Source organism: Hemicordylus capensis, chromosome 5 (genome assembly GCF_027244095.1).
Source record: "Hemicordylus capensis ecotype Gifberg chromosome 5, rHemCap1.1.pri, whole genome shotgun sequence".
In the NCBI taxonomy this organism is placed as follows: Eukaryota; Metazoa; Chordata; class Lepidosauria; order Squamata; family Cordylidae; genus Hemicordylus; species Hemicordylus capensis.
Genome location: NC_069661.1, coordinates 199,861,641 through 200,005,819, shown reverse-complemented (window position 1 = coordinate 200,005,819; position 144,179 = coordinate 199,861,641). Strand labels below are relative to the sequence as shown.

At 43.4% G+C, this 144,179-nt stretch overlaps 2 long non-coding RNA genes across 2 annotated transcripts; one reads left to right on the top strand and one right to left on the bottom strand.

Moving 5' to 3' along the window:
- Window positions 1–59,719: 59,719 nt before the first annotated feature.
- Window positions 59,720–61,548, top strand: LOC128328136 (uncharacterized). Its single transcript, XR_008309042.1, has 2 exons — window positions 59,720–60,013; window positions 60,121–61,548. It is a non-coding gene; the product is annotated as an uncharacterized LOC128328136 (long non-coding RNA).
- Window positions 61,549–68,830: 7,282 nt separating this feature from the next.
- On the bottom strand, window positions 68,831–130,924 carry LOC128327888 (uncharacterized). The gene is made up of 3 exons (XR_008308857.1): window positions 130,835–130,924; window positions 75,116–75,183; window positions 68,831–69,013 (listed from the first exon to the last, which is right to left on the bottom strand). It is a non-coding gene; the product is annotated as an uncharacterized LOC128327888 (long non-coding RNA).
- Window positions 130,925–144,179: the final 13,255 nt, after the last annotated feature.

The following is a 144,179-nucleotide window of genomic DNA, read 5'->3' as shown; positions in this document are numbered from 1 at the left end:
CATAAACCACTATGATTCTGGTGTGGTGTAGGGTACCCAGGACATGAACTAAGGTATGTACCTTGAGCAATATGGAATGGCATAAGACCATTTCCCCCCAGTACACTTAACTTTTTAATGATCAGTCACAGTAGAGATTCCTATACAAACGACTGAGGTGAACAGGATCCACAGGGTGAACCTTGCTTTTCAGTTTAGGTAAAAAATTATCAGGCTTGCTAGGCCTCGGAAGCAAGCATGCAATTAATATAGCCACATGAAGTGACTAACAGAAATATCACCTTATGATGAGAAAATAGCTATTTGAACAAGACCAGTGGTTAGAAACTATCCAGCTTTAGTCACTTGGTCTAATAGTGCCAGGCTAGATCTTCAGTTTTAGTGGTCCTCTTGAGGGTCAAAGCTGAAACAACACTAAATTCATCACTGCTGCCTGCATTTCTTTCTTTCTTTTTTAAAAGTAACAGCTATGGCAGGTGTGCAGGGAGGGGGCATTCAACCCTTTCCCCTCATGCCACCATCCTGATGAAAATAATCCCAAAGCTACAATAAACTGTGGGAGTGAAGCTTCCATTCGTTCCTCCAAATGCCTCCTCTTCATGCCCCCTCCTCCACATGAAGTATGGTCTGATTCTAATCTGCTTAATTTTGCATATGGCATGACCCTCAAGTTGGGTGTTAAAAGTGAAATTTTTGTTTTACATGATTGGTTGCATGTTTGAGAGCTAACAACAGCTTGCCACAGTTTTCCTGTTGTAGTATAGTTTCTGACCTGCATAATTGTTGATGTTATAATAGCTCATATGAAGTATATATCTGTGCACAATAATTCACATTACTGTATGTTTGATTGCTTTCATTGTACTTCGCTTCTGTTCAGCACTTGAGGAAAAAGTCATCCTGAAACTCCGCAAGATTTCCTAATGGAAATGTGCTTTCACAACACATAACCATGGTGCAAAATATGATAATTTGAAACTGAGGCTGCTTGGGGGGAATTGTGGGGCTCTTGACAAGTTCATTATGCACCCAAAGTGCCCAACTTATTGACAAATTCAAAAACCTATACTATATTGTCATCAAAACCACAGAAACCAAGCATCACAAAAACTCTAATGTAAATCATTAGCAAGAACGATGTCCACTTTTGCAAACCAGAAAGATATAATCAATCATTGTACATGGAAACCCAAAAAGTAACCCTGAGACAGTAAACATTCATAGCAACTGGCTGTCACAATACCACACACAATCAGGTCTTTCATGTTTTGCAGTTCCAGAATGAGCAATTCACGCTTTGCTCTCTGTAATGTTAAATGGTGCATGGAGAAGCTCTCCATAAAAAGCTTGCCTTCAAAGGCATCTGTAAGGAAGGAACAGACTCTGGTATAACCAGGGGCAGAGCCACCATTGAGCAGACAGGTTCAAAGAACCCAACTGCAAGCCACGGAAGGGCCGCACGAGCCCTCCAGAGTTCATTCGCCATTAGCATTTGCTGGCTGGGTGCATTTATTTCCCTTTCTTTCCCTCGCTGGAGGACAAGGAAGGGAAATAAATGCACCCCGCTAGCAAATGCTGGCTGTGAATAACCTCTGGAAGCATGCTGCTTTCGCACATGATGTCAGCCACAAAAGCATCATGGCCTGGACTCTGAAGGGCCCATGCGACCCCTCCGGAGTTCATTCGCCATTAGTGTTTGCTGGCTGGGTGCATTTATTTCACTTTCTTGCCCTCCAGCGAGGGTTCCAGTGGCTGGGAATGCACTCTGAAGGGCTTGTGCAGGCCCTCTGGTGATCGGGCCAAGTCCATGTGCATGTGCCGACACATGCAAGGGTGCCGACACACTGGTGCATACAGTGTGCACATGGCAGGGCATGGACAGGGCAGAACCCAGGCCCCTTGCTCCACCACTGAGTATAACGAAAGGAAACACACTTCCCTTGCATGATGCTTCAATTTAAGCACTCTTCAGATCATCCCCTTATTTGCCGAAGCTTCCTAACACCCTGCCATCAATGATAGACTGCAACTATTTCTTCACACACACTCTTCATTTGCACAGCTAATGCATGCACAGTCATGGGATACATCAAAACTTGTGAATCTTTTCGAAGAGTTTTCCTGTTCTTTTAAAAAAAAAAAAAAGCAGCACTCTTACTGATTTTGCTTGTTTGCAGATCTGTTATCTGTCATCTCTGTGCTCTCTGATTCTGGTTGTGGACGTTTTGCTAAATTCTGTTAGGCCAAGTTGAAGACAGATCATCCCAGAGAGCATCTATGTAATTGCTAGAAGTTGATACCAACTTGACGGCACTTAATCAATCAATCAATCAATCAATCAATCAACACTTATATAAGTGGACACATATAAGTGGACACTTGAATAAATGAAAAGCTGGGACATGCATTTTCCTATAAATAATAAATACAAAGTAACAAGTATTCATATGCTGCCTTGAAGAGGAGTGTCTTACAGAAGCCAATAACAACAGAATAATTGCAAGGGGATTTCCTCTCTGTTCTCTCCAGCAGCTTCTTCATTCTTTCCAGAAATATGCGTCATGCCAGATCCAAGAAGCAGAGCTAAAGAAGCGTGCCATTTTCTCCTGCCTAAGGATTCTATAAACTGTAATTATTTATCCCTATGAACTATAATTATTTATCCTTCGAGCAAATTATGTTTCTATTGCAGAGATTGGCTACTATCTGATATTAGAAAAAAGCCTTGAACAAATGTATTCCCTGTCGTTCCATGCCCCATCCCCCACACGTGCACATGTACAAATGTAGAATTGTGGAGAGCAAAGGAATGCCTTCCGAAAGAAACAAGCAGCTGGGGTTAACAATGAAATCTTTATAGAAAATGCCTTGTTCATCAAAGTTTGAAAATAAAACTGGAAACACTAGAGGTAAGCCCGCCATTAACAGCACAGCATGGAATCATTTTAAAAACCAGAATCAATTGTTTATTTGATTTGATTAACAACGAGGCTCTCCACATTAGCAGTGTGAAGAGCTGAAAGGGGTTTTGCGAGGAGAGTGGGCTTGACCCGTTCTCCCTGCAGACGATCAGGCGGCTAGTCCTGGGTGGCTGGAACGGCTGCCCACACGATTACTGGCTCTCTCACAGAGCTGGTTGAGGCGGTGGGGATGGAGGGGCCTCCTGGCCCCTGGAAGTCCCAGAATGCCCCACGTGGCCCCATTGCAGCACACAACCTGCAGAAATCAGGCTGGGCTCCCTTAGCCCAACCCGGTTTCTGCGGGTTGTGAGAATAGCCTCAAGGTCTGGCAAGCACTGATTCTTCAAAAATATCCTTCCACACTCAATCTTTTTATTATGCTAAGAAAACTTAGGAGAATATTCCTTACAAGGTGGAATGACCCTCAGTCTATCCAATGTGATACTCATTCTCACAAGCAGCTCTACCTGAGCTAGAGCAGTCCTACTCAGGAAGAATGGCTTGTGAGAACTGCTGGGATTGAGATTGATCTCGGCAGTCCTTGGCCGGGTAGCCTGTTTTTTTAAAAAAATCCAGGCTAAAAATGAGGTTAGAGGCCACATATGTGCCCTCTTCCCTCACTGCTCAGTCATGTTGGCAGCTGGGCTGCGGCAGCCATGTAAATGCCGCGGGAAGAAGCAACCCAGCCTCTAGCATTTCCACAATGCATTGCAGTGCTCGCACAGTGCATGATGAGATTCTTTGAGGCCAGGTTTCATTCCCCCAGCCTCTAGATCACCATGCCGCCCACTGCGGCAGCAATCATGGGGCACTCTAGCGGCATGGCAAGGAGGGAAAGGGGGTCATGTGAGGGACGGTAAGTGCACAGCTGCCTCCCTCCACCTTCCCCAGCCCCACTCACAATGGCCATGTGAATGACCTTATTATGTTCAACACTCATACAATCTGTGTACTCATACAATCTGGTGTACATGGGTACAGATATGTACACAGGTACAGTTAATCAAATGTTATGTTGAAGGCAGGAACAGCAGTACCCTTCCTAACCATACACTGCAATTGAGAGAGTCTGTAGCCAAGTTCACTTTTAAAATTTACTTTTACTTAAAATTCACTTTTAAAATATCTGAATACCCAGAACGTTGGGGGCAATATGCTAAATCATTGTAAACCGCTTAGAGAGCTCCGGCTATAGAGCAGTATATAAATGTAAGTGCTATTGCTATTGCTATTGCTAAAATGAATGCAGGTGCATTCATTCACACAAAAACATGAATGTGTGAACAGACATCTGAATGTAGGTACAACATAATATCTGAATATATTATGATATATTCACTTTAATTTTTAAGGACAAGTAACAAAAGTAAATTAATTTATAAATTAATTGAGTAAATTAAATTATAAATCTACAGTGTTGAAAAGCCTGTTTTAAAATGTCTAAAAAGCAAATTCTTAAGCAGGCTAAGTTCAATACATTTCAAGGCAGGCTTTTTTTCCATTTGAGGGGGGGGTGGAGGGAAGGGGTTATACATGCATTTAAATTATCCAAAATTACCTAGGTGCACCTCTGTGTGAATAACCTCACAGTGTTCTGAGTTACATTTTATTGCTTCATTTCTCAATAGCCAGCTTCTGGGATATGATTTTCCAGAGTTGTTGGGCAGAAGTAATTTAATTTTCATTGTGCTGAAGGCAGAAGATAGAGATGTTTGTTTGTTTATTTGTTTAAAAATACTAAGTTTCTAAATATTTTAAAACTCAGAACTTAGGCCTCTTCAGGTGCATCTACCTCTACCATCCAAAGTAATACAGTGGTAATCAAAGATAGGGCTTGCGTGTTAAAATTTCTCCTCAGGAAGGCTTCCTTATCACATATTCTAACCTAGAAGACAGAGTAGAAAATTATGCAGTGCTGTGAATGTTACCTACTGTTTTTAGAGACTGATTATTGTTTTGTATAATTTCCAGGCTAAGGATTTGATGATCAATGTGAGATGAAACAGAGGCTCAGAGCCGGAACCCTTTGGGCTGAAATCCAGAGCATCAATTCTGGATGGGAATTTTGCCTCTAGAAAAATGAGGTAAGACGTTATCCAAGGTGAATCCATTATGATCACTGACTAAACAAGGAATTCCTTACTGAAAATGACTGCCTCAGCATTAGCTACTGGGCTTTTAAAGGTTCAGACAAGATTATTAAAGCAAAACGAATCTAATTTGCTATAAGCCTTTGTTGCATTAAAGATCTCCTAAGAAGCTTTGTTTTCTAATCTCTAATTTTGCCCCAGGATTTTGTAAATTGTAATGATGAGTGCTACTGTTGATAAAAGCAGAGATATAATGGGAAAAACTAACTGCAAGCTGAGCAAAACACAAGCTTGGATGACTGGAAAAAATATAGCCATAAATGCAAGCTAAGGGCTGCTTCACATTATAGCAAATATTGCTATATTTCCCCTCTACTTAAAATTTCTTATTTTTAAAATTTGAAGTGCATTTGTATGCTTGAAAATAAGCATAAAACGTATGCCCAGAAGCCTCAGTACTGACTAACTAACTGACTGAGACTTCTGGGCATGTGTTTTATCCATATTGGCAGGGTTATGTTTATCATGTGCTTTCAGATACGTCGATCAAATTTGGTTTGGAAACCAAACGGAGACCAGTGCTGCACTCTCAGAATTGGTGCCGTATGCCTGGGAGCAGCTCTGGGCAGGATATATGCCATCTCATTTTCGACCAATGGAAGTCTCCATATAGTCTTCCAAATCCATATAGTCTTCCATATAGACTTATTATAGACTCAAACTAATAAGCCACTTGGACTTGCCATACAGTCTGGAGACTCGTAATAGACACTGGCAAGGTCTCTACTGTTCAAAAATGGGCACAGTTTGTTTATCAACCAAAGTTGGTAAAAAGCTTCCTGGCCACAACAATCACACAAGAACCCACAAATAAGGCCCAGTCCAGAGCACTTACAATCTGCAAACTTTATGCTTCAGGGAAATCTGACCCTGAGGCTGTTCTCACGAGCAGTCAAGACTGGGCTAGGGCAGCTAATCCCAGTCTTGGCTGCCAATGGAACCATGGGAGCTGAGCGGCTCTTGGCAGAAAGCCCACCAAAGGAGCCCCCCCTTTATATGAAGTGAAGGGAGCAAATGCTCCTTTAACCATGTTTCCCTGATCGTTTGTCAGTGCTGGCTGATTTCAACCGGTGCTGCAGTACTGCGGGGAGCCCCACAGCTCACCACACACTTTTGCAGTGCATTTTGGGATTATTGGAGGCCAGGACAATGAGTCTCGGCCTCAGAGCATTCGGCGCTGCTCAGAGACGTATCTAGGGAAAAGAGTGCCTAGGGCAAACACTGAAATTGCACCCCCTGTCCAAACATCTGGCACCCATCTTTCAGATAACTTTACCATAATATCAGCTGAAAAATACAAGTCAAGCTCGTTATTCTTTTAATATTTCAAAAATAATTTAGCAGTGGATGTAGCCAGACCAAAAAATGGCTGGAAAACTACAAATGTCAGTATGCGGGGGCTCATGAAATACCCAAATACTATGTGGAGGTGTACTTGGAGAACTAAACGGAAGTGCCTGTCTAATTCTCTACTATGGATTGTAGCATCACTATTACATAAGTTTTAAAAATGAATGGAGAATTTGACTTTTCCCAGATACTCTGAAAATAATTAAAGGATATGCAGAGTAAACTGTGTCACTGCTTGGAATATATTCTAGTATTTCAGAAAGACAGTTAAAATGAGAAAAAGAGAGCAAGAAACTCCCAGTGGGCCTTAATACTAAGGATTTCACACTGATTCAAAGACAAACTCACCATTAATAGCCATATTATTAAGACATCACATTTAACTCACTTATCACAAGAAGCAAAGTAAGAGCAAATGAATACAATCCTAGCTCATAAGCTTCAGCTCATTATTCACAAGCCCTGATTCTCTGTACATAGTGCCAAACTGAATATATGTACAGTGACTTATATTATATTAAAATTTAAAAAATACCTGTAGCCCCTTCAGGGGCTTCCTAAAGGCTGTGGGGTGGGTCTGCAAAGGTTCCCTCTCCCCTTGCTGGCCTCTAGGGCTTTGCAGGGACCATTTGAGTATGTGTGGTGGCCATTTTATATATATATAGCCACTGAAAACAAAATGGCTGTCATGCATGCTAAAATGACCTCTGTGAGGCCTGGCATTGCCTAGGGCCTCACAGAGGCCATTTGAGCATGCATAGTGGCCATTTTGTTTTCGGTGGCCATTTAAATTTTTTTTTAAATGGCGCCTCCCTTCAAGTGGCGCCCAGGGCACGTGCCCTGCCTGCCTTACCCTAGATACGCCCCTGGCCCTGCTCCGCACGGCATGGAGCAGAGCTGATTGTGTGGGAGCACAGAGCGTGCTTCCACCAGGCTTCTGAGGATTGTCTTGGGGTGGGAGAGGCAAGGTTTGGGAAGCCTTCCTCTCATCTGCCCTCTGTCCCACTCAGTCATGAGAACAACCTCCCTGTCTAGCCTAGGACAGATAAATATCCATCTAGGTTACTGGCCTCCTACCATATGCATTTCTATGTAGTACGGCTTGAGCCTCACTTTATTATCTCTCCTCCTGTTCATGACTGACTCCAGGTAGAGATCTCACAGCTACAGTACACTTGGATCTGATGAAAAGAAGAAATAGAGTGCAGTATCATCAACATACTGGTGACTGTGAGAGTCCATATCTCGATGGACTCTCTCAGAGGTTAACTTTCCATCAAGTTCTGTTTTGCCTAGTATTCTTGTACTCTTTTAAATATATTCTTAAAGCATGGCCTCCGAGAGAGTGCCTTCTTCATGAGGCATCCCCATTTAATTTACCCTCTCAAATGTTATTTTTCTTCAGCCATACTTCATTTCAGCAGGTGCTGATACAAAATAAGCAGAAGCAGTTCACTCCATACTGAGTTGGTAGTGTGAATAACAAAAGAGAAATACTTCATTGTGAGTAAATTACAACTGTTTGACAGGGTAGGTACAAGTTTACACACTCCACATTCTTTAACAAAAAAACTTTTCCATACACTGTATTCAGTTAAACAATTGATGCACGCCCCGTTTTGTTTCTGTTTGGTGTTGCAATAGCCAGACCAGGAATTTCCCCTTGCTCTACTTTGCAACAAATAACTGCATCATGTGTTGTGCTATGTAAGTCATGCATGGATAGGACACATTGAACACAACAGAAGATGGAAGATTTCCATTTCATTTTTCTGTTTATCAGACTTGCATAATGTAGTACAGTTAGTTGCTGCTGACTCATTAATACTGGCAGCTCATGTGATGATGTTGGATGCCATGATATTGACTGCCATAATGTTGGATGCCATGATATTGACTGCCAGGATTCTTTCATTCTGATGCTATCTAGTGGTGGTTTGTCTTAGGAACTATTTTGGATTAAGTGACTGCCTAGGGCATTCAGCAAACAAGATGAGGTTAATTTAGTGCGAGTCTATTGAAAAATAGTAAACTGAAGCCTCAAACACATGAGATTCATCTTTTTATTTTTAAAGCATGATTACTGGTTATAAAACCAGGAGCTTATGCCCTTTGCTACTTTTGCTGGCAATAATTTGGAAGTTGCAATTTGGCAGATGTGTTCAAATAATATGAGCCACTTGGGCCACCCAAGAAGAGAGGCCACCAAGGGTTCCTCACCAGTTCCCCCCTCACCTGCCTCATGTAGATGAGAGAGGAAGGAATGCATGCATGAGTTGGCTGGAAAATGGCAGTGGTGGCACATATACCCTGCGGCTGACCACACATGGCATCAAGGCACATGAATGACCACAGTCTTTCCCAGCTGGCTTGTATGGAGGTAAGGGGGTCAATGGGCTCTTTCCTCTCTTGCTCGCAAAAAGGGGGAAAAAAATAAATGGGGGCCCTTCTGACATCTGGAACATGGGCAACTTCAAGGTTTCTTATCTCACTGGGGTAAAGTAATTCATTCCCCCCATCTATATGCGTTAAGTGAGGGAGAAGGCATAAGATTGGGGAGCAGGCAGCCTCTGAGTGAGTCAAAGAGAAACAGTCTGAGTTGGGGGAAAACTAGAATAGAGATGCAGCGATGAGTTTCTCTCTAAGGAAGTGGTTCTTGAGAAGATAAGGCCCAGACCAGAGGAACTTTGCTACCTGGAACTTTGTGAACAGGAGCTTGCTAACACTTATCAAAGGGGTTTTGCATGGAGTTTAGTGAAGAAGTGTGCAGGGAGATGCACAGGCAGTCCCCATTTATCACAAAGGAGACACTCAGCATGAGTGGGCACCAGCCCACATTCATAATTTTCTTGGAGGACAGAGCTAAATACCTTTAATTAGCAGACAACTGCAGCTAAGACCTAACTTGCAAGTAAACAAGCTCTATACTCTATACTGGCCCTATCCACCCCCAGCACAGTACTTCCAGTGACTGTTGCTGGTGTCTATCTTCTGTTTCATTTTAGAATGTGAGCCCTTTGGGGACAGGGATCCATCTTATTTATTTATTTATTTATTTATTTCTCTGTGTAAACCGCCTGCCCTGAGCCATTTTTGGAAGGGCAGTATAGAAATCGAATTAATAATAATACTAATAATATATAAATTATAAGGGTGTGCAATTAGGATTTTCTGTGTTTCAATTTGTAACCAAATCGAAACAGCCCTGATTAGATTTGGATCCAAATCTGACCCATCCGAATCACCCAAATTTCGATTTGGATCTGAATCGCGGCTGATCCGAATCAAATTGATTCAGGTTTTGGATCTGTCCTATTAATTTCCCCAGATTCCCAGCTTTTATTTTTTTAAAAAGCTAAGCTCTAGCCCTTATAGAAGTGGAGTTATGGAGCAAAATGTGTGGTCACTATTTTTCAAGTGTTCGGATTCTTTGGTGTATAATAACTTTGACTCAATGAATCCTTATGAGGATTCATTACACACCGTCATTTCTTCTATTCATTTTGACTATCTTTTAGACAGTGCCAATTGTCAACTGCCATGTGCCAACTACACCCCCCTCCCACCCACAAGGCAGTGAGGTACTACTCAGTTTAAGTTAAGTGCCTAATGGGTGGAGGCTACCACCCAAATTGCAGAGGGATTGGACAAAGGGCTGATTTTTGGTGAATTGTTGAAGCTTTAGTGTCTTTGAGGCAGATTTGAGGCATAAAGTGGGATCTGGGGTGGAAGAGTGTGGTGAGGTGGTAGTGCCTAATGGGTGGAGGCTACCACCCAAATTATTATTATTATTATTATTATTATTATTATTATTATTATTATTTCTTGTTTACACAGTCAGACAGGTGTTATTGACTGGTTTGTTTTATCCAGACATCGAGTCCTTCCCAAGGACCTGGGATGGCTGAATTTTATTGTCAATTGTTATAGCTATGGTAGCAGAATATAGGCTGTTCCCAGTAAAGCTGCTTTTTGTAATTGGCTGATGGTGATTTCTGTGGCCCCTATGGTGTTGAGGTGCTATTCAAGGTCATTTGGAACTGCACCCAGGGCACCAATGACCACTGGGATTTTTTGGGTCTTTTTCTGCCACAGCCTTTCCATTTCAATTTGTAGATCTTTGTATCTGGTGATTTTTTCTATTTCTTTTTCTTCTGTTCTGCTATCCCCTGCTATTGCTATGTCGATTATTTTGACTTGTTTTTCTTTCTTCTCGACTACAGTTATATCTGGTGTATTGTGTGGCAGATGTTTGTCTGTTTGTAGTCGGAAGTCCCATAATATTTTTACATCTTCATTTTCTACAACTTTTTCAATTTTATGGTCCCACCAATTTTTGGCTACAGGCAGCTTGTATTTTTTGCAGATGTTCCAGTGCATCATCCCTGCTACTTTGTCATGCCTTTGTTTGTATTCAGTCTGTACAATCTTTTTACAACAGCTGATTAGGTGGTCCACTGTTTCATCTGCTTCTTTACAAAGGCAGCACTTGCTGTTTGTTGTGGATTTTTCGACTTTTGTTCTTATTGCATTTGTTCTTAGTGCCTGTTCTTAAACCCTCTGTTTCTTTCTTCAAGTTGCCATTCTTAAGTCATTGCCAGGTCTTGGTGATGTATGATTTTCCACTTATATTGTGCAAATATTGACCATGCAGGGGCTTATTTTTCCATTTTTCTGCTCGGTTCTTGACTTGTTCTTTCTTGTAGGCCTGCTTTCTTTCATTGGTGTTGAATAGTTTTGTGTTATTGGCCATTTGAAGTGCATCTTCTTCACTGTCCTTGATGTATTCTCCAAGGCCTCTTTTCTCCTCCTCTACTGTTTGATGGACTTGCAGCATTCGTCTTCCACCTGAGCTGCAGGGAGGTATAGCCTATCGACATCACTGCAGGCGTGCAGAGCATGATTGATGGTCATGATTTTCCTGGTCTTTCGATCTAGCGTCTCTAGCTCTGCCTGGGTCCAGTCTATTATTCCTGCAGTGTATCTGATAACAGGTATAGCCCAGGTGTTTATGGCTTGTATGGTGTTCCCGCCATTGAGTTTGGACTTGAGCCGAGGCGTAACTAGGGAAAATAGCACCTAGGGCAAGCACTGAAATTGCACCCTCCCATCCAAACATCTGACACCCATCTTTCAGATAACTTTACTATAATATCAGCTCAAATATATTTATTTTATTTTACATTTTTTATATCCCACTCTTCCTCCTCCTCCAAGGAGCCCAGAGCAGTGTACTACATACTTAGGTTTCTCCTCACAACAACCCTGTCAAGAAGGTTAGGCTGAGAGAGAAGTGACTGGCCCCGAGTTACCCACCAAGTCTCATGGCTGAATGGGGACTTGAACTCGGGTCTCCCCAGTCCTAGTCCAGCACTGCGTCACATTACATGGGATATATACAATCATTTCTGGCATGTTTGCCAGGAAATCTAGATTGGACCCTGCTCCCCCACCGTGCTTACTGCTGTGTAAAGCCAGAAGTTGCCCTCTGCCATAGTTTCATTATCTGTTTGATGATACCCATCTACCTTTTTAAAAAGCTATTATAGTAGAGGTACTGTTAAGTAAATTGCTTAATTTCTTTTTTTCCCCAAATTCAATTTTTATTGATTTTAACAATAGTAATATTATCATTAACAAATAAACAAAAGTGGACTTCCCGCACACATCTCTTCGTGAATCATCAGCTATAAAATTTACCCTTGCTATAATAATAATTCAAAACATAAATTTAAACCCTTACAAACACAGTTAATCTACCCAACCTCAATTTTTACTAAATTTCAAACCCTACTGTAAAGTCCATAGTAGGAAAATAGTTCTTTAGATACAACAAAAATCTTTAAATCCAATCTTCTTTAAAACATTGTAAATTTTGGTCTCTTATCAATGTTGTAAGTTTTGCCATCTCCGCATATTCCAAAATTTTTATCAGCCAATCTTCTTTTGAAGGCAGTTCATTACTCTTCCATTTCTGTGCATATATTATTCTGGCCGCCATAGAAGCATACATAAAAAAATGTTAAATTAGTTGTAGAAATTACACCTTGTGTTATCCCCAGCAGGAAGGATTCTGGCTTCTTAGGAAATGTCATTTTAAATATTTTCTTTAACTCATTATATATCATATCCCAATAGGCCTTAGCCTTCCCGCAGGTCCACCACATATGAAAAAAAGTACTTTCAGAATGTCCACACTTCCAACATTTGTTTGAAACATTTTTATACATTAATGCCAATTTTTTTGGTGTCAAATACCATCTATACACCATTTTATAATAATTTTATTTTAAAGCATAACATGCAGTAAATTTTAAATCATTTAAAATTCAAACTCCTTCTCACATAGTGGTTCAAAAAAATCTTTATGTATTTTGCTTTTTTCATACCACAGATATGAATGCCATCCAAACCTTCTATCAAATCCTTCCAATTCAAGTATTCTAGGGTTTCTTAATGTTATCCATTCTTTTAGCCACGTCAAACAAACAGCATCAAAATACAACCTTAAATCCGGTAAAGTAAGACCACCTCTTTCCTTTGCGTCTGTTAAATTCTTAAAATTAATTCTTGGTCTTTTCCCTTGCCAAACAAACTTAGTTATATCCTTCTGCCATTGCTTAAAACAAGTTAAAGTATTGATTATAGGAATAGTCTGAAAGAGAAATAAAATTTTAGGCAAGGCATTCATTTTCACCACTGAGATTCTTCCCATTAAAGACAAATTCATTTTAGACCATCGTTGTAAATCAATTTTCACTGTATTTCATATTTTAACATAATTATTTGTAAACAACAAAGAATTATTGTTTGTTAGCCAGACCCCCAAGTATTTGATTTTCTTCTCCACTTTCAGCTCACTTATTTCAGAGAATCTGTCCTTAGATTTCTGATCCATATTTTTAGTCAGAACGTTAGTTTTGGCCTTGTTTATATAGAATCCAGCCAACTGACCAAATTGTTGTATTTTTTCCAAGAGTCTTCCAATCTTGTCCATTGGATTTTCTAAAAAAAAACAACATCATCCGCAAAGGCTCTCAACTTGTAATCTTGTTTCCCAATTTTGGGGCCATATATTTTATCATCTTCTCTAATACTTCTACAAAGCATTTCTAGGACCAATATGAAAAGCAATGGGGAAAGTGGACATCCTTGTCTGGTCCCTTTTTGTATTTCACAATTGTCTGATAATTCCCCATTTACAATAAACTTAGCATATTGCTCCGAGTAAATTGTCTTAATTGCCCTAATAAAGATGTTGCCAACACCCATTACATCTAATAATCTCTAAATTGCTTAATTTCACATGGTTAAGTAACTACTTCAGAAGAAACAAGGAAGTCTTGCAGCACCCTGAAGACTAACATGGCAATTGTAGCCTAACCTTTTTGTGGACTTGAGCTCACTTCATGTAGTCCATGAAAGGCTGTGCTACAACAAATGAGTTAATCGTTAAAGTGCCACAATACTTCTTGTGTTCTTACTGCATCAGACAGCATGGCCCCTCTGGAAATTGTTACTACAGAAGAGCAGCAGCCCAACTTTTTAAAGAGTGATCATCTTGATTGCAAACACAACATCCATTAAAATTGTTAAGTCAAGATAAGAGACTTCTGAATCTTGACTGAAATTAAGATGATCACACTTTTAAAAGTTGGGCTACTGCTCTTCTGTAGTAACAATTTCCAGAGGGGAGCAGACTGCATCATGCTGTCTGTGCTGTTGTTGAATAAGCATATTAAAATAATATTATAATAAGCATTTTCAGAGCCAGAGTGGTGTACTGGTTAGAGTGCTGGACTAGGACTGGGGAGACCCGAGTTCAAATCCCCATTCAGCCAAGTATTTGCTGGGTAACTCTGGGCCAGTCACTTCTCTCTCAGCCTAACCTACTCCACAGGGCTGTTGTGAGGAGACACTCAAGTATGTAGTGTACACCACTCTGGGCTCCTTGGAGGAAGAGTGGGATATAAAATGTAAAAATAATAAAAATAATGATAAATGTTTGTCTGTGTCTTAGTAGAACTAGTATGTTCATGCTAGCTGTTAGATCTATGTATTTTGTTATTTTTTCTGTTTCTTTTTCTTCTACTCTGCAATCCCCTGGTATTGCTATGTCGATTATTTTGACTTGTTTTTCTTTCTTCTCGACTACAGTTATATCTGGTGTATTGTGTGGCAGATGTTTGTCTGTTTGTAGTCGGAAGTCCCATAATATATTTGCATCTTCATTTTCTACAACTTTTTCAATTTTATGGTCCCACCAATTTTTGGCTACAGGTAGCTTGTATTTTTTGCAGATGTTCCAGTGTATCATCCCTGCTACCTTGTCATGCCTTTGTTTGTAGTCAGTCTGTGCGATCTTTTTACAACAGCTGATTAGGTGGTCCACTGTTTCATCTGTTTCTTTACAAAGGCGGTACTTGCTGTTTGTTGTGGATTTTTCGACTTTTGCTCTTATTGCATTTGTTCTTAGTGCCCGTTCTTGTGCAGCCAGTATTAAACCCTCTGTTTCTTTCTTCAAGCAACCATTCTAAAGCCATTGCCAGGTCTTGGTGATGTCTGATTTTCCACTTATATTGTGCAAATATTGACCATGCAGGGGCTTATTTTTCCATTTTTCTGCTCAGTTCTTGACTTGTTCTTTCTTGTAGGTCTGCTTTCTTTCATTGGTGTTGAATAGTGTTGCGCTATTGACCATTTTAAGTGCATCTTCTTCACTGTCCTTGATATATTCTTCAAGGCCTCTTTTCTCCTCCTCTACTGTTTGATGGACTTGCAGCATTCCTCTTCCACCTGAGCTGCGAGGGAGGTATAGCCTATCGACATCACTGTGGGGGTGCAGAGCATGATTGATGGTCATGATTTTCCTGGTCTTACGATCTAGCGTCTCTAGCTCTGCCTGGGTCCAGTCTATTATTTCTGCACTGTATCTGATAACAGGTATAGCCTGTATATTGTTTATGGCTTGTATGGTGTTCCCGCCATTGAGTTTGGACTTGAGGATTTTTCTAACTCTCCTGATGTACTCACTTCCAGTGTTTCTTTTAACTTCCGTGTGTGCGATGTAATCAGCCTGGAGAATGCCCAAGTATTTGTAATTTTCTTTCTTTTCCAGGTTCTTGATCTTGCTTCCATTGGGCAGTTCTATTCCTTCTGTTTTTCTTATTTTCCCTCTGTTCATTATTAATGCAGCACACTTGTCTAGTCCAAACTCCATTGCTATATCGCTACTGAATATATGGACAGTGTTTAGCGGTGATTCGATTTCTGACTGGGACTTTCCATACAACTTCAGATCGTCCATGTACAGCAGATGGTTGATTTTACTTGATGTTTTAGATGTTTGGTATCCGAGGCCTGTTTTGTTTAGTATTTGTGAAAGTGGGGTCATGGCGATTACAAACAACAGAGGGGATAGTGAGTCCCCTTGGAAAATGCCTCTTCTAATGCTAACCTGTCCAAGTGTCTCGCCATTGATTGTTAACTGTGTACTCCACATGTTCATTGCTTTTTAAAATAAATATCTGAATGTTTTTGCTGACACCAGTTGTTTCTAAACATTTTCGTATCCATGTGTGAGGCAATGAATCGAAGGCTTTCTTGTAGTCAATCCATGCAACACTTAGATTTGTTTTATTCTCTTGCAATTTTCTAAAATCATTTTGTCAATCAGCAGCTGTTGTCTTTTGTGCCTCTGGTGTTCGGGCAATTTCCTTTCTGTTCAACTGGAAGCTGTTTGTTAGTTAATAAGTGTTGCATCACTTCATCTACTATTATTCCAGTTAATAATTTGAACATGGTTGGAGGCAGGTGATCGGTCTATAATTACTTGGAACTGCAGCTTTTTCTGGGTCTTTCATTATGAGATGAGTTTTCCCAGTTGTTAGCCATTGTTCAACATCACCTCCTTGCAAAATGTGATTGAACTGTTTTGATAGTTCTTTATGAAGGCTTGTTAGGTGTTTAAGCCAAAAGCCATGCAGTTCATCATCGCCTGGCGCAGTCCAATTTTTAATTTTCTTTGCTCTTTCCCTTATTAATTCTGGTGTTATTATTAGATCTTGCATTTGTTGGTTACATTTTTTGACCTCTTTCATCCAGCCTGCTTTTTTATTATAATCTATTGGATTGTCCCATAATTTCCCCCAGAATTGCACTCTTTCTTCTTTATTTGGTGTTTCTACGTTTCTTGCAGTTTCTCCTTCTATACTTTGGTAGAAACATCTCTGATTCAACTGGAATTGGAGATTCTGCCTGTGTTGTGTAATTCTGGCTTCATACCTGCTAATCTTCTTTGACACTGCTGTTATTTGCTGCTTTATTATTTCCAGGACTTCTCTAATTTTCCTTGAATCTAGGTGGTATTTTTGGATCAGATACTGTTTGGTGTTTTCATTCTTCAGCTTCTTGTCTTTCATATCTTTCAATTTACTAGCATCTGATCTAAGCCTGGAGATTTTATTTTCTAATCTAATCTTCCATTTAGGTGATGTACTGCTTTCTTTTTTTACAGGTCCACTGATCTTATATCTGATCTCTTGTGTGGTTATTGTTGCTGCACTGTACATTAGTTGGTTTGTTTCTTGCAAATTATTGTTTGTTATTTCTGCAAGTGCAGCATTGACATCTTTTAATGCCTGAGCGAGTTGTTTTTTGGCAACTGTTTTTAGAGCTGGAAGTCGAACTCTGGTGGTTGTTTGGTTCATGTGCTCAGTTATTTTTTGCTTTAGTTCTTGCTGCTTTTCTGTTAAATGGCATTTGGGTTTTTGAGGTGAAGGCAAAGGGGCGGTTGCCTGGTTTTGATTTTGAAACAGTTCAGCAACGGTGGTATCCTCTATTTCCAACACCTCCTCCACCTGCGCCTGTGCAACTTCTTCAGTTGGTGGTAATTCTTCTTCCATATCTTGAGCCTGTGTTGCTCTTTGCAGTTCTTCCAGCTCAACTCCTGTGAATACTTTATTTCTTATTATGAATCTTCTCTGGTCTGCTAGCCTTTGTTCTGTTATTTCTGTATCTGGATGCTTCTCTTTCCAAATTTGGTACATTCTTTTTAAATAACCTCTTCTAGTTGGACTAGACTTGTAATATCAGATCATTATTTCCTTGTTGGCATTTTTCGTATATTTTTTTCGGTTAAGCGACGTTTCTTCCAGTAACTTTGCTGTCTTCAGCCCTGGTTGCTCAACTGAAGATCCTGAATCCTGTTGCCCACTTGCCACCAGATGTCCAGGGATTATAGGACCTGGCGCGGTCCTTGTTGACCCGGGCGATGACCGATCCGGTATAGATTTATTAAAGTTACGTCTCACCATATTGTTGTTGTTGTTGATGATGATGATGATGATTATATAATCTGAGTGTAATCTGAGATTCTCTGGTAGCAAATGAGAGTGGATTCATGGTTTGTATTGAAAATCTCATTTGCTACCAGAGAATCTACACTCAGAACACCTCAGAAACAACAGAACCCTGAACTCCATGGGCTAGTAACCCATGGGGGTGGCTGGCACCCTCTGTTCACTACACCACCACTCACCTTGGGCCACCCCAGCACCCCCCAAGTGCAGTTATGGTGCTGCTGAAACCTACACAATTTCCTATGGAAAACTTCAACAATTCACCAAAAACCAGCCCTTTGCCCAATCCCTCTGCAATTTAGGTGGTAGCCTCTACCCATTAGGCCCTTAACTTAAACTGAGTAGTACCTCACTGCCTTGCGGGTGGGAGTGGGGTGTAGTTGGCACATGGCAGTTGACAATTGGCACTGTCTAAAAGACAGTCAAAATGAATAGAAGAAATGAAGGTGTGTAATGAATCCTCATAAGGATTCATTGAGTCAAAGTTATTATACCCCAAAGAGTCCGAACACCTGAAAAATAGTGACCACATATTTTGCTCCATAACTCCACTTCTATAAGGGCTAGCGGTTAGCTTTTTTTTTTTTTTTTTTTAATGAAAGCTGGGAATCTGGGGAAATTAATAGGATGGGTCCGAAACCAGAATAGATTCAAATCGAATCAGCCACGATTCGATTTGTACCCGAATCTAGCCAATGGACCACAGGGGTGATTCATTTTGTCTCCGAATCACCCGAATCAGCTAGATTCGGGTACAAATTGATTTGTATCCGAATCGATTCGCACATCCCTAATAAATTATTATTATTATTATTATTATTATTATTATTATTATTATTATTATTAGCCAATAGGACCAGTTATGATGGTAGAATTCCAGCAGGGGTGGTTGTGGGTGGGGAGTTGCTTCTCAGTGTATTGCACAGAGTTTTGCATGTATGACTATCTTCTGAGGGGCAAAAGTTGTGGGTGTGCACTCAGTGCAAAGAGCTCCTGGCTCTCATCGAACAAGTTTGTTCCCCTGAAGTCAAGATGGCTGACCTGTAGAAGCTCAGGGAGGCATAGAGGTATGTGTATTAGACCCTCCGGGATGTGATAGAAGCATCTTTCATGGTTAATAATCTTATCATATAGACAGTAATGATTCTGGAGGCTGTTGGAAATGTAAGAACCATGCAGGGACATTCTATCATATGTGGTGGACTTGTGGCAATATACAACAATTTTGGAAGAAAATTCACTCTAAAATGCAACAAATTTTAAATACAAACTTTTCCTATTCACTTGAGCTTTTTTGTTGTTGTTAAATATGTCTTTTCCTATTCATTTGAGCTTTTTTTTTTTTTGTTAAATATGACTAAACCTTATATACCTACTAAACACACTGAGTTGTCCTTGTACATGATTACTGCTGCCAGGATTCTCTATGCTGCCAAATGGAGATCACAGGCAACCCCGACGCTGGATGAATGGCTACTAAAGCTATGGGAATATGCCTCAATGGCTAAGATCACTGCTTATTTAGGGAATACTTCAGATGAAACATTTGTGTTAACCTGGGAACCTTTTATAAATTACAGTTTAGCACAGGGTCAACATCCACACCCAAGATTTGGGATTTTTTAGTACTGAGGATTGATTGATACATTACTTACATCTTTCTGTAATATCTGTTGTGAGGGTGTGTGTTGACAAAGGAAGGAAGCAGAATTCCGGATTGTTATATGTAACTTTTGAAAGTTCAAAAGATGATAATGTAATCATGTTATTTTCTTTTTTTTAATTACATTAAATATATATATATATATATATATATATATAAAATAATTATAATCTTATCATAAGAGTCATACGTGGTTATTGAACCTAGAGTTATTCTACAAAGTATTGTAAATGCATATTCACTATAAATATATCATTAAATGCTTACTGTACATGTGAAAATGAGCTACCCCTACTAAGCCATATATTTTGAGATGGGAGTCTCATGGAAGAGGTTGCTTATACAAAAAGCAGGAAACATTTTAGAGTAAGGGATGGAGCCAAGGCAAAGAAAGAGATCCCCTTAAAAATCCCCATCTGCATCCATATGTCATCTGCAAATATACACCTACAGTATTCAATCATTGGACAATACGTCCTATAATTAGTGGTAAGCATTCAGTTTATTGTGTCATATAGTTTTAAGATGGCAAACTCACTTTAGACAAGTTGGACAGAGAAGGTTTGTACTGCACAGAAACAGCTGGTGAGAAGCTGCAAGAACTTTTATTGCAGTGATACTTGATACAGGAGGGTGCTTCCCAAGCTTTCTCTAAAGTGCTGGTTTATGAGCACAGAGACTGTTTTAGTATACTATTGGTATCTAACTAGGGCAGGCATCCATTGTACATGCATGAGGAAAATACAGAAATTGAGAAGCATTGCGATCATGTTCTTTATACAGTTTGTGCTGGATCCAAGGAGCCGTGAAAAGAAGGAAAATCACTGCTAGCACTCATATGTAAACCTTTGCCCAAGAGCCTGTGCAATAGTTTATGCAGCGAGATAACAGAAAAACCCTATAGCAATTCCCAGGCTTCTTCATTGGAAGAACATATTTGGATTTCATGCCACTTGTCTCATGCTGTGCTTTAGCATATGGTGCATACTTACATAGGAACACAGAAAACTGCCTGTGTGCCTAGCAGCCAGACCATTGGTCCATCTAGCTCAGTATTATCTACACAGACTGACAGCGGCTTCTCCAAGTATGCAGGGAAGAGTCTCTCTCAGCCTTATCTTGGAGATGCCAGGGAAGGCACTTGGAATAGTCTATGTGCAAGCATGCAGATGCTCTTCCCAGAGCAGCCCCATCCCCTAAGAGGAATATCTTGCAGTGCTCGCACATGTAGTTGCCCATTCAAATGCAAACCAGGACAGATCCTGCTTAGCAAAGGGGACAAGTCATGCTTGCTACCATAAGACCAGCTCTCCTCCTGCCCTTGTGTGAGTGGAAGAAACCTCCTGCATATGAAAACGCATCTTTGGAGCCAACCTTTTGAATTCTCAGAGAACTAGATCCTTTGAGCTACATGGTAACCACAAAGGACAGCCAAGGATGTAACTGATCTGCTGTTAAATTACATGGAAATGGAACTTTGATTTAAAGTTAGAAGTTAAATGGAATAGCCTAGGGTCCTGCATTTATGACTGGAAATCAAACTCGAGTTTGTGAGCCCTCCAGTGTGACATTATTCTACTTGTAAAAGAGCCTTTTCCTTTTCTTCCCAGAGATTTCAGAGCCAGATTGTTAGCTGAACAAAAGAGCCCATTCTTTAATGAAGTAATCAGATGTCATCTCTGCATTACAGTCAATTACAATTGTCGGAGCTTTATCATAAGCACATTTAGCATGGGATTTTAAATTTATAGCGCACCATCCCCACCCATATATCATGTTTTTCCTACTGGAGTTTTAGCCGACAAAGCAGGCCTAGTTACCTGATCACTAATAAGCAATAAAATGAATAAAAATTGGCTACAACTAAAAGAAATTCCTTTTGTTTATTCACTAGAAGGTGTTTATGATAAGATCTTAACGACAGAGATTTTCAAAGTATTCAAATGCTTCAGTTAATATACCTATAAGCAACTTTCTTTTTTCTTTCATACAAAATGTATTTCACGTTTTTGTTTTCTAAAAATGTATACATTGGTGTTTTGTAATAAAAAATGATTATATGGTCCCATCACAAGGGAACTTTTACTCTGCCAGACATACAGTATAAGGAAGGTTTTTCAAGCAGGGGTAATTATTGAGCAGCTCAGCTTTGCCAAGCACTTAATTCTTAATTTTGAGTCATGTGTTTGAGTCCCACTAGTATCAAGTATGTGTTATTTTTTTATACAGTGTGGGTAGATTTAAAATGTGGTTAAAGATGAAAATATGATAACTTTAATAGAAGAAAGATTGTACCTTAAATGTTTCATTTAATAAGGATATATAGACTCAGTGTTGTGGGGGAATCCCCCTCCCCTTCGCCCCGTGTTGAGGGGAGGGAGCTTGTCCCAGCCTAGTTCAGCACGAGGCCAAGAAGCAGCCTGATTGGCTGGCTGGGTTTTGGGGGCGTGGCTTCGGCCGCAATCGGCCGTTCCACACCCCAGCAGCTTCAGTTCGGCTTTGCCGGTCACGGAGGAAGGAGCTCTCAGTGCGGGCTCCTTCCTTGGATCGGGGGGGGGGGGGTTGCTCGACAGCTAGCGTGGTGGCTTATTGGCGGTTTTAACCGCCGTGGGGGCCATAGGTGGTATCCGATCGGGTTCACTCGCTGTCGGGGGGGCGATTTTCGCCGTCCTCAGTCCCGTTGGCAACTTCGGCGATGGGGCCTGTTCCGGCCCGAGAAGCCTTCTTGTTGCGGCGTGGCTATTTCACGGAGGGGCAGTAGCCCCGTGGTTTGTCAGGCTCCTTGGCGGTTGGGGGGTGTTTGGGACACGCCAGGGGGGCTCTTCTAAGCAGGGTTTGGTGTCATCTGTGTTTGGGTTTCTCTTTACTCTTTTGTAATATTTCTATTTTGCTTTACTGGCTATTGGAAGCGTTGTTTGTTGGGTTTGCTGGGGGGGCTTTCTTTCTATTTAGTTCTGAGGCTTTGCAGCACGTTGGGTTCAGTTTGGGGAGTGTTCCTCTTTACAATTGTTTGGGGCTTGGTTTTTAGATTTGGGTGGCAATGCCTAGGAAGGCTAAAGAAAAGAGAGGGGGTGGCCTATTCGGCAGCCTAGGAGGCCCACCCCTCCACCGTCTTCCTCTGAGGAGGATGATGAAGAAATGGGTGTGATTCGCAGCTTGATTAATAGAATGGAGGCATTGGAAAAGGCCAAAGCTGCCCCTTCAGACAAAGGTGCAGGTCCCTCTGGCGGAGGGGGTGTGCCTCCGCCCAAGGTTCCCCAGCGTACTAGGGGTTCTGTGCGGAGTCAGTTATTAACTTCCCTTTCCATCAGGTTGGAAGCTTTGGAGAAAGGGATGGATCCGGCTGGCCCGCCCCCTCCCGGCCGGCTTGTGGCACCTTCAGCGCCTGGTGGACCATCTCCTGGACAGCCTGCTCCTGCGTTGCCGCATCCATCTCCCTCGGAGCCGGTTCCTGAGCGGCCTTTGCCGTCACAGCCGCAACCTGCTACACCGGTTGATTAACCGCCCGCGGACTCGACTATGCCAGTGCTTCCTGGTGAGCCAGCAGCACCTACACCTCCCGGTGGCACCGGCCAGTGGCATTCTGTTCCCTGGCCGATGCCTGCCATGGGGAGCTGGGGACCAGCTTCGTACTGGTCCTCCTACACACAGTCTTGGGGCATGGGCTTCCCTTTAGCTTTTCCGGGGGTCACTGCGGGTATGCAGGGCGCTGCAGAACAGGTTTGGATGGGCAATAGGCCTTTGGGCAGTGCTTTGCCTCTTCCCGGTGGCGTTCCCACTGCTGCTCTGGATCCTGCTAGCAGGCCGGGTTACTACCCTATGGGGATATTACCTACAACACAGCACGCCCCTTATGGGGGTATGGGGCTCCCTCTTGGGGATCACTTACTGCCTTCCACCAAGGAAAATATATTAAAGGGCGAGTATGTAGACAGCTTTAGCCTACTTTTCAGGGAGCCCGAAGTTAAACACAAGGAGGGAGAATCTTGTAAAGAACACGAAGCCACAAAGCGCAAACCGGTCGAGAAGACCTGGAATAATTGGTTATCTGGCTTCACCATTTATATGGGCGTGATAGTGCAGGCACAGCCTGTGCGTGGGCCGTCGCTCTTGAAATACATGGATATTATCCACCGTGCAGTTTCTGATTTTGCGGGATCCTCCTGGATATGCTATGATGAAAGTTTCCGCATGAAGGCGGCTTTGGATCCCAACCTTCCTTGGGACACACCCCTCCAAGAATGGTGGCTAGTCATCATGTCCCCGGCTCGTCCTGTGGAAGGGGACCGATCAGATAGTGGGCACTTGTCCAAGCCTTCAGGTGCCTTGCCTCCGTCAGGGGTGGGCCAGCAGTGGGTTCAACCCCACCTGGTCTGCTGGGAGTATAACTCCAATGGAAAATGCTCCCATTCCCCCTGTCGGTTTAAGCACGCTTGTAGCATCTGCGGGGCCAAGCACCCAAGTGCCTCTTGCCCCCGGGTGAGGTTTGGGGGCCCCGGGTCCAAGTTCCGGTCTGGTAGCGGTAGGAAGGGCGGTCCCCCTCCACCCCCTGCGGGTAAAGGGGCCCAGCCCCATCAGGCTTGAAGCTTTGGAGCAGCTTTTGCTTGACTACCTGGATCAGGCCGCAGCTAAGTACATATTGGAGGGTTTTAGGGATGGGTTTCGGGTCCCTTCTTCTTCTCACCGCGGGTTGAGTAGTCCCCGCAACCTTAGGTCAGTGATAGGCAAGGAGGATATCGTTTTGAGAAAAATTAATAAGGAGGTGGCTGCCGGTAGGGTGATGGGCCCTTTCGACAGCCCCCCTTTCCCCAAGTTGCGGGTTTCGCCTTTAGGTGTCGTCCCTAAAAAGGTCCCGGGCGAATTTTGGTTAATTCACCACCTTTCTCACCCCAGGGGTACATCAGTCAATGATCGCATCCCAGATAGTCTTTGTTCGGTCCGCTATACTTCCTTTGATGAGGCGGTCAAAGTGGTTAGGGGGAAGGGCCCGGGCGCCCTTTTGGCTAAATGTGATATCGAGTCCGCTTTTCGCCTGCTGCCAGTCCACCCTGACGATTTTGAGTTACTGGGCTTCGCCTTTGCGGGCCAGTTTTACTTCGACCGGGCCCTACCTATCGGTTGCTCGATTTCTTGTGCAGCCTTTGAGGTGTTTAGCTCTTTTCTAGAGTGGGCAGTCAGGCGGCGGGCAGGCCTTATATCCACGGCTCATTCTTAGACGATTTTCTTTTCGTTGGCAAAGGCAGATCAAGGGAATGCCACCATTTGCTGCGCTCCTTTATGGAGCTGGCAGCTGAGCTGGGGGTACCGCTAGCGGGTGACAAGACAGAGGGCCCGGTCACCCAGCTTTCATTCTTGGAAATAGAACTTGATATGGTTACAGGTTGCTCTAGGCTTCCCCAGGTGAAGCTATCGGTGCTTTTGGAACTAGTTGGGTCATTAGGGTGTGCCCGTAAGGCCACCCTCAGGGAACTACAGGTAGTGGCGGGACATCTTAATTTTGCCTGCAGGGTAGTGGCTCCTGGCCGGGCCTTTCTGCGTAGATTGTGTGACCTCATGGTGGGACTTCGTGCCCCCCATCACAGGGCCCGGATTACGCATGGTGTCAGGGCTGATTTGGCTCTTTGGGAATTGTTCCTGCTAGGCTTCAACTGGGTAACCTTCTGGAGGACCGAGATGCTTATTGAAGCAGATCTACAGGTTCATTCAGACGCGGCTGGAGGTGTGGGGTTCAGAGTTTATTTTAGGGGCCGATGGTGTGCTGCACGCTGGCCCTTGGACTGGGTAAACCAAGGAATAGTTCATGACTTGACCTTTTTAGAGCTTTTCCCGATTATGGTAGTGGTCCACATTTGGGCTGATGAATTCGCCAATTCATCAGTTCGGTTCTGGTGTGACAACCAGGCCGTGGTCCAGGTTGTCAATGCACAAACCTCCCGCTTCCCTAGGGTTATGGGGCTAGTGTGAGCTTTAGTTTTGCAGTGTTTATGGGCTAATATCCTCTTTAGGTCCCGTCACGTCCCAGGGATTCGAAATGACATAGCTGACGCTCTGTCTCGTTTCCAGGTGGACAGATTCAGGGAGTTAGCTCCCGAGGCTGCGCCACACCCGGATCCTGTGCCGGCCTTTCTGTGGCAACTTGGCAGGTCGAGGCACAGCAGGCCATAACGGCGTCTCTGGCGCCCAGCACCAGGGCGAGTTACGCAGCCAAGCTTGAGGCCTTTCCCCTTTTTCGGAGGGATGAAGGCTTACCTGAGGTTTGGCCAGTTCCGGTAGGACAGTTGCAGCAGTTTTTGGTCACCTTACATAGGGCAGGGCGCGCCGTGTCCACTCTAAGTGACTATTTGGCCGCTTTGGCCTTCGAGGCACAGGTAAAGGGGGTTAGTGATTTTTCTTCTGACCCTCGCGTGAGGCGCATGCTAGAGGGCTGGGCTAGGGGGGACCCCGGTCTGGGCGACTCTAGGCCCCCCTTTACACAGGATATGGTGGCCGCCACAGTGGGTAAGCTGTCAGGATGCTGTACAGACGCTTGGGAAGCGTCACTGTTTCACGCAGCGGTACTGGTGGCCTTCTTTGGTGCCTTTCGGCCCAGGGAGTTATTGCCACACAGTAAGGGTTCCCCTAGGGATCGCTGTTTACAATTCTTAGACCTCTCTTTCTCTGGCGATGAGGCTCGGTTGTTCCTTCGCCGCTCTAAGATGGATCAGTGGGGCAAGGGTCAGGTAGTCAGCTTGGCGGCGGCTGGGGACCCCCAACTGTGTCCTGTTGCTGCCTTATGGCACTACACGGATCTGGGCCCTGCCTCAGAGGGGTGTTTGTTTGTTCATAGGGACCTAACTCCTTTAACTCAGTACCAATTCCTGGCTGTGATCAAGAAGGCCCTGGTGGCAGCGGGGGTTGCCCTGGTGGGCTTCACTTTGCACTCTTTCCGTATTGGGGCAGCTACTACTGCCATGCGGATAGGCCTTCAGGAGGCTAAGGTGCAGAAGATTGGTAGGTGGAGGTCCGTGGCGGTCAGAAGCTATGTGCGCTGACAGCGGACTCTAATGGCTTCTGTTGCTTTCTGTTCTCTCGACAGGTGCTGGTGGAGCAGCGGCTCCGGTACAGGTCCTGATTTGTGGCCACTCGTTGGTCTTTTGGGCCTTCAAACGAGCCAGCACTTCCCACTGGGGATCACAGTTGGGTTTCAGGAGAAATGCTTCTTTGTATTGGTTAGGCATGCGGGGCATGCTATGGAACCAATTGCTACCTGTGATCAGGCAACATTTAGTTAGCTTTCCCATTCCCGATATATTAGTTTTACATTTGGGGGAGAACGACTTAGGCCGGCGGACTGGCCTGTCCAGCAAGCTTCCGCTGATTTAGTTTTATTGCAAATTTGGATGCCTGGGGTGCGCGTGTTATGGGTCAATTGGATTCAACGTAGGGTCTGGCGGAATGCCCGTTGTGGGCTGAGCTTGGAAAAAGTCCGGAGGAAGACTTCAGCCGCAATCAGTAAATTAATATTGGCGGCCGGGGGGGGCTGTAGTGTGGCAGCCTGACATAGCTGCCCGCTGTCCAGAGTTATATCGGGCGGACGGCGTTCATCTCTCAATTCAAGGCTGTGATCTATATCTACGTAACATTCGGCGGGGGCTTGCTGAGCTTCTGGATGGGCGTGGGGCAGGGGGGTCAAGCAATGGCTAACCCCCCTGGGTGGCAATAACAGTGCGGGCTGAAGGGTAAGGGAGGTTATATTATCGGTGAGCACCCTTGGATATTTAAAGGTGGATTGGTCAATCGCTCCTTTGTGGCCTGTGCGGCACGGGGAGAAATTTGATTGCCATGAAACCTGTTTCAGGAATTCACCCACCTTTGGGCTGTGCGGTCCGGGGGGGTGAAGACCTGGAGATGTCCAGATCTCCTCTGACAAAGGGGTGGTTGGCGTTGAAGGAATGGGGTGGGACGTACCTGCCTCTTTCCTGAGCCAGGGTGTGTCGCCCAGTGAGGCAATGGGTAGGATGGGGAAATCCTACCCCATGCCTAGGGGCCTGCACTGTTTTTTCTGTTTGCTGACGGTGATTAATCACCTCATGTTCAGTCCGCCATGCCTGTTGTTCTTTAATAAAGCGTGGCCCTTTTCACCCAATAAATGTCTCCGTGTCTTCTTGGGCTGGGGTCTGGGGACAATTGGAGGGAAGGCAGGATCCTAACTACCTCCTCCTAGATGGCCAGAGCTAGGGCTGTGCCCAAATCATGGTTTGAAGTGCAGTTCGAGCACATTTCAGGAGTGGCATGGGGGAGCTTTAAGAAAGAGGAGAGTATGTCCTTACATACTTTCTGCCACCCTATGCAGCTTGCTGCTGGGGCAGTGCTCGGCCCAAGTACCCCCATGTGTGGATGCCATTTGCGTGGTCAGCATGGTGTTGTTGACCATGCAAACTATGCCTGCAGATGTGCAGACACCATGTGTGTGCTGGCGTCATGTGGGGGTACTTGGACTGAGTGCTGCCCCAACAGGAAACTGCATGGGGCGGTGGAGAGCAGTAAGGATCTGCTCTCCTCTTTTTAAAAGCTCTCCTGTGCCACTCCCGTAATGTGCTCGAACCATGATTCGAACTGTGATTCGAGCACATCCCTAGCTAGAGCTCTTCCACTCATGCACCCACACAAATGGTGCTGCAGTGATCTCCAGTACTGAAATCAGGAGCTGGTTCCTCCAACTATACCACAATGCATTGCAGAAGCAGCAGAGAGGCAGCCGTCAGTATTGCAGCAGCTCTGCTCTGCTTGGCCCCTCTCTCTACCTGACTCTCTGATAAAGATTGCCACCGGCAGCCCTGGACCAGTTTAAACCACACCTATGTTGCAGATGACCAAAATAAAAGCAGGGGCTCACTTTATAGCCTATCTCACTTTTAGCCTGGTTAGTGAGTCTAAGCTACCCAGGGACAGAGCTGCTGGGTCAGGAGACTTCGCGCTGCTGTGGATGACTAGACATCCCTGGGTTAACCCTGTCCTGTCCAGGAATCTCTTGTCATGAGAATAGCTCCATAGTATAGCCCATGATAGAAAACAAAGCAGTCACTAGTGCCCTACAATTCCACAGAGTTGGCTATTTATATTTATTCTCCGGTATCTGGACATGAGGCTAGTCTTTTGGAACAGTGTCTACATATTAATAAAGAAATAGAACATTAGAAATTCATTTATTTCTTCGGTTTCTTTATTTTAGTCTATGACCAGCTTAATACCAACTTAAATAGTACTTCTTTTCTGTATATGTATTACCAGTCGTTGATATTTCAGCTTACTCCGGATAGTGCCCAGTAATAGGTAAGCATTAAATTTGTTGTTTGAGTTTGATGGTGCTATTACAATCCTAAAAAACTTTGAGCAGGAAAAATCCCAAATACTGTATGTTGTTCTGAATCTTTAGCCCAGATCATTGTGAATGTTAAATATGAATAAGTATGCAGTATAGCTTGTAAAAAAAAAAAAAAAAGGTCAGGAATACCCTAATAGAATAAGTTACTCTCTTGTTCCCAAGTGAAGAGTTGCCAACACCTATTTCTGAAGGTGGACCAACAGCAAGGTGGATGAACTCGATTACAACAGCAATGAATGCACCACTGAGAGACCTTAAAGGCCAAGTTGAAGACAAATCATCCTGGAGGGAATCTATCTATGTGGTCACTAAGATTTGACACCAACTTGATGGCACTTAATCAATCAATCAATCAATTTCTGAAGAAAATGAATTATGCAATCTATAATATTGTCACATGGGTTCTCAGCCAAGGTTTCTGGATTCATCACAGCAGCAGAGATCTTTTTGGTCACTATGCTACATGGAAAACAAGAGCACTTTCAGTAGCATTCTTCTTTTGAAGGACAGACAAGAATGTATCTTATCTGCTGTTAAATTACACAAAGATGGAACTTTGATTTAAAGTTAAAAGTTAAATGGAATATAGCCTAGGGTCCTGCTTTTATCACTGGAGATCTAACTTCAGTTCATGAGCCCTCTTAATGAACTATCGATCAGTTTATTTCCTTCCGGGGAGCCTTCCTACGAGCTTGGAAATCATTGATAAAGACTGTCACGAATGCCACAGTTCTAAGGCCTTTAAAAAAAACCACCTTGGCATACTGTGCCTCACTGTAAACATTACTGGAGGAGAGCTGATCTTGTGGTAGCAAGCATGAATTGTCCTCTTTGCTAAGCAGAGTCCACCCTGGTTTGTACTTGAATGGGAGACTACATGTGAACACTGTAAGATATTCCCTTCAGGGGGTAGGGTCACTCTTGGAAGAGCATCTGCATGCTTGCATGCAGAAGGTTCCAAGTTCCCTCCTTGGCATCTCCACGACAGAGCTGAGAGAGAAACTTTGTAGAAGCCGCTGCCAGTCTGTGTAAACAATACTGTTAGATGGACCAATAGAGCTAGAGGACCAATAGAACTAGATGGACCAATGGTATAAGGCAGCCTCCTATGTTCCTACATCCCTGCTTTACCACAACATTATTTCCTTCCTTTCTGTCACCCATTCCCAGTATTGATGGTCCACTGAAACAAGCTACACTAAACTGATTGATGTACAACAATTAAAAATAAAAAGGAGGGTTCTTTGATTTGAACTCAGGTAGGCCAATATTTGATTAGTTATGACATTCTTCCCTTGAAAACAGTTTATGTCTTCAGTTCCTTTTTGACAAGCAAAATAATTGGATATAGAATGTCATATGGCAGATATTGAGTAATTATTACTCAAGACATTTCATTTTGAGAATTACAATATTTTCAAAGCTTTTATACAGGTAAATCACATGTAAATCAATTCAAAGAGATGGTATTATGGTGTAATTTTGTCAGAGATGCCATGTGAATACTTCTGAGTTCGTTTGCATACTTTATTGGCATAATATTAAAATCTTCCATTGGATATAAACTTCCTGCAATCATAGCCTTCATCCCTGGCCCTATAGCTTCATGTCATTCAAATTTCCAAATACTAAACTTGTCCCAGGTATTCAAGTTTCAGCTTGAAAATTTCTGCATATAAATTTTTATAATGGGATTTTTATAATTTTTATAATTCTCATTTTTATAATGAGAATTTTTATAATGGGAAGCACAGGAACACACCTTAGCTATAGCCTGGACATGCTCAGCATAACTACCACTTTGTAAGATTATGTCATACTAATATATTTCCTCTGTATGTTCCTCTCTATTTTTGGCAACAAACCATCTATATATATATAATTATCTTAGATGTAGTCATCGCTAATCCCATGTGTGGCAGCTCTCGCGAGAGTTTGAGAGTGAAGGGAGGGGGAGAAAAAAGCAGTGGCAGTGGGGAAGATAATGCCAATGGACAGGCCAGCGAATGGGCAGGCGGGCAGGGAGAGAAAGCAGCAGTGGCGGGGAAGAGAAAGTGAAAGCAGTGGCAGTGGCCGCAGGGGAGAAAGTGAAAGAAGCAATGGGCGGTGGGGGAGAGAAAGCAGTGGCGTCAGGGAGAGAAGAGAAAGTGGCAGGGGGGAAGAAAGCAGTGGGCGACTGAAAAATACACAATGTATAAACCCATTTCCCTTTTAATCTCTGGGGTAATATATTGATATTTTTGTTGATCACAGGCGGTGATGCTGAAATTTGGAATTGGGGAGTAAGGAGTATGAACTTCCCCAGTTTGAAACATTATGAGCTGTGTCCAAATCTTTCTGAAGCTTGGGCTCAACTAGTAATTATATCTGTCTTGGCCTTGGCATCAACCCTTCTTGCCATTACATCTTTCCCCTATCTTTCCACCAAAACTTATTTGGTGCCACTTCTGCTTCTTTTTTTAGACACTACAGCAGTGCTGCAACAGGTGGATGCCAAGAACCTTGGGAAACAGAGGCTATTCTGACGATCACCAGAAAGTGGGCTCAGAGAGCCTAGCCTGCTTTCTGGTGCTCATTGGACTATCGGGCTCACGGGCGAGTCTGGTGGTTCCAAGGCAGGTAGCCTGCCTAAATCCCCCTCCCCTTAAACAAGGATAATGGAGCAAGTGTTCTGTTAACCTCATTTATTTGCTTGTGTGTCGCCGCTGCACATGGTGACACATGAGTAGACCCTTGGCCAGGAGGCTATAAGAAGCATCCTAGTTCTGGGGGTCCCCCCACTTGCGTGGGGCATCCTGGGACTTCTGGGGGCTGAGTGGCCCCCAATTCCCACAAACCCCACCGGCTCAATGACAGAGCTGGTAGTCATGTGGGTGGCTGATCTGGCCACCCACGGCTACACATTTGATCGTCTGTGGAAATCCCCGCAAACCACCACAAGTTTCCTATGGCCTCAGCAACCTTACTAATGCCAGAATGTTGCTAAAGTATTTTCAAGATTGTTGCAAAATCTCTATTTATCTGTGCTGCCACCAGGTAACCTTTGGAGAAAGAAAGTAGAGCAGCAATGGGATGTTATCGGGTTGGTTGGGTTGAGGGCATTATGGGTGGGAGGTCTCCATGTCTTCTTATGTTCTCGATCACATCACTGAGGGCATGTTGAGAGAGTTTGGAATGCTTCTGAGTGTAAAATGAATTAGTTTGGAACCATCTGGGCCCATATGAGCTCATTTTAGGCAAGCCTGAACTGAAGCCAGGAAATTACATCACAGAGATGTAAGCAAAAAATCATTCTGAAAATTGTAAACAAGATAATGTCCCTGATTTCACCAATCTATTATATTCTGCTTGGAAAGTTGCTTTTATTTAAAATTATGTTTATTTTGGATCAGTCTATTGCAAGCTATTGGCATATGGAGAAATGTTACATTTACAAAATAAACTCCTAATGGATAACATGGCAATATTTAAGCGACCTTGATTAGTTTTTGTGTGAAACAACTCAAGCTGCTTCCACTAATTAGTGGAGCATCAATGTGATGAGGCTGTCCAACAAAAACTATACACTTTTGTCATTGTGTGTCATTACCTTGTCATTCTCTTGCTAAATATATTTTCATTTCTTATATTACTACTTGGCGCTGCTTGAAAGCTGACAAGAGTTAGAACTTAACTGATTTATTCTGTCAAAACCGAAACAAAGTAAAGATTGGTTTGTGCAGTCCAAGAAAAGTCTGGAGGCAAAGTTTGTTTTCTTCTCCTAGTCTTCAGCTTTTCCTTGCAGATCCCTTGTAGCAAGTTGACTTGAAACTACTCCTGGTACAGCTGTCAGGCCATCCATAAAGCCTGCTATTCAACAAGGTGTGTGCGTGTGTGTGTGCTTGTGTGTGTGTGACAAACAAAGGTCAATTGCTTATTAACCTATTCACTCCTATCTTAAAAGATCTACACTGGTTGCCAGTATTTTCCAGGCAAAATACAAGGTCTTCGTTATAACCTATAAAGCCCTAAACAGCTTTGGCCCTGGGTATTTAAGGGAACGTATTCTTTGCTATGAACTACACCACACATTGAGATCAGGAGAGGTTTGTCTACAGGTCTTACTATGCTGTACATTGATAAAGTGGCCCTATTTTACTCCAACTAAGCATGTCTAGGGATGTGCAAAGTGGTTCAGGGGTTCGCTGTTCGCGATTTTGGTGTTCGCGATTTTGGTTCAGGGATTCAACGGTTCGGGGGTCAAACTGAACCAAAGTTTGAGGGATTTTCAGACCAAAAATGCTTGTAATTAAAAAAACCAACACATTTTTTAACCTTGTACTCTCCTCGGGGGAGTTCCTGGAAGTGGTGTGTGTGGGGGTGTTCCATGGAGATTTCCCCTCCCCCACTGGGCTTCTAAATCACCCCCTCGCCCTGTTTGGGCTCTCTTCGGCCAGTTCCCAGCCTTCACCCAGTGGCCATGTTGGGGACTGGGCGCCTGTGCACATGGCATCTGCATGGCCCTGGCACCACACATGGGTTGTTGATGGAGTTCAGCCACAGCAAAGCTGCATGGCATGGTGGAGGGCGAACTGAACCTGCGCATGAACCTTGGTTCATGCACATACCTATAACTTAATTTTCAGGTACTTAGGATTGCATCCTTCATCTATTTAGACCCTTGAAACAGTTAAACCTTCTCTGTAATTGTACTACGGAATGTACTTCCTGGTGAGATTAGAGCTGCTCCATCACTGTTGGCTTTTAGGACACAACTAAAGACACATCTCTTCAGCCAAGCTTTTTATTTAGTTGGTGTTTTTATGGATATTTTAATCTGATTTTTATATGCTTTAACTGTTAAATTCTTGATTTGTTTTATTCTCGGTTTGTTTTATGCTCTAAACCACCCAGAGACTTTGGTAGTGGGTGGTATACAAATATGTTAAATTAAAAAAAATAATAATAATAATTGAATTCACATTATGAAAGTGGAAATAGTATTTGGTGTCTTTGACACATCAAGTCACGCACCAAGTTCTTCTATTCTTAGATAAATTCATGGAGGACAGGTCTATCAATGGCTACTAGTCCTGACGGCTATAGGCTACCTCTAGGTTCAGAGACAGGATGCCTCTGAGTACCAGTTGCAGGGGAGCAAGAGCAGGAAAGGAGGCATGCCTTAATCTCTTGGCTGTGGGCTTCCCAGAGACATCTGGTGGGCCACTGTGGGAAACAGAATGATAGAGTATGCCCTGATCCAGCAGGATTGTGCTTATGTTCTTAAGTCTAAATAGTACACACTGTACTTTAGAAGGAATGACACATATACATTTGGTAGTGTCATTCAGATTCAGACTGGTGTAATTTCTATGTAATATGTAACATTAGCCATTGGGGCTAAAGAAGGAATCATCTTTTCATTCTTAACAAAGCACTGTCATTTACTAGTAGCTGCTCTATTTTCTTAGCATTGCTACAGCTTCCCAGGGACTGAAATCAGGCTAATGGGTTTGTAATTCCACTGTGCTACTTTGCAGAGTTAGGAAAATGGCAAGCATGTTGTTTTTTAAAAGACCCGGTAGGTCTCCTGTGACATCACAGAGATAGCTGCTATTTATTCTCACGATTTCTTGTGATAGTTTTCTCCACCCCTACAGCATCGTGAGGAGTTTTCAGAAACTTCAGCTGATACAAAATGTGGCCACCAGGCTCTTGACTGGAGTGGAATACAGAGAACACATAATAACACTTTGCAAACATCTGCAATAGCTTTCAGTTGCTCTCTGGGCCCAATTAAAGGTGTAGGCTGACACCAACCCTTTAAAGCCCTAAATGGCTTGGGCTCAGGATAGCTGAATCATACGCTCCCATATGAACCTTTGTTTCAAAAAGAAAAACTGGGTTGTTGGTTTTTTTTTTTAAAGAAGAGGGCTTCAGAAGCCTTCATTTGAGTCCTCTCGACATTTGAAGTATGGTGGGCTTACCACGGACAGAACTCTTATCTTGGTGGAACTGAAACTCCCCTCCAAAAATGCAGCTTACATCTCCCATCCTTGCTGCAAGCTGTGAGTCATCAAAACCTGTTTTATTTCAGAAAACTCTCTGAGTTGTTGCACTGGGGTTTGTTTTCTTGGAGGGGAGATTGTCTGGTGTTGTGGCTTCTTATTTTTTATTGTTTTTATTATTTTAATCATAAAGGGATCTCGCTTGTGAGATCCCTTGAGGTACTTCCACACAAAAGGGAGGCTATCATTAGGCACTGCCTAGCTTGCCATTTTAATTTCAATGAGACTACTTGGAGTGATTTCCCTCACCATCTTTCATTTGATTCATCTGATCTTAATTCATTAAAATTATCCAACTATTTTACTGGCAAAAGCAGGCATCAAGCAATAAATACTGAGCAACATCCCAACTAGTTAGTCATGATTAAGCACCACTGAAATCATGAGACAAGTTAGTCATTATTCACTTAAGCCTGATTCATTTCAATGGGACTTTGTCATGGCTAACTTAGAGGCTATTCACACACACAAGCAAAACCGGGCTAGCAAAGCCCAGCATGGTTTTGCTGGTGTGTGTAAACTGCTGGGAGCTACGCGGCTCCTGGCAGCAGCATGGTGGCAAACCCAGTTGGGTGCCCCAGCTGTTAATCAGGGTTTAGGGTACAAGCATACCTTGAATTTGGGTTAATGGATCATGTCAGTGCTGCGTGGCTGCACACGGGACTTGCACACAAATAGCCTCCTGACTGGCATCAGGAACCTCCCCATAATGCACTGCACACTTGTGAGATGCATTATGGAAGTTCCGGGGGACTCCCAGCCCCAAAATCTCTGTGGTGCCGGCAGAAGCTGGCAATTGTCTGGGCGAGCAATCCACTTGCTCAGCAAGGGAGAGAGGATTGTCTGCGGGGGAAGGAAGCATTTCAAAACTTCTTGCCCCTTTTGAGTCCTTTCTTCAATTGTGAGAAAGGGCTCTTAGTTAAGGATGTGCACAAACCTGTTCGGCGGCCCTTTTACAGGCCTCCGAACAGGTTCGAACATCGGCCAGCTCGAAGGTTCAATGGCGGGGTGTGTGTGTCTGCCTTTAAGGGCAGGGGAGGATGCACTTACCCCCCCCCCCACACACACATTTTCCCCGCAGGCACTCAATTTCCTAAAAGCCCTTTGGGGCAGCAGCGTACCTTCCTGCTGCCTCGTTGCCCTCTTTACCAGATGTTACTGGAAGTACTCGATGCACCTGTGCATGTTGTGCTCGTACACATGCATGTCAGACTCTCGTGCACACATGTCAAGTGTGTGTGCATGACGTGTGCACACATGTGCCAAACATGTGCAGGCGCGTTGAAAACTTCCAGTAAAATCCGGTAAATGGCGCAACAGGGAGGTACGCTGCCTCCCTGAAAGACTGTTATTGAGTGTGGGCAGGGGAAACACAGTGGGGGGGGATGCATCCTCCCCACCCTTAAAGTTATCTCCCACTGCCATCGAACCGGCCCCCACTAGTTCCGTGCACATCCCTACTTTTAGTCTGGATGTTAGTCACTAATCCATCAAGAGAGATGCTCTCAGCTGCACTGTGATGGTTTTTGGTTTTATGTTTTACTGGTTGGATGTGTCTTTTGATACATTCATTTATTCGTTCATTCAATTTATTTACCACTCTTCCTAAAGTGGCTCAAGGTGGTTTACATTAAAATAAAAAACACATAGTAAAACAATTAAAACCAGAAAACTTTTAAACCAGATTAAAATATTGCATTTCAAACTAGATATCACTGAAAGACAGGCTAAAAAGGTGGGTCTTTATGGCTCTTCTGAAGGCCTCCAAGGAAGATAATCCTCTTATATGCACAGGGAGTGTGTTCCACAACCCAGGGGCAATTGATTGCCAGGAGGTCTAGGACCAACAAACAGAAGTACTTTTTCACACACCGCGTGATCCACTTGTGGAACTCTCTGCCACAGGATGTGGTGACAGCCAACAACCTGGATGGCATTAAGAGGGGTTTGGATGACTTCATGGAGGAGAGATCTATCAATGGCTACTAGTCGGAGGGCTGTGGGCCACCTCCAGCCTCAAAGGCAGGATGCCTCTGAGTACCAGTTGCAGGGGAGTAATGGCAGGAGAGAGGGCATGCCCTCAACTCCTGTCTGTGGCTTCCAGTGGCATCTGGTGGGCCACTGTGCGAAACAGGATGCTGGACTAGATGGGCCTTGGGCCTGATCCAGCAGGGCTGTTCTTATGTTCACAACTGAAAAGACCCCATCCCAGGTCACCGACAGATGAACTGGTGGCACCCGAAGATGGACCTTACCCGATGATCTCAATGAGCAGTGGGGATCTTGTAGAGAATGGTGCTCACTCAGGTAATCCAGACCTAAGCCTTTCATATCATGAGCTCACTCGATGGAAGACACTGACCAGAAATATATGACACAATAGCCAGTAGCTCAAGTTTCAGTTTTACTGCTAAATAGTCAGGTTTAACAGTCTCACCAAGAATACAGAAGTGAGGAGTGAGAAGCCCAAATTCCAAAGTCACAATCTCTCTGACAAAAGCTCCAAGCAGATTGTTCAAGGCACAGGCTGCCCAATTTATAGTCAGAAGCCACATGCACTTAGTCAACACTCCACCCTTGCCAGCTGCCATAGATTCAATCTGGCTCCTGACTTCTCGCCAGCTGACTACTCCTCCATAATTCCCTCACCTGTTGCTGATGTTTTTCCCATCTGTGACTTTGAGGAGATAATGGATGTTCAAACTCTGGCTCAGATCCTGACCCTTCTCTCCAAAGGTCAGGTGGCCCTGCTGACCTCTCCTGCGCCAAACACTCACCCTGGCCTGTCTCAATTACCTCCCCATTCACATCACCAGCCTGCTCCTCCTCAGGTGCCTCCCCACTTTCTAGTAAGTCGCTTGCCTCCCACTTCTCTCCAGTGTCCTCGAGTGGGGGCATGACAATTCAGGGCTTTAAAGGTGATAACTAGCACTTTCTACATTGCCCGGAAATATGTCGGCAGCTAGTGCAACTGTTTAGGAACAAGCATAATGTGGTCTCTCCTGGATAACCCAGAAACCAATCTGGCTGTTGCATTTTGACCCAACTGAAGTTTCTGAATGACATACAGAGGCAGCCCTACATAGAGCACATCGCAGTAGTCCAACCTGGAAGTTTGCTGTGCAGCCATTTGGTATACATGACTAGTTGGCTGCAAATGCAACTGGATCCAGGCCCAGAGGCAGTAATTAACTGGTTTTGATTTTAGAGTATGCAGATAAGTGCATATTGTCTCTCTATATTTCCAGTGAGTAAACTTTAAGCCCAGAGATGTAATAGGCCACAATGTTCTTCAGACATCTACTTTTGGACTATAGTTAGTACAACCTAATTATATTTCTCCCCTAATATTCATAACAGAAGCCTCTTCAGGTGTTTTGTAACCATATGCTCTGTACACACAGTTGTGGCACCAGCAGGAGCACACCAGAAGCCCCAGTTGTCTGGTCCCTGAAGTAAACACCGATTTCATGAATAGCAGGCAGCAGACTTGCAGAGCATGTCAGCACTGGCAGGGGCTTTATGTAATAGTGTACACATTTATGTAATGCCTTAAGAGGTCTCGAAAGTTTGAGTAATGGGCCTGACACCAGCATTGTAGCCAGCATTTGAGATGCTGTGCTGCAAGATCGCTCTTGCATGGTTTCAGCTCCACACACTGGCTGACATCTTGACTAAATTACTCAAAAGTAAGAGGAATTGATCTAAAGGACTACTACAGTTCAGCGCAAAATTGAAATAGGGCCATAACTTTAGTCAGGATGTCAGTGAGTGCCTATAACATTTGAAAGCCACTCTTTGCATGAAGAGTCTTCATGCCAGCACTAGCTGCCACCAATACGTAACATGGATTTCAGACTACTGGTCCTTCTAGCTCAGTATTGTCTATATTGACTGGCAGAAGCCCTCCAGGGTTTAAGAAAGGAACTTTACCCAGCCTTACCTGGGTGCTTTCCAGATTAGACCCTGCAACAGGCTCATGTCATATCTCTGAGGTGTGAGGGGAGGGGAGGGGAGGGGAGGGGAGGGGAGGCAGGTTTCAATCCACCGTCCCCCAGATGACTGCTCTGAGCCCCAGCCCTAGCAGCACACAAGTCACATGGCCAGCGCTGCCAAGAGCAGTGCGAGTAAACAGAATCCAGGACACATTGTCTGGGAATCCCATAGTGCACCAAGCGCAGTGCACTGGAGTATTCCCCCAAGTGACAGGCATTCTAGGCACCCATCTCTGTGTCAACGTGAGTTGAAAACAGCTTGCACTGACACATGATCCCAGGAGCCAGGTTAAGGGTGTGTTTGTGCTCTTAACCTCAGCTAAGAGCTAGGTTTAGCACTGCAGTACCGCCTGTAGGCTCCCAGTGGCATCTGGTGGGCCACTGTGTGAAACAGGATGCTGGACTAGATGGGCCTTGGGCCTGATCCAGCAGGGCTGTTCTTATGTTCTTATGATGATCTGCATGGATCTTGGCGGGCAGCCCAGATTGCCATTCTCATGGGCAGCCCAGGTAGCCATTTCATTTATTTATTTATATCTATGTAAACTGCTCTGGGAACTTTGGTAGAAAAGTGGTACATAAATATTTGTCATATTCGTATTCATATTAATGGAGGAATATTAAGACATTTCTTCATGGCAGCCACTCATTTTTTCCACTGTGATGCTAAAAATCTGTGGCTGCCTCTATCTAGTGCTGGATTAACACTAATGTTTCTTCATGCTTGCGGTACTGTTATCTGGGCCATGTGGAGCAAATGTGAAGTTTGCACATGTGAAAAGGCCTTAGAAAATCCCATTGACCCTATAGTGTAATCTGCTTTCAGGTGAAAGAAAAGGAGAACTGTCAAAAAGAGCTTTTGATAGTTTTAGAACTATCTGATAGTATAACTATTCTGATAGGGACGTAAATGAAGACAGCAGATAGTGCTTTTTATGACAGAAGGATTACCTGTATAACTTCAGTAAAACTAGCACTGTGACCAAAACACCTTTATGGCAGCTTGCAGGAGTTTGTAAATGGTTCTAATGCAAAATAACCAGTGGGTGTATTGTGGTGTGATTGCCTTCATCCTACCTTGAGAGAATTAGACATGCTGAGTAATTGGTGTTTTTCAGGATGGTGTCTATGTACTCTACTTGTAGACTACTGACATAATCAGGGCACATTAACTGTTGGGAGTACATTTGAACCAGAAGATCCATCTTTAAAATACTGATGCTGGTTTCCCCAACTAGCAAAGTTACTTAAGTGTGGTAGGGGATGATTACAGGGTAGCTGGATTCATATTTTAAAGTGGGTGGGGGAGTTATACTCTTATCTATTAAAAAACACAATTTTTTCAGGAAAATTCTTATTAGCAGGCTACTGCTGTGTGTGAGAGAGAGAGAAAGAGGGAGGGAGGGGGAGGGAGGGGGAGAGAGTAAAACAACTTAGTGCAAACCCTCAGCAAGATCTTGCCTGATTCATCCCATAAATATTGTAAACACATTCATTTTCTATTTGTCTATTGCAAGGAATTAGTCACTGGGAAAACTAAACTAGTTGAGATTGCATAAAGATTCATGGTCAAGGTATTGAGATTCAAATTGCTCTCACAGAATGAGAGACAGAAGGGAAAGTTTAACTGCCTAATTATTAGGGATGTGCAGAACCGGTTCGATCGCAAACCAGTCCACTGGGCCAGTTTGAGCCGTTCGATTGCAAACCCCTTTGCACCAGTTCAAGCTGGTTTGTCGAACCAACCGGTCTAGCCATTTGGTTCAGCTGAACTGGCCAGTGGACCCATGGTTTGGTCCAAATCGGGACCAAACAGTGACAAATGGTCCGTGCGTATCCCTACTGCTTATTTTTAAAAAGTGGCTAACATGGCATGAGAATGCAGATATTACAAGAATAGATCATCATCATTCACAGAGAGTTGATACATAAGAAAGCCTCACAAATGACAGGATGGATATTGCCCTGGTGTCTGAGTTAACAGATTATTGTGCGTGAGTGAAGTAAGTGAAGTAGATGCAGCCAAGTAGACATTAAAGGTAAAGTCTGCCGTTGAGTCGGTGTCGACTCCTGGCAACCACAGAGCCCTGTTGTTGTCTTTGGTAGAATACAGGAGGGGTTTACCATTGCCTCCTCCTGCGCAATATGAGATGATGCTTTTCAGCATCTTCCTGTATCGCTGCTGCCTGATATAGGTGTTTCCAATAGTCTGGGGAACATACCAGCTGAGATTTGAACTGGCAACCTCTGGCTCCCTATTCAAATCATTTCCCCGCTACACCATTAGGTGGCTTTTTCAAGTGATACTAGTGTGGTAAAAAGTGCAACTAAGTATATTTCTTAAATGAAGAGATTGGGTAGATTGTGTACACTGGCAGTAAATTTTAAGCTGCTGCTAAAATAACATTAAATTTCTGAAGTGGGAGCTCTCTTTGGAATCTGATTTAAAACCCACCATTTGAATCTCCAATTTAGAGATGAGCCAATTAATCACCCCAGTTAATTGGCTACCACTAGCATATGTAAAACCAAAATATTCAAATTTCCTTCTATTCTTGCAATATGGATGAGACCTCATTTTTAATCTTTTTCTTCTTTCTTTGAATTTTCTTATTAAATATGTTATGAATATATAAACAGAAATGGGAGTACCTCTGAGGGCAGGAAGCACCTGTCTGCCTTGATAAAGACACATGCTTAGTAACTCAGATGTAGAGTAAGCCATCAACTGATGTCATATCTTCCATTGACCTGACATTTTATGATGTCTGTTCATGCTTGATAGGAAACACAAATCATAAAGAGAGCAGCTTGCCTGAGACAGCTTTGCTTCTGCTACACATCACACAAGTTTTAAAGATTTGCTACAATTGAAGAAATGAGCATTTTTAGAAAGCCACATTATATAATGATGATGATGATGATGATGATGATGATCTTATTTTAAATGTGTCTCAGTCAGTCAAATTGGCCACTGATCCTTTCAAAGCTGGTGCTTAGCCCCCTTTAAAACATTTTAATTATCAGTTGCTAAATTATCTATCATATTTATATACACCTGATATGTGTATCTCTAGGTGGTGTACACAATTTAAACAACAAATATAAAACAGAGCAAAAACAATTAAAACAATTTCACAGAATAACAAATGAAAACAATTTCATAGGATAAAAACAATTAAACATTTTAATTTTAATTTCAGTTAAAAGCCTTAGAAAAAAGGTGTGTCTTGAGGGTCTTCCTAAAAACAATCAGAGGTGGAGATACTCTTATTTTGACAGGGAGTATATTACAAAGCCCTGGGGCAGCCACAGAAAAAGCCCGGTCCCAAGTTGCCACCAAGCGAGCCACTGGTAACCATAACTGGATCTCCCCAGATGTCTTAATAGGTAGCAGGGTTTGTGACACAGAAGACACTCTCTTAAGTACCCTGGACCCATTTGATAGAGAGAAGAAATTCCCTGAACCCACACATCGGGCCACGATGCATTGTTCTGCAGTGTGGAGATAATTTGCCTTTTTTCAGTGGCACAAGGCAGGGGCGTAGCTAGCGGAGAGGGGGCCCGTGTTCATCCCTCTCTCTGGTGGACCCCCAGAATGAGGGAGATAATGAAGAAAATAGGGAGAGATGGAACTGGAGGGCCCTCAGGAGCTGGGGGCCCGTGTTCTTTGAACCCTTTCGCTCAGTTATAGCTACGCCCCTGGCACAAGGAGATGGGTGGGGTAAGCATGCTATTGAAACACAATTATCATTGCTTTAATTAGTGCATATACGGGGAGAGACTGGCTGGCTTAAGCCTTGCTGCCTCACAGTGCCCCCCTGACAATGGCAAGAAGGGAAACTGTGGCCAGTCTGCCTGGGCCATTCAGGTTACCTGGAGAGCCAATGTATAAGAACTACGTGAGGCCTGGCTCTTGAGTCTGAGCAACTCATGGTAGACTCCAAGGAAAAGAGTTGTTGTGGCATGCAAGGACAAGTGGAATCAGGAATATTAATAGTTTAATGAGATAGATATTATTTACAGAGAAAGGCAAGTGCAGTCTGCCTTTAGTGCTCTTGCTGCTGGCTGTTTGTTAGCCCCGCCTCTACTCCAGTACTGGCATACAAGTATCTAAAGCCCCATTCAAAAGCTGGCCTGGATCAAAGAATGGATTAACCAAAACCGCCACACTCACCAGACAGGGTAGTCATGCAGATTCCCATGCAGGGCCGTCCTGATCCAATACTTGCCCTCCAGCCCACCTCTGACGACATCTTCTGCCTCTGGCACATCTGACCCCTAGTCCTTCTTGACTGTGTTTTCTGCCTCTGGACTCATTTGATCTTTTTCTTCTTGCACCAGAACTGCGGCCCCAGCTTGTGGCCTGGGAAGCATGGTCAAGGCCTGACACAGTGGCAAGCAGCCGGACACTGGCTTGAGCTCTCCAGAATTATTTGCTTTGCAGGCACAATGGTGGTCAGCATCAGTGATACCTTTTTGAAAGCCATTCAGCCACTTCTGTTTGGTCGTTGTCCTCCATCATATGCTGAACACATGGAGAGAAAAGCGGGTTCATGCCCACTGGCAACACTCTGACCTCTGTGCATGCAGTGGAGTATGCATTGGCTTATGGCCAGTGGCCGTTATTCTGCTCCTCCTCTCTGTTTTTTAGAAGTGGCATGGTGGGGAACAGCTGACCACAGCTTTAAGTCAGACTGCCATAGGTAGTCATGGCTAGTGAAAGACACAGGGCTGGGTATCCCAGCTGGTGCATCTCTGTTGCCATGTAGCACGATGGGCATAATTTGCTGGGGAGAAAGAGTGGCTGACATGTTCCACAGTGAAAGGCGGTCAGTCCTGAGCTGCCCTCGCTGCCCCAGAGAAGCACCAGGGACCTTGTGCACAAGTATAGGAGCACAAATATTTAAAATAGCATCCCACTCTTCAGGAGAATGACTCACATCAGAAATAATGCAAATAGCACATTCCCAAAGAGTGGCACATAACACTTGGCAAATGTTAGCTGCTGCAAATTGCTCTCCATCCCCACTGCTCTGTAGTGAACACACAGAAGCTGAGTTCCTACCACTGCTTTTGTCACTGAGCATGAATTCCACCCTCATTGGCTATTAGCAAATATAAAGGTTGTTCACACGACCAGACCTACCTGGGTTTGCACAGCCCTACTCGGGTAGGGCTGGTTGTGTGGAGTGCTGGGATCGGTCCTGATCCCGGTGCTCTGTAACTGGGTAGTTTGGGTTTCTTACCTGGGCTAAAAGTGATGTAGAAGGGTGCACAACATTCCTCCCAGTCATGTGGACACTTGCATTACCTACAGCCTGAGCATCCATAAAGTCAGGTAGCCAGATAGCAGTGGGGAAATCCCTCAATGCACTGTGCTCCTCACATGGTACATTGTGGGAAGTGGGAGGCCACAGCCTGCTTCTCCCCACCTCCTCACCACTTGTAGTCTGCTTGCATGTGATTCATGGTGCAAGTGATCCCAGAGCAGCAAGGACTGGGGGGGGGGAGGTTGTGTCCTGCCCCCCCCCCGCCTTCTCACTAGCCCTACCTGAAATGGTTCTGTGAATGACCTTGTTATGTTGTTTCTCTGGCCAGATAAATTTGGTCCTTGCCTATGAGATTTTGCTGTCTGAACCAGTGCACCAACAGCACCCCTCAACTTTTCCCCTATTAAAATCATATCCCTACTTCCTTATTATTTCAAAAATCTCCCTCTTCCTAATAGAAAAGGAAAGGGGTAAAGAAAAGTAGTGTAGGGAGCTGGTTTTGCAGGGTTCACCTTGGTTTGCATTTTGATGGGTGCCTACATGTGAGCACTATCTGCTGTAAGATATTCCCCTAAGACCTGGGTCTGTAGCTCAGTGAGAGAGATCTGCTCTGTGTGCAGAAGGTGCCAGGTTCAATCCCTGGTATCTCTAGGTAGGGCTGGGAAGGACTCCTGACTGAAACCTTGGAGAGCCATTGCCAGTCAGGGTAGACAATAGGGATGTGCGAAACGTTTCGGGTACAGAACGATCTGTAACCCGAAACAGCCAATTAAAGACGCATAAACTTCAACAATTCACCAAAAATCAGCCCTCTGCCCAAATCCTTTGAAAAAATTCAGGTAGCTTCCTTGCCCCTACCTTGCACTACCACCAATGCCACACTGCTCTAGGCCACCCCTTTCCCCCTGACATGAAGCAATACACCCTCCATTATACCTAATGGGGGAAAACCTTAAAGACGTGTAAACTTCAACAATTCACCAAAAATCAGCCCTTTGCCCAATCACTCTGAAATTGGGGTGGTAGCCTCCACCCATTAGGCTCTACCACCCCACCCCACTCTTTTGGCCCAAATCCCACTTTCTGCCCCCGATCTGTGCCAAAGACACTAAAACTTCAAAAATTCACCAAAAATCAGCCCTTTGGCCAATCCCTCTGCAATTTGGGTGTTAGCTTCCAACCATTAGGCACTACCACCACACCCCACCCTTTTGTCCCAAGGACCCATTTTTTATCTGAATTAATTCAGATTCAGATTTGGATTAATTCGGATCCGAATCGAATCGGGGGTGATTCGGAAGGGCCAGGTTTGGATCCAAAACGAATTGGGGGGTGTTTCGATTTGGATCTGAATTGAAACACCGAAAATCCAAATTGCACACCCGTAGTAGACAATACTGAGCTAGATAGAAAAATGGTCTGACTTGGTATAAGGCAGCTTCCTATGTTTCCATGCACTTTGCCCTCCTTCCTCCACATGAGGAGAGTGCTGGGTGGACCCAGGAACAGACCCTGTGCATTCACAAACTGTATGTTCATAGGCTTGCCTGTGTGGCTGAGGCGCCCCACCGCACCCAGTGTTTTAATAGAACAGTGCCCTTATTTTGGCAAATCACGCCAGAGTTAAGGTGTACACCATAGACTTCCAGGCACAGTTCAAGATGCCATAGTCTAAACCACATGATGGCTACAGCCGATCATAAGATGTGGATCCATCACTATTCCAAGCCTAATTCAAGAACATAGTTACTCTGCCCAGTATTTATGACAAGGGAGACTTCTAATAGGGTTTAGACTGCTCCCTAGTTGCTTTTCATTTGTTAACCTCTTTCCTGGGAAATTTGTGAAAGGCAGAGAGCAAACATCTTTCAGAGTTCTTGTAAAATATTTAATTGATTCAGATTTTCCTGGTATTACATTAAGTCTACTGGAATTCTCTAGGATGTTCCCAGCATGTTTCATATTTTAGTTACTAGCAATGCTTTCATCTTCAGGTCATAGTGATCAGGTGAAATAGACTAAATAGACTAATAATCTGTTCTTCACACACTTCATACGAGGTATATATGAAATGTAAAATGACTGCTAGACTGAATAATTTGTCTGATCAGTAGGCAGATCTAAATCCTATTTTCTATTTGAATTGATGTATTCAGTTCTAGTTCATGCTGGTACATATCTGCATGAACTTTTAAACATACCAAGATTAATTACAACCACAATAGCAACAATCTTTGTCCTATTCATCAAGGGATTTGAGATAAGGCTCCACTTTGTGGGAGTACCAATTAAAGACAATTAGTATCAGAGCAATCCGCCTTTTATGTTGAAACATTTGGCAGAAGAATTTATGCTGTCCTTGCAAGATGCAATGTTTATCATTTTCCCCAGATCTGATATAGTCATTGGATTGCTCATCAGCCTTACCTGAACCGAGCTATCAAAACTGAGATCAAAAGTGCTTTTGCTTCTTAAATTTAGGCTGAATATTGTATTTCCATCTTTTTGAAAAACTTAATCTTCCTGCCTACCTACTGCCACCGAGACTAGCCAAATCATTTATTTTCTGTTGTTTAAGCCCCCATTTCTATTTTAAGAAAAATATCCCGAGCAACAAACAGATATATCAAATAAATAAATACATAAAATGCATATGAAGTCTAGCAAATCAAAGTCCATCTAAAAATATCAGCAATCTGAACCCTATTAGAAGGGGGGAAATGTCATTTGGGAAAGATACATAATGAAGCTATTCTCATGATGAAGGATAAAATGGGCTCAAGAAGCCCAGCCCAGTTTTTCCCCATTGTGAGAACCAGCGGGCTCGCGGGCGAGCCCAGTGGTTCCCTGGTGGCTAGTCTGCCAAAGTAGCCCTCCCCTTAGCCCAGGTTAGCGGAGCGAGTGATCCGCTAACCTGGGATTTCTGATTGTGTGCCACCATGGCACGGCTCTGCGCCATGGCGACACATGAGGAGACCCCTGCCAAGATGCTGCAAACAGCCTCCCAGGTTCGGAGGTCTCTCCAGGATGCCCTGCACACTCACGTGGGCATCCTGGAACTTCTGGGGGTGCATGGCCCCCAATCCCCACTGCCCCTGTTGGCTCCATGACGGACCTGGCAGTTGTATCGGTGGCCGATCCTGTTGCCCACCTACAAGCGGCTGCTCATCTGCAGAGAGAGCGAGTTAAGCCTGGTCTCCCCACAGAACCCCCTCCGGCACATCACACTGATTGTGTGAAGCACTTCAATAACTGCTTGTTGAAAGGTGAACAGTGATGGACAGGTGAACTTGGTTAGGCAGGATATTCCACAGTTGTGGTGCTGGTGCCACCACAGAAAAGGCCTTGTCCATTGTCCCTTATGACTACCTGCCATACATGCAATAGCAAAAGGATGCAGCGTAGGGCCGTGGTGAATGATCTCAAGATTTGGGCAGATTCATATGGGTGAAAGCAATCAGGGGGATGGGGTTTAAAAAAGCTTGGCCATGCTCCCACTCAGCCAGCCAATCAGACCTGCAGTATTGACTGTAAGAAAAGGGCAGGAGAAGCAAGTCCCAATACTTGATGAATTGTTTCAGAAAAGCCTGGACACTACTAGTAGCTTCCAAGCCATTTAATGCCACCAACCCCTGATATATACAATTGAGAGCCCTTTCTCACAATCAGTGAGAAAGGGCAAGAGGGCTAGTGAGGAGGAAGCCATAAAAAGCTTAATTCCCCGCAGATGATCAAGGGCTCCTTCTTGTGTGTGGGGATTGACTGCCCAGATGATTGTTGGCTACAGCCAGCAGTGTGGAGGCTCGGGGTGCTGGGACATGTTGTCCTGTGTTGCCCCACCCCAGAACTCCCATAATGCACTGTGCGAGTACATTGGTGATCCCTTCTCCCCTCTCCAAAGCCGACCGGGAGCCCCACAGTCTGCTAGCCCCAGCTGCTTGCTGGCAGATGGTAAGGAAAACAAGCTGCACAGAATTGTATACACCATACCGCAACGCTATATCAGTATATAGAAACAATGTATTTTTGGACGGGTATTATTATTAATGGATCAAAACTAAGAACGCATTCCAGTCAACATTTAAGTACTTCTAAGGGCCACTTCCTGTGATATTTCATGTTAGTGTAGCTGTCTTTCAACGTACTTTTTCAATACCAGCTGCAGGGAAAAATCCAGATCAACCACAGAATGCAGGAAAGGAAGTTTTAAACCTTGCCCTCACCATACTGGAGTTCTCTGCTGCTGCTATTTGCCCCAGAGGGAAGCTGCTATTGGTGCATTAAAAAGAAGAAGAAGATGGAGCTACACTGACAACATGTTGTTTTGCCGTATGTGCTTTGTTTAAAGACAGGTTAAACCAGTTCTGAAATGACTGGAACTTCAAAGTGTTTAACTTTGGATGGCTGGATCATCCATCCACCATATGTTAATGAGTACAGTATAGAACTTAGGAACCTGTGTTTTTTTGTACTGCAACTAACATACAGTCACCCACTGGTGTCCATTTCTAAATTTTTTAAATTACTCACCTCCTGAATATGAAAGTTTGGTCCTAAAATATGTGGATCTCATTTTTTTCCGGCAGCATTTGACACAGCAGAGCCATCATGATGCAATTCAATATTGGAAGCCTCTTTAGGGAACACAGAACAGGTCTGACACATTTATGACTGCTGACATGGCTGCAAATAGGAACTGTCACACTCTGACCTAACCAGAATTTCCTTAGCTCTGACGGCTCCGTGCCCAAACATAGTGCTGATGAAAGAATGAGTGACACAGATGAGGAAGTTGGCCACCATAATGAGACAACTTCTTCTTACCACGAGTTACATTTATGTCCAGATTATTTATTCATTTACTTGGAATTAAGGGCCAAAATTCCTTTTGATTTTGAAGAAAGTTTCCTATCCGTAATATATTTAGCATCAAGTTCTTTAGTATAAGTGATGAACCTAACTGTGAAATTAAAGTATTTGTTTCCTCCTTCTGGCTATCTATAAAATCTGTGAAAAGTTTTATAGTAGCTAATTCCATCCTCATTAACAAGAATATAATTTTGAATCATAAGCATCTGCAGGTCTTTTTCTGGGAAGGGCAAAAGCTGCAATCCTATACCCATTTACCTGGGAGTAAGCCTCACTGAATGAGAAACTGGAACTATATATCTTTTGACCCCACACCAAGGACATGAGGCAAATAAAACACAGCTTTTGAGGACAATGAGCCATAACTTTATTAAAATTATATAATAATGTGACTGCAGCAGTTTTAATGCTCCACACCCAACAGTGTGGATCTACACTCAGGCAAGACAGTGCCATCTCTCAAACCTTGAGGGTGATCACCTTCATTCAGAGCAACGGATCAGCCCAAGGTGAATCCTTGCTCCTCACTGGTAACCCTAAGAGGTCGGAGTCATTTCAGAGGCCTTTGAGGTTGGTGAAGGCCCCAAGTAGGAAAGAGTCGCAATCATAGCCCTCATGCTGCCAAGCTTCAAAAGCTCAATTGACCAGTCTCCCACACTGACCAAATCGATCCAAGGGTGCTCACCAATAAATCTACCCTATTCCTATCCCAAGCCTACACTGAACCTTTCAGTTGTTACCTGTCTTACAGGGGAAAGAATGGAATAAGCAAAAAATGCCCTGACCCTTGCCAATCTACCAAGAAGCAAATAAAATGAATGAATGAATGAATGAATCAATGAATGAATGAATGAATGAATACTACGTGGCCCCCCAACAGCAATGCTCCTAGGGTAGGCAGGAGGGAAATTGCACCACTGAAGACTTAGACACCAGTGGGAGGGAACAATGCAATAGGCCAGCAGGGGCATGACAAGGTTGGAGACAAGATTTTAAAATGGGCCAGAGACAAGATTTTAAAATGGGCCCCTCACTGTCTTCCTATCCTTCTCCTGGTCCCTTATCTCTGCAGCAGGAGATGATTTTGGAAATTTGGACACATGTAATATAGTGTAGCAGATTAACGGAGGACAGGAGACTACAGTTACAAGGTGTAAACAACAGCAGAACCAAATAATACAACATTATCAGCTTTGTGAAATACAAGAGGGCAATTCATGCTTGCTACTTCAAGACCAGCTCTCCTCTCCTTCTGTGGGTTCCAATTGAAGCTTCTGTTCCAAGCTTAATAATTTTTGTCAAGGCTGTAGCATGGTGGGATTTTATTTTATTTTAAACACACAATACTTCTTATTTGGAAAAGACAGGTGAAGTGATATCCAGGCAAACCACAGCTTAAAATTAGCAAACAATCCAGGATGCTAGCTAGCTCCACTCTTCCCCAACCCTCAAGTATTGTGAGCCATTTTTTTCCATCTGTGAGTGGGATGAGTTTTGTTCTGGATGGCAGTATCAAAGCAGTGTGTGTGCATGTGCATTATTATGTGCCACTATTGAAACAACACACACAACATAAATATGGAAGGGGAAAAGTGTATTTTGCAATTTTATTTATCTATCTTCTGTTTTAATAGCAATAGAGTTGGCCATTGGTGGTTAAAAGTGGCATATAAAAATAAAATAATAATAATAAGAAAAATAAATAACTACTGTTGTCTAAGTTTTGTTTATTTAAATTTGAATTGAGCCTTGATTTCATGCTCTTATCCTGTAAAATATTGATTGCCTGAGTGTTAGTTGCCCCTATAATTAGATAGTCACAGTGGGCTTCCTATTTCCTTCCAAATTTCCTTGAAATTGGAGCTAACACATGCATTAGATTAACTAAACTAGCTGCTTGCCAAAGTCACAGTGTTAAATAAGGGCCTTAAATTGTAGACTAATTAATTTATCCATTTTTGTTCCATCTTTCGAAGCTGATTCAAATCTTCAAGGCAGGTAATAACATTAGAAACCTAAAAATAGATAAGCATAGTAAGCTGCCTTTTATTGAGTCAGACCATTGGCCCATCTAGCTCCGAATTGTCTACACAGACTGGCAGTGGCTTTTCCAAGGTTGCAGGCAGGAGTCTCTCTCAGCGCTGTCTTGGAGATGCTTCCAGCGAGGGGACTTGGGCCCCAGGTGTTGTAGCCTTGCCTCATAAGACAGGTGCTCTAGGCCCCTGATCATCTCGGTTGCCCTCTTCTGCACTTTTTTCAGTTCTACAATGTCCTTTTTTAGATGTTGTGACCAGAATTGTACGCAGTAGTCCAGGTGTGGCTGCACCATAGATTTGTATAAGGGCATTATAATAAAAGCCTGGTTCAAGAACAGGTATATGCTCAGTATCCTCTGCCGTGAAGATGGATGCAAAGAACTCATTAAGCTTCTCTGCAACCTCCATATCCTCCTTAATCATCCCTTTCACTCCCTCATTGTCTAATGGTCCAACTGCCTCCCTGGCAGGTTTCCTGCTTCTGATGTATTTAAAGAAGTTTTTGTTATTCCCCTTGATACTTTTAGTTAAATGTTCCTCAGACTCCCTTTTCGCCTCCCTTATTGTCACCTTGCATTTCTTTTGCCAGAGTTTGTGTTCCTTTCTTTTCTCTTCATATGGACAGGCCTTCCAATTTTAGAAGGAAGTCTTCTTCCTTTTTATGGCTTCCTTGACATTACCTGTTAGCCATGTGAGCATCCTCCTGTGCTTAGTGGTACCTTTCCTCCTTTTGGGTATACAATCTAACTGGGCTTCTAGTATTGTGGTTTTGAGTAGACTCCATGCATTCTGGAGCAAAGTGACTCTCCTGATTTCCCCTTTCAGATTTGTTTTCACCATACTCCTCATTTTGGAGAGATTTCCTCTTCTGAAATTCAAAGCGTCTGTATTAGACTTCCTTGGTGATTCTCTCCCCACATGTATGCTGAAGTTGATCGCACTATGGTCACTATTCCCTAAAGGGTTGATGACACTGACATCAGCACCAGGTCCTGGGTGCCACTAAGAATTAAGTCCAAGGTCGCCTTCTCTCTGGTTGGTTCCAAGACCAACTGTTCTAGGGCACAGTCATTCAGTAGCATATCTAGAAATTTGACCTCTTTGTCATTACCTGACTGTGAATTTTCCCAGTCTATGTGTGGGTAGTTGAAGTCATCCACTATTACTGCCCTGCCTCTCCTTGACACCTCCTTGATTTCATGCTGCAACTCCCAGTCATTGTCAACGTTTTGATCCAGAGGGTGATAGCATGTCCCCAGTAGCATGTTTCCTTTCAGGCCTTGTATTGTCACCCACAAGGTTTCTGTGGAGGACTCCAGTCCACCTAGGTTTTCTACCTTGTTAGATTCTATCCCTTCTTTAACATACAGTGATACTCCACCTTCAAGTCTCCCCTCCCTGTCCATTCTATAGAGCTTATATCCAGGGATAACAGTGTCCCACTGGTTCTCACTGTTCCACCATGTTTCTGTTATGCCCACGATATCTATTTCTGTGTTAGCAACCAAGCACTCCAGCTCACCAATCTTGGCTCTGAGGTTTCTGGAATTGGCATATAAGCACCTATATGCTGAATCTCTTACCTGAATCTCTTAGCTGAATGTGCTGAATCTTACCTTATCTTTCTTTGGACTCTTTGACCAGCTGGCACAGCCTTCTGTCTGCTGTTTATGTGGTTCTGCTCTGTCCCCTTGTGTTTTCTCTGAATCCTTTGCAGCCTCACACTTTAAAGCATGGTGTTTGCTGAACCAGATACTGTCCAGCTCCTGTCAGCTATTCCCCAGGTGTCATTTTAAAAGCTGCTCTGCAACCTTTTTGATTTTAAGCACCAGCAGTCTGGTTCCATCTTGGTTTAAGTGCAGCCCATCCCTTTTCTAAAGGCCTTGCTTGCCCCAAAATGTATCCCAGCGCCTAACAAATGTAAACACCTCCTCCCGGCACCAAGATCTCATCCACACATTGAGATCCCTCAGCTCTGCCTGTCTCACAGAACCTGCTCGTGGAACAGGTAGCATTTCTGAGAATGCTACCTTGGGGGCCCTGTACTTCAAAACATTACCTATCAGCCTAAATTTGGCCTCCAGGACCTCCTGACTACATTTCCCCACATCGTTGGTGCCGATGTGCACCATAGCAGCTGTCTCCTACCCAGCGCTGCCTAATAACCTATTTAGATGCTGCGTGATGTCCACAACCTTCACACCAGGCAGGCAAGTCACTGTGCTGTCAACACGTGGGTCACACATCTCTCTCTATACCTCTAATGATCAAATCGCCCACTACAAGGAGGCCCCCACCCCCCAGAGGAGTATCCCCTGTGCGAGAGGATATGGGCTCATCTTCCCCGGAAAGGGTAACTTCTAAAGGAGCATTTCTCTCTTCCTCAGACTGATGTCCTCCTTGTCCGAGACCTTCATTCTCCCTGACAGCAGAGGAGCTATCAGCCCTGGAGTGGGATGCCTCTACCACACCCCTGAAGGTCTTGCCTCTCTGTCTCTCATGCCTCATGCCTCTCTGTCTCTCTGAGCTTCTCCAGATCCACCATCTTGGTCTCGAGGGAACGAACTTGTTCCCTGAGAGCCAGGAGCTCCTTGCACTGAGCACACACCCATGACTTCTGCCCATGGGGCAAATAGTCATACCTGTGGCACTCTGTACAATACACTGGGAAGTGCCCCCTCCCCTGCTGACTTTCTATATTCATACTGGTTTTGTTGACTGTTTAAAATATTTAGAGATAGTTTATTAGAAGGATAGGTCTCAGCTGTAATGGGCAGCCAAACAGCCTTTCTCAAGAATATGAGGGAGAGATCAGTAATTAAATGAGGAAGGGATTTGTACTTACCTGCTCATCTCCACCAGGCTACTTGTGTTCCAGGCTCCCCCGCACACTTCCTGCTAAACTCCCGCTAAACTCCAATGTCCTGTTTGCTATCCCTGTTCGCTATGCTCTCGGGCCTTCACCTCTTATCTAGAGAGTAGGTTTCAAACTGAGACACAGGGATGTGGGTCAAAGGAACATTGGGCCTCCCACAGCCCTAGCTGACTCCACCCCCTCTAGGCAGAGACAAACAAAAACACTGGTGTTTGCTAGCCCTGACAAATGCTAGCCCTGGCAAATAACACACAGACTAGGCCTTATCCCTTAGAGAGAAACCAGCCCCTCAGATTCTCCCCTCCTCCTGGTAGTTAGTTGGAAGGAGAAAAAGGCTAGATGTGGTTCTGTTTAGAAAAGCTTGCTCACCTCCTGAAGCTGCTTCTGCTCTTCCCAGAGTAGGCTTCAAACTGCATGTAAGCATGCCTTTGCTCTCCTCCATCCCTTTTAGATGTATATGTTTCAGTGGTCACAGATGTAGTCTACCTACCTAGTGGATCCTGCTTAGCAGACAATTCATCCATGCTACCACAAGACCAGCTCTCCTCCCCAACTCAGAACTCCAGGTGGAGGAATGGAAACTTGGGTGAACCATAGGGAAATGAAATGGGGCAAATCCTCTTCTCTTAAGTCCAAAATACAAAAAAAAAAAAAAATGCTTGAAAAGTCTACAAAAGGGGGACTTTTAATACCTTTTTTAAAAAGTCTACTTCAGGACAGAGGCTACTTTATAAAAGCGACAAGCACTCCAGTAAAACACACATTCAAGCAAACCACACATGTAAAACTTTCATTCACATTCACAAACACACACATACACAAATGACTCACATGCACCCAAACTGATATTACTTCTGAAGAGAAACACACTGGCTAAGCAAGGGTTGAGGGTGTGGGTTTTACTTTCCTGGGGGGAGACAAGCTAAACAGCCAACTTGTGCCACATCCCAACTCAATCAGCAGCAACTCGGATGTCCAAAATGATGGTCAGAAAATGGGTGGGGGAAGGAGCACAAGACCCCAGGGAAACCAGTCAGGAAGCTCCTTCTGGAGAAGGCTGGACTAGCAGAGAGAGAGGCTATTCCTACGATCAACTGAAAGTGGGCTAAGGTAGCTTAGCCCACTTTCCATTGATTGTGGGAACCATCGGGCTCTCGGGCGAGCCCAGTGCTCCCAAGGTGGCTAGCCTACCTAAAACACCCTCCCCTTAAATGAGGTTAACAGAGCAAGTGCTCTGTTAACCTCCTTTTGTTGCTCGTGTGTCACTGCACACCTGGGCAACACACTTGACGACACACAAGTAGACTCCTGACCAGGTGGCTTCAAGCAGCTTCCCAGCCTCAGAGGTCTCTCCAGGATGCATTGGCAATTGTGTGGGCGGTCGATCCGGCCACCCAGGGCTCTGGGCAGGATCGTCTGTGGGGAGAGCAGGCTAAGCCCGCTCTCCCCACAGACCCAACAGAAACTCTTCTCACTGATCGTATTAACCCTTTCTTGACTCTGCTGCTGCCCAGGAAATGTTGATTGGGATCAAAACTCACAGGGAGTTTAACTGTTCTTAAACACACCCTGATCCAACCCCAGAATGGTGAGCTGAGCTGCTGCCTCTCTGTCAGCTGTTCCTGCAGCTGCAGTGACCACAGAGAGCGTGAACAGTATCACAGCAAGCAGTGGCAGGCTGCTCGGTCTTGGAGCCTCTTGGAGTGTGGGGCAGGGGCAACATGGGGGACCATCAGAGGCTGTGGGCCAGGAGACATTCATCTCCCTTTATCTTATTAATGGTACCCCCATGCATGAGCCAACCCCACTCCATACTGGCATCCCAGTCAATTGTGGCTGCCTTGTGCCATTTCCAGAAACATTTAAGGCAAAGCTGTCCACCCCAGCAGAAGGCTGGGTCATGCCATCAATGTGGAAATCAATGAAATCATGAAGTTTCCCCCAATAATACATTTTGCTACAAAGATCATTTTGATCAATGGTAGCATTTAAGTGCTTGAGTAATGTCTAATTTACAGAAAGCTAAGAAAAGTTCCTAATACAAAATTAAGTTTCCTACCAATGATTGTGGGGAAAGAGACTTCAGTTTTTCTTATACTTTTGAATTGATTTGTCTTTGTAGCCATGTGCAGTACTTCTGAACTGATGTCACTGTTTGATCTATGGTACATCAGTATTGTCCTCAGTGTACATAAAGCAGTCTTTGTGCCTCACGTTCCTTTATCATTACAAGAAGTTTTTGAGATGCAGTTCGCTCTATTGTGTGAGTTCAAAGTAAGAATACACGGATGGAGATCTAGAATATAGTTCATCTAAAAAGAGGCCAATAAATCAAAGCCCAAAGTATCCCAGCACTTTAGACAGTGGCACATGTCTTTTATTGTTAGTGCAGTCTTAATTACTTATTTTATGTTTAGTTTTGCAGGGCATCTTCCTTATTTAATTAGTGGTTTGTTTTTTATGCTGACATATAATTGGACACCTGACTTTGGTAGAAAACTTACAATTACATGCTGAGCTATGAGCTATGGGATTTCTTTGACATGATTTATCATCCAGTTTGAGTGTTTTCAGTCAGCTTTTATCTCAGTTCATATACGAAAACTTTTCTTCCAGATGTCCATAATAGTCTGCATTATTCATCTCTTCTTCCTCTCCGGATAAGAAGTCAAGTTAAATTTCTTTTAAAACCTGCCACTGGGTAGTGTGTGTGTGTGTGTGTGTGCGCGCGCGCGCACGTGTGCATCAGGACCATGACACTAGGGGAGATGACCACGTCTTTCCCCACCTTTTTTCTTATGTAAATTGTCCAGACCCTGATCAAACTGCTAGTTACATATCCCATTTAAAGAAATGGGAGATCTGATCATCATTGATTTGATTGATTAAGTGCCGTCATGTCAGTATCAACTACACATAGATAGATTCTTCAGCTTGGCATTTAATGTCTCTCAGTGGTGCATTTATTGCTGCCATAATCGCGTCCACCCACCTTGCTGCTGGTCGTCCTCTTCTCTTTCCTTCAACTTTTCACAGCATTATTGACTTCTCAAGGGAGCTGGAACTACGCATAATGTGTCTGATGTATGATAATTTGAGCCTGGTCATTTGTGATTCGAGTAAAAATTCTGGATTGGTTTGTTCTATGATCCATTTGTTTGTTTTCCTGGCTGTCTATGGTATCCTTAAAAGTTTTCTCCAGCACCAAAGTTCAAAAGCGTCAATATGTTTTCTATCTTGCTTCTTCAAAGTCCAGCTTTCGCATCCATACAGTGTCATGGGAAAAACCATTGTTCTAATGATTCTAATCTTTGTAGGTATAGACATGTCATGGCATCTAAATATCCTTTCCAAGGCCTTCATTGCAACCCTAACAAGTTCTAGTCTGTGGAGTATTTCTTGACTCCTGGATCCTTTACTGTTGACAGTTGATCCTAAAAGGCAGAAGCTATCCACCTCTTCAGAGTCTTGATTGTCAATTCTGAGGCTGGTTGCTGTACTCGTTGTCATTAGTTTTATCTTCTTTACATTTAGTCCTAGTCCCATTTTTTCACTGCGCTCCTTGACATTCATTACTAGAGCTTGAAGATCATCCACATACTCAGGTATCAGAGCGGCATCATCAGCGTAGTGCAGATTATAGATGTTTCTTCCTCCAATTTTAAAGCCATGCTCATTATCATAGATCTCAAATATTGGATCTAATTTGCTTCCTCAGTTCCCTCCAAAGTCTTTTGTACTACACCAGGTGATTGTATGTTAAAACTGGAATAACTCTGCATTATAGGGTCTTTAATTTATGTCAATAAGATTAACTAAGCCACTGTCTTAAGGAGTGAAGCACTCCTGGCTTTCTTCAGTTGGTGTCTTCTTTTAAGCTCCCTTTATCTTCAGTAAGCCAAATGGTCACACATGCACACTGATGGCTTTCCAGGTATCCCTTCCCACTGTTTCCTTTGACTGCTTGGCCCCAGGAGAGGTCTGCAAAGACATCTGGCTATAGCTGGTTGTTGGCTGTGAAGAATGCTGCCACTGCTGCCTCATTGGCTGACTCCTTCTAGGCCATTGGGTGTCCAACTGTGGCCCTCCAGCTGTTGCTGGCCTACAGCTCCCATCATCCCTGGCTACTGGCCAATGTGACTGAGAATAATGGGAGTTGTAGGCCAACAGGAGTAGGGGTGTGCACGGAACCGTCTGGCCTAGTTCGGTTTGAGGCCGGATCGGCCTCGAACGGAACCAGGGCAGTTCGGTCCAGCCTCCATTGAAACACCCCCCTGCCCAGTCCGGTCCCAGACCGGTCTGTGAACTTTTTATTTTCTTTAAAAAAATTAAACGTGAAGCAAGTACCTGTAGCCTCTTCAGGGGGCTTGCTGTAGCCGCAGGGGGGAGGGGTGTCTATGAGAGTTCCCTCTCCCCCAGCCAGCCTTCCTCATCACCGCTGCGGCTGGGCAAGTGAAGCTTTTTTGGCCCTTTGGGGCCTCTGTAAGAGTGAGCAGCTGCCATTTTGGCCGTGTCCTCGCAGAGGGCATTTGCGCATGCATGGCACAAGGGGCTACAGGTACTTGCTTCATGTTTGATTTTTTTTTAAAGAAAAAAAACGTTCACGAACTGGTCCAGGGCCGGACCGGGTGAGGGTGTGTGTTTTGATGGCGGCTAGACCAAACTGCCTTGGTTCCATTTGAGGCAAAAATGCGGGACTGCACGACCAGCTAGTGATAGATAAACATGAACCGTGCAGTAGTGGCTGGTAAAACATCGTTCTAGAATCAAACATAATGTTTGGGAGGCTGCCTTAATGGAACATTTTTGATCTTCTCTATATTCTCCTGAAGACATCAGGTTTAGTGTTATTTTCAGATATCAGCCTCGTAGATTCCAGCATGAGGATATTGATTCTTTTCTTTTAAAAATGGAAGATTTTTCATATTCAAACTTAATACAGTTTTTCCCCATGGCTTGAACTCATCATGCGACATGGCAGTGTTTCTTTAAGGCACATTGGATCACCTTATGTATGCTATGATAAGAGATATTCACAAGTTCCCCATTTAGGACAGATTGAGACAATCTCCTGGCTGTTGACATTTAATTCATGTTTAGAAACATTTTTTAGAAAAGGTAAATGACAATACTTCCCTGTAATTGGCATTGTGAGCAGAATTGCTATTAACCAATATTTCTTAAGGGCTTTGTGATAGTGTTTTTAGTGATATACATCTAACTGATGAATACAGCCCGTAATAATTCAGAATTATGTCATCACTTATTGGTAATTTTTACAGGTTTTGCAAGCTAAGCAATCATATTGATAATTATTGTTGATGACCGGTCATGACCAATATTTTCTGTAGCATGTAAGCATCACACAGGGTGCTTTCCCCCCCATAAAAATGGGCACACTTTTCTTTGATTCATGAATTTGGATGGTGGTCTCCATGGTTGGCCAATTTTTGAGAATGTTAATAAATGTCTTTACAAGTGCTTGTCCCTTTAAGTGGGAATCATAGCACATCATTGTGGCTGGGAATGTTAATAAATGTTCATAATTGTTGTTATAACTGTTTTTTGAGTAAAAACTGGGAGCAGTATTGCTGACTATCACACCCTGTTGGGAATGTAGATGTTCAATATTATATATATTTGGTCTTTAAAGCAGAGACACTAGCACATTAAGGCAATATGTTAACAAATGCATGAATTTAAGTGCGTTGAAAATGTGAAAGATTTACTGCACCCGGCCCTTTAAGTAAGAGCTATTAGCATTGTGTCAACAAATGCATGAATTTAAGTGTGCCGAAAATGTGAAAGATTTATTGCACTTGGTCCCTTGGGCAAGAGTTACTAACATAATAATGCATCTTGCTGATCATTGCACAGGCTACAGCTGTTTTGTTTATGCAATTATCAGTTTATGAGACTAAGTGTGAAACTCCTACCTAGTCATCACGCCCCTAATTAGGGGGCTTTATATTGTTGAGCTCTAGGAGCCGATCAATCATTGAATGTTTTGTCCTTCCGGTGAGATGTAGGAGGATAAAGTTGACTCCAAAAAATATTTTCGGAAGGAATTGGTAGGTAATAATGGATACATAAGGGGGAGGCTGTGGATGGTACTAAGATGTTAGCCTGGTAATGCAACTATTTTTGGAATTGTTTTGTATTTATCTTGTATGTTTAGAAGCTTTGGAGCTCTGAGGAAGAATGATCGAAATGGGTTTGAAAATTTCCCGGGCCAGCCCATCAGCTCTGTCGTATACAGATACTCTGCACAGATCTGCTCACTAGCAATTATATTACACCTTCATTCTCAACATTCCTGCACTTTATCTCAAAACAACAAGCTCCTCTTATTTCTATTTATCACCTGGAGCTCAAGGACTTGTTATCTCAATGCAATGTTTGCAATTGTTATTTTAGTTATGTTAGAATTCAGGTGATTTGTGACTCTTGTGATTTACACAAGTAGATCTATGTGATTAACACATGAAAACTATATGAGGTCATGTGATTGTATATATTCAAATAATTATGGATATTTATTCAATTTTGCAGTCTTTTCAGTTTTGTTATATACAAGTATAAGGTGTGGGTTTCCCCCACAGAGAAGAAATTTGTAATTTTCAAAACTGTGCCTGCTTGAGAGGTGTTATCTATTTTACCAGCCACTATTGCTTGGTTCCATTCGAGGCCAGTCCAGCCTCGAACCGAACCGGGCCAGACGGTTCTGTGCACACCCCTACTGTTGTTGGCCAACAACTCCCATTATTCTCAGTCACATTGGCCAGTATTAGCCCGCTCTCCCTGCTTAGCTCCCCAAACTGGGTCTCACTGATCATGAGACCCAGCTATCTGTCTTTTTTCCAATTCCAAAGGTTGGGGGGGCACTTTTAAAAAACAGAAGCCTTCCCTCTGCCCCATAACTGATATTCTCTACTCAGCAGCCTATTGCATGATCTTCCCTAGTCACTATTGTTGTATTAGTTAAAAAACTGTGGTTGGTCTAAAATGCAGCAATGGACTGCTTTTAGGTGTGTGCAATAGGCATCATGTTCCTCCTGTGCTGCTTGATCTGCATTGGTTCTTATCTCAGTTCATTTTTGAATCCAGTTCAAATCCAGTTTAAATGACCTTTAAAGTTTGGGCCCAGAGTATTTTCAGGATTATATTCTCTAATACAAGCCTCCACAAATGAAGATCCTCAGCTGAAAATCTGCTCTGGATCCTGCAAACCTTAGAGATGCACCATCCAGGATAGGGTATTCTTGGTGGCAGCTTCCTGATTATAAAACCTATTTACTCCCTTCCTTACTTAGATTCAGATGGCTAGTAGATTGTCCATATTTTGTTGTGGTCCTAATATGTTTTTATTCAAGCAGGTGTTTGCCTATACCCATGGCCCAGGTTTTAATGGATTTACATTAATGAATTAGGTATTTGTTATGTGTTTCAGAACTGTGATTTATCTTTATACTGTCTCGCTCTCTTTATCTCTCTCTCTCTCTCTTTATGCTGTTTTAAATCTTTTAGTTGTGCTGTTTTGCTCATAATTCAGAGACATGGCCTATGCATTTTGCAAATAAGTAAATAAATAAATAACGTAAATAAATTCATTGAATTTGTCATCATGCAGATTTCTAATATTGAGTGATTGCTGCATGTTTAATTATTAGTTCACAATGTAATCTGGGGATGTATTGGACTCCTTTATCATTTTGCATCACAAAATAGGCCCACTACAAGAAATAAAGTCAAATAACCAAAGAATCAACCATAGCACGATACTGGGAAAATCAGTTTGTATATGCCAGTATCCATAATGAGAGGATTACAGAGTAATGCGGTGATAATTGGAGTATCATGTCTGGGAAATTCAATTGGGATACATATAAAAGAGATGGCAAAAGATTTTTAAAAAACAGTTGTTGAACCGCAGATATTAATTAGCCACCCCACTGGTGCAGGAGATTTCCTGAGAATCATGAGTCAGGCATCTGGTAATAAAATACATTAATAAAAGTGAGATGAAGTTTCTGCAGTTAGTATTTCCTCAGCAATTTTAGGCAATGTTCTCAAGTCATAACATGAAAAGGTGTGTTGATATTCTGGAAAAATGAGGGCAGAAGAAAAAGGGACCAATTTGATCATCTGAACCCAATCTAAACAGTGCAAAATGCTTTCAAATAAATATACACAGAAATGAGTGGGTTCCGTCCATTCTGTGGCTCTGTATTTCTAGATATAGGGTGCATTCTCATGATCACAGAAATTGTGATTGAATGATTGTTACCCAATTAGCATGATCATGTGAACCTGTACCACATTGGCAATTTCAGTTTCCATCTTGGGGTGAAAACCAGCATTGGGTATCTAGGATCTGAAGTAGAGTGGCTGATCTCAGGATGCTCCAAACAATGAGCCACTTATTGTGTGAACCCCTGCTTCCTGGTTACCATACATCTGTACGTCCACCATAGACATTCCTGGACAGAGCAGACACCACACACAGGCACTCTAGCATTCCCACTACTCCATGGCTCCCAAGCCCCAACACTGTCAGTTACACTCTACCTGCCAACACACCACATCATATTCACCTGCTATGCTCACTCACACCTGTCCCAACACTTACACTTCTGACCCTTAAAGCAATAGCACAGCATGCCACATCCATCAATGCATGCCCAACAGCCCCATACTCCACAGACAGCTGCCAGCAGGGATACATAGCTGCTCATGTGTCAGCAGCAAGGTCCACTGCCTGTAAGATCAATGGTGTGGGGTGTTGCTTGCTCACTTGGGGGGACAGGGGAATGTGAGTGATGCAGGTAGCCATGTCATTCATGACAGGGAAGGTGTTACTACTGTGACTGCTGCTCGCTTCAGCTCCTCCTGCACCTCCCTGAGTGGACCGAGTAACCCTGAGACAATTGTGGCCAAGCATGCTCAGAGCTGCTGTGACCACCCACTCTGGCATCAGGGCCCTTGGGAGTGGGACTGCTGCTGCTGCCCTGAAGCCATTCCCAGCTGAGGGCAGGGTAATGGCTGCTGGGATGGCATCTGGGTCCTGAGAAGCCATTGCAACGCTGGGATGGCATGGTGTGCAGTGGCCACATGGAGCCACTGGAAAGCTAAAGACAGTGGCCACGTTCGAAGGTCATGGGAAACCTGAGGCCAACTCATCTCATTTTGCCCCCTGTGATGTCTGAATTATCAGAACCACTGTTCCCAGAGCCCCACGGTTCCGATTTTCACTCCCAAACCTCGGAATGAAACCTTGATTTGTAGTGAGTTACACTCACCAAAGGTCCAGAGGCTTGGACATGTAATCTGGTTTGGGCAGATAGCCCAAAGCAGAGTTAAAGAGCTCCTCCCACTGCTTGAAATCTATTGGCTGGTATGGCTTTCCTTCCAGGTTCAGAGGCAGCCCACACAGCCAAGGATCAGGTATGTAGCTTGGGAGTGCTTCTGGACCCAGACCTCACTCTGGTTTCTCAGGTTGAGGCAATGGCCACGAGCACTTTTTATCGACTTTGGTTGATATGATGGCTGTGTTTGTTCCTCAAAGAACATGATCTCAGAACTTTAGTGTCTGACTACTGCAATGTGCTCTATGTGGGGCTGCCTTTGTGTGTAGTTCGGAAATTTTGGCTGGTCCAAAATGCAGCAGGTAGATCGGTCTCCAGAGTTTCTTGGATAGACCAAAAGTCCTAAATAGTTTAGGATCAGCTTCTGCATGATCCTTACTGCACTTTAAGGTAATTGGAAGAGGTCTTCCTCTGGATGCTGCCAGCTCGTCTGGCGGTGATTCAGGAGTGGGCCTTTTCCTTAGTCGCTCCTGTGCTGTAGAATGCATGCCCTATAGATATGTGTGGCATAACATCTTTGTCAGCCTTTAAAAGAGCCTTTAAGAGATTTTTTTAAGCCTGGCTTTTTGTAATCCTTGAATGTTTTAAAATGTTTTATTCATGGTTGGTTTCATAGTTTGTTTTATTGTGTTTTATAGTGTTTATGGTTTGAACTGCCTAGAGCCTTTGGAGTCAGGCAGTATATAAATTTAATTGAGTGAGTGAGTGAGTGAGTAAGGAGTGAGTGAGTTATGGCTAGGAGCCTCACACTCTGGAAATAGTCTGGACGTCTCTGGACCTCTGAGAGGGCCTGAACAGGTCCATAGAGATTTATATCTCAATCTAGGATTTTTTAAAGCAACATTTCTGGTATGATTCACTGATGGTAGTTGCATCTCCTTGTGAAAGGCAAGAACACAGATGCAGGACACACATTTATTAATTCCAGTTGTACAAAACAAATGCACGATTGCTCATATCTGGGCCAAAAGTGGTATCAGCAATTTCAGGAATCACAGAGAGCTTGATCAAGGCTCTGATTCCTGCCAGGCATTTGAGAGGTACTGTTTTCAAACCTGAAAAATCATATTTTAATGCCATATCATTTTAATGTAAACCGCCCTGAGCCACTTTTGGAAACGTGGTATAGAAATCAAATCAGATCAAATCAATCAATCAATCAATACATACATATCTGTGATTAAGAAAAATTAATATTTCAATTTACATTTTGTAAAGATGCACCTCCGTGGTACACAGATCCCCCCCCTTCTTCTAAGACATTTTGAGTCTATTGACTCTTTTTAACAAGCAAATATAAATGGAAAAAAATATAATCCTTGATTGTTGGAAATAAAATATGTCTTTAGCACCTGAGGGCTATCCTTGGTTTGCATTGATCTGCATTCGCTTGTTTTTTTCTGCTCTTCTCCCTCCTCCTTTTGCCTTGTTATATTAAACTCATCATTTTGTCAGTTTCATTCCCTCTTGCTTACAGTCTTCACATGCTCAGCCATCAATTCTCACACTATATACCTTTGTAAGAGAAGGCCATTCCTCTGAAGTTGAATTTAAAAAAAAAATTCCACGCGAAATTGCTCTCAGCACTTTGCCTGGGACCCTAGTCCCAGATGAAAAGCAACTTTTTCCTTCAACTAGACCCAAAGTAGTCATTGATGGTGAAAAACTTGTTTTCAGCAGTTGCGTAAAGAAAGGGATGAACGCATTTCATTTCCTCATGCTGGGACCTTGCCATGTTAAAAGATGGTGAAATGTTATCATGTCAATGGAGAAAATTGCTACATTTCCCACTTTCTCTTTCTGTGACTTGAGAAATACTGAAAAAGTAATGTGACAGACATCCGCTGTCATTAGCCAATGTGCATTAATTTATGTTTTATGAGTCACAGTCCTTTGGGGATAGTTCCAAATGCACAGAGCAGTGCAATGATTTATACTTGCAGAGCCTGAGGTATGCAGATGGTGCTTTTCCTCACAGAAAGACCTAGTTTGTCTCATTTATGTGCACACAGAAGAACTGGCCATTTGTTAGCATGTGGCTTCTGTCACTGGCAATTTCTTTTAAGCAATTAAAACAGAATCATGGGACATAGGAATTAATTTTGGCTAGATCGTGCTGAGCTCTTCTCCTCTCATTTCTGTTCTTTGCCTGTTTCCAAAAATCCATTTGCTGCTTTTGACTCTTCAAATACAGCTTGATATTTTAAAGAAGGCTCATCTTCTCAAAGGAACCTTTAAAAAAAATTCTTTTCAAGAACTCAAGGAGGTGATATCTTCTCTCTGGCTCTTTAACTGGCTGATTTTTTTTTTTAAAGGACTCTTGCAAGTTCTTGTTCCTTTCCTGCAGCTTCCATTGTAGTGATTCATGAAAGGATGTTCCCAGCAAGTCGGGTCATCAGTGGTCTTTTCTAGGCCAAGTATCTAGCTGATTGCAGAGCCTTAGCCTACCTATTCCATCCCATTTCTACCTACAAGATTTCAGAAGCACCAATAATTACTCTACATAAACATTTGTATATGTCAAAAAAACCACACAGCCCCACATAATCTTATTTACAGTACCTATTCCTCAGTCCACCTCTTTTTTCCTCCACTTTCCCACAAGCCCCACTTGGTTTCTTCTCTACCCATAATACATTCTACTAAAGCAATTCTTGGATAAAATTTACCTAGCGAGGCCAATAGGTAAATAGGTACCCCAGATCTAAGGTACTGCAATCAGATCTTGCGGAATATACTTGGAATCTACCTATCCTGCCTTCAAGGAGGAGAGCTGGTCTTGTGGCAGCAAGCAAGAATTGTCCCCTTTTCTAAGCCAGGTCCACTGTGCAGCATCCACTATGCAGAGTCCACTGCATTTGAATGGGAGACTACATGTGAATGCTGTAAGATATTCCCTTTAGGGGATGGGGCTGCTCTGGAAAGATCATCTGCATGTTTTCATATAGATACTCCTGCCTGCAACCTTGGAGAGGCCGCTGCTAGTCTGGGTAATACTGAGCTAGATAGACCAATGGCAGGCGCGGCTCGTGAACGTGCCTCGGGGGGGGGGCGGCTTCTTTAAGGTAAATAGAGCCGGTGCTCCATGCTGCCCAGCAGCCCCCGCGGTGGGGAATCGGCTCCGCCACTCACCTGGCTCCCGCGGAGGTGAGCCCCCGCCAGCGGCCAGGTGAGTGGCAGAGGTGATTCCCCGCTGCAGGGGTTGCTGGGAGGCATAGAGCACCGGCTCCGTTTACCTTAAAGAAGCCGCCTGCCCCCAGAGGCGCATTCACGAGCCGCGCCTGACCAATGGTCGGACTTGGTATAGTGCGGCTTCCTAGGTTCCTGTGTTCCTAAGGATTGCAAACCATAGAAGAACCTGATGGATTGGACCAAAAATCCCTCTGTTCCAGCAGCGTGTTTCCCATCATTTCCAAGCAGATGTCTATGGCAGGACAAAGAAGGAATACAATGAGGAATCCAATATGAAAGAATGCTAAAAACAAAAGCTCTGGCTTGAGTTTCTTGAGTTTTTTTAGGATCTAACTGTCAGGGAATTGGAACATCAAAGACAGAGGAAGAGCATCCCACTCTAATTGTCTGCATTTCTATATGTTGGCTGGAATACTGTCAATGACTATTTTAATGCTCTATATCAAGGGGTTTCCAACAATGGATCCTCAGCTGTTGGTAATCCCCAGGGTCCTCCATCACTTCCCACCAACAGTTGGGTACCCAAGACTGGAAACACCTGATCTTTATCAACAGATTAGCTTGGATTGTTCTACATAGCTTTGCAGTTTTCTCTGTTTTACATATTCCACAGATTGTTCTGCCATTTTCAAACTGCACATATGTTTAAAATTGGGATCCAGTGATCCAGGGATCCCGTGGTTTGTTCATATGCCCCTGAAAATAAAACAAGCAGTAGTATTTGAACTTCTGCTAACTTCTGTGGAAGCCTCTAAAACACTGCAGGGCGGGTGGTGGCGGGAGAAGAAGCAGCTCCATTGCTTGTGACCTCCTAAATTTATCATCAGAACCATTCTGAGATGTAGCATGGCTAATATCTCTGGGAACTATTGTTGATGCCTGACTTGAGACATCATCAAGACTGTGAGGCGAGTCTCACGATCAGTGAGACCCACCGGAGGGGATTGTGCGTGAGTGCATGGGGCATCCTGGAAAGACCCCCAGGGATGGGAGGCTTGTTTCAGCCTCCTGGTGGGGAGCTCCACAGCAATACATGATCAGAAAGAAGAGGTTAACGGAGCGCTCGTGTGGCTCCCGTGATCAGCAAAAAGAAGGCTAGGCTCCCTTATCCCACTTTTTGCTGATCGTGAGAATCTCCTCAATGTCTGTGAGCACACTGGCTGGGAATCAAAGAGCTATCTTAGAGAGACTCAAGGACTTAGGAGTGGCTAATAGAATTCTAGATTTTTCACAAATACTCCTGCTGCAAATCCACTTGGTTTCAAAAAGTGGTTTGCTATCTGGCCTGAGAGGGGAGGGAGAGCTGCTATTTGTTCGTTTGTTGTTTAATTTCTATGCTGCCTTTCATAAAACTCATCCCAAGGTGGTTTACGAAAGTTAAAATACAACACAATTCCATTAAAATCAATTAAAAACCATAAAAACACCATGAAGCAGCAGCACTAGCCATAGAATACAAAGACAGAGTAGCAGGGGAGGAGAGACTGACAACTCCTAAAGGCTAAAAGTCTGAACAAAAAAAAAAGTTTTAGTAGTTTTTTAAAAGCAGTCAAAGACATCAGAGTAACAAAAGCTGAAAACTCCCTTAAGTATATGGAAATAGTTGTAGGATTATTTGGATCCTGGCCAAGCACTGGTGGTGGTGGTTGTAGTGATGAGGATGGTGATAAAATACTTCCCCTTGAATACTTGGGAAGTAATTTTCTCCATTTAGACCTGTTTTGGAGGTTTTAAAGACAAATAATACGAGGACAATCAGAACATTTTTTGTTAAATATTTTGCCAACAATTTAAATTAGCTATCAATTGGTCTTATGGTTGTTGTTTTATCATGACATACAATGGAAAAATTGTTTCTTGTTTCTAAATATTGCTGTCTTGTTCTATTATGAAACTATTGCATCAGAAGTAATCAAAGTCTTACTGAGATTCACTCGCTGTACTGTGAAAATGCTCCTGCTAACACTGGTGGAGGAAAAGAGAAACTGACGAAAACTACTGGGATATGGAATATACATGGAAGTGGGGAAAATAAAAAGAAGCCAAATTCTCTTAAAATGCACACAAAGGTGAGGTACTTGATATCAACAGTGAAGGTCCTGAATGATCTGATCTTAAAAATATAACTCACTTGCTCATTTGATTGTGATTTATTTTATTACTAGATTTTAGTAACTATTTCTAAGAACAACCCCACACGGTTTTCATAATGCTAAATTAAAAAGCATTTTATTTTAATGATTATTAAAGGAGGCATGCAATGTCTGAACTCCATTTATTTTCATTTCCAAACCTTTTATTCATCCCATTATTAATGCTGGTTTACTTACATTCATTTTAGGATCCATTGTAATTTTGTAATAAACAATTTTGGAACCAACCCCACTTTATTTATTTTAGAAGTATTTTTGTGTTGCTGACATCTGTAGGATTCCATTATAAGTATTAGTGTCTAACAGCATTCTATTTCTTTGCATTGCCTTTGCACTCAATTCGGTCTCTGGAGTGTGGACTCTGGGGAAAATAGAAGAATGTTACATGAGTGGAAGAAAGAGGCTTCATTCAACCCTAGGAAGAAAATGTAAACTTCCAATGTGGCCCCAAATGGCTTTTTCTTTCCCCTCTTGTTGTCACTCTGATGGGCTGCTCTGCAGCACACCAGAGTGAAGTCATGGAGTCTATTCTCATGACCACAGATTCCAGGGTTCACCCAGGAATCCATAGTTGTCTGGAAAACTAGGAGGCCCTGCAAGCCAGCAGCTCCACACCTGGGTAGCCCAGATCTGCTAACGAGGTTTAACGTAAGGTAGGACAACAGAGCCTGTCCTATCTTTGTTTTTTGTCATCTGTGCTGCCACATCATTTAAAACCACTTTTAGGCAGTTGGTGAAAATGTTTACCATAGATTCCCATGGGTTTCAGGGTCAGGGAGAGGAGAGCTGATGCAGTACCAAGGTACTGCCTCTCTGCTGCTCCTACAATGCATTGTGATATCAATCATGAGGACCCAGCTCAGGTATTCAGGAGCATACAGCAGCCCAGTCTTGTGGGCATTGGATAAGTAAGCCAAACCAGGGACCTGGAAGGCATAGGGTGTAAGCATGCCTTCCCCCCATCCTGCTTCCATATGGTCATGAGAATGAGCCCATTGTGCCCTTGAGATTTGGAGTCTTCCAAGGACTACTTCAATGGCAATTGCAAAGTGTAAGTGCAACAGAAGAAATTGCAAAGTGTAATTGCAACAGAAGGGGAGATAAGACCTGTTGGGTCACATGTGCCAGGGGGGAGTGTTCCTACCACAGTCCCACTGCTGATTCTTCCCTTGCACTGCCACTCCACACTGTCAAGTCCTCTAAGTGAAGGTGTAGATAACATCTACAAACTCTTTGAGTTCACAGGAGTGCTTTCAGGGCTTGGGAAGTTTACCATCATTTTGAAGGTTTTCAGTCTCCAAGAGTTCTTCTCTGAGCTCAAGTTTAGATAACTTTGCCGACATCCCTAATTTCCAAGTAGATGTGTATCTACTCCAGGACTGTGCCGATGGCCATCATTAGCATGAACAAGTGCAATGCTTCCATCAACAGGAATATCAATCTTCATTTAGTTTGTGCTCAGCAAGGACATATACTTTTAGGAAAAGAGCCTGAGGTGAGAATAATAGCCCCAAAGCATGGATAATTAATAAATCCTAATTCCAGACTGTCTGCCAAACTTATGAATCAACTTTAGCACCTCCTTATCAAGATAAGACTTAAAAATATCATAGGCACAGCTGTCAAATATATTCTTGTACATATTCTATAACTCGTTAAAAACATGCTTTATTCAACTACATCAAGATTTCAAAGACAAATTGGACTTCATTTTGATCAAGGGGGAGGGGTGGTGCTGGTCATGGGAGGGGGGACAGTGACAGGGGCTAACTCCCTGAGTTGCCCCTGCCCCTGCTCCTGCTCCTGTGTGCAGGCTAGTCTTCTCAGGACTGCCTGGTCCCACACTGCAGCCTATAGCTGGGCGGGAGTTATGGGTGAGGGTCTCCCCTGTCAAGGAAGATGCTCTTACCATGCCAGCCATGGAGGAGGTGCAGGCAGAGACAACTGCCAGTCCAGCAAGATCCATCTTGTGATCCTCCCCAGTGTTCCGTGGGAGGTAGGGGTGGGGTGGAAGCCCCGGGCTATGTCTGAGGAGGGCCAGGAGGAAGCAAATGTGCATCCCACCCCTGGAACTGCCCAGACCAGCTCTGAGGGTGATGGTGGTGTGCCTGAGAAGGAGCCAGCAGACCCACTACCACCAAAGTGGTCACTTGCTAGAGAGTCCAGTGACAGCATGGTGTAGGATCCCTTTGAGCTTTGCCCTAGTAATCTTACCCATGCTGCCTGCACTCACTTCAGAGCACAAGTGGGCAGGAGCAAAGACCCTAAGCATTTCACAACATTGGATAGCCTGTTGCACTTGTGGAGGCATCACCCAGGGGTCCTTGGCCCTGGTGGCAGCAGTAGGCTGAGTGTGCCTTTAAGTAGTGGCAGTAAGTCAGTGGCTCCAACTCCTAAGCAGGAAAAGCTGACTGCATGGTAGGTGCAGCCTCTGGGGAAGCGGTCTGATTGCCCAAAGGCACATCATAGGAAGATAGGAAGCCGCCATATTCTGAGTCAGACCATTGGTCCATCTAGCTCAGCATTGTCTACAATGACTGGCAGTGGCTTCTCCATGGTTACAGGCAGGAGTCTCAGCCCTATTTGGGGATGCTGGGGAGGCAACTTGGAGCCTTCTACATGCAAGTATGCAGATGCTCTTCCCAGAGCAACCCCATGCCCTAAGGGGAATATCTTACAATTGCTCACACATGAAGTCTCCCATTCAAATGCAAACCAGGGTGAACCCTGCTTAGCAAAGGGGATAATTCATGCTTGCTACCACAAGACCAGCTCTCCTCCCACATCTCAATACCTGGGTCATTGGGGAGATGATGGTTTGGATGATCAGCCATTTCAGATGGTGGAGAATGATGGCTTCCGCTAGCTGCTCTAGCTGCTCATCCCAGTTCCTGCTTGCCCAAGATCCCCTCACACACCACCTTCAATAGAAGGGTGGTGCCCTTTCTGTACTATGTGTGAGGGAGACCATGTTGGCTCGGATGTGTGCAGCAGGGCCCAACTCTTGTGTACACTTCACTGTGGATCTCTGGACTAGCCACAGTGGGCTGCACATTGCCTTCAGGTCCCTGACAGCCTACTGGTTGGGGCATGAGGGTGAGGGGACATCTGCAGCTGCTGGTGCTGTGTCTACCTCCTCTGATGCAGGCAAGGCCAGTTGGGCAGTCTTGCATGTGGAGGCAATGGCTACAGAACACAGGTCAGATGACAGGACAAGTCATGGACTCACAGGTGGATGCTTGGCTTGCTAGGGAGCCAACCCTCCATCGAGGCCTTATGGTCACCAACAAAACAGCCAACATAGGTAAGGCAGCCAAGCAGAGTTAATTTGTGCACATCTTTTGTGCTCACTGTGAATCTGGTTGTGCACAATGGGCTTGGACTCGAGGAGGTGAAGCCCAAGAGTGACAGGGTAGCTCCCCAAACAGGTCCTGCTGCTTCCACGGCCACTCTTGCGGACCAGTGCCACAAGATCACCAACTATTTCCTCTGGAGTGAAACAGCAAGGTGTATGTTGAAGGGAAGGCAGCTTGAGTTAGGCCTGCCTGAACACCTGATCCCTCAGGATGTTCCTACCTGGTGGGACTCCACTTTTCTCTTGCTCCAGTACCTACAGGAGCAAGAGGGAGCCATCCACAGCCTGGCAAGGCATAGTGGCTTGGATGTGTGCTATCTGTCCAGTGCAGACTGGCAGCTCCTGTCCAAGCTTGTCTTTGTACTTGAGCCATTCTATGTTGCCACAAATAGCTTGTGTACTGGGGCAGCTATGCTGAGCCAGGCTTTCCTCTTATCATCGAGAAGAAAATGAGTGAGCTTCAGACCACTCCACCGGGGATGCAACTGCCCTGGCAGATCGACTGAGGACTGGAGTAGTGGAATGGCTCAGGCAGCCCTTGGGTGCATTTGTCTGGCATGTCCTGTCATGCATCTGTGACTCGAGGTTGAAAGCAAGCTGTCACCCCTGACCAGCTGCCCAGGTAGAGGGATCTCCTAGTTGAACACATTAGGTGTGATGAGGAGAGGAGATTAGGTCACAGCCGGGAGGAGGGGGCTGGTGTGCCTAGCAGTGTGCAGTCTACCCCCCAGCAGTATTGTCACCACTGCTTCCCAGTCTAGTAGCATGATCTCTCTGGTGGTGGCACCAACAAAGCGGCCAGTGCCACCTCTGCATTCTACCATCTACTGGTTCACAGAGGGCTTCCTTGGTGCCTTGCCAAGGGGATGGGAGGAGCCATTGCATCCTGCAGCTGTGCTGAGAAGTCTGTTCTGCAGTACCTGCAGGAACCGGTGGAAAGCCAGGAGATGGAGCTGTACCAGTTTTGGGCAACACTTTGCCATGGTCTGGCCAGGCTTGGTGTCTGTTGCTGGATGGTTCCTCTCATTTCTCCCAACCAGCGTCCCAAACAAGAGGTTGTTCTCTATGGTAGGGGATGTAGTGACACCTCGTTGCTCACCCATGGACTCTGTGTTGGTTGAGCAGTTGCTCTTCCTGAATACCAGCATCCTGCTTCTCAGCTACCCTGAGCTGGCCATGGAAGGTGAGTGACACATGGTCAACCCCCTATGAACCACCTCCCATGCCACTGGCAGCTCATCCTGGTGAACATGTGTCACAGTCTACCGGTAAGTGCTGCTGACACACGAACACATGCAGAAGGTTTTGGATTGCACTGTTAGGCCAATGATGATAGTGGATGGACTGGTGCCATGGCCCAGCAGCACCCACCCATCTGAGGCTGTGTTGTGGAGTAGGCAGGAAGGTTTTGATTGGTGGTGTATTTGGTCTGTTATAACTTTTTCCCATCAAAGAATCTAAACATAGTGTTTAAATTCTTTGATGTTGCATACGTTCTTCATAGGGATTCATCATGTGAAAAAGTTATAACACACCAAAGAATCCACAATAAATAACTCACCCCCCCCCAAAAAAACACCAGAGTGCCCCTTTGCCTAGCGGGTTGGCTGGCAGCTTGGCTCCCACGGTGCCCTACCCCCAAGCTGATCGGGGCACCAAGGCACCACCCATAGGGCCACCTTGAATCCTTATTATTCCCTATGGCAGAAAAAACAAACACCAGGAAAACCTAATAAAATCCTTTAAAAATAACACAGTTTGATGGATTGCTTTGCAGTTTATGTGGTAGGTAGCACCCATGGTGCCCTGCTGACCAAGCCACTTTGGGTCCCTCTAGCTCTTCCAAAATTGATTCAAATCAATTTGGAACCAAATCGAATTTGAAACAAATCTGCCTTGATTCAGCAGCAGTAGATGTGAGGTCGAATCGCATCGCAAAAATCAATTCATGCACATCTCTAAAAGTTACAGCCTTCTAAGTAGATGGAAAAACATTCCTAGCCTCCAAATGTAACTTCCTGGTATGTGCTGGAACAGGAATATCCAGGGGCTGTGAGCCTATATGACCTGTTGAAACCATACCTCAGACCTTCAGTGAAGTGTGTCCTCACTCTCTCCAGATCACAGGACCTGATATTCATCACTACCACAGAACCAAATGTTAGCTCAACTCGCTTTCTCCACAGCTTGTTGATCTGCTGTCTTTCTGCAGACAGCTGCATATTGTCCTCCCAGAACTTAATATCTTCTGTGTGCTTGTGTGCCATTTCAAGTAGAAGATGACTGAAGGAGTGTAGCTTCTGGTCTTGTCTGACAGAGACAGGTGACAGACATCTAGCAGATGAGTAGAAATTCTCTACAGATATGGTAACTTGGTGTAATGTATCCAGTGCAAACCTTAAAGTTATTGATCTTTTTTGGTTAGGGCGTACTGGAGAATGGAAAATGTTAGCTTTTCTTGTTGATTCTGGGCATATTCACTGTAAACTTTTGACCAGTTTGGTTAAAGAACTGGATCAGCTCATAGCTACCCAGATTTGGGCTTCTGGAATATGGAAACTTCGCCCTCTGCTATATAGACCCTTCTACCTGTACTAGGCCTTCTACCTGTAGTTCCCAAGTTCCCATCTCTAGAACCTGAGCATTTCCTGGAGCTTTCTATCTGCTCTCCCTGTCTCTAGGACTTCAGAAGACTTTAACGATGAAACAGAACTGTGGGTTAGGCTTTATTGCTTGGATTTGGGAATAACATCACTCCTGTTTCAACAAGTACCACCATTTTGTACATAGCACAGTTCCTACAAGTAGCCAAGCTAGATTGTAAATACTTCACTGATTCTGAATTTCTGAATTGGTTTTTAATGAGAGTAGCTCATGGAGCTTATAAGTGAAGTGTGTGTTTTTTCTTTTTCCCCTAACATGATTTTCTATATTCCTAACATGATTGAGGAAGACGATGAAACAGACTTCTTTCAATTGTAGATATGCTCTTTCCTTGAATAACCACTTACACTATACCATCTTGTTGTTTGCATGCTGCATCCTCTAAAAGAGATCAAACAAGTGCAATTTAGACCATTTTTCTAAATCTCTTGTCCTATAATTTACCTGAAATTAGACTCCGTAGGCCAAATTCATGGGTGATGTGTTAGCGGATATGGAATTCAGGAAAGCCTCTTTAGCATGAGATTATAGTTTGAGGGTGCAATTCATACATGTTGAAGTAAAAAAAAAAACATGTTGAAGTAAAAACAACATTTTTCCATATCTCAGTATATATGCTGTTCAATATTCTTGTGCTTCACATCCAGTCAGAAAAACTCTCCGATCAGTACAAAAGAACAGCCCTGCTGGATCAGGCCCAAGGACCTTCTAGTCCAGCATTCAGTGGCCCATCAGATGCCTCTGAGAAGCCCACAGGCAAGAGATGAGGGCATGCCCTCTCTCCTGCTGTTACTTCCCTGCAACTGGTATTCAGAGGCATCCTGCATCTGAGGCTGGAGGTAACCTATAGCCCTCAGACTAGTAGCCATTGATAGACCTATCCTCCATGAATTTATCTAAGCCCCTCTTAAAGCCATCCATGTTGTGTCAGAGAATTCCATAGGTTAATTATGTGTAGAAAAAGTACTTCATTTTGTCAGTCTCAAATTTCTTGGCAATTAGTTTCATGGGATGACCACTGGCTCTAGCGTTATGCAAGAAAGAGAAAAAATTCTCTCTATCAACTTTATCCACACCAGGCATGATTTTACAGACCTCCATCGTGTCTCCACTCATCTTTTTTCTAAACTAAAAAGCCCCAGGTGTTGTAGCTTTACTCCATAAGGAATGTCCTTCTTAAAGTATGGTGACCAGAACTGAACACAGTACTCCAAATATGGCCACACCATAGTTTTGTTTAAGGGCATTATAATATTGGCAGTTTTATTGTCAGTCCCTTTCCTAGTGATCCCTAGCATGGAATTGGCCTTTTTCACAGCTGTTGCGCATTGAGTTGACATTTTCAACAAGCTGTGTCTGCCATGACCCCAAGATCTCTCTCCTGGTAAGTCACTGACAGCTCAGATCCCATCAGCATATATGTGAAGTTGGGCTTCATTTTTTTTTTTTTGCCCCAATATGCATCACTTTATTTACTGACTTACTTATTGATTAAATTTCTGTACTGCCTAATACAGAAATCACTAGGTGGTGTACAGATATAAATACAAAATATAAAACATTTAAAATTCATAAAACAGATATAAATCACAATAGATAAAAACACTTTAAATTTTTTAAAAAATAGATTTCAGTTAAAAGCCTGGGAAAATAGGTCTGTTACTTTACACTTGCTAACACTGAACCTCATTTGCCATCTTGTTGCCATGCCTACTCCCCCAGTTTGGAGAGATCCTTTAGGAGCTACTCACAATCTGTTTTGGGTTTCATTACCCTAAGTAGTTTGGTGTCATCTCCAAATTTGTCATCCTTGCTGCTTACATCAACTTTTAGATAATTTATGAATAAATTTTAAAGCACTGGTCCCAGTACAGATCCCTGGGGGACCCCACTTCTTACTCCCCTCCATTTAAAGAACTGTCCATTTATTCCTATACTCTGTTTCCTGTCCTTCAACCAGTTACCAATCCACACATGAACTTGCCACTTTATCCCATGGCTGCTACATTTTACAATGAGGAACTCTGTCAAAAGCTGTTTGTACAAGTATACTATGCCAACTGAATCACTTTATCCACACGTCTATTAACACTCTCAAAGAACTCCAAAAGGTTGGTGAAGCAAGATTTACCTTTGCAGAAGCCATGCTGGTTCTCTCTCAGCAGGGCCATTTCTTCTCTGTGTTTAACAATTTGGTCCTTGAAATTGCTGGAACATACATTAAGCGAACCAGCCTGTAATTTTCTGGATCACCCCTGGATCCCTTTTTGAAAATCAGTGTTATATTGGCTACTTTCCAGTCCTCTGGTACAGAGCCTGATTGCAGGGATAAGTTATATGTTTTTGTCACAGATTCCTTCTGTTGGTACTACTTTTACTATGACAAATATTTGTATGCTGCTTTTCAGCAAAAGTTCTCAAAACAGTTTACACAGAAAAATATGAATGAATGAAGAAGGTGATTCTGTCCACCAGGAGTGTGCACAAACAGTTCATCCTAAACTGGTTCACCTCAAACTGGGGCCTGTTTGGAGGTTCAGTCACGGACCAAAACTGGGGACAATTTGGTCCATGATTGAACCGACCAGCCCAGTTCAGGCAAACTAGTTTGGGACAAACAGAGGAGGCGGCAAGAGGGGGAAACTGTTTACCCTTGGCTGTGGCTCAGTTTTCTCTGCAGATGCATGGAGGCCTCCTGGTGTGCTCCCCCCCCCCGCTTTACTGATCTGCCCAGCTCACTGTGGCTTGGTTCTGGCTGCCGTACATGTATGGAGGCCATTTTTGTGACCATTTGTGACCAAAGAGGCCATTTGCCTCACCATGTGATTTGCATGGTGACACAAATGGCCTCTGTATCAATTTCCCCCTCTAGTTGCCCTCCCTCTCACCACCCCCAAGCTTAAAAACTGAGCCCCTTTACTTGTGAAGGGGAACCCACACCATATTCCCCTTCTGAAGTATATCCCCAAAACTGTTTCAGCCCAGTTTAATGGTTGAATTGGACCTGTTTGGGGTAGGCATGGAACTGAGTCGGGCCAGGTGGATTTGAATTTGAATTGAACTGGCCCAACTGGTTCCGTGCACACCCCTACCAAAAGGGCTCACAGTAGAAAAAGTCAGTAATGTTCTTAGTTGTTGTCCATGAGTTTGCTCATTTATTTAAAACAAGAAAATAAAATTGCGTATACAAACGAGTCCCTTAAGAGGCTAGAAGAAGAACCTTTGTCAACCCAGCTGTCCCATTGTCTACCAATGTCACATTTGTGCAGATTGCCATGTGCTTTGCTGTAGGTTTATTTCTAGCTACCCGTGCAAAATCTCCAGTGCAGAGGTACCTTGTGGCCAGCTCAGTGTGCTACTGGGAATAGGCTGCCACTATAATTGCAGGGTGTGAAGGTTGAGCCTCCTCAGCCTCACCAAGTACACATCTGGGGATGCTGGGGGTTGTAGTCCAAAAACATGTGGAGGACCAAGTTTGCCCAACTCAGCACTAAATCATAGTTTCAATGTTTTGTAGAAGTTCAGTTGGGGGTTGAAATAAGACCACTTTCCTTTTAAAAAAAAAAAAAAACCCAGCCAATTCCTGCTTCTCCAGTTTCCATTTTGTCAGCAGCTCAGCTGCATAATAAAGGGTTGCACTGAAGCTCATGTCAGCAGACCCAGCCACCCGCTATGTATTTATATAATCCTCTGGCATCAGTCCAACATCTATGGTTTTACTGTATTTTTTAAAAAAGGTTCCATGTTTACCCTTTATTCCTGCTTAGAAGTGAAATATTAATCAATCAGTAAACATAATAAAAATAGCACCAATGAAGCAGAGATAGAGTCAATGAAGCCTAAATATCCATTGGTACACAGATACAAATTTAGCAGATAACACAATAGAAATCTAAATAGGCAGGTGATATGATACCATACATTTCTCAGAAAGCCATGCAACTCTTAGCTGGGAGTACTTAAAGAAAACAACTGTAACTAAAGGGCACATACAGTTTGTGAGACATTTTATTACTGCTAATTTTCAAAGGGTGCTTTTAGTTTAGTTTTGCTTACAGACATGTCTCAGTAACTCTTTAAGAGAGATTTACCAATAAAGAAACTGGCTTCAGTCAAAATCTTTCTTTCTTTCTTTCTTTCTTTCTTTCTTTCTACACAGCTCAGTAGTGGTCTAATTATTCTACTCAATTTCAGTTCCATAATTCAGCCAAGGATCAAGATTATTCTGCAGAAGACTCCCTGGTGCTCATTTTAAAAGCTACTCTAGGGGTACCACTTTGAAATGAATTGTATTGAGTTTCAGTCTCAACTCTGACATGTAAGAAATCTGAAAGAATAATTCTAGCAATTAACGCAACTGGAGAAAGGCACATTCGGACATGTGTTTATCACCCCAAAGTATCAACAGTTCATACATATAGTGCTTCTCACCAAGCAGTCAAAATCAAACCAAAACAAAGCAAAGCCCACATGATGTTCCTGTGATGAATGGGATCAGAAGATGTCCTCAAGATTCCTTTCAGAAGATTCAAAAAATGGCTTTCTTCTTGGCATAACTGGGGTTGGAAAGGAATTTTCCTACAAGCTATATGAAATGGGGACTTTACTTTCCCCCACTGTTGCAAGAAAAGAGGTTCAGAAAAAGAACTATTCTCTGTACTATAAAGCCTATAGGGTGTGCGCGCGCTATAATTTGCTTGTATGTAGATTTCTGCATGTTTGTGGCAAGATCCAGACTAGTTAATCATGACTAAGCACCACTGAAATGAATGAGACATGTTAGCCATGACTTGTCCCATTTCACTTCAATGGAACTTAGTCATGATTAACTTGCCCTTAATTCTGCCCCCCCCCTTTTTTTAGGTGTACAGTACACCAAAGCTTGTTTTAACATATAGACTTGAACAAAGTCTAAGGTATGAATGTAACAAACATGTTTGAAAACAAAGGTATCATTGGAGAATTTATTTATTTAAGAATCCAATTTGTGATTGGACTTGCTGTGTATGAGTTATCTCAATGAATCCCTATGGAGATCTCCCATACACACACATATATATACACAAACCAGAGAAGCTACTCTGCTAGAGATAGACTTGTTAGAAGGACAGTCACTGAAACAATTCCGGGGGGGGGGAACCATGAACCCCACCAGCTTGGGGCTGCCTGGGGGGAGTTGTGGTACAACCCACCGTGTCCCCAGACCCAAATAAACAAGTATATCTATACCAGATCCACTTTGGGGTTCCCTGGCACCCCACAAAAGGGGGGAATGGGGATACCTCAAATCCCCATTATTCCCTATGGGAGAAATGCAAAAATGGGAAAAATATTCAAAAAAAATCATTAAATATCGTAGGAGTGTTGGATTGCTTTGGGGTTCGGTGGGTGGTTGTCATCCTGGGTCCCTATAACCCACCCCAGTTTTGTTCCCCTAGGTGCTCTACATAGGAGTAATCAGCCAGTTTGAGTCCCCATTATACCCTATGTAGAACCTTTTAGAACTGGTTCAAACTGGGTTTGAATTTGAACTGAACCCGGGGAGGGGGGTGGTGGTTGAGCAAAACCAAAACTGTACCTGCCCACCCTGGTTCAAAGCTGGTTTGATTTGAACCAATCAGGCCAAGCCGGTTTTGTGCACATCCCTATTTGTAATATATGGGTGGGGACCAAGGTTGCAGTCCTAAACACACTTAATAGAGAGTCCTAGAGCCTTTGGAGTCAGGCAGTATACATTAAATAAATAAATAAATAATTGAGCCTAGTCAGTAAATGTGCATATGATTGTACTGCAAGTCATATATGTTAGAGAACAATTTGTTATAGAGCAACTAACAGTTTATTGATGATGATGATGATGATGATGATAATTTATTAAATTTAGACTTTGTCTACCACAGAATAGGAGAAAGAGAATAAGGAGAGAGTTAAGTGATGGTTAACTCTCCAGGGGGCACGCACACACACTAAACCTGATGATCATAGTCCATACCCACATTTTGAATTGTGTGTGGCCCACCTCACCTCCCTTGAACATCAAGTACACCAACAGGCATTGCGGCTAGAGTGATGGACTAGGTTGGGAAGGACTGGGTTTAATTCTCTTCCCAACCATGAAGCTCAGTGAGTACTCTTGGGCCAATCACTGTCTGTTAGTCCAGCTTACCTTACAGGCTGTTGTGTGCATACAAAGGTGTGGAGAGAACTATGTATGTTACTTGGAATGCCTTGGAAGAATGATGGTAATTAATAACAAACTAAACAACTGCTTCTGTCAGTAGCCATTTCTCCTGAATGCCTGCTAGGTGAAAGGTGAGGCCATCTCTTTTGGCTTGGCTGGGACCAATGACTATTTGGCTCCTCCCCCTCATAACCATCAGTGACCATTCCACCTGGTCATCCTGTAACTTCATCTGGGATCCCAGCCAACTCTGGGGAAGGGAGGAGGGTCCCCATAATACACTGCACACTCACATGGTGCCTTATGGGTGTTCTAAGGGCAGGGTGACACATCCCGGCATCCTGGCCCCCCAAGCTACTGGTAGCAGCTGGTAATTGTCTGAGTGGGCACTCTGCCCTCTGAAGAGGCAGCCCTGATCATCTGTGGGGAGGTAAGCTTTTTAAGGCTTCCTCCTCACTAACCCTCTTGCCTTTTCTCACCGCTTGTGATGTTGTTGAACTACAACTTCCAACATCCCCGGCTACAATTTATTATGGCTTGTTATGATGGGAGTTGTAGTTCAGCAACATCTGGAGTACCAGAGGTTGGGAGCCCCTGTCTTGGATTGTAAGCCATTAGTTTAAACTGTAAACCACTTTGAGTCTCTTGGTAAAAAGGCAGTATAGGAATGCAGTTAGTAAGCAATCAGTGCATATATTAATAAAGGATTGTGTCCACTGTTGATTGAATATGCACTATTTTCAAACCACATTGAGATCAGTTACTTGGCTCACCTACACTTTGAAGCATTGTGGAGGTCAGCTTTCTAGAACCCTACACCAGCAGAATTGTGAAATGCCACCTGCTGAGATTGTTCTGAGGTAAAAGTGACACTTCTCAAGCATTCCAGTCCACACCCTGTCAGGGCCTGTACTGTACACAAGCCAACAAAGCCTCTGTTGTCAATGGACTCAAAAGCTGCTGATGGCAATATAAAGAAATCGGATACTGTCCAAGTCCATGAGTGACATATTAAAGTGAGGGGGCATCAAGGAAAGTATTAATTCTCCAGTTTCTTTTTCAGGGGTAAGATTTGTTACATGTTAATCTGCTTTCCTGTCATCCCCAATAATTAGCTTGGCTATTGACACACACACTATGGTAGTCCAAACAGGTGGTGTGTTGATTTAGGACAAGAATTATTGTTATGGCTTGTCAAGTGTGTGTATTTGTGATGACATGGTTCACATTCATTGACTGTTATGAAAGAGGAAAAAACCCCATGAATTTGTACCTGAAAACCATCCAACTAAACATTTTAAGATGTTTAAGCATCCCCTCCCCCATTCCTGCTATTTTTGAAAGCTACCACCATGAATTATTTACAGTCACGATCCAGTTAACATTTTTATTTTGTTATTGATCTTAACTTATGTATTTGATCTTTGATCAAAATAAAGTGTGATTGATACTATGTGTCATAGTATCAATTTTGTTATCTAGATTAAAGGAAGGAAAAGGACAGCTATGGGAAGCTGCTGTTTGGAAAGTTTGGGCCATGCTGCCATCTGACAGCAGCCTAGTTCTTCTCCTTTGGCCTATTCAAACATTATGTTGCACATATGTATTCATATTCATATGTGTAGCAGTATTTTGGTGAATTACTGTACATGCATTTGCTTGAAAATTAAACCTGGATGCAGGTCCACTCAAATGCAGGGTACAAACAATGCATTCCATACTAAAGGTCCAGTGTTAGGTAATGTGATGAAATGGAGGATAAGTATAAACTGGTTAGAGATATCTGTATATTAAGGGGTAAAGTCTCATACTAAGTGTAGTTGACAGAGACCAGCCCTGCAGCTGTATCTGGGAAACCCTGTAGTGGGGTGAGCAATTAGAACAGTTGGAATTCAGTTACAGAATGTCAGTTGGAGCTGAAAATTCACAGAGTGAAAGTGTTTATCAGACAATCTGGTAATAGGGGTTTTCATGGAACTGGCTGGTTCTGCAGGTTCCGCAGAAACCTGTGGCTTCCAAAATGGTTGCAGGCGTGGTGGCCTCCAAAATGGCTGCCGTGCTGAAGGGGAAAGGCCAAAGAGCAGCCAATCAATAAGGGAGGCTGGCAGGGGGGGTGAAGGGAACCACTTTTAAAAGGTGCTTCTTTGCTCAGTTAGCAGGGCCTTCACTTTACAGGGCACATTCCAAGTTGCCTTTTTTGTTGGACAGTTTTGTTGGATGGGACTGGCAAGGAGCCCATTGTTGCTGATCTTTCTTCCTGAGTGTAACAATGTGGGAATTGCCGAGGTATGCCAAGACTTTTGTCATGAAAACAGAGTGCATAGACATGAGAATGTCATGCTCAGACCACTGAGTCAGAAGTGTCAGAGGAGGAACGGGAGGACTTGCTTGGGAGAACAGGCTCAGAAGCACAGCAGGAGGATTTGGCTGTGAGAAAAAATGCTGAAGCTGAGCAGGGTTGGCAACAGACAGGGGAATCTGGACAGCTGACATAGATGAGGGCTGAGGAGTCTGATCAGGAGGAAACTGGAATTTCACCAGTGTTAAGAAGACGTCTCAAGAGAAAGGCTCAGTGGGAGACACGCAGGCTCAAGATCTCACAGGAGAGGCAATAGAAATGCTGAGTCAGGAAAGCCTGATTGGCTGCCGGTTATCTCGAGCCCTATATCAAGCCTTTCTAAGTCAGCACTGTCAGCAACTTTGCCTTTTTTCGCAGACAGCATCCTCGTATTTGTACTTTCTCAATCTTCCCTGTTTCAGCCTGTCCTTGTTCTGTTCTTCCTTACTCCATTATTTCACTTATTACTCAGTTATTGTAGTGAGGGGTACCTAGTTTAGTTTCAAGGGACTTACTTTTGTTTACACTACTTTATCTTGAGAGTCATTCTTCGCTTTCATTCGTGCAGCTAAGCTGCTTCTCTTAGCTACAGAACTTTATTTTGACTCACACAAATAGAGCTGAAGGGATCATAAAGCCGTGCCAACAGATTTACAGCAGAGAATGGATATCTGCATAGACGGGAACGTCCAGTAATCCAATCAGTATGTTTAATGGGTGCATCTCTAGGTTTGTAGCACTGACTCAACTCCTTTTGTGAGGGGGAAGATTTACCTCTGCAAGCCTTATCTGTGTTCTTTCCTGCTGAGCTAATTGGCACATTAGCTGTCTGCTCTCCTTTTTGCAAAAGGAGAGAAATAGAGAGTTAACCTGATTGTAGTTAACTTCTGGGGTCTACTTAGTATATCCCAGCATTAGGGAGGGTGTGCATCTGCTTCCTTTTCCAATTTGCTTGTTAGGAGCCAAATCTAGGGGTGACTGGCCCCTGTCACTAAGTGACCTGTCCCCATATGCTATAAACGGAGAGCTCACAATGCTGTGAGGTTCCTGAGCATATACAGAGTGAGATCTCCAAGCATGGAGACTCAAACACAAACAAGGAGCCAACAGAAATACTTTGCTAGTAACAGTTCTGAGTAAAATATGTTTAAAGGGGAACAGTTACTGAGTTTTGAAAGGAACCTGTTATAAACCCAGGACTCATGAATGTGTTGTTTGTACCTGAAGTGTGTAGTGTGAAGACAGAGAGAGTGGGCCCATTCACACATCGTGTGTGGGGCAGGTGCGGGGGAGAGGCTGCTAAAACCCACTGCTCAAGCTGTGTTTCAGGGTAGTGCAGAAAACCACCCTTCTAAGGGCATGGGACTGTGGGATCAGTTTCCATTTTGGATGCTTCAGTTCATGGGACCATGAACCTTTCACCTGCCTATATTTGACAAGACTCCCAGCTGGTCGCTCAGCATGAGCAAAGAGTGCAGCAACGTACCTCCAAGGTCATAATAGCAAGGAATTGATGAAATGACCCAACCCCTCTCTTTCAACAGAGAAGGCATTGAGCCACCGAGCAGACCTTAATTCAAAATGCAAAGTAATCAAGGAAGGAATCCTCCCTCTCACAGGAAGATAACAGCCCATCATTGGGAGTCACACAGATAAGCAGTGCATTTCCTAAACCTGTCTTTGAATAAGCAATTTAGCTGGCTAGATGTGCACATCAACTTTGGAAGTTTCTCATCTATCCACCTGAAATCTTGATCTTTCGATGGTCAGCCCAGCAACTCTTTATTCACACATGACCATCATATTTACATAACTTCCCATTGCCATTTTTGGGCAAGACCCACTCAACCAGATTACACTCAAGCAGCAATACACTCCTGTGTCTTTCATGGAATCTGCCACCTTCAGGGTGTGTGACATGGCTTGGAAACTGTTTCAGGGCACATCTCAAGGTCTAAGTAACTCTAGCCAAAGCACATGGTTTTGGAATCAGTTTGGATTGCTATCCTATAGACTCTCATACCAGCAAGTTGTAGTCCTGTGCTCCTTGTGTTATGAACAGTCATAACTTATCAGAACCAGAGATACCAACTCAGAAGTATGGTGAAATATAGGCCTGTGTCTGATTTCAGTTTATTAAGAAATGATACCTGAACTCGAGGTGAACTGGCACCCAGGTCAAACTGCTCTCTGGAGCAGGAGGAATCCAGCATTGTTTTGTAAAATGGGTGAACACAAAGGCTTTGGCCTGGGCTACTCATATGCTAAAATGCATCTGACTCACTATGTCTATGGAAGAGTCTGCCAGAGGCTGATTCCCTCCCCTACTTTTCCTGTTACAAGAAGTCAGTGTTAAATGCTTGTCAGTGATTAACTGTATTGTTCTCCATGGAAGTTCAACATAACCAAATGCATACAGAGATCCATCTGTAGATTTTAATCTCACTTCACTGATGCTACAAATGTATTGAATGTCTCACGCACATATATGTTACTTTAAATATAATTACACACTAGATAAGAGGTACACAAGAAATAAGAATGGCTGTCTCACACCAAATAGGATCAATTCTCTTACTAACTCTGAATTTTAACACCTTTTGGGGAGATGCCATTGTGGCTCTCAAGTGCAGATTTGCCTTGGGCAATGCTCCCCACCCCTCCCTTCCTGAGCGCGCAGTTTACAGAAGATGAGATTCAGAGATCTCTCTGGACTGGCCGATATCCTGAATAATTAAGAAGGTAGCAGCAAGTTGTCACCTTTTTGGACACCCAGGAAAAGAGGAGATTTTGAATAGATTCTATTCAAGGATCAAAGAGAAAATACACTATAAGAATGAGGCTTTTAGACAGAGAGTTCAGCAATCTTTTGCCTACAGCAAAAAGCTGCTCACAGGATCCCAGGGTTTGCTGCTAAGCCGCGGGGCAAAGCAGGAACTCTGTTCATGAACAGAAACTACAGCAATGCCTGAGTTTTGCTGCCCAAGCTGCCTGATCTGAGCACTGCAACAACTCCTGTCTCAGCCAAGCGCCTCACTCCTTCAACTGAAGTGATCCTCCGCTTTCAAGCCTCTGTTCCGGGGTAAATATGCTGCCTGGAATTCCCTCATCCCTTCCCCTTTCACTGCTCCCTTCTCCTTCCCCCCCTTTTTCCTTCACTAATCACCCCAAACCATGCCAGCCCTCAGCCTTCCTCCCCCCGCCGTCTTTTCTGCCTGTATCTGAAATGTATTAGAATCTAGGAAGATTTAATGCACACACATATGTTAGTTAGGCACACGGGTGAATATTGGTACTGGTTAGGATGCTCTGTTTAAATACTGTTGCTAATATGGATAGAGGGTTCTGCTTTCTGCTTTGCTAGATTATGTTGTTAGTCTTTATACTCAATAAAGCCCATTGAATCCTTTTGAGTGGTTTGAGCTCCTTTTCTTCCTTGCATCCAGATCATACGTGGTCACTAATATAAAAGAATTTGGTCCAGACCTGTTTTATATACCAGCTAATGAGCATATTTAGTTTATAGATCAGGCCTGGTTTGTAACACTTGCTGTGCTTATCTTGCCTTTCTGCCCATTTCCCATGAGGAGACTTGCAAGTGCAACAAATGCACTACCGGACCAAGGATAGGCAAACTAATTTGTTCTAAACATACAACAACAACAAAAAAGTTCCAGCTTTCCCTGAGCATGTACTGGTGTAAAAAATAGTGCATTGTAGGTTATCTGGCAATGGCAGGGGTGGTCCCCAAAAAGCCTTTAGGTCTAGGCTCCAAAATTAACTAGGTGAACCTCTGATTCCAAGGGCCACAAAGGCCTGCTGTCCTGACATGCTATAAGCTTGGAGTCCCCCCCACCCCATATCTGGAGTGCTGCTGCTTCTTGTCCAGGTAAGTGTTGTTTGAAGGTACGAGGGGGACAGCTGAGTAATCAGTGTGGTAGAGATAATGAGTGTTGTGGGGACAAATTCAAATGGATTGAAAATAAGCCATGGTATTTTCTGTCTGGGAGAAGAGTTCAGCTTATTTCCAGTCTGAATTGGACACAAATTGGAGGCAGGGGAGAACCATATCACTCAGCAATAATTGCAACAGCAGGATTGAGCTCAGTGTTGGTTTTAATTACTCATTTAGTATGTCATCTGAATGCCAGTTTTCAACTCTGTGGATATGCAAAAGCATCCAAGTACCTGTCAGAAAGATTAGGGTTTTCTGCAGAAGTGTTAGGTTCACAGGGCAAGAGGATGGATGGGAAACAGTCCCAGCAAATACAAATCTCAGGACTCACTGAGGGCAACTTCCTAAGTGATAACAGGGTCAGAGCCACAAGTCAGGAAGGAACAGCCATATTGGGGCCAAGGACAAACCAGTGTTGCCAAATGCAGGCCCAAAGATCAGGCTGCAGAGACAACAGCCAAAGAGGAAATGGGCCAGAGGCAAGAGGTGAGGTTCCAGAGGCAATGATGAAGAGCAGAGGCATAATTTAACAGGAGTTTCTCACTAAAAGGCAAGCTACTCAGATTGAAGGGCAGGCTCAGGCTTTATTGGCTCCCTAGGGCACCTTACTCTATATTATATTAGCGGTTGGACAACAGACAGCTCCTTCAGCAAATAAACTTCCTTGGTGGTACAGGTCAAATATTGAGGTCTGGTTCATGCCCTCAATTCATCTGCCTGAATTCCCAAACCCAGAGTCACAATTTGGGAAGTACAGTACCTCACAACACATTAGGAAGCTGCCTTACACTGAGTCAGACCATTGGTCTATCTAGCTCAGTATTTTCTACACTGACTGGCAGTGGCTCTCCAAGGTTTCAGGCAGAAGCAAGGATGGATCTTATCTACAGGCAAAGTGGGCAGCACTTACCTTAAATTTCTCAGTCAGCCATGTTGTCTCTGCCTCCATTTTGTGTTCCTACCAACTCCCTCTGTTGTTTCCTGCTGCTCTTGTTTGCAGCCTACTGCTGCTTTAAGAGTTGTGAGGTGGGTGATAGTAGCAAAGAACAAATGAAAAGCCCCAGATCTTTTAAAGACTAATATTAATAAGGTAGGAGCCAATAAGCATGCTCACCTCATTTTTTTAAAGTGGGTGGTCCTAGGAATGCCCTATTAACCAATCAGAGAGGGACTAGGCTTGTGAGGGAACTTGGATCCTCAGGCATCCAATCAGAGTGACTAGAAGCTGGGGGTGTCTTTTTCTTTTAGCTGCTCAGAAAAATCCAATCATGATTGTGGTTAGAGAGCAGGTAGGCTGGCTGGCTGACTGTTGCTAAGTCTGATATCTTGCTGGCTTCTTTGTTTGTGTTTAGAGGAGAAGAATGTAACCTCAGCTTTCTCTCCCATGCTCTCTGAACTGATATGTATGCAAAGCATTATGCCCCATTCCCCAAATGACGTGCTATAAAACATTGGAAGGAACAGCAAGCTGTAAGATTGGACTAATTAGATTATAAACTGGCATAAGAAGCCAGAAAGTGCTTTTAGAGCATAAGCAAGGATTTCTAAGTCCAAACTGCTTTTCAAATAATTGCAGAAATGGCTTTCCATGAAGGTGTGGTGTTTGTAAAGAAGGAAAGGATTATGTTGGAAGGAAAATAATTTGAATAATCTATTTGCTATGCAGAGAGCTAACCAGGTTTTTCTCTGTATTGTGGCCAGTATCTGTAACATTAATATGTCCACTGGGGGTTATGGTTTATTGGACAAGGATTAAGGAAGTGATCTCTATTTAAAAACAGAACAAAACATTTGTTGCTTGCTAGGATGGACAACCAGGGAAACTGGTGGGCACCAAAGGTGGGCAGGGAGTAGCACCCAGCTGGTAGCTGGCATGGAGTGGGGGTGGGTGGTGGGGAGTCTATTTTTACTTCTCATGGAAATGGCTCATAGCTGTAGCAAGCATCATTCAAAAACCTGTGGTTTTCTCTCATTTGTGTAATCATTTTTGAAACAGGCAGGCAGAACTGCCCTTGTAACTCCAGAATGCATTTGTTCTCCTCTTTTGTAGTTGGTCTCTGCTTTACTGTGGCTTATATAGATTTATTTGCTTTTACATATATAGCCTGTGCTTCCTCCAAGAAGCCCAGAGTAGTGCACATAGTTACATTTATCCTCCCAACAGCCCTATGAGGAAGAGATATACTGAGAGATAGGTGACTGTCCCAAAATCATCCAATGAGTTTCATGGCTGAATGAGGATGTGAACTTGGATTTCCCCAGTCTAGTCCAGCACACTAAGCACTGTACCTCTCTGGCTCAGAGTTTTTTGTTGTTGTTGTGTATTTTTTAGTAATAGTTATTTTTAAAAAAATAATCAGGCAGACAGAGCTGCCCTGGTGACTCCAGAATGCATTTACTCTCCACAGAAGCAGCCTTTTGTAGATGGTCTTTGCTTTATTTGTGGCTTGAACAGGTTTTTTGCTTATGTGTGTATGCTTGTGTTTTGATTGTGCCATGTTAGATGCAAACACTAATGTACAGCTCTCCTCACATTGGAGAATCGAGTGCTAAAACCAGAGCTGACCAACATGATGTGCAGTCCCCCATTGACCCACCAGGGCTATTGTGCAACTTCAAAGGCAGTCACAAGGGTTCATTCATTTATTCATTCATTCGATTTCTATACCGCCCTTCAAAAAATGGCTCAGGGCTATTTACATGGAGAAATAACAAACAAATAAATAAGATGGAACCCTGTCCCCGAAGGGCTCACAATCTAAAAAGAAACATAAGATAGACACCAGCAACAGTCACTGGAGGTACTGTGCTGGAGGTGGACAGGGCCAGTTACTCTCCCTCTGCTAAATAAAGAGTATCACCACGTTAAAAGGTGCCTCTTTGCTAAGTTAGCAGGGTTCCCTTGGAAACTATGGAAAGGAGTGTTGCACTGCTGCCCACAAATGGTTTAAAGTCACTCACTTCAGGGCTGCTCTGTTGCTACACCATTGGAACTGCCTTCGAAGTTACACAATAGCCTTGTGAGAGACTGCACATCATGTTGGCCACTATCTTCAGAAATAGCTTCCAGGTCTCAGCACCAAGTCAAGACTCAAATTCCTGTTAATCGGAATGCAACTTCAGACATTCAGACAAAAGCGATATCATTCTTTACTTCACTCTCCTCGCTCTTTATTACTCTGTCATCTGTTGGTATGCATACATTCAAAAGATTCAGAGTGCACATGTACAGAGCTCTGAGAGGACGGACATAGGCTGCCCCATTCTCTACAATGTCACAAAAGGTTCTGTGTATACAGTGGATCACAGCTATGGTGCACAATGGAATACAAGTTCTTCTAAAAGAGCCTCTGGGTCAATCTGAGAAGCTGTGTTCACAAAGGGTATCACTGAAGCCAAGAAAAGATCATGGAGACTGATAGATGCTGCTGAATTTCTTTCACGAATTGAAATGCATATTCTTAAAAGAATGATCAAAACTATTTCTGCAGTGACATCAGCAGGAAAAGGCAATTATGTTTTCTATTCACAGCTTCAGGCTATATGGTGAAGTCTTATTACAAGAGCAAGTGATTGGACACACATGATCTCAGAAGACCACACAAACACTGAACTGATTCAAAAGCAACTTTTTTAAAATTTTCATCTTTTGTTTGTTTTGAATATGAGCCTTTTCTCCTCCCACTGCTAAAAATGGCATCAATTGCATGGTTTGCTGAAGTTCACTTAAACACTTGCAAAGTTCACTGTAACCTTTCAAACTCATGCTTTTCGCTGCCAATTATAAACTCCCCTGCCAGTAAGAAGGCATGTAGCACAATCAATATATTCACTTTGCACACTTTTGAAAACCTATAATTCTCCAATAGAACAAATTATGCCATAGTTTTGCCAGTCTCTGTATGCACAAAGAGATTTGGATCAGGGAAGGTATATGACTTGGAAGGGGGGAAGCTCAAAATGCAAACTCCCCAGGTCAAAAAGTCTTGCTCCATTTTTGCCATCTCTCCTAATCCATGTAGTCATCATTTGGTGGTGGTGGTGGGGGGGGGGGCATTCCCATGGTTCCAAATCTGAGCCCAATGTCAGAATATTGAGAAACTGAGTAAATGAAGACATGCTTACAGCTCCCTTACAGAATATCTCTTATCTTTTCTTAGAGTCCTCTTAGAGTCTCAATCTAAGTGATTGAGAGGAACTTTGCAAAGCATGTCTGAATACTCGAAGTTCATCTGTGTCCTAGATTTGACTGGTATAGAGCTACCTGGAGAGATAATGCAGCTTTGGTAATAAAAGCAAGATTGTGAATTTTTTTCTAGCGGGTGATTACTGGATGAAACTTCATGGATTAGCAATATCTGAGTGGCATCTTCCACTCTAAAACAACATTTACATGAAGACTCATCATGATATCAGTGTGTGGTTTGTCTATACGTTGCTTTATTTACCACTATGCAAATGAAACAGGATTAATGTTTATGTTTAAGTGTACACTACGGTAGCATATAATAATGTCAGTTGGATAGTATTTTCCTTTTGCAAGCCAGTATGGGGCATTCTGATGCTCTGAATTAGCACTAGCTTGAGAGATGTCCCCCTTGAAGTAAGCGTCTGAAGCGAAACAATGGCATATTATCTAGAGTGTATAATTTCAGAATTAATCTGATTATGTCACATTTTGAGCTTTTGGGGATGTATTCAAGCTGGTTGCTATGGTAATAAGCTGTTGAACCTCTGAATCAAAATGTTAATACATTTAAATAATGTGGGAAAGCAAGCTTAAATTCAGCCCGTTTTTATTTATGCTGTGGTGCTGCATAATGCTCTTTCAGGTAAATGAAGTTGCTGAAGAAACAAAGACATTCAGTCCAAATTCCAAAGGCAGGTTTGTATTATGAAAGGACTTGAAACTGACAGCATCATTGAAAACTGTGAACATCATATACTTGGGACTAATTTCGTTCAGCACTTCTTAGATTGATTCATGTCTTATGAAAGATCTTACCTTATATATTCAGATGGTTCGTCTGTCTAGTACCATACAGTCTGTTATAATAGGCAAGCTCCCCAGCATCACAGGCACGGGGTCCCCTCCTCCACAAAAGCTCTGATATCTGAGATGGTTTTAACCTCTATGCCAGGGATATAATTGAACCTCAGATCTTCTTCAGACAGAACATATGCTCTACCATCGACCAATGGTCCTTCCCTGCAAGTTGACCTTATCAGCCATACATATACAGTATGAGTTTATTTAGCTTCCAACCATGAAGGTATGCAGCAGGTACCAAAGCAGTAAGCTTCTTTGGAACATTGTGTGCTCCATCATCTGCTATGGAAGACATAAGGACGTCACTCGCCAGTCTTTCGCTATCCCCAGTTATCAATTCCACTCACAGCAGCTACCATCTGACCTCTTGAACATGTTAAAAGATTATAAAGGAATGCCTTGAAGAAGTATTTGTTGCAAGGATAACAGGAAATTCTGCAAAGGCCTTAAGCTGATGTTCAGCACAAATGGAAAAAAGTGTTCAGTACGGTAGCTATATCAACGGTGGAGAGTTTAAAATTCATTGCTGTAAGCATATATCTAGTATAAACATATATCTAGTGCCTGGAATATTAAATATATGTCTGCTATCTGGAGCAGCAGAACCTCTTGACTCAACACTGATACCTAGTAGGGATGTACAAAATTTTTGATGGCAAAATGTTTCAACTCAAAATGGGCCGTTTTGAGTGTTTTGAGCTCAAAACAAAACTCTAAATAAAGGGGCTGTTTCAAGCTTGAAACAAAACAACTAGGGGTGTGCAATTCAGGTTTTCGGTGATTCAGTTAGGGACCCGAACCAAATCACCCCCATTCTGTTCTGTGCCCAAATCTCGGCTACCCGAATCACCCCTGATTCGGTTCGGATTCAGATTAAATCCGAATCTGAATCAATTCAGGTAAGAAAAATGGGTCCCAGGGGCAAAATAGAGGGGTGGGGTGGTAGTGCCCAATGGTTGGAGGCTACCACTTACATTTCAGGGGAATTAGGCAAAGGGCTGATTTTGGGGGAATTTTTGAAGTTTTAGTGTCTTTGGGGCAGATCGGGGGAATAGCGTGGGATCTGGGCAAAAAGAGTGGGGTGGGGTGGTAGTGCCTAATGGGTGGAGGCTACCACCCCAATTTCAGAGTGATTGGGAAGAGGGCTGATTTTTGGGGAATTGTTGAAGTTTACACGTCTTTAAGGTTTTTCCCCATAGAGAAGCATTGAGGTGTCAGCAAATGTATAGCTTCATGCAGGGGGGCAAAGGGGTGGCCTAGAGCAGTGTGGGGTTAGTGGAAGCTCCAGGTAGGGTCAAGGAAGCTACCTGAATTTTTTCAAAGGATTTGGGCAGAGGGCTGATTTTGGGGGAATTGTTAAAGTTTACGCGTCTTTAAGGTTTTTCCTCATAGGGTATACATGGAGCTTTCAGCAGCCCCATAACTGCACTTGGGGGGTGCTGGGGTGGCCCAGAGCGAGTGGTAGTGTAGTGCACATAGGGTGCCAACCACCCCCATGGGTTTCTAACCCATGGGGTACAGGGTTCTGTTGTTTCAGAGGTATTCTGAGTGTGGATTCTATGATAGCCAATGAGATTTTCAATGAAACACCATGAATCCACTCTAATTTGCTATCATAGAATCCACACTCAGAGCCTTTGGTTTGTAGTGAGTTTTGCCACCACACCTGAGGTTTTTTGGCAGCAGCATTACATCTGAATGTGAATTCTGCCATAACCGTGGTTTCATGCAGTTTCTGGAACCATAATCATAGAGAGGGTGGCCTAAACCCAACTAGGATTGCTCCCACTCCATGCCTGCAGTGCTTCTCACTGGCCACCTCTCCAAGCCCTTGCCTTGCCCCCATCTCCAATCTAATGGGAACGGACAAATGGGGTCTTCCCACTAATAGGGATGTTGCTACCTTCCATCCCAAGTCTCTAAGCCTGTCAAATGGGAAAGTCACACAGAGGTATGGGATTCCTATTCCACTGTTAGCTGTTTCTGTGTAAAGAACACAATATCTATGTCTCGTTTTTTTGTTAGCATGAATAAAAGAAATAAAAATTCTTTGCTGTCTCTGTAGAGTGTTAGCAGATAAAATAATTGGTAAGACTTGAACCAGAAACAATAATTTGGGTAGTAAATACATTTCGAGTGCTGCTACTCACCCCAACCAGGACAGGTTGATCCCTTTCCACTTCCAAATTTTTATTTTGATATATTTTAATACTGGAGTGAAATTCAAATGTTTAAGATCTGTGCAATTCTTGTTAATGTGCACTCTCTGATATTGAATCTTTTTAGAAACTTCAGTGGTGCCCAAGGATCCAGTTATGCCCATTTGAGACTTGGTGCTGATCCCAGTACACAAGATTTCTGATTTAGAAAGATTTATTTTTTTAACCCACTAGTTTTTTCAAAATTTAATTATAATTTAATTAGATTGAAAATCTAATTTTCAAAATATATTAAATAGCCTGTAAAGGATCTACTAATATTAAGGCAATGTCATCTGCATATAAATTGATCTTATGTTCACTTCAGTACTATTTAGTCAATCCTTTAATCTGCTGGTTACCTCTAAAAGTCTGAGCTAATGGCTCTATGGCGAGTAGAAATAGTAGAGGAGAAAGTGGACGTCCCTGTTTCGTGCCCCTTTTGATACTGAATGTTTCCGAATCCAATAAATTTATTCGAACAGTGGCATAAGATTCACTATATAGTTGATATTAACTTGATCAAATAAGACTATGACAGATGGTCAAAAGCCTTGACCGAATCTAAGATGAGTATGGCCAAAGGTATGTTATTCCTTTTACTGAAATATATTCAGTTTAGTATGCGATGAATGGGATTTGAAATCTGCTTTCATTTTATAAAATCCGACTGGTCAGGGTTTATATACTGGGCTAAAAATTTGTTTAATCTTTTTGCTAAGCTGGATGTAAAGATCTTGAAATCTTGATTAAGCAAGGCAATAGGTTTATAGGATTCCATTAACTCCTTAGGTTTTGGAAGAATGATCCTAGAGTATCGCCATGACTTGGGAATCACTTGACCTTCCAGGATGGAATTAAATAAGGCTACCAGTCTGGCTATTAATATATTGCCAATTGTTTAATAGGCAAGGGTTGTAAGACCATCCAGGCCTAGAGATCTATGGCTCTTCAGTGATTTAATAACTTCTGAGAGCTCTTTGTTAGTGAATGGCTCATTTAGGCTGTTCCTATGATGGTCCTGCAAAGGGATAGATACTGCCTTGATAAATGATACTGCCTTGATAAATTTGTCAATTTCAATACTGTCTGATTAGTCAGGGGTATATAAATTCAAATAAAAATTAGCAAAGGGCTTGCATATCTCTGTGGCATTAATTAATTTTCTACCAGTAGCCTCTTTTATTTGCTGGACTGAATTGCACTTTGACCTTTTTTTTCAGTCTGTTTGCCAACAGTTTAGAACTTTTATTCCCATGTTCATAGAATCTTTGCCTATTCTATGCTAATATTTGCCTATTCTTTTCTATAGAAACCTGCCCATTATGAGGCTTTTCACCTTTGAAACATCTTACGGATGCTGACTGAAGTCGAAATTAACTCATGGGTTAGGATGGAAGTTGCTGATCAATAAAGCTTGCCTCTAATACCAGATTGGATTACCAAGTTTAAAACAGCAGACAATCCCTTTTTGAGTGCTGCTTGCAAGAGTTGGGCAAAATGGCATGAGTTTAGCACCCCCTTATTCACCTCTTATTCCAATTTTTATCACCCTAAATTTGTTGGACTGTTTACATCTCGACTGTTGGAAGCAACTGATATGGAAGTTTGCAGGTTATGTAACTTTTACCACCGGGGAAACCCTATTGACCTAGAGGCTATAGGGGAAATTCTTAGTCTCTGCACTATACATGGATACATCTTTTATAATGCAGATCCTTTATATCCACCCCAGAAATAACAGCACAAGCCTATAGACAATTAACAAATTCAAAATTCTGGTTTTGGAAGCCCCAGACTCCCTCAAAGGTGTGGTACTAGTTTCAAAATTGTATGAGCTGATCATAAACCATACATTTAACCCACTACTTGGCCTTCAGCGTCTTGGGAAAATGATTTCCAACAGGAAACCAAAGACCAGGAGTGGTTGAACATATGGAAATGCAAGCCAGTTACTTCCTCCTTGGCCCAAATTAAGAACTTTCTTAAAGTTTTCCATTGATGGTACCTGACCCCAGTAAAATTAGCACACATTCATCACGACTGTTCTTCACCTTGCTGGTGTAGTTGTGGGATGAAGGGTACATATTTTCATCTTTGGTGGACCTGCCCCAGGGTCTTACACTTTTGGACAGAGCTATTCACAGAGATGAGTAAGATCACAAATCAGAAAATAGGATTATGTCCCCGGTTGGCATTAGTAAATATATTTTCTGGAGTCAATACAGATGTGACATCAAAAAAATTAGTTGTGTTTATGGTAACCACTGCCAGGTTAGCTATAGCCAAACACTGGAAAGATCAAAACATGCTTATGGCTATCTGGTACAATAATTTATGGCATATTGCACTTTCAGAAGAGTTAACTCATATTATTCAGTCCCATGCAAACTTGATCACAAATAACTCTTTTTATGTCATTTGGTCAGATTTTATTCTTTACACCAATTGAGAAAATTATGGTTGTTTTCTTAGTATTAGCGTGTGGATGTATGTATGATGTTTTGCTGTTTGTGTTTGGATCAATTTTGTTTTGCACTGTAAATTTTGTTTTTATTAAATTAAAAGGAAAGTCACACAGAGGCATGCCCTCTTCCTACTCTGTCCTTTGCCATCCCCCTGCCAGGCAGTCTGGAGAGAAAAAGGATGGGATGGCAAGATTGACACTATGTACTTAGCTCTCCAGAAATGAAGTGAGCAAGATGTATGTTTACAAGCACATGCAGTCACAGTGGCAACATAAACAGGGCAGCCCCATTAGATTGCTGGGACAGATACATATGGCAGGATGGCGATACCCAAGGTTGGGTTCAAAGGGCAGCCCCAACCAGGAATTTTTGAATAGCTGAATTCTACTTTTTGCACAATGATGTTGGGGAAGGGGGGCAGTCCCTTTCCCTTGGGTGAATGTATGCAGTCCCTAGGCTTACTCATGTGAAAGGCCAGGCAGCAGATCAGCAGCAGGGGAGATTCAACCTCTGTGATGACAATGGATGCTGTTCCTGGTCAGACTGCTCACTCATGAGAGTGTAAGGCAAGGCAGATACACCTTCACAACTCATGAAAAGAACCCTCTATGGGGTCATGGGTGCTGGGCAGAATAGCTAATAATGTGGAATGACATCCCTTCTCCCATGGACTGCTCCCACATCAGAGTGTCAGGCCATGGAGACACGCATGCATACTAGATGGCAGATGCCACCCAGCCTGATTGCTACATACAGGCAGGCCACAGGGACAGATAACCTGGCAACAGCTCTCCCTGTCTTTGTGACTGCTGCAAAAGAGCAGTCAAAGCAGGCCCTCTGCCAGCCTATCCACCCATTTGAACATATCCATCTATCTTTTTTCCAGGAATGGTGATCCCACTCTCCTGGGGTCGTAGGCAACAGGGGCTGTCCTCTCCTATTATTCCCCACAGAGGTAGATCTGTAGATGGTGCAACACTGGTCAAAACCTGGGAAGTTTGAATTAAAGTAAAGATCTTTCCCTGGTCCCAGTGTTTCCCAAGACTGCCCACCCGGCAATACCCAGACACATGGAGCATCTTATTCTCTGTTGGGTGCATCCTCATCCCTAGAGAGGATGAGGTTGCTCTGCAAAAATTCTATTAACCAGAGAGAATGAGGGAGCACAAAAGTGGGGGCCCCTTTTTTGGTTAGTTCAACTCATGAGCATTGAAAAATTAGTTTCTAAAATGTATAAACTTCTACTTTTGGAAGAGACAAGAGAGGAAGTGGTTAAAATGACCATGATAAAGTGGGCTCAAGATGTGGGTCATAATATAGAAATGGCAGCCTGGGAAAAATTATGGAAAACTGATTTAAAATTTACTGCATGTTATGCTTTAAAAGAAAATTATTATAAAATGATGTATAGATTGTATCTGACACCAAAAAAATTGGCATTAATGTATAAAAATGTTTCAAACAAATGTTGGAAGTGTGGACACTCTGAAGGCACTTTTTTTTCATATGTGGTGGACCTGTGGGAAGGCTAAAGCCTATTGGGATATGATATATAAAGAGTTAAAGAAAATATTTAAAATGACATTTCCTAAGAAGCCAGAATCCTTCCTGCTGGGGATAACACAAGGTGTAATTTCTACAACTAACTTAACATTTTTTATGTACGCTTCTACGGCGGCCAGAATTATATATGCACAGAAATGGAAGAGTAATGAACTGCCTTCAAAAGAGGATTGGCTGATAAAAATTTTGGAATATGCGGAGATGGCAAAACTTACAACACTGATAAGAGATCAAAATTTGGAAGGCTTCAAAGAAGATTGGAAACCATTCTTGTATCTAAAGGATGATTTCCCTACTATGGACTTTACAGCAGGGTTTGAAATTTAGTAAAAAAAACCTGCAGGTTGGGTAGATTAACTGTGTTTGTAAGGGTTTAAATTTATGTTTTGAATTATTATTATAGCAAGGGTAAACTCTATAGCCGATGATTCACGAAGAGAGGTGTGCGGGAAGTCCACTTTATTGTATATTGTAATGAATGACAATATTATTATTGTTAAAATCAATAAAAATCGAATTGGGGGGGGGGAGTTCAACTCATGAGCATGCATTCTGACAGAAGACCGAAGGCTGATGAGCCTAAAGTCCTCCCAGTCCCCAGTAAACTCATGAGAGCGTCAATTCCTTGGTGGCAAGCTGCCATGGGGACAGGAGTGTGGTCTGGTCTCCAAGGACTGCGTAATGGGTGAGCCATCATAAGATCATCATTGGTCACAGGGGGGCAGACCCCAGGATCCTTTAGCCTCCCTCATAGAAATATCCCCTCCTCAGAAGTCATCATGTTCCCTTCCCTTTCCCGCGTAACAGAAAAAAATGCACCTCAGCATCCCCACTACCAGATATTGTGCTTGTGTGAGACTTGGTATTTTTTGCAGGGCTCTTATGAGGGTGGCAGTGAAATTAGTGTCAAAAGAAAGGCTTGTATGGCATGGCATTTAAAGAGATTTAAAGGCCTTTTCCCTGACAAGGGCAGGCGGACCATTCTGATAAGGCACAATCACGCTCGGATCGCCTCCTTGAAGATTATGGCCAATGGCTGCCATCCTAGAGACATGCTGATGTCTTGCCCATAATCTGGTGACACAAGCGCTATGGAGTTTGCTGGGATGTGGCCTCAGAGGAAAAAGAACTGGAAGGGACTTGCATCCCTGAAAATGGAGGTTGCCGGGCTGAAGTTGAAGGAATGTCTGTAATGTGATTCTCAGAGATATTATCTGCAGGTTCAGCAACTGCAATCTGCAGGTTCAACACTTTAGTTGAATCACACTTTCTACAACATAGTAAATCCTGTGGCTGACATGACGAGGAAAATTACTCAAAGTAGTACCATTGAAATTAATAGAATATAATGTCACATCTTGCCACAATACCACAAATATTCACCTTAAATGTTTTTAAAACATAGTAGTATTATATTGAAAGCTTGTGTTTGTAGATGTACATCATGAAACGTATGATACGAACGGCCCAGTTGTTCATGCACGAAGAAAAATCTGCCCCAAAGGGAAGTGGATAATTCAATCTTTTTTATTGCTAAGATATAGGGGTGTGCACAAAACTGGTTTGCCTGGTTCAGTTCAAGTACAAATCAGACATGAACTGGACTGGGTATGTTCAGTTTCATGCACCCCCAAACACCCTCCAATTTGGCTCAAGTTTGAGCCGGTTTGGGGGTTCTATTACATTTTTTTTAATGAACTCACCATCTCCAGGGGTACAGCCACGGGGGGGGGGGGCTTGGCTCTAGAGGTTCCCCCTCCCCTTGCCAGCCTCCCCTGGTCTTGTAAAATCCCTTTTAGGGCAATTTTCAGGCTATTTTGGGCCTCTGTGTAGTTGCAGCAGCCATTTCGAAGGTTAGTGTGTATGTGCAATGGACACCTGCATGACAGGGGCAGGTTTGGTTAGAGACCGGCTCGATGCCAAGCCCTCGAACCAGGCCTGTTTGATGTCAAACCAGTTCACATTCAAACCGGTCTGCACATCCCTACTACGATCCCAAATTGATGGAATCTGTAACTTTCTTTGATTCTGCAACCTGTGTCATATAATATACGTCAGTTAAAATTAAGATAGCTTGTGATGATTGCTTTTAATTGGTGAGTTCAGATTTTCTATTTTATGTCACATACAGCTACAGAAATGGATAGGAAAGTGGTTTTTAAAAAGGTGTATTGTAGGGATGTGCATGAGCCATTTGTGCAGTCAGTGGCAGGGCGTGGAGTGCTTCCCTTAAAAAGCTCATCCCCACCCCTCCACATCTCTACTGGTGGAGCCCACTCTCCCAAAGGCTGCACGGGGCTGTGGCATTGTTCCCTGCAGCCTCCACATGGCATCACAGTATGAATGCCGGTCATGTGTATGCTGAAGCCATGTGCATGCTGATGCCGTGCAGAGGCTGCAGGGAACAGCACCCCAGGCCCATCTGGCTTTTGCAAGAGCGGGAGCTGCAGGTGGAAAAGCGGTGGGGCAGGGACAAGCTCATCTGCTTTTTAAGGGAACCACTGTCTGAGCCATTTCGAACACCAGTGCCCGAACCGGTTTGATACTTCCCAGAGGAGGCGCCGAACTGGCTCGTGCACATCCCTAGTTTATTGAATTTGAAATGACATTTTAATACTAAAACATTAATCCAGACTATTCTGTCTGCAGTTTTTCCATACACACACACACACATCATATACATAAACATATACTGTATATTTACATTTACATTTGCTGGGGAGGAAGATAGATAACATTTATGTGTGCATCTGATTTGCTGTCTCAGCGACTGAAATGCTACAGGTCCTACATACTCAGAAGGTAGTTCCAAATTCCAATGATTGCAGTGTAACATATCTTTAAGAAACTGCTCATAACTGCTCATAAGTAACATATCTTTAAGAAACTGCTCATAAATTGTCTCTTTATGAAAAAAGAAAGAAATTTGCAGTATAACAACAGGTAAAATTTGAATGTGTACTTCCATTCTCTTCTACAGCTTTTTTGACAGTGTTACATAAGGTGTAGCAAAGATAATCCCAAAGAGACTTATCTGTCTCTTCCAAATCACCCATCCTGTTCTGTTCGTTATTTCAGGTAAAAGGAAACTTAGTTTCCTAGCTTGACCTTTCAATGAAGTCTTCTCTCTACTGAAAAGTCTGGCAAGATAAACAAAATCCAGCATTGTCCTTTGCTTACCAATACTGGATTTCATAAAGCCTCTAAGATATCAAGACACCAGCACTGACCCTTCTGCTTCTACTGGTAAATAACAACCAAGGAATCTAAAACACAAGGAGAACACAGACTTAAATAAAACAAACATGAGTATATGCCATTTAACTCCTTTTGCTCTAAGAGCATAAAAGCTTTCTCAAAACTGTTTATCAGCCATGGAATGCATACCTAAGTAGTATGGTACTTCTGAGGTTAAGCTGAAACTTCACCCATATTGCAGTGATATTTGTAGAAATGCAAGATAAATTCTAAAAAGGCATACATAACTTATTACCAAATAAATTCCCTCTTCTTCTCTTTTCTTAGCGGAAGAGAAACGTTGTCTTTTTTAAAAAAATAGAAAAATGTCATTTTTAACATTTAAGTATTATTAATGCTATTAAATTTTATTTATTTATTCGATTTCTATACTGCCCCTCCAAAAATGGCTCAAGGCGGTTTACACAGAGAAATAACAAATAAATAAGATTAATAAAACAGATCCCTGTCCCCAAAGGGCTCACAATCTAAAAAAAGAAAAAAGATTGTTGTTGTTGCTGATGATGTGTGCTGCATCCACCCTGTGGGACAATGGGGACAGAGATTACCCATTTCTTCCTGTGGGTGCCTCCTAGAAGTGCCACAGTAGGTTGGACTAACACCCAAATTCCAAAGGAATTGGGCAAGAGCTGATTTTTTAAGAATTTCTGGAGTTTGCATGTCTTTGGGGCAGATTTGGGGTGGAAAAGGGGCTTTGGGGGCAGAAGAGTGAGTTGGGTGGTAGTGCCCCAATGGGTGCCTACCACCACCCAGATTCCAAAGGATTGGGCAATGGGGTGATTTTTAAAGAATTTTTGTGCATCTTTAGAAGTTTGTGCGTCTTTAAGCTTTTCCCCCAGAGGGAATAATGGGGGTTTCAGCAGCCCCATGACTCCACTTGGGGGCACCGGGGTGGCCCAGAGCGAGTGGTGACATAGTGCACATAGGTTGCCAAACACTCCAATACCCACAAGCCCATGGGGTACTGGATTTTGTTGTTTCTGAGGTATTCTAAGTGTAGATTCTGTGGTAGCAGATGAGAGTGGATTCATTGTCACTTCTCGGGCCATGCAAAGACCAAGTGCACAGGTGCACAGGCTGCATAATGGCCACCTGGATGCTGGGTGAAGATAGAAAACCAGCCGCAGAGCAGCTGAACCAGCTGAGGAGGGCATGAGTGAGGCCGACGGGGGGAGGGGGAATCTCCATGGACCTTCCCCACCACCACCTGCAGGAACTCCCCCAAGGGGAGTAAAGGTAAAATGAATTTAAACAATGTGAAGCTCATGAACCCCCCAAACATCAACCCCGAATGTTCAAACCGAACTGTTTCAACGTCGAACACGTCCAATGTCGAACCTGTTTGCACACTCCTACCTGCTACAGTACAGTACTTTTTCTTATAGCAGGAAAAGCTAAATTTCTGGGTGTCGTGCTGTTAAGGTACATTAACCAGTAAAAAAGAAGGCATCCCAGATATCTATGCCAAAGAGAAGAACTGATGCACGTATAAAGATCCAGATTACTGAAATACTCTGAAAGTGGCACAGCAACATCTTCAAGCAAATGCATTTGAATAATTACAAAATGCTGCAAGAGTAAGATGATGGCAGGGGCAGGCACAATATCAACAAGTATCCTCAGCATAGCAGAATCTTGGTTGGCATTGACTACTGAAGGGAAAGACAGAAGGGTGCAGTGATGATTACTTGAGAGGCTGCTATGACTGTTCCCTCCAAATTCTGCTCATAATCCTGTGGAGATTTTGGAAAGTACATTTCACCATGTCCAAAGGGACTTATTTAAAGTGTATACTGAGTTGAAGCCTTAAATCAGATCCTAAATAGATTTACCTGGAAGCAAAAGCCATTTGTTTCAGCTGAACTTACTTACCCTGCTAACTGAGCAAAGAGGCACCTTTTTAAAGTAGAGAGCAACTGGCCCTACCCATCCCCAGCACAGCATCCCTCCAGTGGCTGTTGCTGATGTCTATCATGTTTCTTTTTTAGATTATGAGCCCTTTGGGGACAGGGAGCCATTTAGATAGATAGATAGATAGATAGATAGATAGATAGATAGATAGATAGATAGATAGATAGATGTGAGCCTCTTTGGGGACTTCTGTTGAAAAGTGGTATATAAGTTTGTTTGTTTGTTTGTTTGTTTGTTTATTAGATTTCTATACCGCCCTTCCAAAAATGGCTCAGGGCTGTTTACACAGAGAAATAATAAATAAATAAGATGGATCCCTGTCCCCAAAGGGCTCACAATCTAAAAGAAACATAAGATAGACACCAGCAACAGTCACTGGAGGTTCTGTGCTGGGTGAATAGGGCCAATTACTCTCTCCCTGCTAAATAAAACAGCATGACACCCAGAAATTTAGCCTTTTTTTGGTGGGGGGGGGAGGTTGGCCTGATGGATGATCTCCCATTGGGAGTTGACAGAGCAAGTGTGACTCTGTTGGTCCTTTTGGATCTCTCAGTGGCTTTTGATACTATTGACCATAGTATCCTTCTGGAGCATCTGAGGGGGTTGGTAGTGGGGGGCACTGCTTTGCAGTGGTTCTACTCATACCTCTCACGCAGATTCCAGATGATGTCTCTCGGGGACTGTTGTTCTTCAAAAACTGAACTTTGGTATGGTGTCCCTCAGGGCTCCGTATTGTCTCCGATGTTGTTTAACATCTACATGAAACTGCTGGGAGAGATCATCAGGAGATTTGGTGCAGGGTGTTATCAGTATGCTGATGACACCCAAATCTATTTCTCCATGTCAGCATCATCAGGAGAAGGCATAACCTCCCTAAATGCCTGCCTGGAGGCAGTGATGGGCTGGATGAGAGATAAGCTGAGGCTGCATCCAGATAAGATGGAGGTTATTGTGCTGGGTCAGAACTCAGGAGATGATTTTGATCTGACAGTTCTGGAAGTTCACACATCCCCAGAAGGAACAGGTATGCAGTCTGGGGGTGCTTCTGGACACAAATCTCTCCCTGGTGTCTCAGGTTGAGGCAGTGGCCAGAGGTGCCTTTTATCAGCTTCGGTTGATATGCCAGCTGTGTCCGTTTCTTGAGATAAATGACCTCAGAACAGTAGTACATCTGCTGGTCAGCTCCAGACTTGATTACTGCAATGCACTCTATGTGGGGCTGCCTTTGTATGTAGTCCAGAAACTGCGGTTGGCCCAGAATGTGGCAGCCAGAGTGGTCTCTGGGTCATTTCAGAGAGACCATATCATTCCTATCTTAAAAGATCTATACTGGTTGCTGATCAGTTTCTGGGCAAAATACAAGGTTTGGGTTATAACCTATAAAGCCCTAAAAACCATGGGCCCTGGGTATTTAAGAGAATGCCTTCTTCACTATGAACCACACTGCCCATTGAGATTATCTGGAGAAGTTCATCTGCGGTTGTCACCAGCTTGTCTGGTGGCTACTCAGGGATGATGGGCCTTCTCCATTGCTGCCCCGAGGCTTTGGAACACACTTCCTGCTGAAAGAAGACCTCCCCATCTCTTACAACTTTTAAAAGGGTAGTCAAGACGCATTTGTTCACCCAGGCTTTTAATTAGACATTGTTTTAATTGTGTTTTTAATAGTTTTAATGGTTTAAATTTTAAATTGTTGTAATGTTTTAACCTTTTTATTTGTTGTTTTTATTATTCTGTTGTAAACCGCCCAGAGACTTGTGTTTTGGGCAGTATACAAATGTGTTAAATAAACACATAAATAAACAAACAAACAAAATATTTTTATTCATATTCTAATCAAATAGGCTTAGAGTTACCAGTTGAGGGCCCTATTTTGTAGCTCCAGGAAAGGTAACATTAGAATTAGGTTTCTGAGTTCATCACTAGCCTAAGGACTTACTTTTTGAAAGATACTGGCTGCTTCCATTGAATATTTGCAGTATTATTGCTTGTACTACCAACTAAGATTAGTACCAAGAGGGACTATGCAGATGGCATACATTTCAATAACAAGTGGGAGTGTTCATACCATCCTGAAATCAGTCTGCTTTTTCCTTTCTGAGTTAATGATTCATTTTCTCTGGTTTACATAATAATGTTTCTTAACATTTATTTCAACAAGGGAGAGTCTGAGAAGGAGAGTGGAACACTTGGATACTGTGAAATCTATGTTTTTACTTTTATTCACAGATACTAAATGTTGGTTATTTGATTAAAACTCTTGGTGGTCTCCATCTTCATCCATGGAAACAAAAATAGAAACAAAGAAGAGAAGTCAAGCTTGTTTGAAAATATTCAGTTAAATGTCAAGTGGAAAGCAGCTGAGCCTATGTGCTGCATCTAAACGGAGGCGATATGGATACTTTTCAAAGAACAAGTGAACCTAGCCAGAGGAATTAGATCATTTTTCCATTTAGCATGTATTGTGGATAAAATATGAGGTCCTTAAAAGTTTAGCATTCTGATGCTGTTCTTCCTACACAGTCGCGAATTTTGGTAATAGCAGGTACATACAATGAGGTTTTCCTCCCCATTAGTTATTGCTTTCATTTTGCCATTAAACATATCATTCATTTACAGTGCAATCCTATGCACATGTGTAGTCAGAAGTAAGTCCCATTGAATACTAACAATAAAGTGTCTATAGAATTGCAGCTGTACTTCATTAAGACTTAAGACTGATCTGTTTGGCCTGGCCTTCCAGGGTTTTTAAATTGTTGTAAGGGTTGTTGTGGTGGTTGTTTTTAATGTACTGGGGTTTTTAGGGGTTTTAAATTGTTTTTTAACTGATGGTTTTATGGTATTCTAAAATTTTTATTTTTATTGTTGACTGATTTTAACTGTTTTTGTTTTGCTTGTAAACTGCCCTGAGCCAAATGAGGAAGGGCGATATAAAAATTCAATAAATAAATAATAACTAAATACATATCTGTATTTATGGTTTTAATGATTTCTCTTTTAATTGTAAACTGCCCTGAGCCTTTTCGGAAGGGTGGTATAAAATTCAAATAAATAAATAAATAAATAAATAAATAAATAAATAAATCTCATTTAGGGACACAGAACTTGCCTTCTACCAAGTCAGACTATTGGTCTATCTAGCTCAGTATTGTCTATACAGACTGGCAGTGGCTTCTCCAAGGTTTCAGGCAGGAGAGCCTCTCAGCCCTGTCTTGGAGATGCCAGGGATGGAACGTGCAGCCTTCTGTATGCAAGCATGCAGATGCTCTTTCCAGGGCAGCAGAATCCCCTAAGGGGAATATCTTACAATGCTGACACATGTAGTCTCCCATTCAAATACAAACCAGGGTGGACCCTGCTTAGCAAAGAGGATAATTCATGCTGTTTCGTTAATATTTCACTTGTTTTCCCACTCATTTTCCTTCCCCTATGCTTTCAAAGGGAGACCAATTGCTTCCAGGGAAACGACTGCCAGGGCAAAAAGCCTCCTATGCAGCACAGTACTGTTTTCTGGGATGCCATGTATTTAAATCTCCCATGGAATCTAATGGAACAAGGCCACTCCATGAGCTTCTATGGGGAACATAAACATGCTGCCACAATGGGAGAGAGCTGCTGGGAGAGTAAAGTCAGTCCCTTGAAATAGGCCTTCTTGACTCCAGGTTCCTGTGAGGATAATTGAACTGCTACCCCTCAGCAGCCTTCAAAGGTGCAAGCCTTCAAAGAAGCTCTTGTGGCATGAAGAAGTTCCCTCAGTTCAAGAGTTCCCACAAAGGTTCAGGACATTTTGCTGCCTGGAGTGAAGGAGAATATGATACCCCTCTCAGGTCCAGGATAGTGCTCAGCATTTCCAGGCAATGCTGCCAAGACAGTGGCAGTATATGAGAATTCTCAAACTAAATCACCAAGCCAGGCATGGCAGCAGGGGCATTCCTTGTTGTGGAGTTGGAGGGGGAAGAGCAGGAATTCAAGGTACCTCCAAGTGGGGTGAGAAAGGGAAAATGAAAAGCATGCCCCAGTGGAGTGAGGATGGGTGGTGGCAGCAGGGATGCCTATGGGTTGGTGTCTGTGATGGCTGCAGACAACTCTTGGCATCTTCTACACCCATCCTTGTGCCTGAAGGTGATTTTACCTAAGCGCACAGGCCTAGTAAATACATCTTAAAAATAGATTTATTTATTTATTTTAAAAAAAGATGTGCTCCAAGGCCCAAAAATGTTCCTTAAACTTGCCTGAGTTTCTTCTATCTGTGTCTGGTTTTATTACATTGCTGTGATGGTACTTGGTGTACCATTTCTTACAATTGACACTGATGTATCATTGAATATTTGATTTCATTTTATTAATCTTGGCTTGTATTTTGGTGGAATATAGATACCTCTAGGCAAACAGTAATTGAGAAAATGAAAATGGTTGTCTGACATCCAGACTAAGCCTCTGCTTGACTCACCAGGTTTTTTTTTTTTAAATTAGTCCTGGATCTCATTTGCAGCCTGGGAGTGTGAGTGGTTTCTGGGCCCACCATTTTGGGCTGCAAAGAGGCAGACATTAATTTACCTTTTGCTGCAGATCTCTCTCCTGCTCCCTTGTAGGGATGGGCCCGGACCGGTCTGGAGGCCATTCAAAAAGCCTCCGGACCAGTCCGGACCGGTCCGGACCAGGGTGGTCCGGTTCGGATGGGGGGGTACCTTTAAGAGCGGCGGGCAGGTTTACTTACCCCTCCTGCCGCTTTCCCTCTTGGCGCCGTAATGTTTAGAGCAATTGGGATGGCAGGACACCTCCCTGCCGCCCCTTCCCTGACGTTGGTTGAAAAAATGCCCAGCAGTCTTTTGCGCGCTCGTCTCTGTAACATGTGTGCGCGCGCAAAGGACTGCTGGGCATTTTTTCAACCAACGTCGGGGAAGGGGCGGCAGAGAGGTGTCCTGCCACCCCAATTGCTCTAAACATTACGGCGCCAAGAGGGAAAGCGGCGGGAGGGGTAAGTAAACCCTCCCGCCTCTCTTAAAGGTACCCCCCACCCCAGTGCCGGACCACAGTTGGCGGTTCCATGCACACCCCTACTCCCTTGTAATCACCATCTGACCCTTTCAGGCTGGGTTGCTGAGTGTGAATGAAAAGTAATGAATAATGGATGGAAACAAATGAATGGTAGGGCATTTGCTTTACATGCAGAAGTTCCCAGGTTCAATCCCAGGCATCTCCAGGTAGGAACATAGGAAACTGTCATATACTGAATCAGACGATTGGTCTGTCTAGCTCAGTGTTGTCTTCACAGACTGGCAGTGGCTTCTCCAAGGTTGCAGGCAGGAATCTCTCTCAGCCCTATCTTGGAGAAGCCAGGGAGGGAACTTGGAACCTTCTGCTCTTCCCAGAGCAGCTTCATCCCCTGAGGAGAATATCTTGCAGTGCTCACACATCAAGTCTCCCATTCATATGCAACCAGGGCAGACCCTGCTTAGCTATGGGGACAAGTCATGCTTGCTACCACAAGATCAGCTCTCCTCCCCCCAGGTAAGGCTGGGAAAGACTGCTACTGCCTCAAACCTTAGGGAAGCAACTGCACAGACAATGAAGTCTGTGTAGACAATACTGAGCTAGACAGACCAATGGTCAGACTCGGTATATGACAAATTCCTATGTTCCAGTTCTGGATCTGGCTTTTGTTTACTTACTGGTAATATTAACCAAAGGAACCCAATTCAGTTCAATTTTTCATTGAATGTGCACTCCTAGTACCTATGCATTCATACAGGTACATAAGGGAGGAGAGCTGGTCTTGTGGAAGCAAGCATTAATTGTCCTCTTTGCTAAGCAGGGTCTGCCCTGGTTTGTATTTGAATGGGAAATTACATGTGTGAGCATTGTAAGATATTCCCCAGGTTCCAAATTCCCTCCCTAGCATCCCCAGATATGACTGAGAGAGACTCCTGCCTGTAACCTTGGAGAAGTTGCTGCCAGTCTGGGTAGACAATACTGAGCTAGATGGACCAATGGTCTGACTCGGTATATGGCAGCTTCCTATGATCCAGTGGTCCCAGGTTCTACTCCCAGAGTGCATTAGAGTCTTTAAGCAGCTACAGTGCCACAGAAAATTGTGTTGCCCCAGCCGCAAGATCCATTCTAGGTGTCAATCCTAGCAGTTACATCCTGCCTCTGACATGGGACAGCCCTGCCATGTAGTGGTATTTATATTCAGATGGGGATATGAGGAAAATTCACATCTCATAGAGCTTTCCCCCCCCCTTTTTCTTCCAGAGCAGCAGACACTGGCACAACTCTATACAAGCCTCCACGTAGACTGCCCAGTGACCCTTGCTAACCCTTGAAAGAGGCACCTTTCGACATGGTGATTGTCTTTATACTGAGCAGGGGGAGAGCATTGTTCTATCCAGCCTCAGCACAGTATCCCTCCAGTTGCAGCTGGTGGTGTATACTTTTTGTTTCTTTTTAGACTGTTTGGGGACAGGAAACCATTTCTTCCTAATTATTCTTTTTCTGTGTAAACTGCTTTGAGAACTTTCTATTGAAAAGTGGTATATAAACAATAGTGATGATGGGGAAATTCTTCTAGGTTTCTTGTTCAGGAGACAGTACCAAGGCAAGTTTAACTCTCTAGGATTTCAACCGTAGGTATGTTTTTGAGTAAGGACAAACTGGAGCATCAGCTGTTCCTGGTTTGCAGAATCTCCATCTAAAGAATGTGCCCATCACGATCCACCTGTACCAGAATATTTTGGAATGTGTCTGATCACAAAGCATGATAGCTGTGATATTACGCAAATGGGCGAATGGCAGCTGTGTCCTTCTTCAGCTCTGCAGAAATGCAAAATATCCATGAGTTGCTGTACATGACTAATATAATAGCGGTTGTGTGACCACATGCAAGTGTACTTTGGAAGCACTGGACTGTCACAGTGTGGCAGACAATTGAAAAACCTCCACCTGGGACTTGCGCCATGTGACCTGTCCTAATGTAGTCTCAGCAATCAGGTTTATTAGCAACATCTGAATGCATTCTAAATGTTCAGTTAAAAGAAAATGCTGCTACAGATTAATATTAGGGCTGCAGCATGCTTTAAATCCCAACAATTGTCAGATGCCAACTGACCTGTTGACTTCAATTACTTTTCTCTCTGATTGTATGTTTTGCATAGTCCTGGTCATTTCCCGCTTTCCGCACACACTTCAGCTGAAGCAAGCCAAGCTAGAGGTCATTTTAGAAAACCACGTGAAAACTTGGATTACATTTAATGTGTGTTTTTCAGTTACATGAGAACATGGATATAGGAAACTGACATGACTCCTGTAGGTTTACTTGATCTAGCCCCAAACACAACTATTGAGGCCTGTCCAACCCCACGGACAAAAGCCCGTGAGGACCGGGAGGGGGTAAGCTGAGGCAAGACAGGTTGGAGCATCATAGTCAGTTCCAAGGGACTGCCGTCAGAGGTAGAATGAGCTCATAAATAGAAAAGCATTCTTCACTTTTCTCTCTGAAGAATGGAAGCATTGAAGGGACAATGTTCTGGCTCGGAGTCTGGCACACCTTCTCCTCTGTCCCTCCCTCTGGTCCAACATAGCCTGTTGCAGGGAAAGAGATTACACTAATGAATGAGGGGCTGGATATTCTGAGAGCTCAGGTACAAGGATACTGTTTAAGTAGCCTCAGGCTTTGAGAGTGCGGGGGGGGGGTTCAAATTCTTATGGTAATATTATGAAGTCAGATGCAGCTAGAGAGAAAACTCAACACAGAGATTTTTAAAAAGGGAAATCAGGTACTGTGTGAGGTCCCCACCTCCAAGCTGAGATAGATACTGAAAAGAATTTGCTGATACAAGGATTTAAAGAGATGGCACCTATAGTAAAGTGTAAGTGGACTTTCACAGTTCTGTCATAGTTGTACATCAGCAGCCAGAAGAGTTTGGAATAAAAGACCGTTCTAGAGGGAGGGAGGGTAGATTAAGTGCAATGCTCATTTGAAGACTGACAGATTGTAGAGGAGAAGGGAACAGGACAAAATGAAGCTGACTCTTGTGTCCAGGCTTTTTATTAACTCTACAATCTTCAGGTCTTCAGCTTGTTGAGGGGTGTGGGGAGAAACCCTCATACAGCAGAGTATGCTCTAGAGGTAAGGAAGTTCAGCCCAAGAGATTATCTGGAGACATTAGGCTGAGTTCAAAAAACAAAGGTTTTTTACATAACTAAAATATCACATATCTAGAGAGACACAGAACAACAAACCCAAACAGGCAGTACCCTTCATTAATTGAACAGTTCCAACTGACTCTTAATTGACCAAGAGACACCCGCTCCATTGGCACATAATGCCAAACCAGAGTTGAAAGAGGAAGAGGTTGGGATTCATGTACGTCTGAATGCATGAAACTATGGTTTTGCAGCAAAAGCGGCCTGCAGTTTCCCTCACCAAACTCCAATTTGAACCTTTGGTTTGTAGTCAGTTTTGCTGCTCCAACCTGAGGTTTGAAGGTGGCAGTGTTATATGTGAATGCAGACGGCGGTTTCATGCTGTTTCTGGAAATGAAATCATAGAGAGGGCGGCCCAGACCCATGTTGGAACATACCCGCTCCATGCCTGCCTTACTTCTTGCTGACCACCTCTGAAATCACTTGCCCCACCTTCTGTCCTTGCTTCTCAAGCTGTTTCCTGGCAATAGGGATGACGCCTCGTCCCATCCCCAGCTTCTAAGCCTGTCAAAGGGATAAGTCACACTAGGGGATGCCCACTCTCCAGTGCGTCTCCTCTGTTACCCACTCTGGAAATCAAAAGAGAAAGGGGGAGATATGGAGGGATGGGCACTATGTGTGTTGGTCACTATAAATGGATTGAACAGTATGTTCACAAGCACATGCAATCGTGGTGGCACCATAAACCAGACAACCCGATTAGATCACTGCAAAGATAACATATGGTGATACCTGGTGTCTGCTTTAAAAGGCAGCACCACACACTAATTCTGGAATGTATCTGCTCTATGTTTTGTACAGTAAATTTGAGGAAGCCCAGACTCTTCCCCTTGGGTTCAAAAATGCACTCTATGGCATTGCTCATGCAAAGAGCCATCCGGGGTACAAAGGGATTGGGCTGACTCGTGAATAATGTGTGACAATGCCCATTCTCCCAAGGACTGCTATCTCATGAGAGTGAAAAGCCATGGAGAGTGAAAGGCCATAGAAACACCCATGCACCACTCAAGATAAGAACCATCCTGGTGTACATAGGGATGGGGAAGAATAGCTAATAATGTGTGATGATAGCCCTTCTCCCAAAGACCACTCTTTCATGGGAGTGAAAGGCCAAGGAGACACTCATGTGGGCCTCAGGAGATATCACTCAGCCTGGTTGCGCCACACAAGCAAGACGTGGGGATGGGTACCCTAGCAACACATTTCCCTGTCTTGGTGACTGCCACAAAGAAGCAGTCCATACAGGGCCTCTGCCATGCCAGTCGTCCATTGGCACACATCCATGTTAGTTTTTGCCTGATCCCTACTTTCCTGGGATCACTGATAATTTGGGCTCCCCTCTCCCACGATATGCATAATCTGCAACACTGGTCCAAACACAGGAAATTTGAATGAACATAAAGATCTATCCCTGGTCCCAGTGTTTCCCTATTCTGTCCTGGTACCATCCAGACACATGGAGTGGCCACTTCTCCTTGGGAGTAAGAAAGGGTTGCCTCAAGAGGAGGGGGTCATGGTGTACAAATTCTATTATTTACCAGAGAGAATGGGGACCCCACACAAGTGGGCCCTTCTTAATTTGGATGGCCTACCTCATGAGTGTGCAGTCCAATGGAGGACTGAACGTCTTGAAAATTCTTGTTCTCCCCAGTGGAATGGCCCTCTCATGAGAGGACTAATCCCCAGGTGGCAAGCCAACATGGGGACAGTAGTGTGCTTGGGGATTCCTAGAATGCTTTTCTGAGGTCTGCCATCACAAGAGCATTCTTGGTTACAGTGAACCAGATCCCAAGATCTTTTGCCCTCCTTCATATACATATTCCCTCCTTAGATGCCATCACAATCCCTTCATAGACTAACAAAAAAACCAGTGCCCTTCAGCATCCCCCCATTGCCAGAAATGTTTTGGTCTGGGGCTCTAATGAGGGTGGTGGTGTGCTCGCTGTCATAAGAAGGGATTATATGACATTTAAGGGATTTAAATGTCCTTTACCTGCTGAGGGTGGGTGGTCCATTCCAAAATGGCACAATTGCACTCTGCATGCCCCCTTGAAGATTGTGGCCAATGGCTGCTGCCTTGCAGATGTTCTGATGCCTTGCCCAAAGTCTTGTGATACAATTACTACGGAGCTTGATGGGATGCAGACTTGGCAAACCAGAGGTTGCTGGACTACAGTTTGACAAATGTCTGCACTGCAATTGATGGTTACAAAAATTAACCTCAGGTTTGTTTACCCACGGTTTCCCGTTACGTGCAAATGTAGCCACTTATTAACATAACTCCTCATGCCTCTAATGGCCAGAAGAGGTTACTGCAGTGCTCAGGGCAATGCTTTTGAATTCTCACTTCTAACACAGCTAAAATAGGTGAGAATGTTCAAGAAGAAACGATTCTCAGCAGCAGGAAAATAATTTGCCTTCCAATACTGAAAGTATTGAAAGTCCCAAATTAAAGGAGGGCTACACTTCTGATCGGAGAAACTGGCAAGCTCTAGGGGCTCATCCAATCTCATTCTCATCCCCTTTTCTAATTTGCATTCAACTAGTGTCTTGAAATGGACACACTGTCCTCACCATCACTGCTGTCTCTGAACTGCCATCAGATTGCTTTATTGCTGGGGAAGGAAGTGATGGTGAAAAGCCTAGGGGTGTTGGAGATGTGATTCCATAGGCATCAGCTCTCAGCACCAACGATTCCTATTGGCCATTAGGAACATTCAGAAGAAAGTCAGAGAGTATAGGACTGTTTGCTCTGTGTTCTTCAGTCTCTCTTCTAAGTATCTACTGATTGGTAGACTGACACTCTTAACACGCACCCTTCTTCTGTGTTCTCTCTATTCTGTCTTCCATCATGAGGTAGCTAGCACAGGGTCCCAGCTTTCTATCTAAGTTTATAACTTCTTAAAATAAACCTTTACTTGTTTTAGCCCTCAGACAATTGTCTCCAGATCTCCTCTGTGAGTTCTGTTCTCATCAACTTATTTCCTCTGCTAATTAAGAGTTGACTCAAATTTGCCCCTATAAGGGGTTAATGAGAGGGCACGTTGAGCAGGATTGTGGGGTTTTAGGGTGGTTGTGATTGGAAACTCCATCATGCAAAGACATAATTAGGATCACACATGGATTTCCAACTGATTTTTCAGCTTTGGGTGGAAGTAACTTAGTTTGCTGAGCCCATTGCTGATTTGGGCTGATAGGTATTCATCCATCACTACAGAGAACTTCCTGGAAAAAACTTGAAAAGACCAGGCCCATTCTGAATTGAGATTTGGGATGTTAACATATCCCAGTGTTCATGCACATTAAGAGAACGCCTTCTCCTATGAGCCCCGCCACCTGTTGAGATAATCTGGGGAGGTTCATCTGAAGTTTCCACCAGCTTGTCCCCAGGGCATCTGTTGTTGCCCCATGGCTTTGGAATACACTCCCTGAAGAAATATGAGTATCCCCATCTCTGACAGCTTTTAAAAGGGCTGTGAAGATACATTAAGGCTGCTCACATGAGTAGCCATACCTGGGTAGGGCTGCTCATGTGAAGTGCTGCAATCAGACCAGATCCCGGTGCTGCCCTGCCAGGTGCCCTTACATTTTTACCAGAGCGAAAAGTGAGGTAAGAGGACATGCACCTGCCCTTTCACCCCACCACCCAATTGTGTGGCAGCACACACTGGGCTACTGGTATCCCGGGCTACCATAGAGGCCAGGGGAAGGAGCACCCTGGCTTCTAGAATGCGTTGTAAGCTTTCTGGAGGCCAGGCATCCTTCCCCCAGCCTCTCTCTTGCTGCGCCTCTCGCCACAGTGGCACTCACATGGGAGTGAAGCAACTGGGGCAGGAGCAGCAATAATGTGGGGGAAAGTAGTAGCAGTCCTACCTTCCCCTGGCCCTCCCTGGCCCCGGGGAAAAGGGTCATGTGAACGACCTCTTGTATTCATCCAGACTTTTACATTGTTTTAATGTGTAATGTAATGTTTTAATTTCTTGTTTTAATCAAGAAAAGTTTACTTTATTGTAAACTGGCCAGAGACGTGAGTTTGGGAAGGTATATAAATGAGAGGGGGGGGGGCGGGGTTCATACTTGTTGCCTGGAATTTAACAACGCAGAGCATCTTGTTTTGATTGTTATTCTTTTTTCCAATTCCTAACTGAACTAGTAAACAATTCTAGTGAGTGCAATCATTAAGAAGAAGATTAAGAGAAACAGATGATGTTTTTAGAGAATGTTTAACTTCAAGTTTTCTGTGTGATACAGGCTTTTCCTGAGGCACCATTTCCAGCATATTAACCTCCTTTAAAGATTTATTGACTTTTATTTTTTCTCATTAAGGTACTACAAAATAATTGTGTTTATGGGTCGTAGTCATTGTTCAAGGTGCAGTCATATACGTGTCTGTCTTGTTTATCTGTCTTTCTGTATTACCTTTCTAACTTTGTAACAGGGTTTCCAAGCTTTATTTATTTATTTTTTAAAGCAGCCCTTCTGTCTCAGAAATTCAGCTCAGGTATCCCCCTCACACATGCACACATCAATATGCATCCATTTAAATGCTGCAGTTATGAAACATTTGAATTTATGCATATATGTGCCTGATGCAATATCACTGGCTCATAGACAGAGTAAGTTACTCATGAACAGTCCCACTGAAATTAATGGGACATTTTTACTGCCGGGGTTGGGGAGGAGCTTCCTCTGGGACTCTGTATTTTTCTCCAGTTTAAGCAGGGGAAAAAGCAGAAAAGGGACAGTAACCCCCCCCCCCCGCTTTTGCTCTTTCATTCACAATCACAACCTCTACTGCAGGTTGAGGTGGTGTTTTTTGTTTGTTTGTTTGTTTTTCAATTTAAGGAAGTGAGATGATTATTCATGTGTTTCATCTAGCTTGGGCCTTTGTTCTGATGCATTGTTATGGTCTTGGAGATTCACAAAAGAATGCTTCCTCCTTAGATTTTTGTTTTATTTCCTTTCCTCTGAGGCAAGTAGACTGAGGTTAAAGCAAATTTACTTCAGAAACACAGGGATGAAGACTTGAAAAATGGCTGGGCACTCAAATGAACCTGTTTCAGTGCCTCAAATTTGAAATTTTGCTGATGTTTCCAAAATCAAGAAAAATTTAAATCAACCTGAAGCATTTTTTCCTCGTACCAGTTACCACTTGCACAAATTAGTTTATGCTTGCAAATGAATGTTCTTTGAGAGGAAAACCAGATTTTTATTCCACAGCCTAAAAGTTGTTTTTTTTTAGTTTCATTGTACAAATTTTGCTTGTATGATAACCCCCACACACATATGTCACATTATTTGTTGTTTGTGTCATACATGTGGGTTTTTATTATACAAGTAAAATGTATATAATATATTGTAAACAGGAACTCTACAGTAGATCCTAATGAGCAAAAGGAATGCCATATTATATTTGACATAATTAAAATAAGGCAGCAAGCTATTAAGGTAGTTCTGATGACCCATGAGCTGGGGCTGAGAAAGGCTTGGGGAAGGCAAGAGCCTGCCTGTCTTCCCCCACATGATTGTAGCTGTTCCCAGGCATCAAAGCACCACATGCCCACACGACCAGTGCATGAGTGCTCCAGGGAGCAGCAAGGGTGAGGAGGAAATGCAAGCTGCATCTTTCTGCTTTCCACAATGCCGCATGTGAAGCATGGTGCATTGGAGGATTTTCTTGCTGCTCCTTCTCCCCGGCTCTATGGATGCTCAGGCTGCTGGCAGCCCAAGGGCTGCCCAAATGCTGGCAGGGGCGGAGGCCCTGTCCAGGTGGAGGCCCAGTTCAGGTGGAGGCCCGGTCCTAAGGCTCCAGTGGGGTGGAGGCCCAGTCCTGAGATGGGAGGCCCGGTCCTGGTGAAGGCCCGGTCCTGGCAGAGGCCCGGTCCTGACGGAGGCCTGACCCTGGGGCACCCATGGGCAGCCCACCTGCCGGCAGCCCAAGTATCCACATGAGCCGATGGGGAGGAGGAGGGTGCATGTGCACCTTCCTCTCTCACGTTTAGCCCAGGTTTAAAACCTAGGACACCTTGCTGAGGAATGCCAGGATTGGGACTAATCTTGCCACTTCTCATGACCAGCTCTACTGGGATAGGGCTGCCCTAGCCTGGATAGAGCTGGTCGTGAGAATGACCTCATTGTTTTAATGTCTTCCCCTTCCTCAGTTTTGGCCAATAATTGGTTATTTCAGATGCCTGAGACTGCTAGTAGTGGAACAATAGCTCCTTTTGCTTTGGCTCCTTTTTGTTTTACCCTAGTCTCCATCAGACTCCCTATTTGTTAGAGTTGATTTTGAAGCCGAGCATTGCATTGCAATGTATACATTAAATATATATATATTTTTTAAAAACAAGCTGAATGTTCAGTTTGCTTTTAAAATGAAAACACACAATGTAGTGGACACCAGGAATTCTTATAGGCATCAGAAGTAGGGTTTCCTTGACAACATGTAACTTCTGTCAGAATGTGTACCTTTTTATCAAGACTCGTGTTGAAAATGGCAAAGCAAAATGGACTGTTAGTAACGACTACCATAGTCTTTTGAAATAAAATCTACTAACTATGCATATTCAGTACAATAAAGGTAGCACTGTGAATGAGCCGACTCTCATTGTGAGTTGTTTCAGCTATATTCAAAATTATTCTGAAATGAAAACTGAATTAAAGTTTCACCAATATCTATATACTGTGAGTAATTTCAGGCGTTCATTCTAGTCACAGTGTATGGAATTGAGTGGCCCCAGATGTGATGATAGCCACTGATTTAGATGGCTTTCCCAAGAAGATTAGACATATTCTTGTAGGATGTCTGGCAAGCAACAGGTAGATAAATGAAACCACCAGGTTCTGAATGACACTAAATAACAGGCTCATTTACACTACCCAAAACAGGGTCAAAGAATGGCTTTGCATGCTCCCAAGCCATGGCCATGTGAACTCAAAAAGCAAGGCAGGAAGAGGGAAGAGTGATTGTGTGGGAGGTGGGAGGTGGGTAAGATGGCTTTTCATTCACTCTCAGAAAATGCTGGGGATAGTATGTGAGTATGTAGCACTCATCCCTCCACGCAATCACTCTCCCCTCCTCCTACTTTCCTTTTTGAGTTCACATAACCATAGATTGGGAGTGGACACAACTCTCCTACCCTGGCTGGCCACTCCTCTGACCATGTTTTGGGTCATGTACATGAGCCTACAGTTTGCTGGGGAACCAACACTGTTAGAAAGCAATTGACTTAATACCTTCTTTGTGGGCTTTCTAGAAGCATCTGTATCTATTGTTGGCTTCTGTAGGAAACAATATGCTGTACCTTTGGCGAAATTAATTACATTCAGTGCAAAATTCTATGGATTACATAAGATCTTTGTGTAAGCCAAATGAAGAAGTTAATGAGATTTTCCCAGGTAAGAGTTGACATTCCATTTATTTATTGCTGCCTGTGTTGTTACTTCAGATAATTTTATTGACAATGTGTCTGTGCCCTACTATTGCTCTATATTTTTGCATTGCTCTTGGCAGTAGGATTTATATCCCACTTAAGCTAATGGCTCAGTGGGGAAATGACTTGATTGATTAGCAAGCCAGAGGTTGCCAGTTCGAATCCCCGCTGGTAAATTTCCCAGACTATGGGAAGCAGGCAGCAGTGATATAGAAAGATGCTAAAAGGCACAATCTCATACTGTGTGGGAGATGGCAATGGTAAACCCCTCCTGTATTCTACCGAGGACAACCACAGGGCTCTGCGGTCTCCAGGAGTCAACATTGACTCGACGGCACAGTTTACCTTTACCTTTAAGCTAGATCTTCATTCATTGGGTGGCACTGATCAATTCTCATTCTGAGTTGTGCTTCCCTGTTTAAAAATAAAGGGTTGCACCCACAGTCATCCTTAGTCTAGAAAAAGAATCCTTAGTCTGGACAGGAATCTTGACCAAACACTCCTCTGGACCAAGCACTTCTGCTCCACAGCAAATATTCCTGTTCCAGACAAAGGACAACTATGGATGCTGCTTAGTTATATAATACTAAATTTGACATTTATCACTCTGGCTGGGTTGTTGTAAGATTAACACTGAGTGTAACAAAGAACAAAGAATATCGACTAAAAAACCCTGCACATAAATCCCCAGTGTGTCACTTATTCTGGTTAGATTAGCAATATTATTTTAGCATGAGGTTAATTGTATTGAACTAAAGCCTTTACAGTAAAATCCTTGACAAGGCAGCAAGTTTTTGGAAGATGAAGACCTGTTTGTTTGCAAATCCATTTTCTATCGGAGGCGCATTGCACAGAAAAATAATTAACTTGTTCTGATTACACCATCTTATCAAGAATCTCCATATACACTTTTCATTTGTTTGTTTGTTTGTTGTTGGTTGGTTAGTTGGGGGGTACCATGACCTCAAAGTTGGAATTTTACCACATTTTAAAATGTCCCTTCCATAATACAGCAGTCTTCAAGAACATATTTTTGTGAAGCATTTGGGCATCAGAGTGCAAGGGAGATCATTGAAAACCACACCTTCCCTCGCTGGCATAATGGTGAGTTCATAGTTTGAAAGACAGCACTGTTGCACCAGCCAAGTGCAAGTCTGGATGTCAGCCACTGTCTACAAGTTTCCCTGATCCTTGGAAAGCCTCCACAGATTATTAAAAATATGGACAATTCCAGTTATGTGTCAAATGGCTGCTGAATCTCTTCTGACTGGTTTGCAGTGATCCATACTGAAAAGAGGTCAGAATTCATGGAGACAGTGGTAGTGGTGGGCACATAACATTGCAGGTCTGATGCCAGAAAATTTCTCTATTTTTGTTTATGTTGGACAAGCATCTGAGCATGTTCTTTGGCTGTGCTAGTGTTCTTGTGGGATAAGCCATCTTCCCACAGAAATCCTTGTTTTAAGAGGAATTAGCTGGTCTAGAGTAGCCCAGTGCCAATACAGCTCATGACAGTGGCCCACATTCTCCTCAGCTTTATGAAGGTGGATCAAGAGTCAGGACTTTAGCTACATTGCAATGTTGCTCCACAACTCACTGCACAGGAAGGGGAATCGGAAATCAATTTTTACTTCTTTCCCCTCCCTGCAAAAGCTGCTGGGAATCTGTCCCTAAGGGCCATGTGTCCCTCCAAGACATATTTCTGGCTCACAGACAAGGAGGCTATTCACATGATGGCAGAAATTCAGGCTAGTGGAGGCTAGCCCAATTTCCACCCATCGTGAGAACCACCAGACTCGATTGCGAGCCCGGTGGTTCTTAAGTGTGTAACCCGCTAAACTACCCCTGCCCTTAAAGCAGGTTTGTGGAGCAAGCGCTCCGCAAACCCAGTTTTTTAAATCATGTGTTGCTGCGGTGTGGCTGCATGCTGTGGCAACTCATGAGGAAACCCCTAACCGGGAGGCTGAAAAGCAGCCTCCTGGCTTGGGGGTCTCTCCAGCATGCCCTGCGCGCTCAGGCAGGGCATGCTGAAGCTTCCGGGGGCCATGCGGCCCCCAAACTCCCAAGCCCCCGCCGGCTCCATGATGGAGCTGGCAGTTGTGTGGGCGGCCGCTGAGGCCGCCTGGAACAGACTGACTGCACTAACCCTCTCCAAGTGGCTCCCACTGATTGTGGGAACCACCTCAAGACCTTTGCAGGGAAAGAAGAGGAAATTCCCCTAACTGCATGCTAGATTGTGGAGCAACATTGGCTCTTTGTCCTGGATCTTTTGCTCTGCCCTTGTAAAGATGTGCAAAATGTGGAACAATGACCAGTGATCCCCCCAGCCCATGCCACACTTGCTTTTGCTGGTTTGCCACAGATGCAAACATGACTTTGGAGCAGTGTTCCCAGTAACAGGGATCTTGTTGACCACAGGTTGCAGCATCCTCAACTGCAGTGGACTTTGGCTGAAGATTAAGGGAGTTGTAGTCAACAATGCCTAGAAATCCCTGTTACAGGAAACACACTGTTTTGGAGCTCCAGTAATCTGCTCTGGATTTTCTGAAAATATTCCCTTTCCCATGTCCAGTGCACACAGGACTGGCATTGTGGACTGAAAGTTGTAGGAAGATATTTTCATTTCAGTCAAAACATGACAGATCATTCCTTTCCTTATCTTCTGCCAGGGCAACTAAAGAAAGAGTATGAGTCATTGGTGAAGTAGCAAGTCTAGGATGTTTGCAGCCAATTGTGTGTTTGCTCAAATCTATAATGGATTGAATCATTAGACTTTGCCCTCCAATCACTGCCCTAGATACCTGCCTCATCTGACAGCAATTAGAGCATAAACATGACACCAGCTATCACAATTGCCACTGAACAAATACTTTGTGCCTAATGTGAAATAGTAAAAGGGAGTAATTAAGGCTCAAAATGTCAATATTTCCTTCAAGAAATCTAGTATTTACATAGTCTCCCTGAGACCAATTCATCTGGGAATTAAGTGGCTACATCTTTCGAAAGAGAGTTGTTTTCTCCTGGTCATTGGCATACTTCTTCAGTGGCATCTGTCTGATATAATCCCAGAAGACCCACGATAGCTAAGCACCACTGACTGCTGACATTTAGGGCTCCTTGGAGACTGATATTGCTAATAAAATCAAAATCAAGGCAAAAGAGGTAATTATAATGTTTACACGTACACAGGGTTTGACCTCAATATCAGACTAAACAGAAAGTTGGCAGGGTTTCAGATAAAATTAGCAAACTATGTCATGAAGCAAATAACCCGCAGCCTTGGTAACAAAGTGCACTTACTGTGTCTTTTATTTCCACCTTTGTATTAAAAAGTGATTCTTAAATCACTCTTAGGCTCCCAAGTTTGGTCTGTTTTAGCTGGTTTTGGAAGTCTTGTACTTCAAGACAGGAAGATAAGATGTTGAAAACCTGGACTTTGGTTCTTACATGAGGCATAACTCAAGTCCTATATGAGGGGGGAACTGAACATAATGGAAGCATAACTTCCTGCTGAAATGTGGGTTGTCTGAATCCCAGTAAAACAGGATGGGGGATTTAAAGCACAAAATGAAAGGGAGGAGTGTGTTGAATTGTTTCTTCAGAAAGCACTTCTTTCTTGCCATTTTTCTCCCCACAGGAGTGACTTCTCAGAAGTCTACCAAACAAAAATGAGTAGGCTGGGTGGGTGAGGGACCAGTGGGGAAGAGTTAACATACCTGCCAACATGCCCCTATTTTTCCATTCAGGTGAATAGAGAAATTGGGACATGTTGGCAGGTATAAGCTAAGCTTTCCCTGCCTGCCTTTGCTGCAGTTTATATTGGCTCTCCAACATCCCAGAATTGAGTGGCAATTCACATTTGCTACCATCATGTCTGGTTTTCAGGAAGTAACTATAATTGAAGGGTGGGGCAAATGTCCCTGGGCCCCTGAGGAAGGGGGCACAGAGCTAAGTAACAGCTTGGTTTTTGCTGTTCTTCCCTTCCTGCCTTTCCTAAGAAGAAGATGGAAGGTCAAAGGTCCATCGATCACTTCTGCCCCAGGGCCCACTCCAACCTTGTTAAGGACCTGCTGGTTTTCCTCTTAGAGAAACTGCTAGTGCACATTCTTCACTTGCTGGAAGCAGTTGGTTCACACATGCAGCAAAGCTGAATTCCTTCACTGTGATCATTCTTGGGAGTCCACATATCTGTAACCAGATGTAGTTAACCATAAATGCAAAGACCACAACCATCCAGGAGATTATTCTGGATGAGCACGCAGATTTGGCATGTATTACAGAGACCTGGTTGGATGAGAGGGGAGATGTAAATCTCTCCCAATTGTGTCCACCAGGTTTCCGGGTGCAGTATCAACCAAGGTGGAGTGGGCAGGGAGGTAAGGTTGCCCTAGTTCATCGGGAGACCATCCCCCTCACCAATGCACTGTCCAACTTTCTGATCAGTTTGAGTGCCTGCATGTAATTATTGGATCACAAGACAAAGTTGGGATTCTGTTGATATACTGCCCACGCCGCTGTCTAACAGTCTCCCTGCCTGAGCTGCTTGAGGTGGTTCAGATGTGAAGTTGAGGACCCCACTGCTGTTAGTATTGGGCGACTTTAACGTCCATGCTGAGGCCTCCTTGTCTGGTGTTGCTCGGGACTTCATGACCATGGGCTTGTCTTAATTGATTTCCACACATGTTGCAGGCCATACGCTTGATTTGGTTTTTGGGTTGATGGTGGACAGTGGTGCTCCATGGATAATCCAGGAGGCCTCAACACCGTTATCATGGACGGATCACTATCTGGTGAAGATTGAACTGAGGGTGAACCCACAATACCTCTGCAGGGGTGGGGGACCAGTTAGGATGGTCTGCCCTGGGAGGCTTATGGATCTTGATGGATTCTTGACGGATCTGTGGGAGTTTCCTGCTGAGAGAGTGGACTATCCTGTTGATGCCCTGGTCTCTCTTTGGTATGAGGATATGGGTTGGGTGAGTGACACAGTCACACCTAGGTGCCTTCTCCTGACCCATCGAGCCCAAGAAACTCCCTGGTGAGCTGCAGACAATGAAGTAGGTTGGTAGCTGGCTTGAGCATCATTGGCGGAAAACTCAGAATGAAAGTGACCGAACACAGGCTAGAACCTTAATCTATGGTTGTGATGTTAGTGAAGAAATCCTACTTTTACACCACCATTGCGTCAGCTCAATATTGTCCAGTGGAGCTTTTTCGAGTGGTTCAGGGCCTCCTAGGTGAGGACCCCAAAGACCATCAAACGGAACTCTTGGCAGCCCGCTGTGACCAATTTGCTTTACATTTTGCAAATTAAACCGCTCATATCCATTCTGACTTGGATGCAAAGATTTTTTTCAGCACCGGAACTGGATGTTGCCAATGGTCTTGTTATATTGGATCTTTTTCAGACTGTGTTGCTTGAGAAGCTGGACAGGCTGCTTGGAAGGTTGAGGCCTACCACATGTGTCCTCGACCCTTGCCCTTCATGGTTGGTGAAGGCTTCTAGGGAGGGACTGGGTCCATGGGTGGCGGGGTGGTGAATGCCTCTCTAGAGCAGGGGGTGGTTCCCTCTCACTTGAAGTCATTAGGTCCCTCCTTTTAAAAAAACCCTCATTGGACCCAGATGACTTAAATAACTTCCGACCAGTTTAAAACCTCCCCTTCTTGAGCAAGGTGTTGAAGAGCGTTGTGGAGTCTCAGCTCCAGGCAGCCCTGGATGAATATAATTTCTTAGATCCGTTCCAGTCTGGCTTCCGACCTGGATATGGGACTAAAACTGCTTTGGTCACCCTGGTGGATGACCTACATTGGGAGATAGACAGAGGGAGTGTGACTCGGTTGATCCTCCTGGACCTCTCAGCTGGTTTTGATGTCTCTCTGGGATGCCTCTCTGGGTTGAGACTAGGGGGCACGGTTATACGGTGGTTCCGCTCCTACCTGGAGGGTCATACTCAGAAGGCGGTGCTAGGGGATGCTTGCTCCACCCTTTGGCCTTTGGCCTATAGGGTGCCACAAGGATCTATTCTGTCCTCCATACTGTTTAACATTTACATGAAACCCTGGGAGAGGTCATCCAGAGGTGTGGGCTGCTGTGCCATCAATATGCTGATGACACCCAGCTCTACCTATCTTTTAAGTCAGCAGACACCAGGGAGGCAGTGGATGCTCTGAACTGGGGCTTGGAGGCTGTTCTGGACTGGATGGGGGCAAACAGGCTGAAACTTAATCAAGAGAAGACGGAAGTGCTCTGGGTTGGTAGAACTGATCTTCCTAGTAATGAGGTAAAGTCTTGGATGGGGTCACACTCCCTCTGAAAGACAAAGTCTGCACCTTGGGGGTGCTTCTGGACCCAGCGTTGCCCTTGGAGGCTCAGGTGGCAGTGATATAAAGAAGCGCCTTTTACCAACTACGGCTGGTATGCCAGCTGCAACCCTACTTGAGAGGAACCAAAAACATCTTCTATCTCTTTTTGGACTTGATCTGGAAGTTTGGTGCCAAGAGTCAGGGCTGGAAGCACCAGGAACACACTGTTGGTGAGGCCTGCAGACCAACACTGGAGCACGACCAGTAATCCAGCACTGGGTGTGTGCAAGAAGGTCAAACCAGGCAATCCATCAGATGAATGGAACCAGGGACTGAGGCAAGAACTGTGGTCCAGGGACAGGCAGAAGAGTCAAATCCAGAGTAGCAGTCCAATTGAAGGGTTGTGGCAAGAGTCAAAGTCAGAGTTGCACCAGGAGTCACTACCAGAATAGTAACCTGGAGCCAGAGTAGTGAGCATGACAAATAACACATCTGTCACCCCCATGTGTTGATTCGTGTCTTTATATTTTAATATGCACAATGATTGGAGCATACTCATATATCTAGTGCAAATACAACTTTGCACCAAAAAAGTGGGGGTGGGGGGAGTGATGACACTCTTGGAAATTAAATTTATTAAACTAGAAGCTTCTTGTGAGCTGGTCTAGTCAATTTCACCTGTTCTGCCACTCTACAGATTTCTATGGGATTAGGGAAAGCAGCTGTAAATATGAAAACAAAATTGTTCCCTGCAGTGAGGATTTCTCCTGCCTCCAAAGCATTTATTTACAACAAGCTATTGATGCTGAATCAGGGCTGTGCCATTGTAGCAGTGATGGGGAAATAAATGCATTTGCTCCCCATGCATAATTATTGGGATGATTGTGAGAATCATATCTCATTCTTGCCTGAGTGTGAGAATCATATCAGTGGCTTTCAATACCATTGGCCATGGTATCCTTTTTGATAGTCTGGCAAAGTTGTGGGTGGGAGGCACTGCTTGGAGGTGGTGCTGCTCCTATCTTTGGGCCCATTTCCAAAAAGGTAGCTGGGAGGGCTATTGCTTGGCAGTTGTGTTTTGGGGTTCTGCAAGGTTCCATTCTTTCTCCCATGCTGTTTAACATCTACATGAAACTTTTGGGAGAGGCCATCTGGAGATTTGGTCTGAGGTGTCATCAGTATGCGGATGACACTCAGTTTTACCTTGCTTTTTCATCAGATGCAGGTGAGGCAGTGACTGTCTTGAATCAGTGTCTAGATGCAGTAATGGACTGGATGGGGGTGAACAAGTTGAAACCTAATCCGGACAAGACAGAATTACTGTTAGCAGATGGTTCCTCTGCCTGGGTGAATGATGTTCAGACTCTTCTAGATGTGGTTTCACTCCTCCTGAAAGACCAGGTTCACACTGATCCTAGGGGCATCTGGGGGTACCCATTGATCCATCACTGTTCAAGTGGCCTCTGTGGCTCAGAGTGCCTTTTATCAGCTTGGCTGATATGCTAAATGTGACCTTACCAGCATAGAGATATCTTGGCCACAGTTACTCATGCTCTCGTAACCTTTCTTTTAGATTCCTGCAATGCATTGTACGTGAGGCTGCTTTTGAAAACAGTCTGGAAACTGAAGTTGGTCCAAAATACGGCAAAATTATTACCTGGGACTGAGCATTTTGATCATATCATGCCAGTTCTTTGTCAGCTGCACTAACTCCCAGTCCATTTCTGGGCCCAATTTAAAGTGCTGGTTTTACCCTTTATAGCCTTCAATGGCTTGGGGTGGGATACCTGAGAGAGCACCTTGCCCCATATGTCCAAACCTAGACCTTAAGATCTTCTTCGGAGGCCTTGCTCTGAGTGCCCCTGCCAAATGAGGTGAGGAGGGTGGCTCCTAGGGAGAGGTCCTTTTCAGTGGATGCACCCAGAAGCGTATCTAGGGAAAATAGTGCCTAGGGAAAGCACCAAAATTGCGCCCCCCTGTGCAAACATCTGACACCAATTTTTCCGATAACTTTACCATAATATCAGCTGAAAAATACAAGTCAAGCTCGTTAATCTTTTAATATTTCAAAAACTATTTAGCACTGGATGTAGCCAGACCAAAAAATGCTGGAAAACTACACATTTCAGTATGCTGGGGCTCATGGAATACCCACATACTATGTGGAGGTGTACTTGGAAAACTAAACAGAAGTGCCTGTCTAATTCTCTACTATGCATTGTAGCATCACCATTACATAAGTTTTAAAAATAAATGGAGAATTTGACTTTTCCCAGATACTCTGAAAATAATTAAAGGATATGCAGAGTAAACTGTGTCACTGCTTGGAATATATTCTAGTATTTCAGAAAGACAGTTAAAATTAGAGAAAGAGCAAGAAACTCCCAATGGGCCTTAATACTAAGGATTTCACACTGATTCAAAGACAAACTCACCATTAATAGCCATATTATTAAGACATCATATTTAACTCACTTATCACAAGAAACAAAGTAAGAGCAAATGAATACAATCTTAGCTCATAAGCTTCAGCTCAGTATTCACAGGTCCTGATTCTCTGTACATAGTGCCAAACTGAATATGTGTACAATGACTTATATTATATTAATTTATTTATTTACTTGTAGCCCCTTCGGGGGCTTCCTAAAGACTTGGGGGGGGTCTGCAAAAGCCCCCCCTCCCACCGCCGGCCTCTTAATTCACCGCCGCATCCCATCCCAGGCTGATTTTCCGGCCTGTTCAGGCCTACAAAGATCGGCATGGTGGCCATTTTGGAGGCTGCCACGCATGCTCAAATGGCCTCTGTGAGGTCTGGCAAGGCCTAGGGTCTCGCAGGGACCATTTGAGCATGTGCAGTAGCCATTTAAATTTTTTTTTAAAATGGCCACCGAAAAAAACGTCTGCCATGCATGCTCAAATGGCCTCTGAGAGGCCTGGCATGGCCTCGGGCCTCGCAGAGGCCATTTGAGCATGCGCAGTGGCCATTCTGTTTTCAGTGACCATTTAAAAAAAAATCATTTTAAAAAATGGCGCCCCCTTCAAGTTGTGCCCAGGGCAAGTGCCCTGCCTGCCTTACCCCAAATACGCCCCTGGATGCACCCCATTTATGGAACAGTCTCCCCAGTGAGGTTTGCCTAGCATTATCACTTTGTTCTTTTAGATGCCAGATAAACACCTTTCTGTTCATTTAGGCCTTTTAAACTTGGTTTTTAAATTTAACTTTTAAAACTGACTTTAAAGTGTTTATTTAAAAAATAGTTTTGCGCTTTTTTTCTTTTTGGTGTATTGTGATTTGCGGTGTTTTAATCAATGTTTCAATGCTATGTTGTAAGCCACCCAGAGAACAATATGTTGTGGAGTGGCTAACAAATAAAGTTGCTTTTTGTTGTTATATCAGCTCAAATGGATCAGCCCACCATTGAAATTTTAGTATTCTGTGACTCCAAGAACTCTGAGGGATCGCATCATATTTATATTATCTGCTCTAATTTCAAGCAAAACATGATTCCGGTTATTCAAAAGTAATTTCAAGCCAAAAGTTAAACACTTAGAGAATATTAGTTTGTTATAGGATCCAGAAGCAATCATAAATTTTTTGCTCACAGTCTGAATCTTCATTGAAGCTTATTGAGACTAAACCATATCATATTTAAAGATGGACATGAGCTGTCTTTTAAAGAGCAATGCATTTAATTTCAAAGCTTCAGGGATATCTCAGCAGGAGTGCTCTGAGCATGAGAAATGGGCCTTCTTTTGCCTTTAAGGAAGATAACACATAATACTTTGCCTCAATAAGAGCTACATGTGGAGGCACTGAGGACTTTGACAACAGTTACATTTTTGTGATTTGTCTTATTTCAATATTCCTTACTTTGCTTTTTTTTAAAAAAAAACCCCACACTTTGTCATTGTTCAGCTAAAATTTGCACTGCTACATCTTTTGCTGTTTGCAGTAGAGTCTCTTCTGGGTTCAGCACATAATTCAGGCTGTAGTCATGTAAAAAGTAAGGTGTCAGGTAGGAAATTGTGGAAGTAGGAACTAAAATCTCCATTACTGTTCACTGTTGCATGGATGGTGGAGCAATGATAGATTTTAACTGTTTTAAATGTTGCTGTCTGTTTGATTGGTAAACCACCTCACTATATATCATAAATGACTAGCAATATATAAATGTAATATAATAATAATAATAATAATAATAATAATAATGGGACTTCCAACTACAAACAGACAAACATCTGCCACACAATACACCAGATATAACTGTAGTCGAGAAGAAAGAAAAACAAGTCAAAATAATCGACATAGCAATACCAGGGGATAGCAGAATAGAAGAAAAAGAAATAGAAAAAAATCACCAAATACAAAGATCTACAAATTGAAATTGAAAGGCTGTGGCAGAAAAAGACCAAAATAATCCCAGTGGTAATTGGCGCCGTGGGTGCAGTTCCAAAAGACCTTGAAGAGCACCTCAACACCACAGGGGCCACAGAAATCACCATCAGCCAATTACAAAAAGCAGCTTTACTGGGAACAGCCTATATTCTGCGAGGATATCTATAACAATTGACAATAAAATTCTGGCATCCCAGGTCCTTGGGAAGGACTCGATGTCTTGATAAAACAAACCAGTCAATAACACCTGTCTGACTGTGTAAACAAGAAATAATAATAATAATAATAATAATAACAACAACAACAACAACAACAACAACAACAACAACAACAACTCCTGTCTGACTGTGTAAACAAGAAATAATAATTGAATTTATATATGGCCTAGTATAAAAATCTCTAAGCGGTATACAGAATTAAAAACATAAAACACACACATGTAAAATTCATACAAAGATAAAATCATAATAGATAAAAACACATTAATAACACATATTAATGTGTTATATATTATATGAATAATATATATTATTCATATATATCAGAAAAAAACCTAAAACTTTGGGCATGTTAAAGATGCTTTTGTTTCTGATTCTTAGAAACAGTTTCTCTGTTTATGATGATCTCCCCATATTAATCAGTTCAATAGTACACACAACAAATGTTTATTTGCAGCAAGCTTCCTGTACATTCCTAATGCTGATACTATAACTACCTCAGTCCAAGACTAGGTTTCCCCCCAAAATATTTTGATATTCGAAATCAGGAAGCTATCTTAAATTCAGAGTCCTGTTCCTTTTGAGGAAATGCAGGCATAACCAGTATTTAATCTCTATTGTTTAGGTGGGTCATCTTAAATTCAGAGTTGTCTATGATTTGGGTAAATACAAGTAATTGTACTTACAGTGCTACTTTTTTTCCAGAGATCCATGTGGCTGCTATATAGGTTTTTCATTTCCCCACATTACATTTACCATGCCTAGGATTGCTATCCCACCCTCCCCCCTTTTTTTAAACTGCAGAAACTTTAACAGTTTCAGTTTAACAGTTTAACAGAAACTGCAGAAACTTCAACAGTTTAACAGCAGCAATTCAGCAGGAAAAGCTTGTCATATTGCTGGATCAGAAGGATATGAACAGTAATGCTTGCTGAATTTCTGCTTATCATGCAACTGTTGAAGGCAAAAGAGCCTTCAAACAAACAAGTTATATTTTATGTGGGTTGTTGAGCCTACTTTGAGCCCCAGAGCTGAAGAGAAATAGATCGCAGCAGGGACTCACCCCCATCCCCGCTAGAGCAGGCAGGCCCATTTTAGGCCCAGTTCAGGCATCTGCGCATGCATGAGTTCAATAAAATGGCCTCTGCTCATGCATGGAGGCCATTTTATTGACCTCCATGCATGTGCAGAGGCCCAAACTGGCCCTGCCTGCTCTGACGGGGTGGGGTGGGGAGTCCCTGCTGCCAGCCCCACTGCCACCACAGCCACCACTGCAGCTGGCGGTGGCAACTTCAAGGTAAAATGTAATCCCCCTCCTGCCCCAACTCTCTTTAGCTAAGTCGCCTGGTCCTCCCTACCCCTTTAGCAGTATGGCTTCGAACCACCCCCATCCTGAATCAGACTTGGTTCAAACTGAATCAGGCCCGGTTCGAGAGTGCACAAAACTGGACCGTATCTGGTTCAGCTCAAATCCAGTTCGATTTGTGCCGAACTGGGTTTTCTGGTTTTGTGCACATCCTTCAGTCATGCACAAACACAGCTGCCTGACAGCACGGCCATTATTTCCCATGCAGCTCTGCAGAATGTTTTCAGTTATGCAAGAGTGCTGTTATATAACTTCACAAATGTTAGGTTGCAATGTGCACATAATGTTGTGCAGTATGTCAGCCATAACACAGCGAGGTAAGAATGCTGACACAGCCATGACACAGCAAGGGCATACAAGGATTTTTCTTTTAAGTGCAGAAATTTGTCTTTTTAATGGAGGAGCTTTTAAAGAGTAATTTTAAAGAACTGTTAAAGACTAAACAGGAGCTTTTTAGTTATTCACCTGCAATGGTAAAATTCCATAAAAACAGCACCACATGATTATTCTGAATTTATAGATTAGCTTTTCAACAGGCCTCCTGTAAAATTTGGAAAGTCAATTTGATTATAGGATGTAAGAACTTAATTTCAACTTCAGCAATTTCTTGCACATCGATGTATCTGGATCATGGCCATTATGTTCAGTCTTAAAATGCTGTCATGGCCAAGTAGTTGCTACTAGCAAGCCATATTTTGGGGTAACACAGAGAGCACCCCTCTATCCAAATATCTCACTTACACGGGATCATGTGCTCATGATCCCAGTACCCACTTTACTTGGCCTAGGCAAAAGAACTTGATTCTTGGCTCAAAGCAGGTCGATGGCACAGGTTGTGCTGGCAGCATACTTTCAGGTCTAACGTATCAAGACAGACTGAGACTAGAGACGCACCCATGCTTCACTAACAAGGAACACCAGGCTATTCATTCCCTACTTCAAAGGTAATTCACAGACAGAAGGGATCTATTCGTCTAATAAGAGATAACAGTGAAATACTCTTGGGAGTAATACAGATAAGGTGGCACATTTCCCAAAACCATTTTGAATTAAATTATCTGGCAAGAACTCAGTGGCGTGGCGCATAAACAACTATAGATATGTAATGTTTCCCCACCTGGTCTTGATAGTCAACCAAGTACAATCCTATTCACCACATACATCTCATTTACATAGCTTCTTCCTGCCTTTGTTGGACAAGCTACCCTCAGAGTGGTTACGTTTTAGTGGCAATGATCTATTCATCTTTCATGAAATCTGCCACCCTCTGGGTAAGCAGAATGACTTGGAAACTGACTCAGGTCATGTTTCAAGGTATATATACCTCTGGCCAAAGCACATAGCCTCAGAATCTGCTGGGATATCTATTCTATGGACTCACATACAAGTGGGTTGTAGTCCTCTGCTCCTCATTTTCTTCTTTTTCGCTTGCCTGCCTGTTCCCTGAGAGGAGACTTCTGCCAATGTGCAATGAATGCACCAACATAACTGGGAAGGACAGGTAAAGTAACCTCTTGCCCTTCTAAGCCTACACACACACACACACACACACACACACACCACCTTTTCAGCCTCCCCACTTTCAAGCACTTTCCACAGCAAGCCTTACGCCAGGCTCTGGGCAAGCACCTTAGCCAAGCCAATAGAGTCATAATTAGGACTTCAAGCTAAATTGCCATTAGCCATATTCTAGAATATCAGCTAAGATTTATTGCCTTCCCGAACTAAACTTTTGCCTTCAGTACCCCCATCTTTACCCTTAATAAAACCTTTGAACTGCATTTCTGCCTCCTCGTTCTCTTCAATACACCAAGACTTGCTCAAATTGATACTGAAGCCAAACTGCTCCCCAAGCCAAGCTAATTAGCTTTCCGACACGCCTTCTGTAAAATTTTGGAAAGTCAATTTGGATTTGGCATAGGATGTAAGATCTTGATTTCAACCTCCGCTATTTCTTGCATATTGATGTCTCTGGATCATGGCCATTATGTTCAGTCATAACTGCTGCCATGGCCAAGGAATGCAGATACGTATTTTCTGATCAGAGAAGGAACTTTCATTCATGGGCTCACTGGCTGACATTCAGAATTCTGACTAAAATTACCAGAGCAAGTCCTATTAAAATTTAGTAGTTCTTTAGAGTAAATCCTGTGTAGTATTTAGGCAGGATGTCAGTCACTTTCACCAAGTACACTTGGGCAACCAAGATGATATGGGGCCTAGAGTACCTTTCTTATGAGGCAAGGCTACAACACCTGGGGCTATTTAGTTTAGAAAAAAAGATGACTGCGGGGAGACATGATAGAGGTCTATAGAATCATGCATGCTGTGGAGAAAGGGGATAGAGAGAAATTCTTCTCCCTCTCACATAACACTAGAACCAGGGGTCATCCCATGAAATTGATTGCCAGGAAATTTAGGACCAGCAAACAGAGGTACTTTTTCACACAACACATAATCAACTTGTGGAATTCTCTGCCACAAGATGTGGTGACAGCCAACAACCTGGATGGTTTTAAGAGGGGTTTGGGTAACTTCATGGAGGAGAGGTCTATCATCAGCTACTAGTCGGAGGGCTAGAGGCTAACTCCAGCCTCAAAGGCAGGATGCCTCTGAGTACCAGTTGCAGGGGAGTAACAGCAGGAGAGAGGGCATGCACTCAGATCCTGCATGTAGTCTTCCAGTGGCATTTGGTGAGCCACTATGTGAAACAGATTGCTGAACTAGATATGCCTTGGGCCTAATCCAGCAGGGCTGTTCTTATGTTCTTATGAACATCATCCTGCTTCATTGTAAGGCCCATGGGCCAGTGGCAGCCCACATGAGTCCTAAGTGCAGCTCCCTGTCTAATTGTTTTTTGGGTCTGTGTGAAACTTTGGCCAAAGCTGAATACTCTGCACAGTCCCCCTGGTGCCATTAAGAAACAACCATTCTCACTATGCAGTGCTGCACTTTGCCCAGCACTGGGAGACTCCTTCTAGAGCAGGGATTCTCAACATTGGGTCCCCAGATGTTATTGGACTTCAGCTCCCATAATCCCCAGTCCAAGGGGCCTTTGGTTGGGGATTATGGGAGTTGAAGTCCACCACATCTGGGGACCCAAGGTTGAGAACCCCTGTTCTAGAGAAACTGAGCCCTCTTGAGCCCCTACACCATCTTGAAAGGTATGCATGGAGTACTGGGGACGCTTTCCTAATGCTTTCCTCCTGGAGCTCTCAACAGAGGGCTCAGTCTCTCTTAAGGCCCCTGCCCCCACAGCACTGAGAAAAGTCCAGTCGTGTGCAGAGATCAGCACAGTGGAAAATTGCTCTCACATTGAAGGGTTGTTGTTGTTGTTGTTGTTGTTGTTGTTGTTGTTTGCCAAAGTGGCCGCCACTTGAAAAATAGTGACGAACACTGCTTTACATACTGTTTAAAAAAGTAATACCTGTATTCTTCCTTCTCTGTCCCTTGTGATAAACAAGCTGTACTTTCCCCATGAGTGCTTGGAGCATTTCCCAGTCTGCAAATTCTAAAGAGGAATATTTTAATTTGAGCAAGACAGCCTCATGGCACCACTAGCTCAATCAAACAGTGATAAACAGATTACATAGAAAGCAAATGTAAGGCAGAGCCCTTCAAGTGTAATCAAGCGAGGATAATTCAGGGGTGGGGGATGCGCTCTCTCTCTCTCTCTCTCTCTCTCTCTCTCTCTCTATATATATATATATAGGGGGGGAGGGGATGACATGCATTTGAAAAAGAAAACACTGTAGTTAATTATTCATTTTCCCCCAGAAGAACAAATGTTTGACATTCATTGACCTGAAAAGTAGCACAAATCAGAAGCTCAGGCTGGCTTGTCTTTCTGTGGAGAGCCCTTTGTTAAATGGATCAATCAGGACTTTTTTTGTCTCTTACAGGAGAGAAACAGCATAAACACGATTGGGAGATAACATAATCAAACAATGAAAGACTTGTTATACCAAAAGGGATTTTAGGTAATAGTTGGTAGAGCAATTACCAGAGAGACTTAGATTTGTAGTCCCAGTGATATAGAATGTGAATTGACTATAAGCATTACCTGTTTGATCAAATCGATCACCGTCTAGATTTGATAACCTTTGAATTATAAAGTTGGGATCAAAAGTTTAATATAGTCTGGTAAGTACCAGCACCCGATCATTACACTAACTGTAACATACAGATCCCAAACAAACTGATTTAAACTTAAAATTGCAATAGAACTTCCAGCAGGAGCAATACTTTGGAGAGGGAAGGACAGCTCCATGGTGGACCACATTCTATATGCAAAAGGTCCTAGGTTCCTTCTCTTTGATAATGGGAAACTGGGTTGGCAAAGACCCCAACTCAACCCTTCTTTCACACTCTTTCGGGAGAGCCACCACCAGCCAAAGTAGATAGCATGGGCTGGATGTGAATTAATGAGCTAAGTTTCTATTCTCCCGTTTCAGTGCATAGAAGAACTGACACAAGATTCTGAGGGCAAGAAGCAGCGTCTAGAAGGCTTGAGTATAATTGATACATGCTATATATAGCTATATAGCTATACTAGTTATAAATGTGTCTTGCTATAAGGGGAAATAGGATAGCTCTTTTCAAATATTTGAAGGACTGTTATCAGAGGACTTGTTCTCTGTTACTGCTGAAGGCAAGACTACAATCAGTGTCTGCATCTCCAAGAAGGAAAAAGTTACAGAATAAACATTAGAAGGAATTACCTAATCAAAAGAGCTGTTTGACAGCAGAAGGGTTTGCCTTGCACAGTGGTGAGCTCTCCTTCCTTTAATTACAAGTTTTCGAACAGCCATATGTAAGTAGGGATGTGCACAGAACTGGCGGAGGGTGGTTCGAAGGTGGGGGGCATACCTTTAAGGGGGGTGGCAGTGTACCTCCCTGCCACCCTGATGGAGACTTTTTAAATGGAGTGTCATTCGGGGAAACATGATGGGAGGGGTAAGGGCACCCCCCACCCTTGAAGGTATGCCCCCCACCTACGAACCAGAGGAACTGCCGGTCATTTGAACCAGTTCCATGCACGTCCCTATCTGTGAGCAATACTGTAGTAGTTTTTTGTACTGAGCAGGAAGTTGGACTTGGACTAGATGACCTTAAGGTCCCTTCCAATTCTCCAATTCTATCATTTTATGATAAATCAGACAGCCGAAGCTTATGGCACTGGATGCTAAAAGGTGCTAATGGATCCTTCAGTTTTTCAAAACAGACGAGGATCAGGGTTTCAAGGGAAGGGTCCAGGTTGCAAGTTTGTCCCAGGCCTAGAGACATTAAGCTTAGGCACTGATCTCAGTTAAGGCATTTGCAAGAAAATGTGTGAACTTCCTGAAAAGAATTGAGCCTGCCCAAGAGAGCCAGTCAGCAATTTCTTCATAGCCACTGCTAGGAATGGAAGAAAACCCACTCTCAAATTGCAGTTAGTCTGTTACACTGTAAGGTGATTTACGTTAAGTAGAAATTGGTTTGACATTTACAGTTTGAGGATTGCTTGAAAAAATATGCTTTGTGTGGTCAGTATTCTCTCTTTGATGGACATGATAGTTGCCTTGAGTGTCTAGGAGAGAACCATGATATTGGTTTTTATATTATTTATATTTTCTTTCTTTCTTTCTTTCTTTCTTTCTTTCTTTCTTTCTTTCTTTCTGTTTATATACTGTCCTTCCTAAAGTGGCTCAGGGCGGTATACATTAAAATAAAAAACACATAAAAGAACAATTAAAATTTAAAAAAATTAAACCTGAATAAAATTAAAACTTGATATTAAAAGCCAGGGTATTAAAAGCCAGGTTAAAAAGATGGGCCTTTAAGGCACTCCTGAAGGCCTCCAAGGAAGATAATCCTCTTATATCTTCCTCTGATATCCACAGGGAGTGTGTTCCACAACCTAGGGCCAACAACTAGGAAGGCTCAATCCCAGGTCACCACCCTTCTAACCATCTACCCTTCTAACCATCCTCTAACGGGGATCTCTCCCAAAGACAGAACCCCTATTTAAACTCTTCTAAAATAAGCAACACACAACTTTTTAAATTCAATTATAACCCCAAACCTCCCTCCAAACAGGAAAAAAAAACCCAAGAATACACAATTCTAGAGACGTGTGTGTGTGAGTGTGAAATGGGTACTCAGTCTAGGGCTTCACCCATGTTGTGTGTCCAGTTGTCCACTTCTGTGGTCTGGTCTCTGAGTCTACTCTCTATTCTTCAATCTTCGGTTCTTCTCCTTCTTCCGTCGTGCGGGGGGGGGGGGCTGCGAAATCGGGGGGGAGGCTGGCCAGGTGGCCAGTGGCCACAGGGCTCAAGCTGGTGGCTGCCTGGCACAGACAGCAGGCACAGGCAGGCAGTGATCCTCTCAGCAGCAGGAAAGGGGTGAAAAAAGAATTTTCTTTTCTTGAATCAACAACAGGAACAAAAAAGCGATGCAGCAGAGAATCCATTCCAGGCTGGCACATATCAGGGGCAGGCAGGCTGGGTGGCAAGGCAGGCTGGGCTCAGGCTGGCAAGGCAGAAGACAACAGGCAAGGCAAGGCGAAGCTCTCTCTCTCTCTCTCTCTCTCTCTCCTCCCACAAGGCAGAAAGGCAGAATGGTGGCTGCTGCTGCCTCTTTAAATCTCTTTGAAAATCCCTCCTTGAACTCGCCCCGCCCCTTCTTCAACCCTTCCCCTGGACAATGTGGGGTTAGTCAGCAGTGGCAGGAGCCAAAAGAGCCAATCTGGAACCAGGAGGGAATTGTCAGCAGATCAGCCCATGATTTCTTTCTTTGATCTGAAGCTTGGAAGGGTGGGAAATTCAAAACGACGTCAAAGCACAAAATGGAGACTACACAGTGATCGCCACTATATGGAGGTCCGAAACAACAAAACATTTGGCTCCGAAATTCGGGTGGTTTGTTTTGGAGCCAAATCTTCCCAGGCTTGCAGAGGGACAATTTGTTTTGTGTACAAATCACCCGAACAGGTAGATTTGGGTACAGATTGTTCTGTACCTGAAACGTTCTGCACATCCCTATTAGCTATTGTACAGCCTGTCACCAGAAACTGATTACAAATGAAGGTGTCTTATCAGAGCCAGAGTATTGGACCACATTTATGTGAGAGTAAGGGAATGGAGATATGCCCTGCTGTTAAAAGAGGAGAGGGCATAACCTCCTTAAATGCCTGCCTGGAGTCGGTGATGGGCTGGATGAGGAATAACAAACTAAGACTGAATCCAGATAAGACGGAGGTACTCACTGTGCGAGGTCAGAACTCAAGAGACGATTTTGATCTGCCTGCTCTGGGTGGGGTCACACTTCCCCAGAAGGAACAGGTACGCAGTCTAGGGGTGCTTCTGGATCCAAGCCTCTCCATGGTCTCCCAGGTTGAGGCGGTGGCCAGAAGTGCCTTCTATCAGCTTTGGCTGATATGCCAGCTGCGTCCATTTCTTGAGAGGAATGACCTCAAAATATTGTTTGAAAATTTTTAAATTGTTGTAATGTTTCAAACTTTTTGTTTTTGTGTTAACTAATGTTTTACTTTCTGTTTTTGTTTTGTAAACTGCCCAGAGATGCAAGTTAAATAAAAATAAATAAATAAATAAAACCCATCCCTTCAAGGTCAACAGAGGATAGCTTTGGGCCTAGCACAGAGGCACAGGGTGTTTTGCTATGACTCCTAACATATGTGGAAACCTCTTCTGTATTCTACCTGAGACAACCACAGGGCTCTGTGGTTGCCAGGAACTGACACCGATTCAACAGCACACTACCTTTACTTTGTTCCATCACAGTTACCATTCTGTCTGGTACCTATAGGTATCAAATGCTGCACTTTCCCCCCACAATGATGAATCAATTGGTGGCTACTATTAGTATTGCAGAGTCTTCTTCACCTAAGGATTGATAACCTGCCAGGTTCACTTTTGATGAGTATAGTGTTGTTCTGGTGCAGACCACAGTCTAGATTGGTCAAGAAAATCAAAATATTCTTTGAATCCATATAGGATTTGTTTTTCAAACAAATCAAAATATTCTTTGAATCCATATAGGGTTTGGTTTTTGTCACAGACCACAGTCTAGAACTAGAATTTACTTTGCATTGGGGGGGTCAACATGATAAATAACTGCATTTGCCAAGTCTTGCGCAAGCTTGATAGAGGGAGGAAACAGAGGCTAAGTAAACTTCAGAATGCACATCCACACATATAAATATCTCAGCCCTGCATTACTCTCAACAGAGTGTGCATCCCATTTCTCATTCCTATCCACAACTAGACCTTTGCAATTTGACTGATGCTGGATTCAGTGTATATAGACAAAACCTAATGTGCAACACAAATAAGCAAACCAATCATATTTTTAGCATATTGTTGGCAGTTTCCAGTATGATCAATGTGGTTGCAGATCCAGCTTTGCTCTTGTCCCCTTTTCAAATTGCACCCATGTTCATGCATCCACAAGCAGAAAAATGGAACGGTGGCATAGTTAGCCAGCAATACTGTGTATATATTTGTTGTATGTAAAAGGCCAACAGACGTTGTGCTGGCCTGCTGCTAGAATGTGCATCAGTTTGAGCAACTGCTTTTTTCCCCCCTCAGAAGGAAAAGCCAAGAACCCCACAGCAGTTTTCTGGAAGAGCAAATAAGATACATTAGGCACTCCATGGACTTTTTCTGGATACATAAGGGCAGAGGCAAAGTGGAAAGCTCTGTAGGAGAAGGGAGAATAGCTTTGCACATCCCTAGTCTCATCTAAACACATTAAGCAAGCTGGTCTTGTTCCTTTTGAGCTTTAATCCTGGTAAATGTATTTTTCTGCTTCTTCTAATGTGCCTGTTGTTAAAGGCATTGCAATAATAGAGCTCCATGCTTGCTCATCTGCCACCAGGTGTGATGGATTATCACAAGACAATTCATCATTGTCAATGAGTCTTAACTGTAATGGGGAAACAGCTCAATGACCAAATACTCAGAACGCCCATGAATATTTCTTTGCCCCAATCAGATTGATATTACATGATTTATTTTTAATTGTTGGGGTAAACTTCTCAACATCATAGTTCTGGCAACCAAAGCAAATACCCCAACACACAGTAAAATATATTATTTCCAGAGCAGAAGTACAATCCACACCTAGAAACAATTTCCAAGACGGCAAAATACAAACAGACTTGCTTGATTTCCTTGGGATGCTACTTTCCATTTAAAATAGCTGTTCAAAAGATGAGGCTTGGATGGCTGACAGCCCAGAGAAGGAAAGATAATTTTGGAATGTGTAGCATATGCATATCATGTACAAGAGGCTGCTGGCACCAACTTAAAGAGAAAAAATACTTGATATTGCAGAGATGTCTTAATTGCAGTGTTTTAATGAAATGGAATGTTGTTGATCTTTTTAGAGCACATTGCACTAGGGTTGAATTGTTAAAATTCTGAAAAAGGTAATGGCATTTGATATTGCTGCAAAACTTTATATTCCAAATGCATTGCACAAGTGGAGTTTTTGGTCATTTTACACAGGGGCCTAGCTATGGGAGAGGGGCCCACATGTGGCCCCTCGGAATGAGGGAGGTTATGAAGAAAATAGGTGGAACTGGGGGCCTGGGTTCTTTGAACTCATCTGCTCAATTATAGCTACACCCCTGATTTTACACAAGGGAAATTAATCTGCCCTGTATAATGATGTGTGAGCACCTACCAGCTTGCCCTCAAACTTTCATATTTAGGGTTTTTTAACATTGCTGTTTAATACTTTGAAAAACCTACTGAACAGGGCAACCCTTTCATGAGGCAAGATGATGATGTTGCCTCAGGCAGTGGATCCTTGGGGCAGTAACAAGATGGCAAGATGTCCCTCTGCCATCCACCAGAGTTGCTTTTGGGGACCCATCTGACTCCTGCAAGCTTTACAAGGAGAGAATTTCCACACCCTTCTTCGAAATCTTTCAGGAGCATGAGGAGAGAAGCCAAGGCTGCTACCATACCAGCCTTCCTTTCTCCCTGCCTCCATGCATTTTCAAAGCTTACAAGGGTCATTTGTGAAAGGAGGCTGTCCCCACCAGAGACATGCAGCAAGGCAGAATTTTGATCCTTGTCTCTGTTGGAGATGCAGCTCCAGTTGCATTGTCTGTCTCAGTGGTGTAGCGAGGATGCTGGTGGGCCCTGTCCAACCTGCCATTGGTGGCCCCTGCCACCCCAGTCACGCCCCCTGCATCTGACATCAGACACAGGGGGAATGGCCATGTTAGCAAATGGGGCCGTGTGCCCTGTTTGGCCAGCGCCTCATCGCTCCATTTTTGAGAAGTTTCAACCAGTGCTGAGCTCCCAGCCTAGTTGCGAATGCTTCCCCCGTCTTTGCAAGCAGGGAGAATCCATCCTGGCCGTGCTCCAAATGGCGCAATGGCTGAATTTTACTTCCGAACTGGGTGTGCGGCCTCATTTGCTAATATGGCCATGCCCCCTGTGCCTGACATCAGACACAGGGGCATGTCTGAGGTTCCAGGTGGCCCGGGTTCTTTGAACCCGTTCACTCAGTGGCTGCTACACCCTGGTCTGTTTGCACCTTTGATCCTAGTGACCACAAGGGGCATTAGGAGTACAGCAAGGTTCTTCCTTTTTATTCCCCTGCTTGTTGTAATTCCTTGTGCTCTGGCTTTCTCTAATTGGTAGACTGGTAGTCTCAGGTGTCTGTCATGTCCTCCTTCTTGCTTCCTGCTCCAGGGTTCATTCTAAGCTCTCTCCCCACCCACAACTACATCAGAAGCCTGTGCAGTCCCCTGCTTTCCCCAGTCTGTGAGCACCTCCCAAACATTTTCTAACTTGAAAAAGAAAAAGAAGAACATAACAGATGGATGGGAAAATGAGAATTAACAGATAACTCAAGATAAACAAGCAGAGAGAGAGGAGGGGGGAAAGACGGTGCCTTGCAAAGAATGATTATTTTGCTTCCCAAACTATAGTTGAGGACTGAGGTATTTTCCCCATCTATTTCTACAGCTCTGTTCCTTATTAAACTTGCAACTTATTAAACTTGCAATCCCGACTGCACAAAAGCATGGTTCCCATTGCACAACATCTTCTCCCACTGCACAAAATGTGTCCAGCTGCACATTAGACTAAACCCTGCCCTGCTCTGTCTGCATTTTCCATGCGACTTCTTTCCCCCCTGCTCTGCATTATGAAGATAGAAAGCTCCGGGACACAGGATTTTCTATCCTAGTATGTAACCTCCCCAATAAGCCTTACTTGCTTTTGAACTTTAAAAATCTATCTCAAGGCACTCTTTATTAGGCTTGCTCTTCACATACACACTTGCTCTGCTATAACTGGGTGAAGTAAAACACTCCCCTTCAAGTGTCTTGGGCACCACAATAAAAGCAGGGTTGGGCCACTCCTGCTCATGAGGGGATCTCTTTTCTGTCAGTTTTCCCTGCCATCCTCAAGTAAAGAAGAGCCTTTACCTAACAGTGACACTTGTTCCACAGCTGAAAGGAAGAGTTTGGTAGTGAGTTCTCCTTGCCACCTGTACCTCTCCCCTTCCCCTGAGGTAATATACAGGTGGATCATGTTATCTGCAGTCCTGGAAATCGCAGTTTTGTGTATCTGCAGTTGGGTTATATAGACCAGACCTTGTTATACACAGATTAAAAAATACTCAGAAGCTGCCTATCTGTTTTGGCCACAATTTTACTAAACAGAGCCATTCTGTGGCTCTTTTGTAAAATAATATTTTTTTTTAAATCCCACAATTTTTTGCAGAAAACCGGCCAAATTGGGTTAGGGGGGCATTTCTAGACAGCGGAGACCTGGAGAATAAGGCACAGTACATTATTTCACTTTTTTCTGCCTCCTTCTTGCTATTTTTGCCCTTTTTCTGATCCCAAGGAACCTAACACCCCAATCTCCCATTGCCTCAAGCTCTCATTATCTGCAGTTTCATTGTCTGCTGAAATTGGGCCACCTGCATTGTTGTTTGTTCCTGGAAAGCAGAGAGCTTGCAAAGAGGGCTGGGTAGTGGCAGAAATGGAAAATTAAGCCCTTTTAAGATTGGCTGGACCCAGCTTGAGACGGGGCAGATTTTCTGAGTGGGAACAAGTTCACATTTTGAACTCCACCCCGTCAAAGTGACACACCCTCTCAAATTCTATAGCAAGGCAGTGACATTATGCACACACACAGTGGTTTGTACAGAAGTATTCATGACACTGGTCATTATCTGGTTGATAAAGGGAAGGTTATCCTGTGATACTGTCTGTTAAAATCTGTTTCTAAAGCAGGGGTGGCCAACCTCAGGCTCTTCAGCTGTTGTTGTACTACAACTCCCATCAGCCCCAGCTACAATTTACTGTAGTCCACAAAAAGATGGAAAGCAGATTAGAGCCCAGTGTGGAAAGGGAAATGCCAGATGTTCAAGCTGGTTTCAGAAAAGACTGAGGAAAAAGATACATTATTGTTGAGGCATGCTGGATAATTGTGAAACTCAAAGAATCCCCCCCCCCCCAAGTCAATATGTGCTCTATTGACTACAGCAAAGCCTTAGATTGCATTGACCATGTCAAGTTGTGGAATATCCTTAGGAAATGGGCATCGCTGAACATCTCATTGTTCTCATGAGAAACCTATACACAGGACAGGAAGCCACAGTCTAGATGGAACATGGTGAATCAGACTGGTTCC